This window comes from Camelus dromedarius, chromosome 5, assembly GCF_036321535.1.
Source record: "Camelus dromedarius isolate mCamDro1 chromosome 5, mCamDro1.pat, whole genome shotgun sequence".
Lineage (NCBI taxonomy): Eukaryota > Metazoa > Chordata > Mammalia > Artiodactyla > Camelidae > Camelus > Camelus dromedarius.
Window position 1 is genome coordinate 93288305 of NC_087440.1, and position 136138 is coordinate 93424442.

Sequence of the window (136138 nt, forward strand, 5' to 3'; positions counted from 1 at the left end):
TTTAATCTTAATTTGCAAAATAACTTTCTTTTTATGGCTGATTCTTCTCTAGGATCTGTCACCTCTTTTCTGAGTTTTCCTAACACTGATTTTTTTCTCATGTGTTGCATTTTTTTTTTAAGCTTGCCTTGAAGTATTAGGTTGTGTTTTTGTCTGTGTGGTACCAGCCTCCAAGACAGCTGGTTAACCCTCAGATACTGGTATCCTGCCCATGTGCAGTTCCCCCCACGTTAAAACCGGGCTGACAGGTGTGATCAGTCACACGGGGGGACATTGCAGGGCTGACTCCTGGAGCTATGTCACAGAGGGAACACAGCCTCCACCTTCGTTTCTTGGCACGCTCACCCTGGCAGAGGGCAGCGCCGGCTGTGGAGACGCCCACACAGTGGACCCGACTTCCCTCAGGTCACCCTGGAGGGAGCTCTGGAGCCCCAGGCAAGACTTTCGATGACCAAGAAAACCTCGACCACACCAGGAGCCCAAGCCTGTCCTCGGTGCCAGCCCACAGAGGGCAGGACAAGTGGTGGCAGTAGCTATTGGCGTAACCACAGTCTGTTGGGGTCACTTGTTACGTAGCAAAGGTAACCGATGCAGCCAACAGTGAGGGCATCCCTTCTGTGTCTGCCCCTGTCTGCCGGGGTGTTGTGGTACCTCTGGTCCCATTTTCCCGGAGTATCTCTGTGCAGGGTCAGGTCAGACTACAAGCCATTCCTGTTGCTCACTTTTATATAAAACCGATTCCCTGGGCTTTGGAACAGAGACGTGGTCCAGAGGGCATTGCCGGCTGGTGACCCAGAGCTCCCTCTGGTGCTGCTGTTGGGAAGTGCTCCTCCCCGCCGCCCTCCCAGTCCCTTCCTGCCCCTCCTCTATCTGGATACCCACGGCCCTGCGCTTCCCAGGTTAGATCTACTCCCAGCCCTCTCCCCTCTGAGAGCCCCTGGGCCAGCCTGACTCGGCTGGGCCTCAAACTTGCCCGGGCCTCAAACGCGCCCCACTGCTGGGCCAGCCCCTCCTGGGCTCCTGAGCACTTGAGGATGTTCTTGCCAGGGTTTTGGTGTCCTCAGGCCCACACCGGATGCCCGGCTGCCTCCCTCGGCTTCCTCCTGCTCAGAGGTCACAAGTCTCCAAGCTGTGGCGGGGTCTTCCTGCCACCCACAGAGGGACACGCTGCATCTGGCTTTTTGCAGATGGCATCAGTGCACGTTTGGTTCTGCTGTCCTGGTGGACTGGGGTGTGGGGAGGCCCAGGTTCTATCCACGTCTCCCTCACCCTCCTTCCAGTCCAGGGTGTTCGAACGTTTCAGTGCCTCATTGTGCTCAGGACCTGTGAGCCAGGAACAAAGGCTACAGTGGTAACAGACTGTTGTTTTGGCAAATAATAATAATAATAATAAGGAAATAAAATACTTAAAAATGATGTTGACTTCTTATACTATATATATGTATAAAGTTGGTAGAAGTTAAAACTTAAAAAAAAAAACAGCTGTGTAGAACCCCACTGACTCTTTAATCTATGTAGGTGTATAAATTTGATAAAATCAAAACTTAAATAATTATGTCCATCGACAGATGACTGGATAAAGAAGCTGTGGTATATTTATACAATGGAATACTACTCAGCCATAAAAAAGAATAAAATAATGCCATTTGCAGCAACAGGGATGGACCTGAGATGGTCATTCTGAGTGAAGTAAGCCAGAAAGAGAAAGAAAAATATCATATGATGTCACTTCTATGTAGAATCTTAAAAAAAAAAAGATACAAATGAACTTATTTACAAAACAGAGACAGGCTTACAGACATAGAAAACAAACATATGGTTACCAAGGGAGAATAGGGGTAGGGAGGGAAAAATTGGGAGTTCAGGATTTGCAGATACTAACTACTAGATATAAAATAGATAAACAAGTGTCTACTGTACATCTCAGGGAACTGTATTCAATATCTTACAATGGCCTATAATAAAAAATAATGTGAATCACTATGCTGCGCACCAGAATTTAACCCAACATTGTAAATCAACTATACTCCAATTTTTAAAATTTTTTAAATAAAAATTTTTTAAAATTTATTTTAAAATTTTAAGCATAAGAAGATAAAGGAAATTGAAAACATGAGCCAGGTACATGAGACTAGCAAAAAGCATCAGACTTTTTAAACTGAAGTGTAGTCAGGAACAATGTGCCCATTTCTGATGCGCGCACAACCTCCCAGCCATGCATATGTACATACATATATTCATTCTCATATTCTCAGATGTTTTTCAAGACTTTCATAGATGTTTAAAATCCACATTGCCATTGGAACGTAAAAGTTGGTTGACTGGTTAACAGCAGGTCTGGTGCCGAGGAAGAGGGAATGGTGAGCCCGGAGACGAGCGGGAGGCGGGCCCCGGGACGCAGCAGGGAGACAAGGCGGTGGAGTCCAAGGAGGCTGAGAAGGTAAGAGCACAGAGGTGCAGCCCCCCGGCTGCTGCTCCAAAAGGCACACCTGGAGACAACAGGAGAGGCCACAGACGGGGGCTGGGGCTGGGATCGCAGGAGGGACGGGCACGGGATTGATTCTGGCTCGTCTGGCTGTGCTTCCTCCCAGACCCGAATGGGCGAGCGGATGGCTGTGTTGAGAGCTCAGGAGAGGGACCCAGGGTGGACGGGGCCCCTGGGGCCAGCAGCATGCAGGCAGCATTCACAGACAGGCAGGACGTGACACCAGGGAGGGTGTGCTGAGGGACAGAAAGGAGAAGCGGCCCAGGACCCCGCCCTGGGCACTGGGACGTTCAGAGTCAGGAGAGGAGATGGCGCAGCCAGGCAGTAAGGGCTGTCCTGGGTTGAATCGTGTCCCCCAAGTCCACATGTTGGAGCCCCAGCCCCCACTGGGACTCCACTCAGAGACAGCATCTTTAGGAGGTAGTAGAGGTCAAACGAGGGCCTAGAGGCTGGGCCCTAAGCCAACAGGACAGTGGCCTCACAAGGAGAGGAAGACACAAGGGGCTGCGTGAGGGCACGGCGGGAGGGAGCGAGGCCCCAGCAGAAACCCCTGACCTCAGGCTCCCGCCGGTCTCTGCTGCTCTGTGGCTGCCAAGCAGGCTAACAAGTCAGAGGGAAGTCGAGACCACGTCGGGGCGGCCCACCGAGGACGGAGAGGGACCCGGCCGACAGCAAAGCCCTCAAACGAGGCGGCGCGCAGCACTGAGGAGCGAGGCTGAGGGCGGGGGGAGTGTGTGTGTGAACTCTCTGTGTTTTCTGCTCAATTCTGCTGTGAATCTGAAACTGCTCTAAAAAAATAAAGTCTATTAGTTTAAAAATAAAAAAAGGCACGCACACACCGCTCCAGAAACGGCTGGATTCAGGGAGGTGCAGCCACAAATCCACGTTCAGGGGGAACCATCTCGACGCTCGCAGGCAGGCACTGCTGAGACCCAGCTGCCCCGCGGGGCTCTGTCGGGGAGACGCAGAGCCGGCCTGCATCCCTCAGGGGAAAAGGCGCTTGCCAAGAGCGGCCGCGCAGTGTCTCTCATCCCGCACGTCCTCCCAGCACCTTGTCCGGAGGGAGAGCCCACGCCCCCCCCCCCCCCGGCCCTGGGCCGGCGGGGCGACGGCAGAAGGGGTGCTGGGTGACCTGGAAACCCAGGTTCTAACGATCCCACGCACCTCCCGCGTTCTCCCTGCCCGCCCGCTCGTGGACCCTGCCGCCCAGGCCAGCGCCATGTGGACGGACAGCCTGTGAGCCACGTTGAAGTCTGCGAAGGCGGCCATAGGCTGCTACACGCACAGGCGCCCTTTGCCCACAGCAGAGCCTGGGTTGCTCCGCGGAGGGCGGCCAGAGATGCCCGTCCTCCCTGTGGTCCTTGGCACCGTCACTGGATGCCAAGTTTCTCTCTCAAAAGTGTCCTGGTTTGGAGGGTCAGTTGTGTGGTCACACTGCCTGTGCCAGACCAGGGGGCCCGCCGAGGCAGCTCCCAAAGCAGAGGGAGGGAGGCCTTCCCGGGAGGGGCTGAGGACCCCGCCATCAGCCGGACTGGGCGAGTTCACCTCCTGCCCCTGAAAGGGGAAATGAAGAAACTGAACTTGAAAATGTACCTTTTTATCAGTTTGGTTCCTGGAACCTTATTTTCTGGTTTATGCTTAATCAGAGGCCCTTCAGGGAGGGGTCAGTGTACTCCAGAAGAGGGGGCACCTCATGGAGGGCGGGGTTGGGGCTCCACCCTTCCTGCCTCTGCGGTCAATGTTGGGACTCCCCCGGGAGGGTCTGCAGTGGGGTGGGGTGGCAAGGCAGCCCACACCTCCAGCACCCCGCACAGGTGGGTCCTGGATTCGGGCAGGGCCCCTGGGTTGTCCAGCACCCCCAGTACCCATGTCTCAGCCAGATCACTGGCTGCAGGGTGAGACGCGCTGTCCAGATCACTCTCCCAGGCCTGGGCCTGTCCTGGCAGGCAACTGGCAACGGGTCCTCCCTTATTCCCCAAGCCCAGCCCTGCCCCCCAACAGATCCCGGCTGGGGTCCTCCAAACCATGGGGTCAGACAGAGCATCCAGGTGACCGCACCTGCAGGGTACCCAAGCCATCAGCCCTTCTCCTTGAGGGGCAGGGTTCCTCCCCACTCACCAAATCTGAAACCTGGGAGCTCGTGAGCTGCCCTGAGGTCACAGATCCCCCTTCAAGGCAACCCACCAAGGCTGCGGGCCCATGCCCACCTGCAGCATCCCGGGGACCTCCACAGCCACCAGCTGCTTCCCCCACCAGTCCACCTTTCCCCTGTCTCTCACCTCCTTGCCCCAGCACCGCCACCTCTTCTCTCCCGGCAGCCATGGACCCTCCCTCAACACCCCTCCACCTCCGTCTGCCCAGGCCACAGCCAGCATCACACCGAATCCTCCTCCGACCTGGGAGCAGGAAGGCTGGTCCCTGCACGGTAGAAGTAGGTAAACTGGGGCACACGTCCTGGGGCACCAGGGCACCCAGATTCCCACCTCGGACTCCAGCCTCCCTTGACCAGGGCTTTACCGTCCACCCAGCTTGCCACGCCCCTCCCCCACCCGGCCTCTGTTTCCCAGCAGAGCCCAGTGGGACCCGGGCTCCCACAGCCTGCCTTGCTGCATCTCTTTGGGGTCACCTGGGGCCCACACCTGACCTTGTCAGGGCCCCACGCAGACACTGAGGACATCCCAAGACCACAAGGGAGACCAGCAGGCCCCTCTGCCCTGAGCCAGGGGTCAGTGTGTCCCAAACCTCTGGCTTCCTCTGGGACAACACCGGACTTCTGCTTTTAATGGCTGCAACAGGAAAAGCCAGGTTGGTGGGGGGGCTGGCCAGAGAGCTTCCTGGGCAATGTTTTTTTGCCGTTCTCTTGTCTTCTCTTTTCTGAAACACTTTGCCTAAGAAAGGAAGTAACTGTTCCTTTAAAATGTGGTAGAATCCCCAGTAAGACCAGCTGGGCCTGGGGGCGTCGGGGGAGGGAGGGTCTGACTGCTGTTTCCGGCTCCTCCCGACTCGTCAGTTCTCCGGGTCTCCCTCCCCTGTGCCGCCCCGGTGCTGGGCGTTCGTCCCGGCGCTCTCCCGCCCCGTCTGGCTGTTCGGGCTTACCGTCTGAAATGGCAGCACCGCGCACGGCCCTCAGCTAATGTGGAACCTATTGTGTATATAAGATCCCTTCTGAGGACTGCACAGCTGGCCTTGCGAATCTTGGCACGTGCTGTGCCCATCATTTAATCCTAAGAATGACTGGTTTCCTGCTCAGCCCAGTGGCCCGGAAGCAGCGGTAAGTGCTCCACGTGTGGAGCCCTGACCGGGAGGCGGATGTGCGCGCCCAGCCCCAGCCCCCGGCGAGTCTGTCCAGCGGGACCTCTGTTTTCCCTGTTCTACAGACGGGGATACGGAGGCACTTGCCCCCTGAGGGGAGGGTGCTCAACCTTCTCCTCGGCACCTCTGGGGAAGCCTGTATGTTGCTGAAACTTGACCTCCAAACCCAGCTTACGATATTGAGGCTTGAGGACAGACTTTTGGATGAAGTAGAAAAGGCAGCTTTATTTCTTTGCAGGCAAAGGAGGTCACAGGGGGCTAATGCCTCTAAGACTGTGAGCCTGCCGGGGAGAGAAGGCGAGGGCTTTATAGTCAAAATCAAGAGTTCCAGGGGCAGAGCTAATTTCCATAGAGATCACATACAGGGTAACAAATTGTTGTAAAGCTGTTCCTGGTTTTGCAGATGCAGGCGTCCCTTTCCCTCTGCTGGGCACGAAGTCCTCCTCTGGCTTTGAGACTCAATATTCTTGTACCTAGAACAAACGGCGGGTGGGAAGAGGCTCTGTGGAAAAGTGCTCTAGAGAAAAATTTGTGCAGATTAAAGTCAAGTTGATAAATGCTTTTAGCCTTTTGGGTTGAGGCCTGGGATCTCCTGCTGCAGGCTGGGCTCTGCAGCTCGAACAACAGGATACAAGGAAACCACAAGGAGTCAAGAGAAGGGCACTGGGGGCAAAAGCAGGGTACTCAGCATGATCCCTGGGCCACAGGGGGGCTAGACAGGCCACCCAAGCCCCCTTCTCTCCACCCTAACCCCAGCCAGCAAGAGCATGAGAACAACCCCTTAAACCATTACACAGTTAAGCAGTTACAAACACTATTACATACGTCAGATGGTCACTGATGACAGTGGGGTCCTCATGTGTGGATCCCCATCCCCAAACACAATTTGTAAGTGCATAAAATAAAACACATCAAGCTGCAAAGGAAACCACTTACATTGAAATACAGTTACTAGAATAATTTTTTTTGAAGAATACTTTCTTACACCATAATAGATGAGCCTAGCTCTAGCAGCCGGTGTAACGACCACGAGAACTGAAGCATCAACAAAAGTCCTGCTGAGACCCTGCAGCAGCTGGACGGGATGGGGCAGTTCGCAGGGCTTCCTGCTGCCGGCTCTCGGGTCCTCCTGCCTTCACAGGTGAGCGCTCGGTTGAGGTGAGGGGTCAGTGAAAACAAAGACAGAACCTTTCCCGCCTGAGTTCACGGACGCCCTGAGCTCTGTCCTCGGTGCATTCCAATTCAGGAGCCCGCTGTAGTTTACACCCAGTGTGAACTGTCAGAGAAAATCATCAATGAGCAATGAAGAAACTGGGTGTGGCTGAAGTGGCAGAGCGCACATTAGCACACACAGGGTCCTGGGTTCAATCCCCAGTACCTCCTCTAAAAATAAATAAATAAGCCTAGCTAACTCTCCCAAAAACAAACAAGCAAAAACAATCAAGAAGAATAATAGAAAAGAGTTTTATTTGAACTGAACTGAGGACTATTAGCCCAGAAGCCCAGTTCCCAGATGACGCTGAGAACCTGCTCTAGAGAAATGTGGTTTCCAGCACAGTTTTTTGTCCTGTCAGAGCAAAGGAAGATTAACAAGTCAAGGATACATTCCTTCAAGGTTTCCAAAACAAACAAACAGACCAGCAGGAACACAGGGAGTCAGCACAGGGTGGGCGTTTCCTTCATCAGAATACAGGTCTCCTTTTCCTTTGGTCCTAAATGTTCTCAGATGACTGGGATCTGAGCCAGGGCGCTGGCCCCCCTCCTTCACACTGCCTTGTGGGGCCACATCCTCCCTCCCAGATTCCTTGGTCCTCCGCCCCCGGGTACTCCCCCAGTTTCACCCTGGGGGCCTTGTGGGGCAGATACCCACCCGGGACGCCTCATCCTCGTCCTCGGGGGGCGTTTCCCTTCCCCCTGTACCCCCTGGTTTGACCGAACATGCACTCTGAGGTTCACGCACTTTCCTTTGACTCCATAAATACTTGTAAAGATGAGTATTTCTCCTTCCCACATCCAGTATTACTGTTAAGACACTAGGTACAAACCTGACTTTTGCCCTTTGATGGGGAAATCCTCTTCTTTTTTTGGAAACTTTTAGAATTTTCTTTTTGTCTCCAACATTTGGAAACAAAAACGTGCCTGCCTGCCCTCACCTCTCTCACTGGCATCTGAGCCTGTGAATTCTCCCCACACGGACTCTAAGAACGTCCCTCCCTTACTTTTCCAACGCTTCCCCTCCTCTCCTCTCTGGGACCCCTGTGGCCCAGGGTCACACCTCTGCTTTTGTCCCCTGTGCCCCTCAGCTGCTGGGGACATTTTCCATCTCGTCTCGCCGTGGTTTCCTGCTGCCTCTCGGACGCTCTCTCACCTGTGCCCCTGCCCAGGCGCGCACTGCCCCGTCCCCTGCTCAGCTCGTCTGTCGTGTGGTTTATTTCGACAGTCATGGTCATCAAACCTAACGTTTCCACCTGGTCCTTTCTTTCATCATTTTGTGTTTGCTTCTTGTTAGGACACTCCTCCTTTAGCTACTGAAATAGATATACCCCTTTGACTTCATTTTGCCTCATGCTTGTTTTACCTGCCTGGTCCGTCTGCTCCAACAGCAGTGCCTGACACCCTGGCTAGAGCTGGGCGGCTGTTTCCCTTCCTGGAGTTACCGAGTCCAGACTCGTTCTGCTCCCTGCACAACAGGCCAGTAAATCGGGAGGCGAGGTGTCAAGGCAAGGAATGGCGACTTTATGTGGAAAGCTGGCAGAGCGAGAAGATGGGAGACTCATGTCCCAGAGAACCATCTGCCCTGAGTTAGAAATCAGGCTCCTTTTATACTAAAAGGGGGAGGAAATTTGCTTGTTTATTGCAAACTTCTTGGTGTCTGAATCCTCTGTTCTTGGAACCCTTTGTTCTTGCAGCTGACCACATGGGTCAGGTCACGGTGTCCCTGCAAACTTCCAACAAAACAAATGTTATTTTCTCTTCTGCAACTTGCTGTCTTTATATGGATGGAAAGGGTTATACTCTTAGAAGTCAGAGCCTTGAGAATGGCCTGTCCCGTCTACTTCAGGCTCCAGGCAATATTCTTTCACAAGAGGTGCAGAACCAGTCTGACTGAGCACAGGAAGCAGAGCAGGGGGTTCGAGCCAAAGGAGCAGATCTAACGTGGAGCCAGGCTCATTCTTGCTGCTACACTGGGGCCGCGCCCCTGGGTGAGACCCGTGTTCTGGTTCCGGGCTTGAAGGGGCTCACCTGCTGGCGGTTCTCCTCAGAGCCTCCCTGGGAGACTGAGGCGTGTGAAAGGAAGACGTCTGTGTTCAGCCTTCACCCCATTTCTGGCACAGGGCTCCTACAGAGCCCTGGCGTTTCCCAGGTGGAGAGAGCGGGCACAGGGTCTTCTGTTCTGTGACTGACGCGACTTTTGGGAGCACCTAAGGGTGGGGGCTGGTGGCCAGGAGAACCAGCCCCGTGCTTACGTGGCTGGAACTTCCGCCCCCCACCCCCCAGACCCTGGGGAGGGGAGAGGGGCTGGGGGTTGAGTCAGGCATCAATGGCCAATGATTTAACTAATGGCACCTGCGTAATGAAACTCCCATCAGAGCCGGAAAGGACGAGGTTCAGAGAGCTTCCGGGCTGGTGAGCCCGTGGAGATTTGGGGAGGGAGGTCCATGCACGGGGCGCTTGGAAGCCCCCCCGCGCCTTCCCCACACCTTGTCCCATGTGTCCCTTCCATTCGGCTGTTCCTGAGTCTGTGTCCTGTTATAACACATAGGTAATCTAGCAAGTCAGCTGTCTCTGTGAGCTCCGTGAGCCACTCTAGCAAGTCCATGGGACCCAAAGAGGGGGCCATTGGAACCTCTGCCCTAGCCACTAGGTCAGAGGCACAAGTGGCAACCTGGACTTGCGACTGGGGTTGGGGGAGTGGGAAGGAGGCAGTCCCGTGGGACTGAGCCCTTAACCTGTAGGGTCTGATGCTGCTTCCAGGTAGTGACAGAACTGAGCTGAGCTGTGGGACAACAGCTGGCGTGGGAGAATTGCTTGGTGTGGGAAAGACACCCGTGTGGCTGTACGTGGAGGTGGGGCTGTCAGCTGAAATGGTGCACGGCCTGTAAGCCGAGAGGGACTTTCACTCAGCGGGCGGGCTGAGGGCTGGCGCCGGGAGGCAGCAGCTCAGACCCCCCTCCCCCGAGAGACTGCTCTGCTGGGGGGACGGGAGGGGCCAGGATGTTTAGGGGTTTTTGTAACAAAGACCAGGTAGTCAGAACATCAAAGGATTACCGTTAATTAAAGAAAACCGGGTATTTCAAGTTAGGAAATTTAGCGCTTTTCTGTGTATGAGAAGGTGCAAAGGTCTGGGCTCACTGAAACCGTTCCTCTGATGTGCACCTAGCAGTCCAGGGCCCGTGTCCTGTTCCTCCACATCCTGAGCTCCCTGGGGGAGAGGGGGGCATGGCTGGGGGCTGCAGAGGCCGGGCTGCCTGCTTGTCCGCATCCTGAGCCCCCTCGGCTCACTGCCGGGGGTGGCGGGAGCACCCGATGACTTGATGGCCGCAGCGTCCTCTGTGTACTGATAAGGCCGCAATGTTTTTCACTTACAGGGCCTGTGAGGTTGTAAGGTTCCACAGGGCTGGTGTCCTTATGAGAAGAGAAGCAGAAACCAGGCTCAGATTCTCTCTGCTGTGTACACAGTGAGAAGGCGGCCACCTGCCACCCAAGTAGTCTTCCCACACAGGACCACACCCACACCTGGGTCTCAGGCTTCCAGCCTCAGGCTGTGCTGAGAGTCAAACGGTCTGCAGTGTTTTGGGAGTGACAGCGACGCGCCCCGGGGGTAGGCAGCGGGGGGCCAGCACAGCGATCACCCCCAGACTGAGCTCTTCTCTCTGGCGCTGCAGCCTGAGTAGGCCCCACCCTCATCCGCCACTGCCCTCGAGGCTGGTTAGAGGTGCCACCCGGAGGCCACTGCGGCCCCAGCTGGGTCCCGGGAGCTGGGTGACACTCCACCAGCAGCTCAGAAAGAAAGGCCTTGAGCCCAGTGCTCCCTCACTGGTAGGAATGCAGCCCTTCCTGCCTCCCACTCCTAATGCAGGACAGATGACACTCCTGGTACAATGAATGGCCTTCTGTCCCTCTGGCCAGGTGACCCAGAGCCGACCTGGGAGCTGGAGGAAAGGTAGCCAGGGTGGGCGGGGCCAAGGCGGCCCCCCCTGCTGCAGAGCCCCTCCCCGCCCAGGCCCGCCTGTGGGGCACCTGAGTGGGGAGAGGACTGCGTCTAACCCCCCCCCCGACCCCCGCTGCAGGGCCTCAGAGAGGAGCGTGATGTGGGCACAGCCCCCTGAGAGCCCGGCTGCAAACACCGCCTCTCCCTTCAGCCTCAGAGAGCCTCTCTGATTTCCTCGCGGTCCTCAGTTCGCAGCAGACCAGAGCGCGGCACGGGCACTCTGAGTGGCGGGAACATGCCTTGTCCTGGGTGGAGGTCACATGGCTCTATTTATCTGTCAAAACCCACCAAGCTGCACACTTCAGGCCTATGCATTTTGCAGTTTGTAAATCATACCTCAAAACCACAGTCAAAAAAACAGTCATTGTCTTAAAAATCAGAAATACAGACCACCAGAAGACACTGAATAATTGCCGTTGGACCCGCAGTCAGTGGCTGTGACCACAGGTGCCCTGGTCCCTCCAGACACCCCTCCCCACCGGCGACGTGCACACAAAGGTCTTCAGACCACACAGCTGCCCTGGATCCCGTGATCGTGCTTCCACTGAGTCTGCCACCATTTTTAATGGCTGCACGACTTCATACTGCATGCATACATTTTTCTCAACGAATTACCTATTGTTCCAAGGGTTATCTTTGAACATTGAAAATAGTACTGCCAGAAGCATCCTGGAAGCTTGCCCTCTGAGCACATTCTAAATCCTCGTCTTGAGATGAAGTCCCAGGACTGGCACTGCTGGGCAGAGGTGCTCACATCTGAAAGGCTGGTTTGTCTGCTTACGTACCAGCTGGACAGAGGAGATTTCAGCAGGTCCTTTTTGCCTGGCCCCTCGCTTGCTCTTTCCAACCTGAACCACTCCACTGCAGGACCGAGGCGGAGCGGTCAGGCCCAGACCAGAGGGAGGGGATACAAACGTGTGAGTTGCTACTGGACGTCTGCTTCTGAGGAGGAAAGGGCGGGCCCCACACGGAAGGCCGTCAGCCCCGAAGGCAGCAATTGAAAGAGGCCAAGCACGCTATAAAGCCCTACCGCAGAGGGTCGGAGCTGTGGGCGCCACAGGACTTAATGGGCCAAAGTTCCGGAGACGGGGGAACCGTCAGGAAGGGCCGACGACTCACAGCCATCTTGACCCCTGGAGACACTTGTCTGTCTAGGCCCTCGGCTAGGCCCAGGGGACGAGGACTCAGCAAAGCTTTTTGCAGGCGCGGGAGCAGAGGCGGTAAAACTAGAGACTTCACTCTCTCAGTCCAAAACATTTGTAAAATCCTGGTGCTGTATTGGGCAGGAGGCTAAGACCTACAGGCTCTCGGTTAAATCTCGGAAGACACCGGCCCCCAAACCAGATGGGCCAGAGCCAGACAAACCATGCCCGTCCTGCCCTGGCTCAATCCCGGCCGGGCTGTGGGGTCTGCGCCCCTCCAGCCCCAGCTGCCCACAGGCTTCTCCAGTCATGACCAAGTGGCTCCTACTGGACCAAATCTTGCACAGGTAGCAACTACAGTGGCTGGACACAGACAACCGTCCCACAGCACTGGAGAGCATCCAGAAACAGAGACTGGAGGGGACGGGTGCTGGGAAGAAGGGGACAGCTGGGCGGGCTCCTGCGGTCTGTGCCCTGCCGGGCGCCTAAGCCACGATGAAACACGGTCTTACATGTGTGAAGAACCAGAGGATGGAGTTCGGGGTGACCACGAGGGAAATCCCAGAACAGAGAGAGCCACATAGAGGCAGCCGCAGATACCCCGTGATAAACCTGTCTCAAACCTCTGGCGGGTCTGTGAGCCCTGCTTGCACAGGACGGGGTCTCAGCCGCTGGGCCAGCAGCACAGAGATTGCATCGGCCACCCACCACGGGGGCCGGTGCACAGTTTGCGTCCAGTCGAGTTAACCACTGAATGAAACAAACAGGCAAACATTACTAATTTTAAAGAGAACCTAACAGAATCCTGAGTCCCGACAGCACGTCATTCACAATACGTGAGGAAAACACACAAAACCAGCACACACGCAGAGAAGCAGGAAGGTGTGACTGAGACTCAAGAAAAAACATGGATGGAGGCCAGAAGACAAAAGAACAAACTGTTGAAGTGCTGAAAGGAAAAAGCAGTCCTCTTTGAAGAAATATCTATTCGAGTCTTCTGCCCATTTATTGATTGGGCTGTTTGTCTTTTTCATACTGACTGTGTAGGCTGTTTATAGATTTTGCACCTTAATGCTTCGCCAGCCACATCCTTGGCAAATGTCTTTCCCACTCTGCAGGTCGTCTTTGCGTTGCTGCGCATAAACTTCCAAGTTTCATTAGATTCCGTCTGTTTATCTTTGCTTTCATTTCTCTTACCTTAGGAGACAGACCTAAAAGAGTATTGCTACTATTTACATCAAAAAAAAATTTAAAAAATAAAAAATGACTATGGAAAACACACAGCTCTTTGAAGAACCAGTCTCTCTGGTTGTAATAAAATATTTATCTGAAATTCAGCAGCTCCTCCCATGGAAATCCAAATGAAGCCAAGTTTGATATTTTATTTGAGTAAAGCATCAGCCCACTGTTTTTCTATTGTTTCCAGCCCTCTTCCCTCTGCACGTTTGCAAAGCAAGCTGTTTGGAGCAGGCTGAGCACCTTAACGATGCTTGCCTCCTAGTGATGGGATTTCGAGTGACTTTCACAGACTCTTTCTGTCATTTTTTGCATTCATTGATATTTTCATAACAAGCACTTTTCAGGATGCTAAACTGTTCTTTTGTGCCCCTTGCTTAGTCATCAATAGCTGGGTAAACTTGAGGAGGTTTCTTAACCTCTCTGAGCCTCAGTATTTACAACTTTAAAATGTAGATAAAACTTGCCAAGTTCATGGATTTTATTCTTCTTTTTCTTTTTTTTTTAACTGAAACCTAGTCAGTTTACAATGCTGTGTCGGTTTCTGGTGCACAGCACCGTGTTTCAGTCACACGTGTACATACACAGGTTCGTTTTCATATTCTTTTTCGTTAGAGGTTACAAGACGTTCGGTATAGTTCCCTGTGCTCTCCAGTACGTACTTGCTGCTTGTCTGTTTTACATAGAGCAGTACTATCGGCAAATGTCAAACTCCCATTTTATCCCTTCCCACCCCCTTCCATTTTCTACGAAAAACCTTTTCATAGATTTTTGTAGGGATTATATTAGATCAGCTTTCAAAGCTCCTCTGGAGGAGGAGGCCCTTAGTGCACAGGAGCTGTTGTTGTCGGGCGGGCGTGAACAGGAGATAAAACAGAAAGGCTCACCCTTCCAGCAAGGATGGTGGGGCCCAGCAGAAGGAGATGCGGCGACACCCGAGCCGGCCACAGCCTGCTTGCTGCTCTGGGAGCGGCTGCCAGGGGTGAAAGGCAGGGAGCAGCGCCGGGAGGGGACAGAGAGGTGGCCGGGGCCGGGGCACCGCAGGACCACACACTCGATGGGATCTGGGTCAGTGTCCAGTCCGGGGGGCATGGAGCCCTCATTGCTGGGCCCCAAGACCAGAAAGTCAGGAACTCCTGGTCCCCGAGTCTCCCATCCTGAAAGAGAGGTAGAGGGACCAGGCAGCTCGACCAGGGGGAACCCGTCACAGGCCTGCCTGCAGGAGGGTGAAGGGCTGGAAGGCACTGACGTCCCCAGGGCTCACACTTCGGAAATGGGCGCCTTTGACCTGTGCCTTGCTCCGGGGCCACAGACTCACTCTGTGCTATGGGAAGAGAGTCTTCTGGGAGGAAGATACTGAAGCTGCAGCCGAGGCGCGCCAGGACTGATGGACTGAGGCTTTCGAGAAGACAGAAGGCGTTCGGTACACCGGCGGGGCCCCTCAGCGAGGCCTGTCCCGACTCCCAGAGGCAGGAAGAGCTGCCCGGCCCTGGGTGCCCCCAGAGCCCGCTCACTTGGCATGCCGACGCACCTGCCACCTGCATCATTTTACCAGCTGCAGTGAGCACCTCGGGGTGGGGCTGCCAGATAAAATACAGAATGTCCGGTTAAACCTTAATTTCAGATAAGCGGCAAAGGAGCTTCAGTGTAGCGACGCCCCATGCCGCACTTGGAGCACACTTGCCTGAATTGCTGCGTAGGGCACACTGGCACTGAAACAGTATTCTCTGTTTATCTGAAATCCAAATTTAACAGGATGCCTTGTACTGCTCTTCACCTCGGCGGGCAACCCTACTCAAGGGTCATGCTGCGCCTTTGCTTGCCTGCTATAAGCAGTGCTAACCCTGTGCCCAGCACATGGCAGGCTTTCAGTAAATGTTAGATGGGTGGGTGGTTGGGTGGGTAGATGGATGAAGGGATGGATGGACAGATGACGGATGGGTGGGGGGATGTTGGGTTCTGTAAGGGTTTTAACACTAAGTAGCCTTAAGGGTCTCATGACAGAGCCAGGAAGTGCCTACTGACGGGAAGACCCACATCTCACTGTCTCGGGGACTGCCCTGCTCAGATTCCTTATGTGTAAAAGGGAATACTCTGTTGTGCCCCAAACAAGAGGAAGCCAGTGCGCTGGGGCACAGACTACACGTCCCCATGTAGCATGACTTTCCTGCAGGCTTCACATCCCTGCTGGTGTCCCTGGCTTCCCAGCTTCCACCTTCACACAAGCGGTCATCTCGCAACTCCCAGGACCAGGGAGCTGATCCCAGACAGCTGACCGCCCCGTGGCCATGCCCAAGCTGGCAGTCAGTGTCTCCCGGCAGCCCTGCAGAGGCCTCCTCAGACCTGGTGTCCAGTCGGATACACCTCTCCCACCCGGGGATCGGGGGCCACGAGAACTGCGCTTTTGCAGAGAGACTCACCTCCACCTGCAGGGAAGGGCCTCGTGCCAGGTACATCTTGCTGACCAGCTCCAGCCTCCCCTCTTTTAGAGAGCTGCCCGCACCCGCCGTTGAACCAAGGCACTGAAGAAAAGGTGTTCCGTTCCCAGCACCTCACTCTCCCCTCCCCCCTCCCTCCCACAGGCTGCCCAGTGTGGGCTTGGGACCCAGACCATCCAGAAGACTCTTCCTGGGGGTGGGGCCTCTCATCATCAATGCAGCCCTTCCTCTGAGGGCCCCAGGCAAGGGACAGCGAGCGGGAGGCACCAGACAGGGCACCAGCCTGGGGGAGGGACATCGCTGACAGGGCAAAGCTGAGCTGAGACCAGACAGCCATCCTGACCCGCACCCCTCTCCTTGAGACATCGGTCAGTGAATTCCTCTTTCTCTCCTCTCCTCCGTCAGGTTGGGTGTCTGACCCTGGCAACCACTTTGAGACAGAAGGGAAGGCAACAGGGCACAGCCATTCAAGGAATGACAGCAATTAACACCAAAATGGTGGAAGATTGAACTCCCAGTAGGCCTTGAGGATTGGGATGGTATTGGGTTTGACTTCCAGTAGACCTTGAGCTCCATTATACGCTCATTGTAATATATTAACATGGTGAATAACACACCCACAGGCGCCACAGCAGTCCCAAGGCTGGCCACAAAAGGTCAGAGTGGGAAATGGCCAACCTCCTGGGAATCCCGGCCCCTTCCCCAGGCCACTCAGACTGGCCCTTGCACTTACTAGCATATGGAGCCACAGAGCCCATAAAAACCAGCAACACGGCGCCTCGCGACCGCCCCCTCTCTCCCACACTCTGTCTGTGGAGAGTGCACCTACTTTTAATATGAACACCCAGCCCCCACACCTCATGGCCTTTCTCTTGCCTTTCAACGTATCTCTGAGTAAATCTACCTTCACTCAACTGTGGCTCGCTCCTGAATTCTTTCCTGTGCGGAGCCAAGGACCCACGCCTGGCGGGGCACGTCCCAGGGGCTCAGCTGAGGCCTGGGACCTGGCCCTCCTCACGCCCCACACCCGTTTCCCTGCATCACATCTCTGACACCCAACATGGGGCATTTACGTAAAGAAACGGGGCTCAAAGGGCGTAATCTCGACCCACCTATTGGGCTACGGCTCCCCTCTCTTCGGAGGGTGGCGGGGGGCTTCTCCCACGCTGTGCAGATTCACGTAGCCCTTGGGTGGCGGCTGGCGCTGCCCGCAGGGTCTGGCAGAGAGCAGCTCTCCAGCCGCGAAGGAGCCCCGAGCCCAAGGGCCCAAGGCTGTTCTCCTCGGTCTTTTCTCACTCTCCCCTCTACCGCTCTATCTCTGGACTCGAGAAGATCCACCAAGGAGACCCCTCGGACATCCAAACCAAGACCACGTGGCAAGTAACTGGCGAGATTCCTCTCCATGTTTCCTTGAGCCCAATTCCCTTTCCCTACACAGTCTTGGTCCAGTTGTGGGATGCTGGAACTGCGAAAGGGGCCCAAACTGTGGGAACTCTGGGAGTTCCCCTTTAAAAATTTGCAGCCCAGCCCTGCCCGAGTGCCCTCAGGGCTCACGGCGTCATTGCACCCGTAGGCGGGAGCCATGGGCAGGCACTCCCCTTGCGGATCTATCGGATCTATCGTGGTTTCTCGAACCCCTCGGCGGGTCACAGGTTTCAGTGCCTCTGAGAGGGAGTGGCGGGAGGGCACTCCCTCGGTGGGCCTAAGGATCTCTAGTGTAGGAAGCGCTGTGGCTGCAGCTTTCCCGTTTTGTCCTGGATTTTTACCTTTTGGAGCTATTTTGTTTCCCCTTTCGCAAAAGGTAATCAGCTTAGTTGCCTCAGGACCTAGGTCTCCTTCCCTCTAAAGGGCTTAGACCCTGGGACTCTAGCCACCTTCTCCCGCTGGCCCTTGCTCCTTCCCTTAACCAGGACAGCCTAACCGAGATGGGGACAACTACAAGTGCCCAAAGGGGCCCCATTAGGGTGCGTATTAGTAAACCGGGTAAAGCTTAAATAGGGTAGTTGAAAGAAAAAGGAGTTAATTTTCCTTTGCAGTACTGCATGGCCCCTATGCAAACTAGGGGACCAAGAGGTCTGGCCAAACAATGGGTCATTAAATTACAATGCTGTCTCACAGCTGGACCTGCTTTGTAAGAGGAGGTAAATGGGGAAGTCCCATGTGTCCGAAAGTCCCTGACCCCACCCCAAGACCCAGCTGTAGGGACCCCCTGCCGGGTGTGCCTGGCTCCCGTGCCCTTCAAAGCGTCTCCCCCACAGGAGCTCGATGTTTTAGGCGACTCCTTATGGGGCCACCTCCCCGAGGTCCACAGCCAGGAGCTTTGACCTCCCTCGACTCTGAGGGGGGTAGTCTTCCCAATCATCTACCCCTGAGCCCCTTCTGGGCAGCTGGGGACCGCAGATCCCCATGAATCAGCTCGTGGAGCTGGCGTTTAAAGTATTCAACAATGGAGACAGGGCTGAAAAGGCAAAAAGGATCCAAGGACAACAGCGAAAGACACATTCCTAGCGGCAGCCTTAACCCCTACACCACCTCAGTGTCACCCTCCACAAAGACCCATGGCGAGGACAGGTTCCAGGTTGCCTGGATCAGAGCCACTGCCTTGCCAAAAAGGGACCTGTTTAAGGTGCGGCCAGGAGGGCCGCTGGAAAAATGAATGCCCCATGTATGGGACAGTCCATTGGGACCCTGCCCTATATGCAAACAAAAAGGCCACTGGAAGCGGGACTGCCCCTAGTCCCGAAGGGGCTTGGGGCTCCCAAACCAATGATGGCTGAGATGACTGAAGACTGACGGGGCCCAAGGCCCTCCCTGGCTCCCACAGGACACGGGGTCATTCCTCCGGAGGAGCCTCGGGGAACCTTGACGTGGCAGGCAGAAGAGCTGTCTTCTTACCAGATACGGGAGCCACCTACTCTGTGCTGACTGATTCCCCTGGACCCTTGTCCTCCCCATCCTGCAAAGTAACAGGGGTTGACAGAAAGCCCCAAACCAAGCAATTTTCAGCCCCCCTTGGCGGCCTGCTAGAAGATTTTACCTTTGCACATCAGTTTCTGCTCATATCAAGTGCCCCCTCCCCTTGTTGGGAAGGGATTTACTCACCACATTCCAGGCAGTAATACAACTTGGAGACCCTCATGAAGAAGGCACCCACCAAGAAAAAAGACTCCATTTGGCGCCCAGGGAGGCTGGCAGTCTTATACGGCAGCTGTCAGATCCCATGTCCTGGGGAACCCACCTCAGCACTAAATCAGGGGAGATCTCCCTTCCACCCCGTATTGTTTCGCAAGTAAACCCTGCTGTCTGGGAAACTGAGGTCCCTGGCAAGGCCACTAACGTGCCCCCAGTTCAGATCTCGTTAAAGCCAAATGCTGATTACCCATGGAGGAGACAGTATCCCTTGAGGCCTGAGACCCAGCGAGGTGTCCAGCTTTTGATAACCAAGTTCTTAAAGTACAGGCGGTTACGATCCTGCCAGTCTCCGTGTAGTACTCCTGTGCTGCCCATAAAGGAGCAAAATGGAGAATACTGGTTTGCTCAGGACCTGAGGGCAGTTAACGAGGCAGTGGTCCCAGTTCATCCTACAGTCCCTAATCCATACACTTTATTGACCAGGTCCCAGAAAATGCGGCCTAGCTCCCAGTGCTAGACTTAAAGGATGCTTCCTTTTGCATTCCTCCGCATCCAGACTCCCCCTCACTCACTCCTGTGTGGGGACTCCTGAACAGCTTACTCCAGCCGGCCAGCTCTCAGGGGCGAGCCCCTGTCCGGTCCGGATGCAGGATGGTTTACCGGTGGAAGCAGCTTTATACACAATGGAACAAGGAGGGCTGGTTACGCTACAGTAAAGCTACAAACAGTCATTGAGTCTCTTCAGCCCAGACTTCGGCCCAAAAGCCTGAACTAAGGGCTTTAGTCAGAGCACTCCAGTTAGGAAAAGCTTTAAGGACTAACATCTATACTGATGCTAAATATGGCTTCCTGGTGTGACAAGCCCACGCTGCCGCTGCCGTATGGAAAGAGAGGGGACTGCTGACAGCCAGGGGTCCCCGATCAAACACCAGGCAGAAACTCTAAAACCCCTAGAAGCAAGAGGCTGCGGTCACACACCGCAGGGGACGCCTGAAGGGCGATTCTGCCCTGATAACGGGAAACCCCGGCGCAGACAAGGCGCCGAGGCTGCGGCCAGAGCACAGCCGGGCTCACAGCTGCAGGTCTCCCACCTGAGGGCCAGCCTCTCCCAACTGCGCCGTCCTCTACACCTGAAGTGGGCAGGTGGGCAAAACACAGGGGGCTAGAGAAGAACCTCTCAGGGTGGCTGAGAAAAGGTAGTAAGCTCCTCATTCCTGGGGACAAGCAGTGGAAAATAATCAAGCATCTCCACAAGTCCACCTACCTAGGCGGGACTCCACACTCAGACTAATTTCTCAAGTGTTCCCAGGCCAGGGACTGTCCCAAACGGTTAAGGAAGTCCCTAGGTCCAGTGAAATATGTGCCCGCTGTGACCCAGGGAGCCACCCTCTACCCCCACCCCTACTCCGGCCCACACAACATCGGGGAGCTTATCCAGGGGAAGATTGGCAAGTGGGCTTTACTCAGATGCCCCCTTGTAAGGGATGGAAGTACCTGTTGGGATTCATAGACACCTTTACAGGGTGGGTAGAAGCTTTCCCCACCAGAACAGAAAAAGCAATAGAAGTGTCAAAATTTCTGCTCAAAGAAATAATCCCGAGATTTGGGCTACCAAAAAGCTTACAGGGTGATTGATAATGGACCCTCCTTCACTGCCACGGTGGCTCAACAGGTCTCCTCCGCTCTGGGTATGAACCATCGCCTCCTCTCTTCCTGGAGGCCCCAGTCCTCAGGCAAGGTGGAAAAAGCCAATCACGTTCTAAGGAGAACACTTGCTGAGCTGTGTCAGGAGACTTCAGAAACCTGGGTCCCCCTCCTGCCTGTAGCCCTTCTAAGAATAAGGACGGCCCCTAAGGGAATGTTAAAACTTAGCCCATTTGAAACGATGTGTGGAGGCCCTTTTAACTGCAGATTTCCTGCTTGGTGGGGAAGCTCATAGATTAGCTTCCCACATTGTTAGCTTCAGTCAAGGTCAAAGGCTCTCCAAGAACATGGAAACAAAACGTTGCCCTCTCCCGCAGAGGAAAAGGCTGACGTCCCTGTCCAATCAGCAGCCTCTGTTTTACTAAAAACTTGGAAGGAGGGTCCCCTGAAGACCAGCTGCAGCCAGAACAGAAGGGACCATGTCAGGTAACACTGAGCACCCCAGCTGCTGTTGAGCTACGAGGGACTGCCAGTTGGGTCCATCGGTCCAGAATAAAGCCTGCAACTTACAAGCCCCAGCAGGAGCCAGGAGACACCTGCACTTGCGAGGCAATACACGACCTCAGGTACCTGTTTCAGAATAACAAATAATATCGTGTAGTGGTGATTGCAAGTGTTTAACCATGCCTTTTAAGTCTTTTTTTCATTACAGACTGTCAAACTGCTGTTACAAAGGTGCTTCATCTTTAAGAAAATTCATCAGAAGTCCATGGAAACCGTGGTCACAGCAGCCCCACATCAGACGATGGCTGTGCGAGGATTCCAGCCCACACCCTCAGCCCTCGGACGCTAAAACAAAAGGCTGTCCTGCCCCTGGGGCCCCTAGATTAGACATTCAGAGATTTTTACTCCCTGATAGGCAAGGTCAACACCCCTACTCAGCCTGGAAGCAGTTTCAGAAGACGGACCTTCGCCCCTCTGCAACCCCATAAGATTATGGGAGTAAAATCTGTGAGGGGGGAATGAGACAGGATGGAGGGGGGCAGGGCACAGCCGTTCAAGGAAGGCCATAGCAATTAACATCAAGACGTGAAAGATTCAGCCCCCGGTAGGCCTTGAGGCCCAAGATGGTGGGAGATTTAACTTCTAGAAGACTTTGAGCTTCATTATACGCCCATTGTAATATGTTAACATGGTGAATAACACACCCACAGGCTCCAAGGCAGCCCCAAGGCTGGCCACAAAACGTCAAAGAGTGGGAAATGGCCAACTTCCTGGGAATCCCAGCCCCTTCCCCAGGCCACTTAGACTGGTCCTTCCACTTATTAGCATGTGAAGCCACCAAGCCCGTGAAAACCAGCAACACGGCGCCTCGCGGCCGCCCCTCTCTCTCCCTCTACGGAGACGGCCCGCACTCTGTCCATGGAGGGTGTACCTACTGTTAACCTGAGCACCCACCCTCACACCTCGTGGCCTTTCTCTTGCCTCTCAGTGTATCTCTCTGCATAAATCCACCTTCACTCAACTGTGGCTCACTCTTGAATTCTTCCCTGCGCGAAGCCAAGGACCCACGCTTGGCGGGGCACGTCCCAGGGGCTCAACTGAATCCTGCGACACGGCCCTCCTCACGCCCCACATCCGTTTTTCCTGCATCGGTCCCTTCTGCACATAACATGACACGGGGGATCTGTCATAACTCCAGGGTAGGAAGGCAGTGCAGCCCAGGAGGTGCCCCAGCCAGAAAGGGTGTTGCCTCCACCACCACCCCGCCCCTTGGGGGGAGGGGCCGACAGAGCAGAGGAGGGGCCGGAACGCCACCAGAGCCCATGCAGAGTCACCCTCTCATGCCCAGCCCCCATCTCCTGCAGGGTGTTCGTCTCAGGGATGTGTTGAATGGAAGGCTCAGGGCTGCTCAAAGTGCTCGGAGCCAAGATTCCCACAACCAGGGACAGCAAGTTTCAGGTCCTGGACACACCAGGGGCCGGAGCGGGTCACCTGGTGCCCTGCAGTGTGCGGGCTCTGGGGCCCCTGAACGGGGGTGAGGGGGTCCCTCTGAAGCCCCCTCGCTGGAGCCCCCGGGGTGGCCTGGGTTTGCTATTGTGAGCACCGGACACCCCTCCCTGTGGACTTCTGGGGTCCCACTGGGGGCTGGGTGGAAAGAGCCTCCACCCCCACCCCAGGCAGCCCAGGGACCCTCAGAGAGGACAGGCCTGAGGTGTGGGCCCCCCCGCAGCCCTGCCCCCTGCCTCTCCTCTCCCCGTAACCTTCCCAAGGAGACAAATGGTGGTGGAAGCGCTTCCTTCATTTTCCGGAACGTGACTCAGATGCAGCTGCCCTCTCAGCCCCAGCAGCAGCCTGCAGCCGGCAGGGGGCCAGGGGCTCCCAGAGCCCTCCCCGAGAAGACTCCACCTGGAAAATGCAGGGTGGAGGGGCTGGACACTCCCTGCCAGAACCCCCTACCCAGGCCACTCACGCCTCCCTGCCCGCTGCTGGCACGAGCACCTTACCCCCAAGTGGCAGGGGGAAGCGTGTCCCGGGCCCCTCAGGGGTCTGAGCTGCCAGGGGAAGTGGGGGCTGGGCCCCCAGGGGTCAGGGCTGGGGGGAGGAGTGGGGACTGGGCCGGTGGAGGCACCTGCACCGGTGCCTGGCTGAGCTCCGCTTCTCAGGGACACGGCCGTGGCCCAGGGGAGGGCTGGGGGGTGGGGCAAGGGCTAGCAGGGCATCCTGAGAGAGGAGGACTAGAGAAGTTTCCAGATGCAGGAGGTCCCGCCAGCAGCGGTCAGTGTGGAATGTTGCAGGAAGTAGGCAGACCGGCCTCCTCCCAGGAGAATGTGAGCCAGAGGCTGAGCAGGGCAGAGGTCACCCAGGAATCCGCCCCCCCCCAGGGACACTAACTGCTCTGAGCTCAGGAGGCCACTCCCCCTCCCCCCACAAGGATTCCCCCTGGAAGTCCCCAAGGATACTCTAGGCTGGGACCTGGGGAACCTCCGCTGGGTGGGGCACTGCTGGAATTGCGGCCAGCTTCTCCCTGCCAGCCCACCCCGTCTCTCTGCCTCTCCTGTCTCGAGCTGTTTCCCAGGACTCAGATACACACATGCACACACAGGCACACACCCATCTAACCTGGCAGGACGCTGAAAACAGAATTCTCTTCCCAGAGAGCCACCATGGCCCCCATCCCACCCTCTCATCCCACCACCCTCCCCCACCCCCAGGCCCAGCTGTCAGCTGCAGAAACTGAGGCCCAAGGAGGTTAACACCCTTTCCAGGGCCGGTCTAGGACCCTAGACCCCAGACCCTAGCCTGCAGTTCCCTCCATGGGGACATCCCCTCATCTCGGCCTGGGCAGTTCCCTAGGAGCTAGGATGGGCCTGCATGAGGGACACCAATGCTGACAGGTCCTGGGAGGTCCCTGGGCCCTCCCACACCCCCAGGGGCCCCTGACAGCTTCACCCAGATACCTGCAGAATCCAGCACCATCCTGGGGTTCCTCTCAGGCCTCCTTGACTGGGCTGCTCCCCACGTGAGCCTCAGTTTCTTCATCTGTAGGTTGGGGATGCCAAGATCCCCCACTCAGGTCCCAACCTGCCCTCCAGGAGGAAAGGGGTGGGTGTGGAGGTGAAGGAGCTGGGGGTTTGTCTTCTCTAAGGTGGGAGATGCTGACTTCAAACTGGAGCTAGTTCCAGAGGGAGACATGGGACGTGGGCTCCAAGCACCTGCCTTCCGTGTGGCCGAGAGCAAGCCCATAGCATCATGGACCCCGGGTTTGCCCATCTGCCTACGGGTGACACCTGCAGGGCAGAGCTGTATGAGGGTCGAAGGAGCTGGGTCTCAGCAGGTGCCCTGCGTCCCAGGCTGAGTGCCTGCTGTGTGCGTGCACCGCCCTCGGAGCCCTTCTAGGGCAGGGCTGGGCCTCCTTGTCTCTTTGTCCCCCTGGCTGCCTGCTGCATGTTCTAGGGCCGTGGGCACTGCCCACATCCATCAATGAGGCAAACCGCAAAGCCGGGCCGCACTGAGCCACCCAGGGAGGACCGCAGCAAAACCCAAGCTCCCAGGTCCCGGCCGCTGGGTCTGCCGCTCTGGTGGTTTTAGCGCAGGGCTGTGGGGAAGGGGGTTCTGGGCTTTCTCTGGACAGTCATAAGCTGCATGGGGACTGTGGTCTCAGAGGAAGGCAGCACAGTGGCGGAGACGGGGTCCCCAACCTTTGTAAATTGCCAGCTGTCCCCAGAGACCTAAGCTTACTCATTCTCGGCCCATACTGGGCGTCCTGGCCGCCTTCACCATCCGGCACCCGCGACTCCCACCATCTTCCCAACAGCCGGGCGGTGGCCTCCTCGCCTTGCAGGAACCAAAAGCTGGCTCCCCAACACACTCCCACATGTGCACACTACTGTCTAACTCCCACCAGACCCTGCCAGCCCAGCCCCTATGTCACAGCCTCCCCTGGCCCTGCCGCCCCTTCTCTCCCCGCTCCAGAGGGATCTGTGACATCACAAGTCAGGGTCCCCACCCTCATTCTTGCTTAAACCGCAATTCCTTCCCCCTGCTCTCAGAGTAAAACCTACTTTCCTTAAACAGTATGGAAATTCCTTAACAAACTAAAAATAGAGCTACCATATGATCCAGCAATCCCACTCCTGGGCATATATCCTGAGAGAATTGTAATTCGAAAAGATACATGCACTCCAGTGTTCACAGCAGCACTATTTACAACAGCCAAGATACGGAAGCAACCTAAGTGTCCATCCACAGATGACTGGATAAAGAAGATGTGGTACATTTATACAATGGAATACTAGTCAGCCATAAAAAGAATAAAATAATGCCAATTGCAGCAACATGGATGGACCCAGAGATGATCATATTAAGTGAAGTAAGTTAGAAAGACAAATATCATATGATACCACTTATCTATGGAATCTGAAAAAAATGAGACAAATGGAGTTATTTGCAAAATAGAAACAGACTCACAGACAGAAAACAAAGTTCCAGCTACCAAAGGGGAAAGGGGGGAGGGATAGACTGGGAGTTCGGGACTACCGTACATACACACTATTGCATATAAAATAGACAAACAGCAAGGACCTACTCTATAGCACAGGGACCTGTATTCAACATCTTATAATGACCCATAATGAAAAAGAATCTGGAGAAGAATACGTATATGTAACTGTATCGCTTCGCTGTACACCTGCAACTAACACAACACTGTACATCAATCAAACAAATCAATAAAGTCAGAATCATACTCTCCTTGTCCTGGGTGACCTTCTCCAATGATTCTTGCCCCTCCCTCCCCTTGGTGTGTCCAAAGGAACTTTCCCTGCCCCCAACAAAGTGGCCCAGTCACCACCAAACCTGGACTTCAGCCAGGTCATTGGTAAGCTGCTGGCAGCTGGGCCTCACCTCCTGCTGGGCCTTGGACATGGAGCTCATTTTTGCAGGCGGCAGGGGAGTTGCTCAGAAGACTTCATCCAATCCTCCCCCAGCCCTAGGCAGGAAGGTCACGGGTGTCCTCACTTTGGGGGGGCGGGGACATGGCGGGGAGGTAGTGGGGAGCCCCAGCTCTGAGCAGCCAAAGCCAAGCAGCTTATAAGCAGCAGAGCCAGGATCCGGGTTGGGCCACTGGACCACAGTGCCCACTGTCCACAGGGACGTAAGTGGCCTCCAGCAGGGCCCTCCCTAGGCAGGCCAGGACAAGCCCAGAGCTCTGGAATTCAGTACCATGGGAGGTACTCCCTGTCTGCACAGGGCCCTTCTGGGCGGTGGTCAGGCCACACCCATCTCTCAGGGCCTCTGCACACCCCCAGCACAGCACACACACAGCCCGCCCATTGCCCCACTCTCTGCTCCCCCTCAGCTGCCGGTGGATGGTGACTCACGCTTGAGTCAGCAGCTTCAGGAGAGGACATGGCCACATCTTTGCCAACACAAGTGGCGGGGGATCCAGAAAGGCCCTGTGAGCTGGGATCAGCAGGGACCCCGGGATAGGAATGAACCAGTCACACCCGGCACAGTCCCGCCCCGCAGCCCTGGAGCCCTCTCCTGGGAAAAATTGATTCACACACAAAGCCCACCCTGGCGGTAGGCGGGGGGAGGCGGGGCGAGTTCAAGGACAGCCCAGCCGGTGGAAGAGGAACCGGATACAGTGGGGGGGGGTCTCCCCAGGAGGAGCCTTCTGGGCTCACTCAAACTGCAGCCCCCCACGCGCTCCCCACTGGATACCTGCCCACTCACACCCCCAGCAAACATCGCCCAGCACCCTCCGAGCCAGGGCCGGAGCTGGGCGCAGATGAGAAAATAGAGCGGTGCCTTGGGGGGGTGCAGGCATGGGGGGCAAAGTGATGGGGGATCCTCAGACTAGATGGCGAGAAGAAACGGGGAGGAGAGGCGAAGGGGTCCCAAGCAGCTAAAGCAGGGAAGGGGCATCTCGCTGACCCCCTCCCCACCGTGCAGCTGTGGGTCTGATCTTAAGAAGGTATTCAGTGTTCAATAGACAAATGATCCAATTTAAAATGCGGAAAAGACAAAACGAACGTCCGTGAGAGCCATCTAGAGAAGGCTCCGCGCCGTGCCCGACCCTGGCCTTCGAGGCGCTGGATGTGGCGCTGGCTGTGGCGCTGGCTGCGCCCCGCTGCGCTCGCGCAGCCTGGGGACGCGTCCGGGTAGCACTTGGCGCCCGACGCGCCCGCCCACGGCGCCTCCCGCCGCAGGGCGCTCGGAACCACCCGCCGTCCCCACTCGCGGTGGGGCCGCCACCCCCTCGTGGCGGTGTCCCGTCACCGCTCCGCTCGGCAAATTCGAGCTTGATTTCTATTAACTTCAAAAATATGGCCAAGGTAATAAGGAATTGATGGATGAAAGGAAATGGTGACGTCACCCGGGACGGCCACCGAGGGCCTCCCGGGGGAGGGGACTTGCGCTGACCTGAAGGAGGACGCGCAGGGCCTGGAGAGGCTCGCGGGGCGGGGCCGAGGGGTGTGGGGTGGCACAAGGAGTGGGGACAGTCGGGGTTCTTTCGGAGGCACTCATACCTGCCACCCCCGACTCGCACCCACACGCCCCGCCCTCATCCCGGACCCTCAGACGCACCCCACGGGGAGCTCACAGTCCAGTCAGGGAGAGCGAGGACGCTCACGCTGGCCTGCGTAAGGAGCGGGAGGTCAGAGTTTCTGGGGGAAAGAGAACAGTGATCCTGCCGGGGACCGGAAGGGCGCAGACGCATGGAGAGCCTCCGTGGAGGGGGCGCCTTGAAGGGGTGGGGGGAGTTCTCTGGGAGGTGGGGGAGACGAGGGCAGTGGGGGGTGCCCCCAGCAGAGCCTGTGCAGAGGGCTGGCCAAGACAGGGAGGCCTTAGGCTAGGACTGACGTGGCCATTGTACACAGCAGAACCGTGCCTGGTTTCGGGTTTGGGGGTTATTTTTAACCCTTACACCTCCCCCACTGCTCTAGAGGAGAAAGGAGAGTTGTGATGTGGGTCAGAAGATGCCAACAGCAAGGGGGGATGGGCAGGAGGAGCTGTGAAGGGGACCTGTTCTGGGGGCTTCAGGAGTGCCGAGGGGCACTTCCCCGACCCAGCACATGAAATCTGTAAACTCTTCATTCGCTGGAAAGCTAAGGTTCCAGGGGATTCTTTTCCCTGCAAGGAGAAGAGGCTTACAGACTAATTCCAGGATGGCTGGCTGGGTGGAGGGTCAGGGGGAAAGGACCCAATTATGCTGGGCGGGTTAGGGTGGGGTGGCTGAGGCTAGAGCCGGGAGGAGTGGGACAGAGAGGCAGCCACCTGAATAAAAGCACCAAGACCGCGGAGCCAGGCCCAGCACCAAGCCGCTAGGAAACAGAGTCCAGTGGCCACAACCACGGGCTTGGCTTCCATCTCTCTGCGAATGCAGGGGAGCATCCAGTTCTCCAGCCTAGTTGTCCTTGCCCTCCTCCTCCCCCCAACTCAGCCCCCCCCCCTTCTCCCCTGCCCCAAGCCCTGCCTCTCTCGAGGGGAGAGGGGAGACAGTCTGCAGCTGCAAGGCCAAGGGCAGGGTGAGTAGAAAACTGCTACCCTCGGTGGACACTAGCTGTGGACAGCGCGGGTCTCGAGTAACTCCCCACCCTACAGTGCCCTAAGGGCCGCCCCTGGGGGGGCCATTTGGCGAACCCCCAACACCCCCACACACACCTCTGCGCACTCCCAGAACCAGCACTGCAGGCCCCGTGGTTTCTTGCCTCTTTCCTTATAGAAACTTTAACTTGAGCGAAAGATGACCCGCCCCTCCCCCGACCTGGCCTCACCCACGTGTAAAACAGTCAGAGCTGAGCTGCTGTGGGCCCAGGGCTGCCGCCGAGTTATCTGTGCAGCGTGAAGGAGAAAGCCGCTCCTCTGGTCCAGACCTGACTGCGTAGCTGAGACAACCCGCAGAGGGGGGGGAGGTGAGGGACAGTCCAGGTCTCTGCGGGTCAGCGGAGGCCCCTGGCCACTGGGCCCCAGCCCTGCCCCTCTTTGTTCCACAGGCTGCATCTTTGGGCGTGGCCCCAGCACTCCCTGGGGCTGGGCACTCACCGCCTAGGGGCCTGCGGGCCCACTGGCCCAACCGCTCAGGAAGACACCAAAGGAAGGCAGGCCGCGGACAAGGGGCAGGGGCCAAGGCCCGGAGGCTCGCCATCCCAGAGAATGAAGTGTCGAGAACTGAGCCCTCACCCCTGGGGGGCCCGGTGTCAGGGTCCTGCCAGCCTCAGGCCCCATTTTGATTTATTCATTTTTTAATTGTAGTGCATCTGATTTACAGTGTGGGGCTAGGTTCTGGTATACTGCATTCAGTTATACATATATATCCTTTTTCATATTCTTTTTCGTTATAAGTCATTTTTCACCCACTGATCAGTACAGAACCTTGTTGTACATGCAGTTCTGTTCAAAGACCCTGTACCTGGTACCTGGCATTGGTTCCTGAGCGTTTAACTCGGCGGCAGGAAGCCCCTCTGACCCATGTGTTTTCGTGCGCTCAGGGACCCTGGATGGTACCTCAGGGTTATCCAGGGCCACTTTAAACAGCGAAATTGCCAATAAAAATCACAAAAATGTGGGAAACTCAGCAGCAGACAGGCCATGTTTGCAGCGAAAGATTAAGCAAGAAGGCAGAGGGTGTGGCCTCATTTGTCCAACTCTACAGATGTCGGCAAGTGACTGTGAAATGAGCATTGATTTTAGGGTTCCAAATGTATCTTACTAGGTATGCAAGTTCCCAAATACAGGATCTGCAAGAATCTCCTGAGTGTGTGAGCGAAGTTCAAGTGAAGCTAGAGGTCACTGACCTGCCCAAGTCTGACGGACAGCCTGCCCACCATCCCTTCTGAGAGTAGCTGTCTGGTCCCGGGTCCCACCTGCCCCCCAGTCCAGGGATGGGCCCTGACTGACATCCACCTTCTGCGCTAGGCACAGATAGGCTGGCACTCAGCTGTCACCTGGAGTTTGGACTGAGAACCACAGGAGAAATGTGGGGAACGCTGAGCCCGCCACGAGCAGGTATTGAGGTTCCAGTGGCCAAAGCTGCCAGGCTGCAGAGGAAAGGTGTGAGGGAGAGGCAGGGATGCTGGGGGGACAGGGCCCAGGGCCAGAGGCTGCAACTGCCGCCCCCAATACAGCCCACCTTTCTGGAGGTGACCAGAGTGGTCAGGTCCCTGTCAACAAGCACAGAGGCAGAACGGCTGCCTGCGGTCCCATAGCTGCTCTGTAGCAGAGCTGGGTACCCTCGTTCTTACTCACCAGGTACAGCTAGCCCTGGAGTGAACAGACGGATAGGTGAATGGGTGGTGATCAGGTGGGTGGATGAGTGAGTGGGGGAGTGAATGGATGGATGGATGGAAAGGTGGGTAGGTAGTTGAGTCGGTGGGTGCTAGATGGATGGGTGGATGGATGGTGGCTGGATGGTTAGGAAGGTGGCTGGGTGGGTGAGTGGATGGTGGGTGGTTAGGTAGGTGGGTGGGTGGGTGGGTGGATGGTGGATGGTTAGGTGGGTGCGTGAATGGATGGGTGGGGAGTGATTAGGTAGGTGGGTGGGTGGATGCTGGGTGGTTAGGTAGGTGGGTGGGTGGGTGGGTGGATGGTGGATGGTTAGGTGGGTGCGTGGATGGATGGGTGGGGGGCACACTTTCACTGACTTCACTCTGTAGCAGCATCAGAGGTCGTATAAGGGCACCCCAGGGGGATAAAAAAGGAAAAACACTTCAAAAGACAAAAAGTGAAAAGCATTCTGGGCGCTGAACTGACAAAGGAGATGAAACTCAAGACCAAGCCTGGGGTCCCTGGGTGGGCCTCAGGCCCGCCTCTTGGCCCAGGAGTGCCCACCCCCGCACTCGGGGCTGCCCTGTCTCTCACTGCCGCATCGAAGTCGCTGGAAGACTCTCTGGGAGATGCTCGTGCCTGCCTGGCTGCTCCCAGGTCTCACGTGGACAGTGCCAAAGCCTGCTCTCTCCCCTCACCCCAGCCTGTTTTCCTGCATCCCAGCAGGAAGCAATGACCAGGTCTCCACGGGCTGGCTCGCTAGGGCGCAAGCACATCGCTGTGGGTGCATGCAGGTCAGTTTCGGCTTGCACAGGTGCCTCTGTGGGTGTGTATGGGAGGCGGTTGGGTGCAGTGAACTGACCCACCCATCAGGGAAAGCCTCCTCTGTGGTGCTCTCCAGGACACCAGCCAGACTACAGGAGCCTGGCCTGGGGCCACCTGTCCCAGGCTGGAGCACAAGGGAGAAAGCCCTGGGCAGGAGCCAGCCCTGGGGGCCCTGGCCTCCTCCCTCTCCATCACAGGAGGGGTCCTCACACATGAGGGTGTCACAGAAGGGCTGATCCGGTGGCTGAGCTACATGTAGACCCCTCGCCAACGCCAGGCCTCCAGCTCCAGGCTCTGGGAGAGGCTCAGGATTCCATCTGCTCCCCATCCCAGGTGCATAAGAGCTGGGAGTCCGGGGCCTGGCGGCCGCCGCTCTACACAGCTCTCCCAGCTGGGTCATCCTCCCCCAGCCCAGGCTGGAGGCCGGAAGGTCACTCCCCACCTTCCTCCCCTGCTGCTCCTCCATCACTGGATCAACAAACACACCCACTGACCACAGCCGGCTGCAGCCAGGCACCAGGTTGGGAAAGCGGTGAGTCAGCGGCTGGTGCCCCCCACCCCCACCCCAAAGAGGTGCCAAGGCCTGCTGGACATCCACTGCTGGGATCCAAGAGAGCGTGGAGAGGCCTGAAACTCAGCTCTGGGGAGGACAGGAGGGGTGCTCCAAGGGGTGGGGAGAGGGTCAGGGAGCTGGCTGGGGGCTGGCCTGCCTTCCAGGCAGAGACACGCCTGTGGAGCATTCCAAGAATGGCAGTGTCCCTGTCCAGGAGTGGCCACCACATTCACACGTCCCCCAGCTGGACAGTGTCCAGGAGTCAGCTCACCCTCCTTGGCAGCTCACATGGGCATGCCCAGCACTCAGGGGCCCTAATTCAGCGTTGGCCTGTTGCCAGAAGCTGCTCCCGCCCCGGGGCCAAGCCAAGGAGTCTTCCGAGGGCTGGGGCCACTGGGCTGGGCAGGGGCTGCGCAGTAGGCATTACTGGCCAGGAGCTCCTGGCCTTATCTGCACCCACTGGGGACACACTGAGCACCGAGGGGGTATGTGCTTGGTCCTAGGGCAGAAGCCGGAGTAAGGCTGTGAAGCCACCCAGGCCCTGGTCTGAAGCATCTTTGTCCAGTGCCCTTCCCTCCACCCTGAGCCCCCCATGGTGAGCCCTCCCCACCCACCCTGCCCCTACAGTCTGCACCTGGCAGGTCTCGGGAGAGAATTGTCAAGACAAAACCAACATCAGAGACACTTCACCCACATGTGCTGGTTTGGTAACCTTTTGGGGTGACATTCTCCTTTACAGATAGGGAAACTGAGGCTTGGCAGTTCACGCCATGACCAAGCCTGAGACCAGGCATGGACGGTGCTGGAGCAGGACCCTTAGGGCAGGATGGCATCTCCTCCACCAGACTGGGGCTGGGGGGAGGCCTGCCCACCTCAAACCAGCCCCGACCCCCGGCCCCCTGGCTTGGTGCAGTCTGCTCAGTCTGAGCTCCGACTGAGGGTTAAAGTCCAGAGCAAGGGGTGGGGCTGCGGGGGCTGGCTCTCTGCAGCCAGCCAGCCAGGTTTCCTGAGCCTCCTATGGGCAGGTCTCACGCTGGGCAACGTGGGGGGTCAAGGGCGGGGGGGGGGGGGCAGAGTCTGGCAGGACTGGTGAGGCAGGACGGGAAAAGGGGGTGGCACTGGCGGCGGCTGCTGCTGTCAGGGGCAGCTTCCTCAGGCCTGCTGTCTGCACCGCCCAGCGGAGTCAGGCTGCCCAGAGACCGCCCAGACCCCTTCAGGGAGTGCTGCTGGAAGGAGGCCCCACGAACTGGCCGGGTTGATGGGGACGCTGTCCATCCCAGAAGCCCAGGAAGAGCAATCTCCCAGGAGGGAACCTCAGTTCTGGGCACGTGGCATCAGCTAGCCCAAGGGGGGTTCCCACGCAGGGCGCAGACGGCCGACGAAGGAGGCCTGGGAAGCCGGACTTTTGACAGGCAGCCTCTATGAGTGAGCCGGTTAGATGGCGCGCTGCCAGTGGGGGGTGGACCTGGAGGAGGTTTCGAGGGGGAAGGCGGAGCAGTGGAGACCAGGGAGGGGGCGTACAGCGAGGTCTGAGGTGGGGAGACCACTTCCAGATGTTTCCCCGGTTCCCTCCCCTCAACTCCGTGCGTCCCACCCCCAGTGCCACCCCCGCCCACCAGGAGCGAAACCTGCAAGGCCGGGAAAGGATCGACCCCCAGGAGAGGAGGCCCGGGTATTTATAGGCCCGCGGTGATTTCCCTTAGTCCCTCCGCGGGCTTGCCAGGAGGGGGCGGGGCCTCCCAGAGGGACCCCTCCCCTCCCCCGCCGACTCCGCCCCCGGCCCGCGCCCGCTCCCCACGTGGCCGCCGGCGGGCGGGGCCGGGCGGCGCCAGGCGGCGCCTCCTCTTTCTCCCGCGCGCCGGGGAGAGCCAGAGCCCGAGCCGGAGCCCGAGCCCGAGCCCTGCGGAGCCCTGCGGTGGGCCTGCTGTCGGCAGCCCTTACCCAACCCGGATAGAGAGCTGGCTGCACCCCCGCCCTCAGGCGCCTTCTCCTCCCGGTAAGTCCGCGCCCTCTGGGCCTAGCAGGAGCCGCAGGGAAACTGAGTCCGGGTGATGGCGATGCGTGGGGCTGGGGAGTGGGGTTGGGGCAGCGGCGTGTGCGCCCCGGGTGGCGGCGAGCAGCCTCGCGACGCAGGGCTGCGGGATCCCGGCTCCTGGGCGGGGACCCCCATGGCGCCCCGGCCCCGCCAGCTCGCGCCCCACCCCGGACTGCCGCCCCGGCGCGGAGACTGCCCGAGCGCGCACTGCCCGCAGGCGGTGGGCCGAAGGTCGGCCGGGCCTCCGCCCTGCCCGGTGCCGGCAGAATTTCCCCGCCTCGTGGCTGCCACAGCCTGACCATGAATCAGCCACAGTTGGGAAAATAAACTTCAACTTTGGGTCCGCCGCCCTGGTGGCACCCAAGGCACTGCGACGGGGCTGCTGGGTCTGTAGCTGCGTGAATGCAGGTGGGCGCACGCAGGGTCCTGGCACACCCACAGGCAGGCCTTGGGGGAGCGAGCCCCCATCACTGCTCTCGCTTTCCCCGGGTGGGGCTGGTAGGCTGGCCCTGTGGTCTCACCCCTGGGCTCCTTTCCTGGGGAGGAATTCGGGGAGTAACCATAACCCCAGGAGGGAAGTCGCCCCAGCTGGGTAGACCCTCTGCCTGGCCTCCTGAGGCTGTGGGACCCAGGGCCCCAGGCTGCATGGTGGCCAGTCTGAGTTGCGACCACAGCAATAGTGCCCTATCCCAGCCAAATTCACCAGGAGTGAGTGTCTAAGATGGCCATGACCCTGCCCCAGCCAGGAACCAGGAACAAGGCCAGAGGTCAGGCACACCCACGCAGGAGCTGGAGTTGGGAAGTCCTCTCCCCACCAGCCCCGCCCTCTTCTCCCTCTGGGCAGTGGGATCTGGCCAGGACACTTGCCTTCTCTGGACCTCAGTTTCCCCATCTGCTCTCTGCAGGGTGGGGACAGTGGCTCCATCAGGGACCCAGAGGGAAGGCCCCCAACCCCGTCACGGTGCCATTCAGGGCAGCAGGCCTTCGGGCTGTGCACGGAGCAGCCCTAGTGTAGCACCTGTCGACATCTGGGCTCAGGTCTGGTGTCTGAGGCCTCACGCTGCTCCCGCCTCTCACAGGTCAGCACCAGCTTTCTGCTGAAAGGGCCAGGCTGGCTCAGCGGTGGGCCGCCCCCCTGCCAGCCCTTCCCCAGGGGCCCCCAGCTCCAGGAGTGACGGGTCAGCAGGGTGAGCAGGCAGGCAGCGGGGGTGCTGCAGGGGGGGCGGAGCGAGGTGACCAGGTGGGGCTGCCTGTCTGTCGAGGGTTCGCTCCTTCCCAGCAAAGAGTTAACCATCAAGTGTGGGTCCCCCGCTTTGTGGAGGTGTCGACAGGATGTCGGAGCTGCGCGCACACACCTCGCCTGCGGGACCTGGGAGTCCTACCTTAAATAGACTCCGTTCGCCTTTCATTAAAGTGCAGTTGTTTTCCAGGTTGGGAAAGTTAGCTGCTTTGTGAAGGCGTGGCGCGGATGGATGATAACTGGGCAAAGACAGGGGCACCGCCCTGGGCACAGCTGGCCTGGTTCTGGCCCTGGCCCTGGCCCTGTGAGGTGAGCTCAAGCCCCTGGCTTTTGGGGGTGCTCAGAGGCAAAGCTCCCCTGCAGTCTGAAAGCCTGTGGGCTGAATAAATGGAGAGGAGTGAATGGACTAGCCTGCCATCGTCTCTGAGCCTCCTGCCCCCTGCCCCCTGTGAGGGTGGTGCCCCATAATCTCTGTTCCGTGGAAGAGGAAATAGACACGGGGTGATTGGCTGACAGAATTGGTGCCTGCGTTTATAAAGCTCCTACTGTGTGGGCTGGCTTTCGTGCCCCCCACTGCTGCGGTGGGCCGGTGTGGTGTACACCGCGCTGGGCAGACAGCGCTTCCCCAGGGTCGGGGGAGAACTGGCCGGCTCCAGGTGAGCACCCCCCTCTCCCAGTCACCACGTAGTTCCCACAGGAGCAGACGCCCGTGGGCACCGTCACTCTGGGCGTTCAGAGAACCAGGTCCCGCCCAGCAGCACCCCCGCACAGCCAGCAGCGGTGGGGACGGTGCCGGCCCACCTCGGGCGCCCACCGGTGTGAGCCCAGAGCAGAGCAGGCTGTGCAGACAGGCAGCTGCGCCCCGGAGCTGCTGGTCCATTGAGGCAGTGGGTCTTCCTGGCAGAGGGGGCCGTTGCGGGTGGGTAACTGATGGAAAGGCCCCTCTCCCAGAGCTGTCGAGGACAGAATGGCCCAGGGCAAGGGCCAAGGCTGCCCTCCTGCTCTGCCTGCCCCTCCCGCCCCTACAAATTTCCCAGCTGCACCTGAGTGCCTCCAGCACCTGCCTCCTGTAAGCTGGGCCCCAGTGGAAAAGGAGGGACAGGGAGGGTGGGAGGGCAGACCGCAGGACCATCCACTCCCGCGAGGCTGTGCCCGGGCCAGCCCCACAGGGAAGGTGTGCACTGCCCGCGCAGCTGGGAGGCCGGGCTGACCCGGGCCATGGAGCGAAGCCCTCTGTGGGTGGGAGTCCGGCCAGAAACAGGCTTGGGGAGGTGGAGGCCCGCTCTGCTTTTCCCACTTTGCAGATGGTGCCACTGAGGCCTGACCTCAGAGGCTAACCCTGTGGTTAATCCAGGCACGTGGGTCAGGGAGGAGGAGAGGGCCAGACATCCCACTCCGCCTGCACACAGCGTGGGGTGGTGGTTTCCCCTCCTGGCCTTCGAGCACCCGCTCTACCACTGTGGGCAGAGCCAGCCCCAGCCCCTCTCCATGCCCCAGCAGTGCTGGTCCCTTCCCCTCCGCACACACAGAGTCCAGCTGGCCCAGCTGGTGGGGCAGGGGTTTCTGCATGCCTCAGCTCGACCTGGGATCCTTGCCAGCTGCTGGTAGATGCCAGCCTGGATCCTGCCCTGCCATGTGAGAGGGCCTCGATCTCTCTGTCCTGCCTGGTCCTGGGTGCTCTGGGGCCCTGGGATGTGGCCTCAGCGTGCAGCCTGCCTCGCCCACCACCCATGTCCCCATGCCCGTGTCCCCGTTTCTGCTCCAAGTACAGCTTGGCACTGCCGCCTGCGCACAGCAGCCAGGAAGCAGACATCTCTTCACCCGGCCCCAGGGTGGGGAGGGGGTGCTCTCCATTCCCCCACCCCCGCCGCCTGGCTCGGCCGCCCCACCTGCACAGACGTGACCGGCAGAACAGCAGCCCCGAGTGCCCAGGTTGGATGCTGCCCTCCTTGGGGACACCCATGGCCCCCGCCTGGTCCTTCCAGGCTGTCCCCCTAGGGTTGAGCCAGGCCCTCAAGTGGGAGGCAGTGCAGGGAGGGGCTGCCTGTGGGAGGTGGCCGGTGATGGGAGGAGCAGCCAAGACAAAGACCCAGAGGCGGTACCTGGGGGGTCACCTTTGACGGCAGGAGGGGGCGGCCTGGGAGGGGCCTTGCTGGCCAGGCTGGCCGGGCACCTGTGCAGGTGGTACTGGCTCAGCCAACCCGAGGTTCTGGGAGAACTTCTGGCCGTCGTGCAGATGAGAAAGCCCAGCCCAGCGTGGACCTGGCCCCTCCGTACCTGGCCAGAATGGCACCCAGCATCTTGTGCCCGATGCTCTAGGCCTCACTCACCTGGTAGGGCTGGGCTCCTGGCGCCAGCAGGTGGCCCAGGGATGCTGAGCAGGGACTGGGGAGGATCATGCTCCCTCCCAGCTTGGTGTCGGGCCCAGCAGCCCGGCCGCATGGCCAAGGAGATGTCGGGGGGAGCGGACTGCTGGATGGTTGGACGCTGCACTTTCCAACAATCAGGGGCCTGCTTTACAGGCAGCATCTGTCAGTCTGTTGGCAGACCAAGGGGCGGGCTGGGGGTGGTGCTGACTGCTCATCCCAGCGTGAGGACAGGAACCAGGGCCCAGGACATCCCGTGGGTTGTCCAAGGGACATGGCCGGTCAGCGGCAGAGCCTGGTCCCCACTGGAACCCTGCCCTGGGACCTGGCCGCAGCCCCTGGCAGTGCCGGGTTGTGTGGCTGGGGCCCCTCCCCCAGCTTCAATCTGCAGCTTTGTCCTCCCTACTCTGGGCAGGCAGCCTGGAGCTGGGACAAGGGGGAGGGGGGCCGGTAGTGGGCAGCCTTCACGTCCCACCCCAATACCCGGAACAAGCCAGGGCGATCAGGGCCTGAAGCCCGGCCTATGCCTTCCCTTCCCTGGACACCAGGGGTCCTCTCCTCTGGGAGAGGCCTTTTCCTGAGGGCAGCACGGGGGCAGGGGAGGGACTTGGGGCCTCTGAGAGGAGGCATCTCAGAGCTTCATCTGGTCTCCGTGGAGAGAACCCAGGCAGAGGGGACTCTGGTGGCGGGCTGGGGGCCTGCACGCAGCCCAGTGGAGTCCTCCGGGTAGAAACGGTGGCCTAACACCACCTTGTCACCTGCGGGGCCACAGGTTCCTTACCGTGCCTCCCCCCCCCCCCCAGGTCTGTACACATCACTCCCCTCCAGTGTTCGTTGTCAGAACCGACTCAGCCACGGAAGGTGGCGGTGGCCACTGTTGTCTTCAGCCCATGTGCCGCTCCCTCTGCTGGGAGAGGCAGGCGGTCCCCCCCGGCCTCGGCCCCCCAGGATCCGGACCAGAACCCTGACGGTGTCAGAGGTGGCCAGTCCCTCCGGGAGCTCACCATTAGCCTTGGTCTTCATGCAGCCGGGAGGCCGAGCCCCAGGGATAGGGTGACAGTGGGAGGCGAAGACGGATCGGTCCCTGAGAGCGCAGGTGGGAGTGGAAGTCCAGCTTCCTTCTGGGGGTGCCTCTGCCCTTCCTGCCCTCTCCCCGCACTGGAGTCAGCCAGTCCCAGGTCTCCCCCAGCCCATTCCCAAAACCCAGACACACACAGTGCCCGGCTCAGGGCTGCACTGCGCAGATCCTCTTCCCAGTGAGCCCGGGGCAGGGGCAGCACCGCCAGCCTTCTCCGAATCAGTCCTCCCACCCCCCCGACCCCTGCACCAGGGCCGACCTCTCTGTGGCTTCCACCGGCTTCTACTCCTAACCCGGGAGGGTTGGGTCCAGGGAGGGTGCCAGCGGGCCAGGTAATGCCATGTCTGTCATCACTCTGACCTGTCCCCAGATTCTGGGGCAGAGTGGACTGAGCCCTGGCCTGGCTCCCCTGACCACTGGTGTCCCCCAGCTCTCAGTGCTGACCAGCCCGGGACCCCGGCCTGGAGGAGACCCACCCAAGACCGGAGCTGAGGGCGGGCCTGCTCTGAGGCCAGCTCCCTCTGTGAGATGCTTCTGGTCCCCTTCTGCCATTTCGCTCGCTCTAACTGTGAGAAGGACCACGTTTGCGCTGGATGCAGCTTCTTTTAAGGTCCAGTGAGTGTCCCGCGTGACATGTCACACTTCATGTGGTTGAAATCCCACACGGCGCGCCTAGCATCCCAGCGGGCCCTTTCTGTCCTCCTGCTGGACGCCGCGGCAGCCAGCCCACCTCCTCACATGCAGGGCTTGGGAGTCAGGGACCTTGCACCCCATCCTGGAGACTGCAGGTGGAGCTCCTTGGATACGAGACGGGCCAGGGAGCAGTGAGGACACTGCCCACCCAAGGTCCTGTGCATTCTGCTTCTGGCGTCAGGGGGACAGGCAGGCAATGGGTGGACACTCAGTTGTTCCTTCCCTGAGGCCCACTGTGCGCAGGACCCCTGCCTGGGATGAGCCCACAGCAGGTGACCCACACAGGTCAGTCGAGGTCCCCTGAGGGCTCGTGGCCTCATAGGGAAGATGACACACACGCTGGAGGCTCAAAAGGAGATTCGGGTAAAGCAATAGGGGGCTCCCAGCAGGACAGCCTCAGCTCCCCCTCCCACGTGGCAGGGCCTGGGCTGCCCCTGAGCTCCAGGGAGCTGCCAGGAATGTAATCCAAGGGTTGCCAAGCAGTGGAAAAATTTGGGTTCTTGTAGGAGCTAAAAATACAGTGTGGCAGCCCCTGCCTCCGAGTTCCGGAACCCCGCTCCTGCCATTCTGCCGCCCACCCCGGGGGAAGACAAGCTCACTCTGTGCACCCCGCCCCCGCCCTCGCTGGCTCTGGGCCCAGAAGCACCCCAGCCCGTGTACCGATGCTGGCAGAGCCGCCCTGAAGCTGCCTCCCCAGCCTCGGACAGCCGGCCCCCCATCTCAAGTGCCTTCCTTAGGCCTGGCCCCCGCCCCATCCCCAGAGCCCCTCCGCCTGCCCTTGCAGGGATCCAGGAACGGAAGCCATTACCCACCTCCACAAGGCGCTAAGCTCTGGTCCCGAATCTGGGCTTCCCCACCCTGCCATGCAGCTCGAAGCCCGATGGATGGACCCGTGCAGGGCCTCCCAGCAGCCTGTGCCCAGGACACAGCTTGGTGTTCGGTGCCTGCCTGGACAGGCTTCCCCCTTTTGGCTCAGTTTCTCCATATGCACAGCTGGTCTCTGAGGTTTGGGGGACCCCTTTGACCCTGTCCCTGACACACACACACAGTTTGTCTACTGCCAGGCAGGGGCGGTGGCTTCCCATGAGTCACACAGCTGCCCAGGCATGTGGGCGCCCAGGTGGAGATGCGGGCATCACCGTGCCAGGCTGGCCCCAGGAGCAGGAGGAAAGCCAGACAGATGTCCAAGGAGGCGGCCTCTGTGTGAGCTGGGTGAGTGCCCACAAGCAGGATACCCAGGTCAGTGGCCTGACCCAAGGAAGGCTCTGAGGGAGACCCTACCTCCCAGAACCAAGGGTAAGGCATGACCCCGGCCCCATGGAAACTGCATGTTAATGGCCGAAAACAGGTGAACCCAGAGATCAGTGGGCAACGTCCCACCAATGTCAGGGTCCCGGGTCTCCCTCTGCAGGAGGCTCCTGCCTCTATGGTTCTTCTGGTGCAGGGGAAAGAGGGGGGCGGGGGCGGTCTGTTTGGAGGGCGCTGAAGCATCTGACCCTTCAGTAGCCCGATGGACAGGTGTGGCCTGAGCAGCAGGTTCTTGGGCCCTGGGGGCCCCAGAAGGGTCTCCTTTTGTGAAGTCCGCTGCTGGCTGCACGCAAGCTCAGCAATTCCAAATCCCTGCATAGGCCCCGCCCCATGAGGGCCCCGCCCAGGGCAGGCTGGCCACGCCCTTCATCTGGGGGAGCTCTGGGAACACGGAACGCATTCCTGAGCTTGTGGCCCCGCCTGCAGGAGGCTACGCCCCACGGGAGGCCCCGCCCAGGGCAGGATGGACACGGGGAGACCTGGTGAGACCTAGCCCAGGGAAGGTTCCCTGTGGCCTCGCCCCATCTAGCTCTCAAGGCCGGGCTGCGGGCCTTGGGCCGGGCCAGGTTGAGCAGGGCCGGAGGGCAGAGAGCCAGGCTTCCTTGGATGAGTATTACAATAGCCACGCGAGTCTTACGTGCTCGTGCAGTGCCCTCGGGGTCCAGTTCCTGCACAGGGAACCCTGCTGCACCCCTCTTGAGACACATGCTGTCACTAGCAGATGGAGAACAGAGGGGGCAGAGTAACTTGCCTGGTCACACAGCCCAGGAGGCTCAGGAAGGAGGCTGCCGCCTTCCAGCACGCTGCCTCCCATGCAGGGTTCCAGGTGCTGTCTCCACACGGGCGCCTGAGAGCAGTAAACGAGTCCGTCCTGTGCTCCTTGCAGAAGTGCTCAACTGCCACCCAGGCGGGAACAGGCAAAGGCTGCTGGTTTGTTCTGAGCTGCTGCAGCCAGGGGGTTGGCACCACCACCTGGCCCGGCAGGGACTCCAGGCTGGCAGGCTGGCACCAAGTGGGATTGCCCTGTGCTTCTATTGCGTGCATGCACGTTGTTACTGAGGCCTTAGAACGTTACACACACATCCACGTCTGCGTGCGTGGTATGTGATACATAGTTGGTGTGTCAAGTATTTTCTGTGTATGGAAAGCTTCATAGAAAGGGGAACTTAGGGGTGCCTGATGCGGGCGGTGGGCTGGGGAAGCCAGACCCCCACGAGACTCAGGTGCCGCAGTGATGGCTGGGGGCGTGTCTGGCTTTCTCAGCTTGGTCCTAAGTCGGACGCAGGGACAAAATGATGGACGCTGTCGGTTATTGGTCACACCCCTGCTGGCCACGGGGGGGCCGTTACAGGTTGTTTGGCTTCCTGGGCTGTCGCTGGAGATAGAGGTCTCACTTCCTGCAGGTCTGCCGTGTGGGGAGCAGGCGGCTTCCTGGGCTGGTTCCTGTGGATGATGGGTTGGGCTCCCGGGCTGGCAGCTGCGGCTGAGGGTCAGGGTTCTGTGTTTATATATGGTCTGGCCATTATCCGTTTACATATCCAGGCTTCATCCTGAAGAGCGTTGGAACGTTTCTAGGAAGACATCCTCAGCCGAAGGCCTGGCCATTTGGGCTCTGGATGAGGGTGGGCAGCCTGGGGGGCATCACAGAGGGAGAAGACCTGCCCCCACCTCAGCTGCCAGGCCCCTAGCCAGGCCCCCTCTCCTCACCGGAGGCCCTGCGCACACAGTGACTGTGAGGCAGGGCCAGCTCGTGCGGCTGAGCTGTAGGACACAGGGATGGCGCACAGGAGGCACACTGGACAGGTGGCCGGTCACCTGCTGTGCTCCCACCCCACAGACCAGGGGGCCCCCATATGTGGGGTCTTTCAGGGGAGTGAGCCCATGGCCCCAGGAACGGGAGATGTACAGGGGGACTGGGAAGTTCCAGGAGGGGTGGCTCTGGCGACACTGGCTGTCTCTGAGTTGTTTTTCTGCAACCAGGGATCCCTGGGGCTCTTGGCTGGAGAGGACACTTGGGAGGCCAGAGGCCTGGCCTGGGAGGCTTTGTGCTCTGTCCACTCAGCCTATGCCAAGGAGGCAGGGACTCAGGCCAGTGGAGGCGGGGAAGGGAGGGTCCGTTCTGGGTCCTCCTTCAGCAGCAGCACCTCAGGCGGGTGGCAGTGTGTGTGGAGGTCCGTCTGCTGTGCTGTTCATGGTGCTGGTGGGAGTGACCCCGTCCCCCGCCACCGAGAGGCTGCCTGGGAGGGACCAGGGCCACGGCTGGCAGCTGGGCAGTTCAGTCGTCAGCAGTGATGAGCAGCCAGGAGAGCGTGAGGGGCAGCCCGAGGCAGGGCCCAGAATGGGTGGGCAGAGGCGGCAGAAAAGTCCTGCGCATCTGGGTGAGTGCATGGGGGTCCAAGGCGGTGGGCCTGGGAGGGTGGGTTAAGCCTCAGAGTCATGGGGAGGGCTCCAAGTTTCCCACCCAACCAGGCCCAGCCCAGGACCCAGGCCTCAGGGACCCATAGGGGATGGCTGATGCCCCACCCCGACATCCCGTCACCTGCCTCACAGGGTGCTTCCAGCAGCCTGAGGCTGGTGCAGGTGAGGAAACAGGGTCGGACAGAACAAGCATCTCGGCCAGGTCTGTGGGCGAGGGCCAGTGTGCCCAGCTCAGCCGTCTCCCGCCGCAGCCAGGCTGCGTCCCGGGAGGACCCCATGGGTCCCTCGGGGCAGCTGGACAGTTGGGAGGGTGAGGGCCTGCCGGGGAAGGGCGGTGATGCTGAACTCCTGGCTGAGACCCACTGCTCACAAGAGGGGCTGCTCTCTGCCCCTGGCAGGCTTGGGGTGGGCTCCAGAACCTCGAGGGCAGACACTCAAGACTGTCCCCCGGGCAGACAGGGAGTGGGACCTCCAGAGGCGACAACAGCGAGTGCTGGGGATCCTTTGGCTCCACTCAGCCTGTCTCCCGTGTGACCTCAGGTAGCCCCTGGGGTCTCCCTTCTAACTCAGCAGCCCTTAGAGTAACGCTGTGCTGGACATCCAGCCTCTCACGGGCTCCTGGCCACCTTCCGAAGTCCAGCCTCTGCTCTGCCGTTTCCATCTGTGGGGCCTTGGGCGTGTGACCTGGCCTTCCTGGGTGCCTCCTCCCTTTCCCCTCCTGTTAAGTCGGGTGTACGTGCCTGCCTGCGTGGGGGTGGGAGGCCACGGGCCAGGGTAGGCAGTGCCGGCACCAGCCCCTGGGCATGAGGCGCAGTGGTATTGCTGTGCCTTGCCCCCCGGCCTCCTGCTGCCGTTCTCACACGCTAAATATAAGACCCGAGCCATACATGGTCGTAGAAGAGCCTGGGCTGCCCCTGACCCTTGGGGCCAGTCCCAGGGGCTGTGGTTAAGGACAGCGTCATGGCTCGGGGCCCCAGGGAGGGGGCTTGGTGGGTGTGGTGATGACACGGAGGCCTGTCGTGCTATTCTGTTGTCGGAGAGACGCGTGTGGGGGGACGTCCGGGCCAGGCCACCCCCTACCCTCTACGGGGTGTCCTCTGGGCTGCGATCACACTGGTTGCAGCTGAATCCAGGTAAATCTCCAAGAGCCAGTGGGCCTAGGGGGGACGTTGGCTCTCCATTGCATACAGATGGACAAACTGAAGCCATAAAACCTGGGCCCTGACAGGCCCGCTCTCCACAGCGCCCTGATCTTGCCCAGAATCCAGTGGGTGTTGAACATGACCGTAGAGTCAGCCGCCCTCCCCAGGCACATTCCTTATGCTGTGGGCGGCCTGGAAGTGCCCAGGGTCTGGCATTGTCCCCGCCCACCCTACTGACCCAATCTAATCCTGTCCACTGGGCAAGGGAAGCACCCTGGGGCCAGGTAAGGGAGCCCCAGAGGCACTGTTTTTGCTGCGTGTCACCGCTGGGTTAGTGGTGTTCCTGCTGGTGCAGCCTCCTCGGGGTCCTAGTGCCCCCAGCGAGGATGGTGCTGCTGCCTCCTCGGTTGCTATGACGATTGAGACAGGGATGGGTGTCAGAAGCACCTGGCACAGGAGGTGCTTGTGGGTAGTGGCTGCCCTGGTGGGGCGAGGGGTAAGCAGCACAGTGTGTCCCCTGCAGGTTGGGTCTCAGCAGGAAGCACGGGGAGTCCCTGATTGGCAGGTGGAGTTTTGGCACAGAGGACGCTTCCTCCACTCACCTGCCCAGGCTGAGCCCATGGAACCTGTCCAGGCCCGGGGCCGGGCTCCAGGCTGATACCCTGTCTCCCTCTGGCCCTGCAGTTCGGCAAGATGTCGGTGAAGGAGGGCGCCCAGCGCAAGTGGGCGGCACTGAAGGAGAGGCTGGGGCCGCAGGACTCGGACCCCACGGAGGCCAACCTGGAGAACGCCGACCCCGAGCTGTGCATCCGGCTCCTGCAGATGCCCTCTGTGGTCAACTACTCGGGCCTGCGCAAGCGCCTAGAGAGCAGTGACGGCGGCTGGATGGTGCAGTTCCTGGAGCAGAGCGGCCTGGACCTTCTGCTTGAGGCCCTGGCGCGCCTGTCGGGCCGCGGTGTGGCCCGCATCGCCGACGCCCTGCTGCAGCTCACCTGCATCAGCTGCGTGCGTGCCGTCATGAACTCGCAGGAGGGCATCCGGTACATCCTCAGCAACCAGGCCTACGTGCGCCAGCTCTCCCAGGGTGAGCCGTGGCCCGTGGAGGCCGGCTGCACGGATGGGCCTGAGCCACCCAGTGTGAGGCTCCAGGCCATGCAAGGCAGTGTGAGGGCTGAGGCACAGGAGAGAGCTTGACCCCAGCAAGCAGGGAGGGCTTCCTGCAGGAGGCACCGGTTTCCCGTCTCCCCAAGTTGGAGACTCCATGATATTCCTGCTAGCTGCCTCTAGTTGACTCCTCTGTTCTGTGATTTTGCCCTGCTTTTCCATCCAGCCCTGTGCTAGTTCAGGCCCTGCCCCCTCCCCAGTCTCTGGCCTCCAGGCCCCCGTCCACACTGTGGCAACTGGAGGCACTAGGTCAAAAATCCAGGTGGCCTCGCTTTTACTCACCTGGCTCCAAGCTCCTCGGGGTTAGCTGGGCCTCAGCCTTTCTAGTCTGGCCGGCCCCTGCTGATGGGGTCATGATCCACCTCCACCCCCCCCCCGTCCCTGCTCTGGCCACCTGGGGACTTCATCCCGAGCTGCAGCCCTCTGGCCTCCCCTCCTGCTCAGACTGCTGTGCCTTCATGTACCTGCAAAGGCTTGCTCAGCCTTGAAGTTCCAGTTGGCTGACACCTCTTCTAAGAAGTCTCCCCACCTTGCACCCAGACTCAGTCCTCAGCCCTTGGGAGAGGCCCTAGGTTGCCCTTGGGGGACAGCGGTCACAGTGTGCCCCTTGCCCACCAGGCTGTGCTGCTCCCACTGATGCCTGGGGCTCCGGGGTTGGGGGGAGGTGACGGGGGGGGCAGCACCTGTGGGTGAGCCTCCCACCTCATTCCTGTTCCACCCCGCCCAGGCCCAGCTGTTTCTGTCTGTGGAGTCCTTTGTGACTTAGTCTCAGCGGGGCCAGCCAAGAGACACCCCCAAAACTTTCTCAGCTCCAGGAATGAGGTGGGGGGCAGGGGTACATGGGGACGCAGAGGCACCAGTCAGTGCTAAGTTTGGAGAGAACACAGGCTCGGCCCTGGGAGGTGTGCCAGCGTGGGCCTGGGGCCCAGAGCCAGCAGGGACCCCTCTCAGAACTGAGGGCCAGCCAGAGTAGATCCCGGGTAACTGGGGCTGCAGGTGCCTCCAACCCCTCCCTGTGGTCCCAGAGGCAGGTCAGCACATCAGGAGAGGTCGGCACCTGATGTGGATGGGAGGCCTCCAGCCTCTGCCAGCTGGGCGCTTCCCAACTCAAATGTAGGCGTCCAGGCCGGGAGGCGGGCACAGGCCAGGGACGGGCAGGCCTGGGAGGAGGGGGAGCCCCAGCCTGGGGCCGGTGGGCGCCGCTGAGACTCCTCCGGTCCTTGATAGCTCTGGACACGTCCAACGTAATGGTCAAGAAGCAGGTGTTTGAGCTGCTGGCCGCCCTGTGCATCTACTCGCCTGAGGGCCACGCCTTGACCCTGGACGCCCTGGACCATTACAAGGTGAGCAGTGGGGGCTGGGGCCTGGGGGGGCCTGGGGGCACACTGACCCCTGCCTGCCCTGCAGACGGTGTGCAGCCAGCAATACCGCTTCAGCGTCATCATGAGCGAGCTCTCAGACAGTGACAACGTACCCTACGTGGTCACCCTGCTCAGCGTCATCAACGCCGTCATCCTGGGTCCCGAGGACATCCGTGCCCGCACCCAGCTGCGCAGCGAGTTCATTGGTAACCCTGCCCGGACCTCTGCCCCTTCCCGGGGAGATGCCCCGCGTCCCCCACTCCAGGGCCCCGGAGGAAGGCTCTGTCCTGGGCTTGGCAAGCCTCCTGCCCCCACCTGCTCCCTTCAGTGGACCCGGGGCCTTGGGACCCCTGGACGTCAGCCCTCGAGGGCTCTGGGTACAAGTCTGCCCAGCAGCGGAGGGAGGCAGGTTGTCTGATACCCAGTTCCAGCCCTGCTGGTTGTGGCAGTGGCCACTGAAGGGACACTGCTGTGTATCCAGTGCAGTCTTCGCCCAGAGCCTTGTGTCCCCCCCATGTCCTGTGGGAATAGGTTCCCCTCCCGCCTCACGGGCTGGGTGCTTTGGGTGGTGGGAGTGAGCCCAGGGCAAGGGCGGAGGCAAAGGCATCGCAAGATGCCAGCGACCCCGGGGGGTGGGCAGCCTCCCAGGCCCACCAGTGCTGCCTGTTCCTTTGCAGGGCTGCAGCTGCTGGACGTCCTGACACGGCTGCGGTGAGTACCCGCTCGCCGCTCCCCAAAGCCAGGCCCACCTTTCCCGGGCCCAAGCACCGCCTCCAGATGGGCAGGGTGGAGCTTCGGCGAGTAGCCCCAGCAGGCCTACCCCTCCTGGGGCTTGGTCCCGATGAGGACCCAGCCTGCCATCCCCGGCACTGCTGGACGGGCCATTCTGCAGTTTCCCTGTCCCAGGGCTTGGCGGCCGCCCTTAGAAGCTAGGGTCACCAGATACAGGACAGGACCCTCGGTTGCGCTGGACCATTGACAGGCAGCAGGTCACTTTGTTAGCGGAAGTGTATTCTAGATGTTGGCTGAGGCATACCTATGCTAAGTATGTTTCCTTGTTTGCCTGAAATCCAAATGTACACGGGTACCCAGGAACCCATCAGGACCACTCTCCAGGGTGAGGCCCCCACCCCGAGGAGGTCGTCTTGGGGCAGGTCCGGGAGGGGGCCCCAGTAGGACAACCCAAGCTGGTGTGACTAGTGCTGAGCTGGCCTCAGGCAAAGGTCTGCTGTGTGCTGAGGGGCCCGCCCTGCCACTGACGGCACAGCGCCCTGGCCAGGCTGAGACGATGGGCAGGTCCTGGGCTCAGTGAATGCTCAGGCTCCCACGGTCGGGCCAGAAGCCTGGCCCTCCACACAGGGGCCCGGTGGACCCCCTCAGGTGTGGTCTCAGTGCTGCCCTCCCAGCACTGAGGGCCTGCCATCCATGCAGTGCCACCTGCAGCATGTCCTCTTCGTCCCTCCCTGAGGGGCGTGGAGCTGCCAGCTGACCTGTGGGCAGACGGGCAGGACCCCCGGCTTGAATATGGAAGGTCGCCACCCCTGGCCAGAGAGGCCAGCCTGAACAGACCACTGCCTCCTGGCTGTGGCAGCCCTGGGCTCTCAGGGTGGTCTGTGTGTGCGTCCAGGGAGGGGAGGCTGGTGGGAACAGTCAGCTCAACCCGCCGGGCCCCTTCTGCTCAGAGACCTGGAGGACGGGGACCTGCTGATCCAGCTCGAGACCTTCAGGGAGGCCAAGGCCGAGGACGAAGAGGAGCTGCTGCGAGTCTTCGGAGGCACAGACATCAACAGCCACCAGGAGGTCTTTGCCGCCCTCTTCCACAAGGTGGGCCAGGCTGGGGCCCCTCCAGGGGTCTCAGGCCCAGCAACGGCCGCCCGCCCTGCCCTGGGGCCTGGGGCCTGGGTCATGTCCAGAGCTACATCCTGGGGCAGAGAGCAAGCAATGGGGGCTGGAAAGAGGTACAGTCTGGGCCTACCCAGGGGCAGAGCTGGGGCCACAGGCCCCAGGAGGACAGGGCTCCAGAGGCCAGGCCTGCCCAGAGGTGGCTGCACTGTCCTGGGCCCCAGGGAACTTCAGGACTGGTGAGAAGCCAGGAGGATGAGTTCTGGTCCAGCTCAGGCCTGTCCATCACTGAACCCAGCAGCTCCCAGCTGGGGACCAGTGTCCCCAGGGACATCTGGAAACATCTGGAGACCTTTGGGGTCGTCATAGTTTGGTAGGGGTGCTCCTGGCTTCAATGCACAGGCAGCCCCCACACAGTGACCTGGCCCCAGGTGTCGCCAGTGCAGCCACTGGGGACCCCTGACCAAGGCTCATCACCAGGGCCCCCACGGGGCATCGAGTGGTGACGGGGGACGCTCCCAGGGAGGCCGGGGGTTACAGGCCCATCTGGGGAGAGGACGGCCGTGACATGCCCTCCTCGCCTGCCCCGCCCAGGTGAGCTGCTCCCCAGCATCCGCACACCTGCTGTCCGTGCTGCAGGGCCTCCTGCACCTAGAGCCCACCCTCCGCTCCAGCCAGCTGCTCTGGGAGGCCCTGGAGAACCTGGTGAACCGGGCAGTGCTTCTGGCCAGTGACAGTGAGTGGACAAGGGAGAGGTGCCCTGCCCACAGCCCCGGCCCACATCCCCCTCCCTGACCCCAGCCCGGTGGGCAGACACTGGGTTCTCTGTTGGGGAAGGCTGCCATCCTTGGCCCCTAACCGCCTCCTGCGGGAGGGAGGGGACCACACCTCTCTTGCTGTCCCCTACCCTGACCTCAGATGTCCCCACCCCAGCCCAGGAGTGCACCCTGGAGGAGATGGTCGAGCGGCTCCTGTCCCTCAAGGCGCGGCCCCGCCCACGTTCCCTGGACAAGGCCCACAAGAGCATCCAGGTTGACCTGGGCCAGAGTCACAGGGACAGCTCCCCCCAAAACACTGGTGCACCGAAGGCAGGTGTGGAGGGCCCGCAGCCGGTGGCGGCCCCCGTCAGCCTGCCCGCTGCCGACGTCCAGAGCGAAAGCAACGTGATGGCCCCGCAGCCGACAGCCCCAGAGCAGCAGGAGCCCACCCCACTCCCACCTGTGCCCCACCTCCCTGGTTCCACTTCCGGCTCCCTTCATCCTCCCCCTCCACCCCCACCTCCCCCACCGCCACCTCCCCCACCCCTGCCGGGCCTGGGGGCTGCATTCACCCGACCCCCACCCCCCCCATTGCTTGTCTCTAGTGAGGCCATACCCCCCCCACCTCCACTCCCAGGCATGGGGTGCCCACCCCCGCCCCCACCCCTGCCCAGCACCTCTGGGGCCCCTGGCATGGAGGAGATTATTGTGGCCCAGGTGGACCACAGCCTGGGCTCTGCCAGGGTCCCCAGCCACAGGCGGGTGAACCCGCCCACTGTGCGCATGAAGAAGCTGAACTGGCAGAAGCTGCCTTCCAGTGTGGCCCGAGGTGAGGCCCCGGGGCCCCAGGTGGCTTCCCTCTGCGGCAGGGGGCTGGGCCCTGCTCAGGAGAGTGGCAGTGGTGCCTGCAGCGCATGTGTGCTCCTGCCTGGGCTCCTGCTCTAGGCTCGGCTGCTGGGTGGTCTGGGGGCAGGAGGGCAGGAATGAGTCAGAGTCATCTCTAAGGACCCTCTCCTCCCACCCACTCCCCTGCAGCCCTGTGTGAGTCTCTGATGCCGCAGACCCTGCACTGCCTAGGCCCCTGGGTGCTGGGTGCCCTGGTGGGGGGTGCCGACACTCAGAGAAGGCCGAGGCCGACCTGGACGCGGGCACCTGTGCCCTATACGTGCACGGCATGACAGCAGCTAGAGGGCTTTTTTTTTTGTCAGGCACTTATTAAGTGCCGGCTATATGCTTGTCCTGGGCTGGGCCCCAGGCAGGGCATCCCTGCCAGGCCTCCGAGGCTGGGGCCCTGTGACTCCCAGACCCCTGGGGCAGGCGTGAGCTGACTGGCGGCCCTCCCCCGCAGAGTGCAGCTCCATGTGGGCGTCGCTGAGCAGCTCGGACGCCGAGGTGGTAGAGCCCGACTTCTCCAGCATCGAGCGGCTCTTCTCCTTCCCCACGGCCAAGCCCAAGGAGCAGGCAGCGGCCCCGGCCAGGAAGGAGCCCCGGGAGGTAGGGATGGGGCCCCGGGCTCAGACCAGGCACTTCATGCCCACCCTCCAGGTACTCAGGTGCCCGTGGTGTTTTCCAGATCACTTTTCTGGACTCCAAGAAAAGCCTGAACCTCAACATCTTCCTGAAGCAGTTTAAATGGTGAGCAGCCGGTGTCCCTGGGCCAGCCCCTCCCACCAAGCCCCATCGGACTCCCAGTCTCTGCCCCAGGCTTTGTCTTGGGCTCGGCAGTGCCATCTTCAGGACGCCCCTAGGAAGTGCATATACGATCCCCGGGGCTAGAGACAGTGGGGTAACAGTCACAGACAACCCCCACTAGGGGCCCTGGAGACCACCAGCCCAGACTTCCTAGGGAAAATGAGACCCAGAGAGTGGCTGGGATTCCCCAAAGCCACAGACAGGTGATGGCCAAGCCAGGGCGAGGATGAGGACCTGGCCCTGCCGCCCAGCCCCAAGTCCTTCCCTGCTGTGGATGCAGGGCCTTGGGCCCTGCCTGGGAGCTCACTGCATGCTACTCAGCCATTCCTCCTGTGTCCCAAGCAGCCAGCACCCTGGAAAGGGGAGGCCGAGGTGCTCTGAGAGACGAGGAGTGCATTATTCAGCCCCTAGCCTTATTACTGTGTGACCCCAGGCAGGTAGCATGCCTTCTCTGTGCCCCAGCAGCCCTGGCTCCTGCAGCCTCAGGTGTGGGAGGAAACCCTGGTGCGGCCAGTAGAGGTGTCATGGGCCAAGGGCCATCCCAGGCTGGCAGGATCCTGCCTCCACCACCCCCCATCCTTTCACTCCTCCAGCTCCAATGAGGAGGTCACCGCTATGATCCGGGCTGGAGACACCACCAAGTTTGACGTGGAGGTCCTCAGGCAGCTTCTCAAACTCCTTCCCGAGAAGAATGAGGTGAGTGGGGACGAGAGACAGCCCAGCCCTGCTAGGGGGCATGGGAGGGCCCCGGAAGTGAGCAGGCACTGGGTGGGGGCCAGAAGCTGGAACCCCACGTGTGGGCCTCCTCCCCGCAGATTGAAAACCTGCGCTCCTTCACGGAGGATCAGGCCCAGTTAGCCAGTGCCGACCAGTTCTACCTCCTCCTGCTGGGCATCCCCTGGTGAGCTCGCCGCCCCCCAGGGGGAAGGGCAGGGAGAAGCAAGGGTGGAAGCTGGGCCCAGGCCCCTCCTCAGGGGTCCATGAGGGACGGTCCAGATGTCACTGGTGCGAGCCCCCCAGCGGCGGGCTTTTCCAGAGGAAGGGGCTCATGGCCTCCTGCAGGCCTGCGTGGACCTTCCTGTGTGACCCCAGAAGGCTCCGCCTGTCCTAGGAGGGAGGGGCGCCTGTCCTCGTCCTTGACCCCTGAGCGCTCGCTGGAAACGTCCTTCCTGGGCCCCGGCACCATCCTGCCGGGCCCTGTCCAGCGCCGGGCCCGGGAACGTGCATGCTGCACAGGGCCGGGCTGCGGGCCCCCCAGCTCTGCGCGGAGCGGACCCTGCCGGCCCAGGGCTCTGCGGGGAGGCTGGCTCCTGAGCTCCTGCCTTGCCGCCCCAGCTACCAGCTTCGGGTCGAGTGCATGCTGCTGTGTGAGGGCACGGCCGTCGTGCTGGACTTGGTGCGGCCCAAGGCCCAGCTGCTGCTGGCCGCCTGCAAGAGTGAGTGGGGCCCAAAGCTGGGGAGCTAGAGGGCTCCCGACAGCCACTGGGAGCGCCTCTGTGTGCCCGCTTCCCCCGCCTCACTGTGCAGCATCACCCAGTTCTGAGGCCCACACCGAGCATGTGCACTCATGCCTGAGCGCGCAGACGTGCGCAGACGTGCACACACCGCTTTCTCTGCCCGAGGGAGGGAGTTGCCACACACACGGGGCAGGGACACGGATCAGCCTGACCACCGGGATGCAGCTCATTCCTGCTGAGGACACACGCAGGGGTGTCCCCTGTCATCCTCGCCACAGAGCCAAGAGCCAGGGCGGCCTTAGGTTCCAGAAGGTTCCCGTCAGCCTTCTCACCCATAGAACGGGGTCGGGGTCATCTGTCCCCGGGTTGTGAGGTTCAGAGGGCACTGATGTCGGCGCAGCCTGCTTCTAGAGCCCCCAAGCGTGCTTGTGTCCAGGGCTCTGCTGCCCTGCCCCCTGCCTCCTGCCCCGCGGCCCTGTCCCGCCCTGGGACGAGCCCGGGGTGGAGGTAGGGAGGCCTGCGGGAGGCAGTGACAGGACCCCCTCCCACAGGCCTGCTCACCAGCCACCGGCTGCCCGTCTTCTGCCAGCTGATCCTGAAAATCGGGAACTTCCTCAACTACGTAAGTGGGCCGCACCTGCCCACCCGTGCTCTCCGGCCACCCAGCCCGCCAGAGACTCACTCCCCACCCCCACAGGGCAGCCACACCGGTGACGCAGATGGCTTCAAGATCAGCACGCTGCTGAAGCTCACAGAGACCAAGTCCCAGCAGAGCCGTGTGACGCTGCTGCACCACGTGCTGGAGGTACCCCGCGGGCCAGGGACCCCAGGGCCTGCGGGAGGGTGCCCACGCCCCCGCTGCCCTGCCCACAGTCCCTCCTGGGAGCCCTATTCCAGCTCCCCTGCGAACCACTGCCCTCCCTACAGCCTCCTCCTGCTCTGAGTGGTCTCTGTTCCTCTGACCCCAAGAAAGGCGAAACTGTCACAGAACCACAGCCAGGCCCAAGGGAAGAGAGTGGAGGTCCAGATGGATTTCCAGGGGGTGTGGACCTCGGCTGCTGAGGGTTGGGGGTTGCAGGGTGGGCGTGGGCATTCCCCGGAGCAGCATGTGGCCTTAGTGGGTCTCAGGGACACACTGTGTTGCAGGAAGTGGAGGAAAGCCACCCCGACCTCCTGCAGCTGCCCCAGGACCTGGAGCTGCCCGCCCAGGCAGCAGGGTAGGCGCCTCCTGCCCCACCCACCCACCTGCCCGGCCCACGGCTTGCCCTGAGCCCTGGTCCCAGCCAGTGCGGTGGCTGGGCTAGGCTGGGTCCTATGGCTGCAGCCCAACCGTGGGCCCCCAGGAACTGCTGCCTGATAGACAGTCACTTTCGCTTTGGGACAGGACCTCGTGTCCACCGTGCCCTGTCCCCATGAGGGACAGAGGGAAACTGCGGCCTCAAGGGACAGGGTGAGACCCAGCCACAGTCCCACCAGGAGCTGGTCTCACATAGCCTCTTTACAAGATTAACCTTCATGAGCAGAGCCATGCCACCCCCATTGTGCAGGCAGGAAGACTGAGGCCCAGGGAAGCCAGGGCCACGTCCATGGGATCACATAGCCCAGCGGGCGGCTCTGGGCGGGCAGCCCCAGCCATCTGACTCCAGGGTCCACACTCGCAGCACAGCCCTGCCTGGCTCCATGCCGCCATAGAAGGTCCTGGGGCTACTGAACCTTGCAGGGCTCGGGCGAGGAGGACAGACTGAGCCATTGGGGTCACTGTCCTAACACGACAGCCCCTGCACCTTCTATGGTGGGCACGCCCCCCTCATGCCGCTCAGCCCGTCCCAAAGCTCTAATGTCCTTCTGTGAGCCTTTGGGTGTGCGGTCCGGGGCCCCACTGTCCCAGCAAGGCTGAATGTCTGCTGTCACCTGACCCCACCGGCCCTCTGGGGCCTTTCAGGATCAACCTTGAGATCATCCGCTCAGAGTCCAGCACTAACCTGAAGAAGCTTCTGGAGATGGAACGGAAGGTGTCCTCGTCTGTCCCGGAAGTGCAGGAGCAGTACACGCAGCGGCTGCAGGCAAGCGCTGGAGGGCAGGGCCCCCTCCAGTGTTGGGAGCAGAGTGAGCTGGGCTGGGGCAGGTGGGCTGGGGGACGAGACAGCCATGGCAAGGGGCCCCCACAGGAGGGCGGCCCCCTCTTATTGGTCCCACAGCAGTTCCCACAGGTGCAGGGTCTCCCTGGATCCCAGGGCCGAAGTGCTCGGACCAGGGTCCTGCTCAGAGCCCACGCCTGCAGGGCCTGTGTCGGGGGCTGTCCTCCCGCGGCTCTGAGCACCCCGGCCCCTCCCTGGGGCTCCAGCCCGACGTCTCTGATGGCTGTGGGCGGTGCTCTCCGTGGGCCTTCATCGCCGTGTGCCTGCCCCATGCCCCCAGGCCAGCGTCACGGCCTCCCGGGAGTTGGAGGAGGTGTTCCAGGCCATCGAGCAGAAGCGGCTGGAGCTGGCCAGCTACCTGTGTGAGGACGCCCAGCAGCTGTCCCTGGAGGACACGTGCAGCACTATGAAGACCTTCCGCGACCTCTTCATCCGGGCTCTGAAGGTGGGCTGGAGAGACACGTGCTGGTCCCGCAGCCCCACTGGCCTGGGCAGGGTGGGCGGCCTTGCCCCCTCCTGCCAGGCTCCTGCGAGATGGGGGGCCGGGGTCATGGCCCTGTCTGCCTGGCAGGAGAACAAGGACCGGAAGGAGCAGGCAGCCAAGGCTGAGAGGAGGAAGCAGCAGTTGGCGGCTGAGGAGGAGGCCCGGAGGCTGCGGGGCGAGGACGGGAAGCCTGGTGAGGCCAGGGCTGGGGCTGGGGGCAGGGACAGGCCACGGTGGGGCCGCCGAGTCTGGGTTTTGGCCCCTCCTCCCTCTGAAAGTCTCGCAACTCCACCCACCCCTTCCTCCAAGGCGGCGCCCTCCCAAGGGCCCCCGGGTGGGCTCTGGGGATCCCGTGAGCATGTCTCTGAGGGTCTCTCGGCTCCTCAGTCAGGAAGGGAGGCGTGAAGCAGGAGGAGGTGTGTGTCATCGACGCCCTGCTGGCTGACATCCGGAAGGGCTTCCAGCTGCGGAAGACGGCCCGCGGCCGAGGGGACGCCGAGGGGCCCAGCAAGTCGGCTGCCGCAGGCCCCCCGAGGAGCAAGGCACCTGGTGAGGCCCTCACCCGCCTCCCCATCACGTTCCCTTACCGCCATCCCCGCCCTGTGCTGGCCCTGCAGCCCGGCACCTCCCTTCCTCCAGGAAGCCCTCCCTGACCTCATGGGAGATCTGGCTCATCTCCCCTGCTGCCCTGAGGTTTGGGGCAGCTCACCCACACGGTACTTCCCTTGTCTGTGCTACAATCAAGGTCTCCCCGGCAGTTGTGACAGCCTTCCATCCAGCCCCCCGGCAGGCAGGAGAGCTGGGCCAGTTGGCTGGTTGACACACAGCCCTGGGGCTCAGAGGGGCTCTGAAGAGGTGGAAGAGGCCGGCATGAGGCTCTGGGGGGGGCATCCACTCCCGAGGAGGCTGCTCCTGGGAACTCTGGGGGCTGGGGTCATGTGTCATCACCTTGGGGCCCAGTGTCCCCTGCTGCCCCACTCTGAGCAGACTGTGGACACCAAGGCTCTCCACTGACATGCGTTCCATTCACAGCAGCCACCAGTGATCCCGTGAGGGGCCCCGGTCTCCCCACCTCTGAGCCTGGTCTTGACGCGGTAGCAGCTAGGGAGCCCCAGGGCTGGGACCTCGCAGATGCAGCCCCCAGCAGCCCCCAGCCCACCGGAGACCCGTCAGAGAAGGGTGGTCCTGGGCCCCTGGAGAGGCGTTCTTCCTGGTACATGGATGCCAGCGACTTCCTGGCCACGGAGGACCCTCCGGGCCCCCCACCCACTGCAGGGGCCTGGCCAGTGGTGCTGGAAGACGCCCAGGCCCTGAAGCCCCTCAGCTTCTCCAGCAACAGGCCTGCCGGAGCTATGGGTTCCAGCCAAGACAGCGAGGAGCCCACAGCCCCTCAGGGTGCCCGCCAGGCAGAGGCCGACAGCGCAGGCCAGGGCCTGGAGGACGCAGCCCCCCGCAGTCACAGTGCTGGCCTCGCTGCCGCAGGCGCCGGCGGGGACAGGGATGGGGACGAGGATGAGAACGCAGCCCCCGACTCTGCGCTGGACACGTCCCTGGACAGGTCCTTCTCTGAGGACGCAGTGACTGACTCGTCAGGGTCTGGCACCCTCCCCCGGGCCCAGGGCCGGACCTCGAAGGGGACAGGCAGGCGAAGGAGGAAGCGGCCCTGCAGGAGCCAGGAAGGTAACTGGGGCCTCCTGTCCCCTCCTCCTCCCAGGCGGGCTCCTGGGCGGGCGAGTCAGCAGGGCTGGGAGCAGCAGCGCCTCCATCCCGCAGCCTGGGCTTTTCTCCACAGTGGCTGCCCCGCCCCCGCTCCTCCCCGCCGCCCCGCCCCGAGAGTGGGTGGTTCCCAGGGCATCTCCGTCCTGCAGGAGGGAGGCAGTGGCGCTTGGCCCACAGGAGGGGCAGCTTGAGGGGGGCACCGCCGAGGTGGCTGCACCTCTAACCCACTAACTCCTGCCCCCTCCCCCGCGGCCCCCAGCAGGAGGCCAAGACAGCCCCTGGGGCGGGGCTGCGTTTTGGCTCCGGGTCCCTGTGGCCCCAGCTCCAGCTCCGAGTTCAGGGTTGTTCGCTGAGTGACAAGCTGTTGAGTGCGTCTCTTTTATTTGAAAGCAGAGGTTGCCCCTGACTCTGATGATAGTAAAACAAAAAGGCTGTGTGTGATCCAGTAAGGTAGGTCCGCAGCCCGGCGCTCCGCACTAACCGTGACATCGAGGCCGGGCCCCGTGCCCGGCCCCTCCTGGGCGCTAACCTGGCTTCCCTCCCACTCCTGAGCTGCTGGTGGTGGGACGCTCCTGGCCCTTGTCTTCCTTCCTCTCCCGGGAAGCGCGGGGGCCACGCCTCGCTTAGCAGCTGTCTCTTCTGCTGTGGCAACGGGCAGCCTCAGAGCTTCCGCCAGGCAGACGGCCTCGAGCGGCTGGGGTGGACAGGGCTGACCCGGAAGCCCTCGGGGAGCAGGGTTCCAGGGCCTCTGAGGGCGGAAGCCACGTGCCCAAGCTGTCTGGCTCACCCCAGCCCCCAAGGCGCCCCCCTTCCCTTGCATCTGTCCACAGGGCACCCCAGCCCTCCTCTGGCGCTGGTGCCAGCCACACATGTCCCCAGGGAGGCAGTGAGGGACAAGGAAGATCCCAGGGGCCGCTGCCAGGGACAAGTCGGCTGCCAGCCCCTGCAGGGGGTGCGCAGGCCTCCTCTCCCTGGAGGCCAGGTCCTGGAGACAGCGAGTGGGTCTATAGGCGCTTCCGCTGGATGCGCAGCGCTTCTAGTCCCTTGAGAGCAGGCAGGATGGTCAGGGTCTATGATGAGGCTCAGAGATGCAGTCAGATCGACGGCCTAGATCCTTGCCGCATCCCAGCCTGTGCTGGTGGAGGCAGACTAGTGCAGGGACCTGGAACCCCTGCCCGGTCACCAGACCCATGAGTGGGGGCCCTCTGCCTTCCACGCACCTCCAGCCCATGGGCCCGGGGCCTAGGGCACAGGGCGCCAAGGTGAGGTCTGGCTGGTGCCGGAAGAGGCCACGGCAGGAGAGGGTCCGGGGCATGTCTCGCCGTGGTGTACCCTCACACTGGGTGCAGCCTTCACCCCCTGGTCTGGGCTGTTTCCTGAGCGTGGCTCTGGTGTGAAACACCAACATTCGCCTTTAGAACCTCACCAGCACACCCCTCAGGGGCCAGGATTTGTCCTTGCAGCCCCAGCTGCTCGCCCTGCGTGTGGGGAGCATTTGGGACATGTGGTCCATCGGTTTGGGGACAGCAACCACGTGTGGCCACTGTCTGGTGAAAGGTCAGAGTGCCCAGTGCCAGATCTGTGCCCTGACACTCACCCCCAGCCGGGCCCATCCCCCCAGTGGTGAGGGCAGGAGGAGGGATCCCACCCTTCCTGTCTCCCCAGCTTCTTACTTGAAAAAACTGTAATTCAATAGGAAATTTGCAAGGTCATAATGAACAGCACCTGCTGTTCACCCCAGAATGGCAAAAACTTGCAAAAACTAGGAAAATTGCTAACACCTGCTGTATTGCCCTCGCCCACCTTCGTGGCCTGATTTGAGTTACAGCGGTCCGGACACTTCTTCCCTGGGTTTGTCCCCGGGGTCTCCCAAGGTCAGGGCTGTTCTGCCCCACCCGGGACACCATACTGTCTTCACCCGCAGCCCCGGCCGGGCAAGGGTGGCCACGTGTCCCATAGCGGTTGCTTCAGTGTTCTGGAAACGAGATCGTGCCCAGGGCCGCACATCCAGCCCCTTTTGTCTTGCGTGACACTGACATCGTGGAAGGCACAACGTCCAGGCTGTCTTGGGGCAGGAATCCTACACCCTCGACTGGAGTCCTCCCCAGAGCGTTGTGAGAGGGACGTGGGGGCCTGCTTGTCCTGTGGTCAGCGGCACTGACACTGACTGAGTGGTTCCAGTGGTGGTTTTGCCGGACCCCCGCCCCCCGCTGCACAGGAACCGTTTTTCCCTCTGTGCTGAGTAGGCAGCCTGGGGGTGATGCCCCGGGGTGACTGCTGCCAGTTTGCACAGCGGCTGCAAAATGGTGATTTCCTTCCACAAACTTCCCTCCTGCCCTCTTTTTCAATCACGGATGTCTCCAGTGCAGGTGATCTGCCCCCGTCCTCCGCTGTGACGTCCTGTGGCCATGGGACGAGTGGCATCAAGCTGCCCCCTCCATCCCCTCGGGTCCTTCCTTGAGCTCAACCCTGTTCCCCCTCCATCCTGCCCCGGCACCCTTGGCCCTGCCTGAGCACTCCTCCCGGCTCCGCAGTGGGACTGGGGCGGGAGCCCTGCTGCGACTGACTGACTGTCCACATCTGCCTGACTCCTGACTCGTTTTCGTGACCTGTCTCTTTCGAGCGGTCGTCCTCTCAAACCGGACATCCCTGACTCTGGGGTGGCTGTGGGGACAGGGCATTTGGGGGGACAGCCAGCAAGGGCCCCGGGACCAGAGAGCACAGAGGGTGCAGGGGGCAGGCGGGCGGCAGGATCCTTGGGTGTGGGGCCCTGGCGCCCTGAGGACAGAGCTGGAGAAAGGCAAGGCAGGAGGCTCCACGTGAGGGGAGGTGACCGAGGGCACTGGCGGGGGGGGGGGGGCGTGCGACAGCGTAGTGAGCCGCGGGAGAGGGAGTGATGGGCCCCGCCCGCCCATCAGAGGTGATGAAACAGCCCTTGTCTGGACTGCTGGACCAGAGCCAGCTTGCTGGGGGTCTTCCAGCACCTTCCTCCTGGGTGAGCCTTGCTGCTCCAAAGAAGGGGCCTGAGGTCAGAGTGGACCTCGGACAATGGTGATGAGGGGACAGCAGGAGCCTGGCCAGGCCACACCTAACCACACCCTTTCCTCTCCCTCCCTGCAGGCCTCAGGCCCAGGCCCAAAGCCAAGTGAGTGGACCCACACAGCAGGGGCCACTGGACATGCTGCTGCTGAGCGAGGCCCCTCCAGGGCCAGGCTAGGACCAGGCCCTGGGAAACCAAAAACTCCGTGCCTTACCCAGCCAGTGCTACCGCCTCCTGAGGCCTTTGAGGTGTTGTGGCTGGGACCCCCACGGGCACCGGGGCCTCATCCACCCGGCGCCCTGCTACACTCCCTGCACGCCCCTGGCCCCTCAAGGCCTGCTTTCCAAACGCCGGTGTCAGACCCCGACCCCACACCGCATGCACCACGGTGCCCACCCACCCTCTTGCAGGGGAACAGGGACAGGTGGCTGCGTCCCTGGGCAGCCCTGAGCTTGGACCCCGCTCTCCAGTGACCTGGTTCCCAGATTCTTCTGGGGGCAGGCCCTCGTGGACCTCTCCCCGTGCAGCCCCGGGAGCCAGGCAGGCGGGGGCCCTTGCTCCACAGCTCTGCCCCCCACCCACTCAGCTGGGCTGCAGCAGAGTCGTTTTTACTGAAATGTGATTGTTTCTACTGTTCTGTGGTGGCCAAGCTGGGGTTAAACAGGTGGGTGAGGGGACCCCAGGGCCTCTGAATTGAGGCAGGCTGTCTGGCCGTGAATGGGAAGGCAAGGGTCTCTCTACTCAGCTGGGCAGGGGACTCCACAGAGTTGGCACCTGTCCCTGGAAGCCCTGAGGGTGGGAAGGTGTCTGCCCTGGCAGCCACAACCAAGCCTGCCCCCGCCACAGCCAGGACCTGGCCACCTTTCAACAGCACAGCCCGCACAGCAGCTGCCCCTCCTGCCTCCAGAGGGGGCCCTGCTGGGCTGAGGGGGGCGAGGATCCAGGCCTGGGGACAGGAAGGACCCAGCCAGCGAGGCTGCCACCTCTCCCCAGTGACCCTGTGGGCAGCCTGTCCGTGCCTCCTGCACACACACCCCTCCAGGTGTGAGCTGCTGAGCCTGGAGGCTGGAGGGACTTCGGCCAATAAAGAGCAGAGCTGGCCCAGCACGTGACCACGTTGTGTTCAGAAGCTGTGGGTGACTGTGGTGTGAATGCAACAGCTGTGACGATGTGGGTGGGCGGACTGATGGATGATGGACAGATGGATGGGTGGGTGGCTGCGTGAGCAGGTAGGTGGCTGCAGGGGTGGGGGGAGGGGTGGGTGTCACAGAACACCTGGAATATGGGCAGACCCCGGGGCAGCGGTGAGGTCAGCACGGCTCTCTGGGGGCACAATTCACACCCATAAAACCAACCCACTGGAAGGGTATGCACAGTCCAGCGACCGCTTCCAGCAGACTTACAAGGTTGTGCGCTTGTCATTGTGACCCAGTGTTAGGATGTTTCCATCCTCTCCTGAAGTCCCTCAGTCGCCCCCCCCCCCCCGCCACTCCCCCAACCCCCGGTAGGCACTAATCTGCCTTCTGTCCCTGGACTTGCTTTTCGTGGACATTTCATATAAACAGAATCAGACAACACGTGGCCTTTGGGGACTGGCTTGTTGCATTTAGCCTGTTTTCGAGGTTCACCCCCCCCACCGTAGTGTGTGGCAGGACTCCACTCTTGTTTACTGCTGAGTAATATGCCGTTCTGTGGACAGAGCACACTTTATCCAGTTGCCTGTCCTAAGTTTATTTTCAACTTTTTAAGAAATTGCCAAACTGTTTTCCAAAGCAGCTGCACCCCTTTTCATTCGTGCAGGGCACCATTTCAGCTTCAAGGGCACGAGCATCGGCAGTGTCATGTCCTGGGTGCCATGTATGACATGGTCCCCGTGGGGAGGTGTGGCCCCCAAAGAGGGGTAACCCCAGGTGGCCAGGCCTGCGTGCTCTCTGTGGGCCACCCCAGGTCACACAGTGAGCCCCCTGAAACTTATACTGCCCCCACCTTGGTGACAGGCCCACTGTGAACAGGGCCAGGCAGGGGGCTGTTCTAATTCCGGCTGGGCCGTGTGAGCGGCGGGGGGGGGGGGGGGCCCAGCTGCTGGGCTGCGACTGGTCTGTTTATAGAAAAGCCCCACCCCACCCCAGGCCTGCTGGCTATTTATAGACCCGGGCTTCGGGAGCTGGTGCCCCGGCCAGCATGTGGCCCTGCGGAGACTGAACCCCCGTGGTGTCTCCCTGGCCCCCCCGAGCCTCCACTTCACACCTGCTGGCCCAGAGCCCTGGACCTCCCCCAGGAAAGGCTCAGAGCCGGCAGCCCCCAGTGGTGGAAGCACCCCGCCCCCAATCGCATGTGACGCCAGCAAATCTCTCTATGTGGCTCCTGATGACATTCAAAGATTTGACTCTTGCATCTGGAAACAAGCAAACCAAGAAACCTCCGTATCTCTCAGTCCCTCCTGCTACAGTCCCGCCTCTTCCTCGGCTACACGGCCAGCCTCCCTTGCCCCAAATTCCCTCCCACCCTCTGACTCCTGGAAACCCTCCACCCTGCGGTCTGACAGACCACCCTGGTTGCAGGCCCACGGTTCGCCCCCCGTTCCCCACCTCCCCCTGCCGTCCTCAGCCTCCTCAGCCTCTGGAAGCTTCAGAGCCTCACACCCAGCCCTCCTGCCCCCGCTGCGGCCGATTCCAGGCTGGTGGCCAGGGGAGTGGGAAGTGCGGGGGGCGCCGCCCACTGTACCCTGAGTCCATCACGTCATTGAGGAAAGGTCCCCCTGCTTGTAACCCACGGTGTCCTCATGTGACAGAAGAGGGACTGGGGCACAGAAGGGCCAAGCCACCCACCTGGAGCCAGGGTCGGAGCCAGGGCTCCGGCCAGGAGGCCAGGGGGATGGAGAACAGGGGAGGGAGAAGAGAGTGGGAGGAGGGGCAGCTGCGCAGAGCACTCCTGTGCTGGGGCTTGATTCAGTCACACACACGAGTATGTGACAAGACCACTGTCCACCCCCTCCCTCCCAGGGAGGGTCTGGTCTCCCTGTGTCTGGCCTGGGAGCCCAAGCAGCTCAGCAGCTCTCTGAGCCTGGGGTGGAAGTCAGCGGGCAGGCCCCGGGACCTTCTGCACTGAGAGACCCCCTAGGGAGGGAACAAGGGGCACCGACTCTCAGCCCTGGGGCGGGACCTAATGGGGCACGCCTACCCGGAGGGCTCATCCCTGGTCCCTTCTCCGACCTGTAGGGCTAGCCAAGTCCACACCCAAGTGTACTTAGGTTGTGTCTGGCAGGGTGGGCCAGGCAGTGCACTCAGCTGGGAACTGCAGAGTCCAGCAGACCACGATACCCCCTCTCTGGGCACCCAGTCCCTCCACAGGCTGGGGCTGGAAAGAGGTCTGGTATGGGGCCTCTTGGAGACCCCGGCCCTTTGTGGCTGGTGAGCATCCTTGGCTGCTCCCCTGCCCGGCCAGGTGACAGCACTGGTTCCTTCTCCCTGGACTCAGCCCTGAGAACCCGGATGGAACCCTTCTGCTGGGAACCGGCGTGCCCCAGTGCCAGACACTGTCCCTGTGTGTGCGTGAGGGGAGGGAGCAGTGCGAGGTGGGGAGCTGTCCTCTCTGCGGCCACCAGAGGGCGTGCGCGCCAGTCCCGGGGTTCCGCGCGGGGCAGGTGCGCACCCCGAGCCACTGTGCAGACCCTCGCGGCTGGGCGCACAGACGCAGCTCCCCTTTGCCCAACAGCACTCCCGCCAAGGAGGAGACCCCCTCAGCTTCTGGGACCCCGAGGTCCTGGGCCTGGCGGGGCCCGGCGGGGCGGGTTCGCGGCGCCCAGGCCGCGCCTCGGGAAGCGCGAGCGCGGAAGCCCCCATGAGGCTTCCCCGAGCGCCCCGGGTCTGGCCCCGCGGAGGGACCCCGGAGCGCGCCAGCGTCCCGTGCGCCCCGCGGCAGGGCTCGCAGCCCCACTCGGCTCCCGGGTGGCGGCAGGAGGCGGGACCCAGCGGCCCGGAGGTCACCGCGGCGCGTCACGGCGCCCGAGAGCCCGCCCCCGGCCCCGCCCCCCGCCCCGGGCCGGCTCCTTTTAATGGCGCGGCGCGCGGGTGCGGCGGGCTCTCGGGCGGCCCAGCGCAGCGGACGAGCCGAGCCAGCATGTCGGGGACCCGAGCCTCCAACGACCGGCCCCCCGGCGCGGGCGGTGTCAAGCGGGGGCGGCTGCAGCACGAGGCGGCGACGACCGGCTCCCGGGTGACTGTGGTGCTCGGCGCGCAGTGGGGGGACGAGGGCAAAGGCAAGGTGGTGGACCTGCTGGCCACGGACGCCGACATCATCAGCCGCTGCCAGGTGCGGGCCGGGCGCCGGGTCCCTCCCCAACCCGCCCAGCGAGCCCCCGTCCCCTCCCTTCGTACCCAGACGGACCCTGTCCTCCCTGTCCTCCGGCCCTCCCTGTCCTCCGGCCCTCCCCGTCCTCCGGCCCTCCCCGGACACGCCTCCTGGACTCCTTCCCACCCCGACACCCTTCCCAGCCGCCTCCCCCACCCCCTCACCCGCACACGCCACCCACTCACACAAGCCCCTGCCACTCAGGGGCGCACACGCTTCCCTCCCCCACTGCCCCCCAGGGACCCGCCTTTCCCAGCAGCCCCACCCCCGGGGCAGTGGGCCAGGGGCAGAGCTATGAATACAAGTCGCTGAGTTGGAGACACCCGATCCTCAGGGGGTGGGGTGTGCCATGCCTGTGACTTTGGGCCCTCCACAGTTCGGGGGGCAGGGACCCGGGCTCCTGGGTGGTTTGAGGGCCCCCAGTTCCTCATTCTGTCTGGTCTGGGATAGAGCTGGCTGATTGCATGGGGTCCGTGCATGCTGAGGAGGCTGAGTGCCCGAGAGCCTAGGGGACGGTGGCCCTGGTGGGGGGGGGGGTCAGCCAAGAGGAGGCAGAGGCCGGGGCAGAACAGCAGGTCAGGACCTGAAGGCAGCCAGGCCAGGGACAAGGAGGAGAGGGAGGGGCCTCGGACTTCTGGCCAGGGTGACCCAGTGCCTGGCAGTGCCACCTAGGAAGCCAGACACAGGCTTTGTCCCCTGAGGGCCTGGGGCGGGGCCTCTGCCAGCTGTGGCTGCTCTCAGCACCCTGTCTGTTTTGACCGCCACTGGGTACTCCCTCCGGGGCACTGCCCCCACACGGGCCCCAGGCCACGCTTGCTCCTGTGGGCTGACTTACAGCTCGGAGCACAGAGTGGCCAGCTGTGGGGCGCATGCATTGGGGTCTGCAGCCACACACAGGAATGTTGCCAAAAATGTGGAAGGGATGCCCTCTGAGCTCCTCCTCCCTGGCTCTGTGGCCTCATTCCTGAGCTCCCGCCAGGCGAGCTGGGGCTCCAGCACTCCCAGAGGAGCCCAACGCACTGGGCTCGAGGAAGGTCCACCTGGCCCACTCCTGCCCGACACAGACGGTGGATTCCTAGAAGATGCTTTCTGGGCTGGTGGGAGGTCTCCCATCCTCTCTCTGCCCTAAGCCACAACAAGCCAGCCCGCTCTTCTCCCTGGACCCTGCAGCTGGGCGCATGCTCCGTGCCCACTCCTCTCCCTCCCCGGTAGAGGGCGTCCCCTCCTCAGGCCTGTCTGCTCCGGGGACACCCACGGCCCTCCCTCTGTGCAGCCAGCCAGTTCTGGCCAGCCTCGCATGCCCGTCTGTGGCCATCTCGATAACCTTCATCTTGAAGATGCCAGTCTCCCCTGGCTATGGAGATGGTTCTAGAACTAGGCCCTCCCTGCTCTGCCACCTGGACCTGCAGGCCAGGCCCTGGCCACTCCCATAGCTTGTAAGAACCTTTGATGGGAGGAACCAAGGACAGAGCTGGTTGGAACCCCCTCACCAACCACGGGGCCTCCCAGGCACCCTCTCCCCCATACGACTTCTCTAACTGCAATCAGATACAGCTCCACCTTCAGGCCGCAGCTCTCCAGGGTGGTGGGAGGAACTCCAGGCTGCCTTGGGGGCCCACAGTGCCTTCCCTCCTCCAGCCTTTGAACAAACAGGTGAGGCAGGGAAGCAGGCCCAGAGAAGGTGAGGAATTGGGATAAGCAACATGCATGGGCCCTGACATGGGCTGCACCACCTCGTGTCAGCACTGGACATCGAGGGCTGGGCCAGGGAGGGTCCGGCCCTGTGGCCCAGGGAAGGCTGCTTTTAGAATGCCTGTGCTTGAAGCCCACAGTCAGGGCCTTCACACCACGGCCCCAGGAGCTGGGCAGGGCTCGGGACCCAGGCGCTGAGGGAAGCCAGCAGCCAAGTCACGTGCAGTGGACCCAGTGGTGGGGGAGCTGGAGTCCCATCTGGGTGGCTGCCTAGAAAGCTGAAGCCAGCCAGCCCCAGTGACCAGAAGGGTCACCTGGGCCTGGGGCCATCCCGAGTGGCAGCTGTGACCCCCCTCTGGCTGTCCTGGTCCCTACCTGTGGTTTTGCCCCACTGACCCTCCACCACCAACAGGCCTGTCTCTTCCGGTCCCAGCGTCCATACACCGATGAAGCCCCCTCGTGGCCTTCGGCCACCTTGCTGACTGGGACTCACTGCCCACCTGCCCAGGAGTGGTCTGCAGACCCGCCTGCCCATCCAGCAGCGTCCTCGTGGCTTTCCCATCTCAGTGGTTTGGGGCTCGTGGCCAGCGTGCACCCCAGCAGCCGCCCGAGACCTTTCTCACCATCCAGAGATGTCTCAGACCTTGAGTCTCTCCTGCTGTTTTCTGTGCCTCGAGGGCCCATCCCCCGGGCAGCGCCCCCTACAGCCGCTCCCTGAGCGGGTACTGCGCCCGCGCCCTCTCCGCCAGCCCTCCCTCCGCCCCAGGCCTGTCCTCTCTCCCAGGCCACGGCCCTGCTGCGGCTTCACGGCAGGACCCCCGAGACCGTCCTCTCTGCTGCCTTGTGTGGACCCGCGGCCCTCAGGCCGGGGGCTCTGCCCGCCCTTCTGGGAGTCCCTGCACCTCGGCCGGGCTCCCTTCTATGTCTGCTGAGCATCCTTCCTGCTCCCCGTGGCCCAGATAGGAGCCTAAGAGCCCACTCACCTGGCCAGGCCATCGTGGCCTCGGGCTCCCCTGCCGCACCCTGTCCCCAGGCCCACAGTGCCAGCCCTCCCTCTGTGTCCAGGGTTCCTTCGTCAGGCTTTGGGCCCCTGCCCAGGATCCCGAGGCCTCAGCACACACTGGTTAGGATTTAAGGTTCCCCTCCTTCCATCGGCAGTGAGGCGGCTCAGCACAAGGGCGCCGGGCCGGGTTCCCCTCCATATGCAGCATCTGCTCCTGTGTCTCGTCTCCCGCGGCGGCCTCCCTGCAAGAAGGGCTGTGCCCTGTGGCTTGTTGGTGCTCTGGGACCTCTTCTTGGGGCGAAGAGGACCAGGAAATGCCTCACCTTGAACCCCAGGCTGGCCCAGGGGCCTCTGGGGTGGGGAGACCGGAAGTGCTGGGAGTTGCTTCCAGAAGCAGTCTCCCCTCCACGTCTGCACCCTCTGACGGTCACCCAGCAGTGGCTCCAGGGGCAGGGCCCCCTGAGGTTGGCGGCCCCTTGTGGCTGTGGGCGCATCTGCCGGGGGCAGGAGAGACCTGTGTGCCAGCCTGGGGTGCACGCCCTGCTTCCTCCAGGCCTCACGCCAGTGCCTCAGCAGGCAGAGCAGCTCTGCTTGGGGTGGATGACTGAATGAATGAATGACAGGAACCTGCCGGCTGACATGTAGGAGGTGAGGGCTGCATAGGTGGACTTCGAGGTTTCGCCCGGACCCTGGGCGAGGGTGGGGGTGTGGTCAGAAGCATTTCCGCCCTGAGAGCCAGGCCCCTGGCCGTGTGTTGTGTGAGATCCTGATAAAACCCACTGCTGCCGCTGCCACTGCCGCCCAGAGGCCTCCTACCCCAGCCAGGACCACACCGGGGGCCGGAGTGGCTTCACAGCCTCTGAGACGCTGTGGCCCCGCACTCAGCCTCTCTGCTTGCTACATCCACTCTTCTCTGGTCCCCAGCAGGCTGGGCTGGCCAGACACCTGCAGGAAGGTCCAGGGCTGGTCAGATTCCCAAGTGGGCAAGCCTTGGCCTTGGCCCCGTTCCCATGTCTGTCCACTTTCTTAGATCTCGGCTGTCAGGGAGGCAGCTGACAAGAGCATCCAAGGGGACTTTGAGTGACCGGCCAGGCCGCGGCAGGTGGCTTCAGTGTCCCTGGGGGCTCGGAACTGTGCCCGGCTCCAGGTTCCATCACGGTGGGGAGAAACTGCAGGCAGGCAGAGCCTCAAGAGGCTGACACCCAGGACACCTCTGGGCCCAGTTCCTGCCACCTTGGCCAGTCCCCCACTGGCACAGAAGTGGGATGAGGCCGGCGACAGCTCATTCTGACAGGGTCTGGGATACGGAGCCTCCAGAACCTTCCCACCTGGGGATAGGGAAGCTGAGCGCGGCCCTGGAGCAAAGGCCCTGCAGAGGCAGCCAGGCTGGGCCCGGGGCCCTGGACAAACTTCCCCTCCAAGTAGTTCTCCAAACCAGGTCAAGCCCTGCATGGACTGCTGGCAGAGCTGCTCACCCACCTGACAGCCGCTCACGCAGCTCTCCCTGGGCCCTCAGACAGCAGGCGGCAGCAGGTCTGAGGCTTAGGAGGCCAGGGGAGTGTTCTGCCCCGACTTCAGCGCCTGCCCGCATGTGGCCTGTGGGAGGGCAGTCAAGGGTCTCTCTGGGTCACCTGGACCTCAGCAGAGCTGCTGGGAGGCGTGCCCTGCAGGTCAGCAGGCCCTGGGCTCAGTGTCCAGGGCTGGCTCACGCCCCTGGGAGTGGACTGTGGCCTGCTGCCTGGGCCCTGCCACTGGCAGGGGTCATCTGCCACCCACTGGCCCACAACGGCCTGCCTGTGCCTGTTCCTGGGTGCCTGTGTTTACCCCAAACAGAGGCGGGGGTGCGCTCGGGCCAGCTGACTTGGCACTGGGCACTTGGAGGGCAGGGGGGAGGGAGGCGGGGTGTCTGGGCTGTTTGGTCTCTGGCCAGGGCAAGCAGGACACAGCTGTGGGGTGATGCCTGGCATATGGGGAGAGCGTCTGCAGGGAGGCTGTCGGCCTGCCACCCAGTCTAGCCTGGGCTCTGCTGCAGATTCCCTTCTCAGGACCTGTGTTCCGGGCTGTCAGAGGAGGCCGTGCCCCCGGGGCCGCCCCTCCTGCAGTAGCTGTGATTCGGTGTGAGCATAACAGAGGATGGGGTGGGGGGACACACTGCACCTGTACAGAGTCAAGGTCTGAACAAAGACGGGGGTCTCCCAGGGAGCATCGTGACCCCCAAACCCAAGGCCTGTCCGTCATGGCGATTCCTGAGCCCACAGCCTCTCCTCCCCACCACTTCGTCAGCTCCCTTCGCCCCCTTCCCTCCCGCAGCCCCTGTGTCTCCCTCAGCGGCAGCCCACCTGGCCCCCCCAGCACCGCCTCCATCCTGAGCCGCCCCTGACCCAGCTCGTGGGGCACTCCCTCCTTGGCTCCCAGTCCCCTCCACCATCCCCTTTGTCCTGCTCCCCTGTCATTTACTCAGAGCTTGTGGGTCGGTCAGTTCCAACAGCCAGCCACCTGGCTCAGGGCACCTGGGGAGGCAGCAGGTCCGCTGTTGGAGATGGTTGAGCTGTGGGAACAGCACGGTCATGCAGCCGGGCTGCCCAGCAGGATCGTGGTGACCCCAGGAGTCTATTAGAGGCAAAGCTGCCTCAGCCCTGCAGGCCCCCACATCAGGCCAGACAGACCTGCAGATGTGCATTTTATTAGCGGCTCGCTTGGGTGGCTCATGCAATGGGTTTCCAGCAGGGCCATCCGGGGCCTGGGTACAGATCGCAGGGGCTGAGCCCTGGTGAAGGGGAAGTCCAACTCCAGCCCCACTTCTTAGTTTACCCCTGTGTGAAGTGAGGTCCAGGAGGGAGAGCGCCTGGGCCCCCAGCCCCGACCCACCGCCTAGCTTATTTCCATGGAGGAACTGGGAGACGTAAATCTTGTCCAGACCCAGCGTAAGGGGCAGTGCTCCCTGCCGGGAGGAGGCCGCCCTCATTCAGCCTGCCTGGGTGGGGCAAGGAGAGGCCACGTGTGTAGGGAGACTCACCCTGCCAGGCCCTGTGCAGAGGGGTGAGGCCTTCTGAGCCAGCAGCCCATCACCCCCTCTGCAAGGCAGGAGGACCGTGGGGTGTGGAGGGCAGAAGCCCAGCCATGGAGATGCCTCACGGATAAGCTTGGGTTTCTGTAGGAGGTTCAAGCCAGAAGCGGGGCTGGCTGGGCTCCAGGACTCTGGGGACGGGGCAGGCCCAGGCACTGGGGTGCAGCCAGCCCACCTCCCAGCCCCACCTCCACCCGGCCCTGGGGCCCACAGTGCCCTCTAGTGGCCAGAACTGGGACTGGAAGGTGGGACCTTTCCCGGGCTCCCCTGACTCACCCCAACCGGCCTCCACCCACGGCAAGTAGTTCAGAAAAAAGGGAAGCTTGTCATCTGGGCATCCCCCAGAACAGTACCGACCTCAGAATGGCTTTTTTTTTTTTTATTCTTAGATGGTGTGGGGCTGCACAGGACCAGCCCAAGAGGAAGGTGCTGATGGCCCGTGCCGGCACCCTGGCTCCTTACCTGGCCCCAAAACAGTGGTGCTGCCTGGCCCACCCTCTGCCTCCATGGAGCTCAGGCTGTGTGGCAGCTGGGGCCGTGGGGTCCTGAGTTTGTTTCCCAGAGGATTGGGCCCCCTCATTCTTGCATCAGAGGAGGGACACCCCAAGAGGGACTCATGGGCGGGGCAGGGCTCTGAGCGAGTCTGCAGCTTCGGGCCACACTGAACCAGCCTCCCTGGAGAATCAGCACATGCCCCCGAGACAGTCCTGGGCACTGGGACCAGCTTGGGCCAGCCCCAATCTCAGATTCAGTCCCCTGCACCCCACCCAAGAAGCAGGGCCCTGGCCCAGCACCCCAGGCATGCGTCAGAGTCAACCACTGGCCCAGACTCCCCAAGTCCAAGGGTGGATGGCATCTCGTGCTCCCTGGGCACAGAACTGCCGCTCCAGGCAGCCTAGAGGCAGCTCCTGAGCGCCTGCCATTAGAGCTGCCTGCAGTGAGGCTGGGCACCTGGCAGGCCCTCCCAGGCAGGGTCCAAGTCCTGGAGCTCCTGGCACTCAGCCAGTCTCTGTTCCCAGGGGGGCAACAACGCTGGCCACACGGTGGTGGTGGACGGCAAGGAGTATGACTTCCACCTGCTGCCCAGTGGCATCATCAACACCAAGGCCGTGTCCTTCATCGGTGAGTGTGCCCCGCCCGGCCCCAGGTCCCAGCGTGTGGGTGGGAAAGGCCTAGGGCGATGTCCATCCTGGGCCCACGTGCGGGCTGGGCCCTGGGCCCTGCCCTGCCCAAGTGCTTGTGTGGGAGTAACCTGCTCACCTGGGGCCTCGGCCCTGGGCCGGGAGGCTCGAGGTACCAGCCCTGAGTAAGGGCCCTGGCAGAGGTGTCTGATCCCCAAGCCCGTCCTCAGAGCCGTGCAGGGCTGGGCCCCAGACGGAGGGAAGGTGCAGGAGGCTCTGCTGAGCTCTCGCACTCCCCGAGCGTGTGGGTGTGCAAGTGTGCACGCGTGCATGTGTCGCATGAGTGCATCTGGTGAGTGGGTGAGTGTGCGTGTGTATGAGTCCGTACGATGCGTGTAGGTGTCTGCATGCGTGCCTGCCCTGAGTGTGTGTGTGTGGGACGGGCCTGGCTTCCAGCCTCGTGGATGGAGGCGGAGTCTGTGTGGGGAAGCTCTGCTTTTCCTGGCCCCCCCAGATCCCTCTGCAGTCTCCTGCCCCCTGCCCCTTCCCACTGCCCTTCCGCTGCCCTGCCCCCTCTCCAATGTCTCCGTGCCCAGAGAGGTGAGGCCTCCAGAACTGTGGGGATCTCTCCCTCCGTCTCCTCTTTTCTGTCTCCTCTGTCTCTGTCTCTGTCTCCTCCTCTCCCCCCGCTGCCCCCCTCCCTCACTCTCTCCCTGTCTCTGTCAGTCTCTGTCTCTCTCTGTGGCGGGCCCGACGCCCATCCTGCCCCCAGCTCTCGCTCCCAGGCTCCCAGGAGCTCTTCCTGGGCCCCAGGCCTGGCCAGGCCCCGTGGACACGCTCATGGGGCTTCTAGTGCTGTTCTCTCCCATTCTTTCCACGGCCGAGCGGGGCCACACTCATGGCTTTCTGCCCGCGCCCCCTCCCCGGCCGGGAGTAGGGGTGGCCCGGCAGGTGTGTGCCCAGCGGAGGCCCAGTGTGGCCAGCCGTGCGTGAGCAGAGGAAGGAGCGTGTTGGCAGAGAGGCCGTGGGGCTGTGCAGTCAGGCTGAGCGGGAGGAGAGGGTGGCCCAGAGCCTTCTCCGTGGGGGCAGACGTGGCCCGGCAGTGGCTGAGGACAGAGCAGTTCCCCGGGAACCTGTGGCCCAGCTGCTGCGGGAAGCTTCTGAGCACAAGGCTTTTCTGCTGGGTCTGGGGCCCCACTCGGTGGGAAGTGAGGCCAAGGAGGCACTGTTTGACCTGTGCCCTGCCTTGTCTCCAAAGAGGTGGGGTGGGTTGGGGGTGGCGGCCAGAGCCCAGGCTGGCAGTCACCAGCTTGGCCAGATGGTGCCCAGGCAGCCCACTTCACAAGGGGCAGGACGCGCCGGCGCTCACGTAGCTGCCCCTCAGCCTGCGTCACCCCCCAGGCCTGCCTCGCGGTCATTTCAGGACTCGTGGCATTTAGGTGACCTTTTGTGCTCCGTGTGGCTTGCGTAGTCTCTGAGTCACTCCCATCTGGACCAATGTCCGATCTCCTTTGGCCAACCCTAGCTGGGCAGCACAGGGGTCAGGCTCCCCAGGAAGGTGGTGGTGGCCCCCAGCCGGCTGCTTTTGGTAGAAGAGGAAGGGGCTAGCGTCGGCTTTAGCCTGGGCCACAGACGCGTGCCTGAGACCTTGAGGAGGTGCCTCCCTTCTCTGGCCTGCGTCTCTGCCTGTGCAGGACATCTCTGCAAACCTCCTTCCGTTTCACGTGGTGCTTGGGTCCTGGGAGCTGGTGGAGGCTGCATTTCCCTGCACCTCCTGCTTTCCCATTTCCACGCCACTTAAATAAAACATAACAGCTTCTTTGAGGTGTAATTTACAAACCATGAAAGTCACTCACGGTGAAGGCACGACTGTACCTCCATCACCACAATTCAGTTCTAGAATATTCCATCCTGAGACGTTCCCCCGGGTCACTTGTTGGTAATCCTCCTTCCCTCCCCAACCCAGCAACTGCTGATCTATCTTCTGTAAATGCTTCATGGTGGTTTTTGTTTTGTTTTCAACATTTTTTCTTGTGATCAAATCTCCATTACATAAATTTAGCCATTTTTAACTGTACAGTTCCGCAGCCATAAGCACATCCCAGCCATCACCGCCATCCATCTCCAGAACCTTCTCATCTCCCTAAACAGAAACCCCGTCTGCATTGAGTACTCACTGCCCCTTTCCCTCCCTCAGCCCCTGGCCCCAGCATCCTGCTTTCTGTGTCCGGGAATCCGCCACCTCTAGGGCCTCATGTGAGTGGGAGGAACAGACCCTGTCCTTCAGCGTCTGGCTTATTTCACTTTATATGATGTCCTCAAGCTTCCTGCAGGCTGCAGCCTGTGTCAGCATGTCCTTCCTCGCTAAGGCCGAGTAGCATCCTGCCACGCGGCTGGACTGCGTCTGCTTTGTCCCTTCACGTTGACGGGTGCCTGGGCTGCTTCCCGTCTTAGCCACTGAGCGCTGTGCCATTCCACGCTGTTCTAAACCTAAGTCCCTAAAGTCCATGATCCAGTCCAGTCTCCTGTCTGTGTTGCAGGCAACGGGGTGGTTGTCCACTTACCAGGCTTGTTTGAAGAAGCAGAAAAAAACGAGAAGAAAGGTGTGTCCCCTGGAGACCCACCCGGTCCAGGACGAGCGAGTGTCCCCAGCAGCCGTGCTGGCCAGCGCCTTGCTGTGTGGTCCCTCCCGAGGGCAGCATCAGATGGGCAGACGAGGCGGTTTCCCGCTGGCTCTACCTGTGCAGGAAGCCGGGTCCTTGCTCAGAAGCAGAGAGCGGGCTCCGAACTCTGGCTTCGGGCCACAGCCTCAGTGTTACGGGGGAGTTCTCATGACCCTGGGGACAGCTGGCACTGGGAGATGTAGACTCAGGCAATCCAGGAAGAACCCCTGGACCCTGGAATTTGACAAGGCTCCCAGGGGACCCCAAGGTCCAGCTGACATGGGGGACCAGTGGACCGACCAAGCCTTCAGGGAAGGATGTGGCTCCTGGGGGTTCCTCGGGGGGTGGCGGTGGCAGGCAAGGCAGTGACCGAGGCTACTGGCCAGGTGCCAGGGTCGATGTCCCCCAGGGGAGAGGGCCCAGGACCCTGGCAAAGGGAGAGGCCACAAGGTGAGGGGTGGCGCTGTGCACCTGAAGTGACTGTGTGGCCTGTGGTGACCACGGGCTGTGTGTCCACAGGCCTGAAAGACTGGGAGAAGAGACTCATTATCTCTGACCGCGCCCACCTCGGTGAGTTTCAGGCTGGCCTGCCTGCTGGTGGATGAGTGGCCCTCGCTGTGGCCTGTGGCTCCACCAGGCCCGCTCCAAGGGCTCCCGGGGGCGCTGGGCCGGGCTCACTGCCTCCACTGGCAGATGGGGAACCTGAGTCCCGGGGGGGAGGCCAGCTTGTCCCCAGAGGCCCCAGTGTGTGGTGGGCGAGTCCCTGTGACTGGCCTGTCTCTCCCACTCGCGGCACCCTCCCCTGCTGGGCAGTGTTCGATTTTCACCAGGCAGTGGACGGGCTCCAGGAGGTGCAGCGGCAGGCCCAGGAGGGGAAGAAGTGAGTATCTTCTCCGCTGGCTCGCAGTCTGCCCACCAGGGCACTGGGCGTGTCGGGTGGGGCAGGTGCGTCCTCTCAGAGCCCCTGAGAACGGCGTCTGTTGGTCCACCCCGGGCCTCCCCAGGCCTGAAGCCCAAGTGAGCCGCCTGTCCCGGGACTGCACCGTCGTCCCCAGCTGCCGCCCCAGGAGTACCCGGCTGTCACTTGCCACGTCCACCGCCACTGCTGGAATCGCAGGCCAGCCTTGACCACATGCGCGGCCACAGCGCGGCCACAGTGCCACATCCTGCCCACCAGCACTCAGTGGCCTTTCCCTGGTTCTCCAGAGATACTTATTAGGATGTGCCAGGAACAGGTTCTCACGGAGGGACAGGAGTGAAGCGGACAAGCATCCTCTCACACATGTGTGCACACACGTGTACGCACACGCCCGTGTGCCTGCACCGCACGATTCACACCCCTGCATGTTCATACACGGGTACACACATGCTCACGCGCGTGCGTACACGCACTGCTCGGCCACAGGCAGGTGGCCATGCTGAGCTTCCCCATTCGCTGAGCCTGGGCTGGGCTGCAGGGGGCAGTGGCTACAGGTTGGGCACTGTGGGTGCCAGTCCCAGGGGAGGCAGCGGGCAGCCAGAGCAGTGGCCTCAGTGCCAGGTAAGGGGGAGCCTGGCACATGGGACAAGGAGGGCACCACCGGGCACTGGGCCTTAGAGTGGGGCCAGGGGGTGGGGGAGGGGTGGGGCTGGGACTAAGAGCATGTGCCACCACGCGGCCCCCGGCCCTGAGCGCTGGCTGTTAGAGGAGTCCGGCGGCTCTCAGGGCCGTCCCAGACTCCTGGGCACTGGTGCTGGGAGGGCGCCTCAGATGTCACCCAGCTCAGCCTCTGATCATAGGGGTGAAAACTGAGGCGCGAGGCGGCTCAGGGTGCCCAGGGCTGGCCAGGGCGTCCCGCGCTGACGGCCCCGCGGCTGTCTTTCAGCATCGGCACCACCAGGAAAGGGATCGGCCCAGCTTACTCATCCAAAGCGGCCCGCACAGGCCTCCGCATCTGCGACCTCCTATCGGACTTTGACGAATTTTCCAGCCGGTACCTGAAACGCCCGCGGCCCAAGGGGGAGACTGGCTCGTGAGGAGGGCACAGGGATCCAGGCGGGGACGAGGGGTCACAGTCATTGTCACTTCCACAGATTCAAGAACTTGGCCCATCAGCACCAGTGCATGTTCCCCACTTTGGAGATAGACGTGGAAGGTCAACTCAAAAGGCTGAAGGTAGAGTGGGGGCGCCGCGAGGGGGCGGGGCGCCGCAGTGGGCAGGGAGGTCAGGGAGCTGGGGCCCAGTGCCATAGGGCTGTGGGGGAGGGCCGGGGGTGCGGAGCATCTCATCTGATGTCCGTGAACGCTCATGGACCACACTCGTTTCGGGCATTATTATGGGGTGTTCAAGCTTGGGGGTCACGGGCCTCCTGTGTGAGCCCCTGACCAGCCGTGGTCAGGGTGGTCTTCTAGGAGGCCCAGGCTCACCTGCTCGGTCTGACCCTTCCCGTCCTTTCTGGGGAAACAGCCCAGGACTTGCAGGGTGGGACAGAGGCCTACCCCATCTGTCTGGGGCAGGAGGTAAAGCTGGCCCAGCTCACTCTTACGGGGACAGGACAGGCAGGAGACGGGAGGGTGTCACTGCAGAGCCCTTCTGGAAGTTTCCAAAGGTGGGACCCAGCTCCTCCAGCCCTTGTCTGGGGCTGTGAATGTGGACAGGGATGGACGGCTAGCGATAGTTACAGACCAGGCGCCTTGATGGGCAGGAATTTGCTGGAAGGAGGGGCAGTGGGGAGGAGGCCAGAAGTGGGTGGACGCCCGGGTTCCCGCATCCTCACCCCTTCTCCCAGGGCTTTGCCGAGCGGATCCGACCCATGGTCCGAGACGGTGTTTACTTTATGTACGAGGCGCTCCACGGCCCCCCCAAGAAAATTCTCGTGGAAGGTGCCAATGCAGCCCTCCTAGACATTGACTTTGGTATGTCCAGGGCCCAGTCCCCATGGACCCCCTCTTTCATGTGTGCTGGGGAGACAGGTGTGGTAGGGCCACCTCCCACAGCCACACTGTCATCCGCACCCAGGAAATGGTCGTACTGCCCTCATTTTCCTAACTTCCAGGAGGGGAAGAGAGAGGCTGAGCTCAAGATGAGGGATGGAGGTTTAGAGGGAACAGCCCGGGGCTGAGGAGCCCCAACTGCCCCATGTGGGCTTTTGTCCGTCTGGTCCCCGACCTGGGGACACACCAGCATTGGGGTCACATGGTGGCCACAGGCCAGAAAGGTTCCCCCCAACCTTGTCCAAGCCCAAGTGACCTTCTTCCTCCCCTAATCCCCCAGCCTGTACACATAGCACCTTGTGCCAGCTACACCCCCAGGGTGGTCCCTCAGACTGCTGGCCCTGGAGACCCATGGAGGGGACATGGTGGGCTGAACCGCCCTCTGCCGAGAGGCTCCCCTGGGCTGGGGTGATCTGCAGGGATGGTGGCCTGACCAATTCTGTCTCGCAGGGACCTACCCCTTTGTGACGTCATCCAACTGCACAGTGGGAGGCGTGTGCACCGGTCTGGGCATCCCCCCCCAGAACATAGGCGAAGTCTACGGTGTGGTGAAGGCCTACACCACTCGCGTGGGCATCGGGGCCTTCCCCACCGAGCAGATCAACGTGAGTCCCCAGCCCTGGTGGGATCCTGTGGGGCCCACGGCGGGGAGCGGGCAGGCGGGCATCCAGTGGTGGAGCCAGGGGAGATGCCAGAGGCTGCAGGCTCCAGTGGCACCGCATGAGTGTCCATGTCGGGCTCCTCGGCTCAGGGAGGACACGGAGAGCCTCCTCTCGGCCTCATCCTTGGGGGCACAGGCCACCTCTGCCCTTGGGGGGCTTTGGCTGGTCTGGGTTTCAGTCCCAGCCGATACAGCAGGGCTAGAAACAGCCTCATCCAGCAAGCATGCTCTCCAGCCTCACGGGTGTTTCTGGAAGCTCAGGACACCACTGGCCTTCCTCCTTACCTGGCCTTGTGCCCTTGTGTCTGGCGAGGTGTGTGAGGGCTGGAGAGGGAAAGGAAGTGCCTGGAGGCTTTAATGGGGCAGGGTGTACAAGGATAGGGACCCTGAGAAATGAACACACACCCTGCCCAAGGCTGCAGTGCAAGGCCGGGCCCCTCTGCCCTCACCTGCCTGCACGTGTGTGAGCCAGGCTGTGCCTCGTCCTCCAGGCCCAGGAGGAGGCGCTGGTCAGCAAGGCCCTGCCCGGGGGAGAGGCTGCTGGGGCAGCTGCTCCAGGGACGAGGGAGCAGAGAAGCAGGCACGGGGCTCCGCAGGGATGTGGGGGCGGGGGGGCCGCAGAGAAGCGCTGAGAGTTGGTTGGGCCGGGCACAGGCTCCCTTCCGTGCAGCATCGGGCCTGCCCTGTCTCCACGCAGGAGATCGGGGACCTGCTGCAGAGCCGCGGCCACGAGTGGGGCGTGACCACTGGCCGGAAGAGGCGCTGCGGCTGGTTGGACCTGATGATCCTGAGATACGCCCACATGGTCAACGGATTCACCGCGTAAGCCGCCACTCTGGCACACGTGCTACTGCGCACCCATCTGGGGTCCGTCCACCCCGGGGTCCCGCCCTGACTCCCCAGACCCTGCAGAAGCAAGCAGGGCTGGGCATCGGGCTCAGTGCCACCATCTCCCCACGCAGGGGGCTGTCACCAGAGGTAGACCCTTCCACACTGCGGGGCCACAGTGGGGGTGACGTGGGGGCCCAACCAGGGCACATCAAAGCCAGCCCTGTGGCCTGGCACCATGTCTGGTCCTGAGCACAGGCAGGGAAGGTGACTTCATGAAAGCCAGAGGGTGTCTTGGCACCTGTAGGACGTTAAAATAGTTCATCTGGACCCAGGATTCAGTGCCCAAAGCAGAGGGCCTACACTTGTCCTCACGGGCCCAACGCCCTCTGCTGAGTGGGTCTCTGGTCTGTTAGGGTGCAGGTCTGGGCCCACAGGGAGGGGAGGGGAGATGCTGTCCCAACACAGCGGGTGACCAAGTGCTAAAGGAGGCCACTCTGAGCTCTGAGACCCCGACAGGCCCACTGGCCGGGGGCACCATCTCCCCGCTGTGCCAGCGCCAAATGCCATCATTCCATTTCCCCTGAACCACCAGGTGACACTGGGCTCGGAAGACAGGTACAACACACACCCCCAGCAGGAAAGGCCGCCCCTGAAGCCCTGAGACCCCTCAGGGTGGCCGCAGTGGGGGCGCGGCTCGGGCTGGACCCAGAGAACAGCCAGCCTGGTTTACAGCCCCACAGCGGGAGCTCCACAGGCCGCCCCCCTCTGCAGCCCTGGTCTGCATGGCTGCGGACAGGATGACCCTGAGGGCCCCGGGAGTGGGAGCGCCCCTCCTCATGTCAGCGGGAATCCCGAAAGTGGTGTCCCAGCTGGGGAGGCGGGGGGCCCGCACGCTGCTTCTGGGACTGACTGGGTAGCCGGGCTTCCTCCTGGTGATGGTCACGGGTCGGGCAACTCAGACCTTCTCATGGGGAGCTTGCTGCTTCCCCCTCATAAAGACGGGCCATGGCTCCAGGTGCACATTTGTTACCAAAATTGTGTGGCACGCAGATAAGCCACAGCCATGCTCAGTGCGTGCAGAGCTGTCCCTCCACAGGAGGCAGAGGGACGAAGTGGCTGAGGACACAGTGTCTGAGGTCCTTGACCCTCAGTCCTTGTGTGCAAAACAGAGAATGCAGCCTCAGGAGGCCACAAGGCCATGGGCGAGCTCCGGACCGGGCAAGGGCACCATGTACACCGGCCCCCATGGGCCGGGAAGCACAGGGACCCCTCCAGAGGTGGCTTTCAGGCCTTGCCGAGCGGCGGGGAGGGGAGGGAAGAAAAGGAACGTACATGACCCCAGCTTCTCCCGGGTGCTGGGTGGATGGCGCGCGGAAGATCCTGCCGTGGGCACCTGTGGTCTGTGCACAGTCACGGGGTCTCCATGGGGCGGAGGGGCATGAATGGGCACTGAGACCCTACACGTGGCCGTGAGGAGGGCAGAAAGGCCAAGGTCATGGGATCAGAGTCCCCATGGGGCGTGAGGTGAGGAGGGCAGGGATGCCTGGCTGTCGGCGGCCTTTTTAACCTTCCTTTTCTGTTCTTGGCAAATAGAGGAGAAGCGAGGGGTGGAGACCAGGCAGAGGAAGCAGCTGCATAGCTGACCACATCTCGGCTTCTCTTTGATTTTGGACAGGCTGGCCTTAACGAAGCTGGACATCCTGGATGCCCTGGACGAGATCAAAGTCGGCATCTCATACAAGCTGAGCGGGAAGCGCATCCCCTACTTCCCAGGTCCGTGCCTGGGCGGCTCTGCCGCCCCTGGGTCGCCTCGCCGCTGGGCTTGGGAGCACACATGGCCCGTGGTTTCTGGTGGCAAGGGGAAGGGTCTGCACGTTGATTCCGAGGGCAGGAGCAGGTCTGGAAGACGTTTGTCACAGGCTCTCGCCCGACGGGAGGCCTGGCCCAGGGCAGCTGCAGGGCTTCCCACAGTTTGGAAAGGGCTCAGAGGGACTTGGAGGGCCACGCCTGACCCCGGAGACTCTGCGAGGCCTTCCGGCACCTGGGGGTCAAGGCCCCCCTCCCGGGAGCCCTGGGGGCTCACCTGAGACAGCAGATGTGGGCTATGGACAATCAGAGCTCTGGGCAAGTGGGAAGATGACTTCTGATTTAAGAAAACATGCGTTTTTTTGGTGAGACTGTTTACAATCTAACTAGAGTTCTACCACCTACACTGTAACTAGATTTCTGTTTCAGGGGGTGGGTAATTAGGTTTATCTATTTATTTTTAGAGGCAGTACTGGGGATTGAACCCAGGACTTTGTGCATGCTAAGCATGCACTCTGCCACTTGAGCTATACCCTCCCCAAAAAGCAAACTTCTTTTAAAAAGCATAAAGGCAGTGCTGTTTTCCTGGATTTCATAGTGACTTGTGCATCTGGACAGGGGTCATATTTTGACCCCACCTCCGTGGGCGGCCATGGGCGAGCTGCCCTTCACCTGCCGCCCCCGCACGTGTGTGGACACCCACCAGCACCACATGGCTGTGGGAGCCCGGTGTGTCCTTTTGGCCGGTGTCCTGCAGCCCAACTGACCCTGACCTTTGAGGGGGCGCAGCAGGAGTGTGGTGTGACCCCAGGGGCGCGTTCAGACTTGGAACACGTCCAGGATTCTTGCAGTGGACAGCTCATTGTGGCATCTTCTGACAACGATGGGTTGTTGGTCTCTGCTGTGAGCCCTGGGGTCCCGGCCAAGTGGCGTCCTGCCCTGGGGAGGAGGGCATAGACCCTTCAGGGTCCTAGATCCCTTAGAACTTCCAAGCAGAGTCCTCAGAGCTCCTTAGCTCAGTCACCCATGGACACCCTAGCAAAGCACGTAGTGAGTCCATGTCCAGGGTGGCTGTGTCCCCTGGTCTTGAAGGGCTGCAGCCAGTGACTGAGAACCACCCCTTGGCCAGCGAGAACCAAGCAGGGCAGCTTGCCTTGCTCGCCACTGACCCCCGGAGCAAGCCGACCCCAGGCAGGGGTCCCGAGGCCGTGACCGAGCGGACGCGTGCAGGACACTGTTCACCCCCGCCCCGTGTGCTCCCCCAGCTAACCAGGAGATACTGCAGAAGGTGGAGGTGGAATATGAAACACTGCCTGGGTGGAAGGCAGACACCACGGGCGCCAGGAAGTGGGAAGACCTCCCCCCGCAGGCCCAGAGCTACATCCGGTTCGTGGAGAACCACGTCGGAGTGGCAGGTGGGTGCACCCCGGCCGCCCTCCCTCTCCCCGCCGTGCCCTGGTCTGAACCTCTGCTTTCCCTTTCAGTGAAATGGGTTGGTGTCGGCAAGTCAAGAGATTCGATGATCCAGCTGTTTTAGACGAAGACAGAGCTGAATCCAGCAGGACACAGCAGGTCCCCATCCCCACATAGATGGCCACACTGGTGCCCCTTCCTCGGCCGGCAGAACCAACGCCATAAACAAGGAAACATGAAAATGACTTTCTGTACTTTTCTAATTCTCTTTAAGCCTTCAGCTCCACCGCTGCTTTCTACTCTAAGCATCTGAGAGCCAGCATTGTCTACATTTTTAAAAACCCTCCTATTTAAAGTGAGACAGAGGGCTCTGAACAGAGAGCTTTTACGGCACCCGAGTTGTCATGTGGTTGTGTGTCCGACTGGAGGCGTCTGGCAATAAACAAACCCAACAACCGCTGACAGTAGCGGTCAGTGCCTGTTTTGTTCTGACTGTGTCCTTGTTGTTTCGGCTTTTAAACACTGAAGGGCGCCCCTGACACCTTGCTGCCTCAGCAGCCTGGGCGACACACGGTCTTGGTGCTCCGAAGCCGGGCCGTTGTGTGCTCAGACAACTAAGTGGCACCAGCCCCGGGGAAGAGGGATCACGGGCGTCAAACACGTTTCCCCAAACTGAACACTTCAGCAGATTAGCTCTAGGGGCCTGAGCCCAGACAGCCGCCCTGTCCGTGTTACCAGGACACAGTCTGCCCTCAGCCCTCCAAGTCCCCTGGACTGAGAAGCCACTTCTTCGCTGGCCGAAGCCGCTGAGAACCAGCTGGGGTCTGCTCTCTCCCAGCAACTGTGTAGCTGCCTTCAGCAGCTCTGCCTTCAACAGCAGAGTTTGGAGTAAGTTCAGCAAAGTAACTGGTTTTTTGATGCCAGTTCAGAGAGAGAAGGAATTAGACACACAGAGAGACCCAGCATCCACCAGGCTTAAATCCTCGCTTTTTGGAGCTGAGAACGTCAGCTGGGCTCACTGCAATCACACAAGGTCCGACTTGGCTTGCTTCCCATTAACTCTGCTGGCCCCAGAAGGTTCCATAGGGTCTGATCTCACCGGCTCACACCGTGGAGTCCTGAACCCATGTGACAGTGTATTGGGTCAGCAGGCCACATACTGGGTGCGTCACTTCACACACACTAGCAAAATTTTCCAAACAGTGCCCAGAACAGCCTTCAGCCCTTTGAAAGAAGTCAGGAGAACACAACGTGGACCAGCTGTGTTGGGTGAGAAACACGAGCAGAAACTGATCTTTGGGTTTCCCGAGAATTCCTTCCTCCCATGATAGAGCAGGAGAGACTGAAGGAGAGAGCCCCAAGGCAGGTGAGTTCCTAGGCAAAGAGCAGCCACCCTCGCAGTGCCACTGGGCCCCAGCTGTCCTCCCTGCCTCCCGGCGGCCTGTGCTTCACCTGGGACCACCAGCTGGACCAGTCTCGCTGCCACAGGAAGATGCAGGCTTTGGGCAGCAAATTAGAGTGTGCATTTTTCAAAAGAGAAACCATTTCATTCTGCATAAAAAGCTACACGCCTGGCTTTGCAAGGTAGACCCACAATTTAAACTAGAAAGCTGCAAAAGAAAAAAAGCCACTGTGTTTTGTGGAACCTGCTGCATCTCCCACTCAGATACCCGTTGCCTTTACCTTCCGTCTCTGGATGAAAGCTCGGGGAGGCGACCCCAGGCAATGTCTCTGAGTATCTGCTGGTGTTCTATAGGGTGAAAAGACACCAGCGTAGAGGAGAAATAGTTCTCCCCTGCCGCCAGCTTCCTCACTCTCCTGTGGCTCAGGGACAGGAGGCTCTGTCCTCTGTGGGGCGGGTTAGGGCAGACAGCCCCCTTGGCCGGAGCGCCAGAGTTGTGAGAGTCTGCGTAATGATAATCAGGGGCTCTCTCTGCTTGGGCCCAGTGACACGGCCCCAGTGCAGATGGAGCATGTTTTCTTCCAAGCACTTTGGAGAGCTGCCAGTTTCCTTAGAAGTTCGCTGTCCACCTACCCTCCCACCAAGCCATTTTACTCCGAGGCACCGACCCACAACAAATGAGCACAGAAGTCCAGGAAAAGCCTTATGCAAGGCTGCTCAGAGCAGGTGCCTTCACCACAGCAGTGTCCAGTGGCAGGTAAAGAAACTGTGGTCCATCCTCACATGGAATACGTTCAGTAACAGAATGAACGGACCGCTGAGGGGTGCCAGGCGATGGACGGTCTCAGAGTTGGCGTGTGGAGAGGCACAGATGCCGAGGTGCACGTGCAGGATGAGCTGAGCACATGAGGCTCCAGGACAGCAAGGAGGGACACAGGGATGTAAAGCAGGGCAAGTGATGGTCCGTCTGCGGGGGGGGGGGGGTGCGGCGAAGGGGGGCCCCCCCCGCGCAGCTGGGACACAGCGGCAGCGGGTAGGACTTACACTCCGACGACCGTCTGGGCATTCCTCTGGGCTAAATACTCACACCTTCACTCTAAGTAAATTCTACCCCAAGCTAAAAGTTACAAGAAGCAATACAACCACATTCCACAACGGTGGAACAGCTGAGACCAGGATTAACCAAAGGTTCACAGCCCTGAGGCAGCTGTGATGGAACACCTTGATGAAGACGTTTCCTGCCAGCGTCTCCTTAAGCATTTGCCGGAAGGGAAGTTTGCTGAGCTTCTCGCTGGAAAACAAAGTGTGTTCCTTCCTCACCCAATGTATATTCACTTCTAGAATGTCCATCTTTCTAAGGTCAAATGATGTTATAACGCAGAAGCTTTCCATGAGTTTGGTGCCTGCCAGCCAGTTTTCCTGGGGATCCCCCCCAGCCCCAGGCAGGGCAGGTCTCCTTACTTTGCTTCCATAGCCCCCTAAACGTCCCCTTTTGTGACATTTGTCTCACCAGAGGGCGAGGACCCTGTTGGCTCTGCTCAACACCATCCCTACGGGCCTAGTGCAGAGCTTTGCACCTACTAAGGCTCAACTGTGTCCCCTTAAAATCGGTATGTTGAAGTCTCAACTCCCAGTACCTCCGAACGTGACTGTATTTGGAGGTAGGGTCTTTAAGGAGGTAATTAACTTTTCCCCAAGGTTTAGTGAGATATAACTGACATAAACATATTGAGAGAGAGTTTACATACAACATAATTGACATAAGATGTACACTTTCATTGTAACTTGTTGGCCTGAAACAGTAAAACAGACCAGCAAAATGGATTTATTTGGGAATAGCAAAGAATTGTAATTTGAGACATGCCATCTAGGGTGAACCACAGCAAGCCTGGAGAACAAAGAGGAAACTCCTTTATAGAGAGAAGGGGGGTGGTTGGGAGGGGCTGTTATAAGCAGAGTCTGTTGGTGGAAACTGGGAGTTAGATGTGGTCTTTCATTGGCGGAGTTGTGGCCGTCTCTCATTGGCTGGGCTGTTGCCAGGCGGAGAGAAATCCCTCCTCCCGCTGGGCAGTGAAGCAACAACCTTCTCTCCGAGATGCAAGGTGCTCTCTTCCTGCTGGGTCTGCAGTTAACTTAGAGGGGTGGGGCCTGATTGCTCCCTCTCCTGGTCTCTTGGCTCCATTTTAAAGGAGGTTTCTGTTTCTTAATGTTTGCAACACTCTGGTGTACAATGTGATGATTTCAAACACACATACATTGCAAAAATGTTTAGCGCAGTCAGGTTAGATAATCTTTGTCTCATATAATCACTATTTTGTTATGGTGAGAGCATTTAAGATCCACTCTTAGCAACTTTCAAGTACACAATACAGGGTTAACTATGGTCACCTATAATGCTGTGCTATAATTAGCTCCCCAGAAGGTATCCACCTTCGCACTGGAAGTTTGTACCCTTTGACCAACATCTCCTCATTTCCCCCACCCCCAACCTCTGACAATCACCATCTCTTCTGCTTCTGTGAGTCTGATGACTTTTTTTTTGTAAGTACTAATCTTTTTCTTTGCAAAGTCAATTTTTATGTTTATTTTTTATTAGTTTTTTTGTTTGACTTCTTTGGTGATAATTAGGTTTATTTATTTATTTATTTTAATATAGGCACTGGGGATTGAACCCAGGACCCTGGACATGCTAGGCATGCACTCTACCACGGGGCTATACCCCCCCCCCCTTATTTTTAAACACCTTTATTGTGGTTTGATTCCTGTACAGTAAACCACGTATTTCAGACGTACAATTTGATGAATTTTGACAGATGTATACATGAGTCTGATGATTTTAGATTGCACATGTAAGTGAGATCATACAGTACTGTATTTGTCTTTCTTTGACTTATTTCACTTAGCATGTCTTCCAGGGTGTCACTGCAATTGGCGGGATGTCCTTTTTTATGGCTGATTGATATCCTATTATGTATTCCATGATATATGTATTCCAAATACATTTTCTTTATCCATTCATCCAGAGATGAACACTTAGGTTATTGTAAACAACGCTGCAGTGAACATTGGGGTGCAGATAGCTCTCCAAGACAATGATTTCCTCTGCACACCCAGAAGCGGGATTGCTAGATCAGATGGTAGTTTTATTTTCAACTGTTTGATGAACAGGGAGGTAGTTAAGTTTTAAAGAGGTCAAATGGGTTTGCCTTAATCCAGTCTGATTGGTGTCCTTACCAGAGGAGGATGTGAGGACAGACTCGCAGAGGAACGACCGCGGGAGGACCTGGGGAGGAGGGTGTCTGCAAGCCTAGAGGGGTCCTCTGGAGAAACCAGCCCTGCGGACGCCTCGATCTTGGACTCCCGGCCTCCAGAGCTGCAGCAGAGTAAGAGTCTGGTGTCTGGGCCCCCAGCCTAAGCGCAGTTATGGCAACTCTACAAAACTAACCAACACTTAATGGGCCCTCAACAGACATTTCTTAAATTAAAATTAGATTGAAACAGAAGAGCGGACAAGGGTCTCTTTTAATCATGATGTTTAATTCACTATTTACTGTGTCTTAAAAAGCCCATGGCAGTTTCAAATCTGAACGCAAAGAAATCTTTTAAAACCTCCAACCTGTAAGACGAAAACCAGCAGCCCCGAGAGCTTCATCTATTCCCAGGATAAGCACAAGTGGCCGCAGAGCCCTAACAGAAGGCCTCGTGCTGGACCGCGCGGGCCTGGCCTCCGGGCCCGGACCCCACGCAGGCGGCGGCGGCGGCGGCGGCGGGCAGGGGCCGAGGAGCGGCCAAGGAGGTGCCGGCGCGCCGTGGCGCCCGGGCCCGGCCTTGGGTCAGGCCCGCCCCGATGACGCACGGGGCCCGGGACGTGTGCCCACGCTCACACGTCACTCCCCGCTTCCTGCGGGCGGGCAACTCCTCCAAGTTAAGAATCACACAAGAGCGAGCCATCCTCCAACCGGGAACGTAACCACCCTCAGGAGCTGTTTGGGGCGCTGAGTCGCCGGTCCCTTCCTTGCCGCCACGCCAAGCCCCGCCCCCAACTCGCCCCCGCCTATCAGACGCCGCGCCTCATACGAGTCCCGCCCCCGACGTCGCCCCCGGCCTATACCGCGGCGCCTGCGCCCCGCCCCGCCCACCCTCTTCCTCCGCCCCGCCCTCTTCCTCCGCCCCCGGCGCTCCCGCTCCGACCCTTGACCTCTCCTGGACTTTCCCGCGCCGCCGAGTCCCGCCTCCCGGCTCGCGAGCCCCGCCCCGCCCTCGGCCTATCCCGTGTCTCCCCGGGCACGAGCCCCGCCCTTCCCTCGCCCTCTGCCTATCCCGCGCCGCGCCGCGCACGAGCCCCGCCTCCGCCCCGCGCGGGGCTAGACGCGCGGCCCTGACGTCACGCGCGACCGAGGCGCGGCGAGGGAGCTGCGCCGCTCTGGGCCAGCGGCCATGCCCAAGCGGGGCTGCCCGTTCGCGGACGCGGCCCCGCTGCAGCTCAAGGTGCGTGTGGGTCCGCGGGAGCTGAGTCGCGGTGTGTGCGCCGAGCGCCTCTCGCGGGAGATCTTCGGTGAGTGCGAGGTTGGGCTTCCTCGCTGCGAAGCGGGGCCTGGGTGGGCGGTCTCCGCAAGCCGCGCCCCCGGCGCCGTCCGGCCGGTTTGGGAGCGATGAGTAGGGCGTCGGGAGTGCCCCCACCTCCCCTGCGGGGATGTTTGACGAGCGCTTAGAGCCTCCGGGCCCAGTGAGAGGCCAGGGGGTGGGATGTCCCGGGCGGGATAAGCCGCGGAAGTGCCCGTTGTCACCCGAGAGGCGTTTGTGGAGCGCGCCTTCCCTGCGTGGCCCTGCGGCTGCGCGGGAGACCCTGCCTCCGGTCCAGTGGGGGACCCGCAGGAGGAGGGGTCTCCAGAGGTCACCAGAGCAGGCACCGGTCGCCGCAGGACCACTTGCCGGTGCCAGGTCGCGGGGAGGAGCAGTCTAAGCCGAATCCTACAGCGTTAGGCAGGCAGAGAGGGAGCGGAAGGGAACTCCTGGTGGAGGCAGTAGCCTGTGTGAAAACCAGAAAGCCGGAGAGTGCAGTAGGACTCAGGGTGGCTGGATGCCAGGGCCTTCTCATCTGGCTTTGTCATGCAGATTCTAGGTGCACTGATATTACAGGTCGTCATTTTGAGGTGGTTAATACCCTTGAGCGGGGCTTACCTCACCTAGTGGTTGGGGCACAAGGTTTGTGCCCGTGCAGTGGTTAGACAGTGACTTGGGTGTTTGTAATGGAGTGTGCCGCCGTGCACTGGAGACCTGGGGGAGAGCCCAGCCTGGGGAGACCCTGCTTCTCTTCGTCCTGCTGTTCCTGCACTCCCCACCCCCCGCCCCCAGCTCCCCCCATCAGCACTGCTCAGCCCTTTCTTTTCTCGGACACTCCGGTTGCAAATGCAGATGCTTTCCGAGACTATGCAGGTGATAAAAATGAGTGAAGCCACTTCGTTGGTACATTTCATTGATACTATGGCAAAAGTGCACATGCTCTCCCCCACCAGGAGATTCAAAAAATGTAAACACTGTGCAGACAGAGAGAAGAATTAGTAACAAATGAAGAGGGAGTCAGTCCAGCCCTTGGCCTTCTTCCTTGACCATGATGTCCTAGAGCACTTGCCAAGGCTCATCACTTGCAGGACCCCCTCAGGGGGTGGCTGCTGGGCATCTGGAAGGAGGGCCGATGGAATGAGGCCAGTGTGAACTCCTGTAACAAATTCTAAGCCAGAACCCTGGCTTCTTTATCTTGAAAGAACTGCAAGCCCTTGAAGACAAGCGTTAACCTCACCACATGACCCCCCATTCCTGTCCTACCACGGGGGGTGGGGGAGGGGCTGGGGGAGGTGGGGCTGTCATCAGTTCCCTGGTACCTGTTGCTTCTGTCAATTGCACATAGCGCCAACAGCTCCTAACGTCACCACCCTGGCTCTGTCGGGACAAGGCAGAAAACCGCAATTTCTGGGGCTGGTGCCCAGCATTGACCTTGTGGAAGCCCCAGTTCCCTGATGAAAGGCACTGTTCTGGGTGCTGAGAAACCACCTCAGCTCTGGGGTTGGGGTGTTCAGGGCCCACAGAGGTCTGGAAAGTTCTAGGGTACTTTGTCGGGTGCCAGTTGCTGCCATGTCTTTTGCCGGCCGCTCTGCGGTAGGTGAAGGGGTGCATGCTGGCCTGAGGCTTAGCTCCGAGTCTCTGGCTGTGAACTGGTGCACCACAGCGCGGGGGCTTTGCCTGCTGAACAAAGCCAGATTGTGGGTGCTGGGGCGGAGAGCGGCAGCAAGGAGGTGAGGCCACACGGATGGAAAATGAGCCGAGTGACAGGAGAGGGAGCTCAGGTGGGGCTGCAGGGTCCAGAACCTTCTTGGAGTGGGTAGCCACCGAGTCCCGGCAAGGAAGAGCAGGAGGGCAGAGGGAGTGGGACCCAGCTCGCTAGGGAGCAGCCGGTTGGGGTGACGGGATGACGGCTGAGAGGGGACTGAGCACAGCTGGCAGGATGAAGTGCAGGAGCTTCCACGTGGCGGATCTGTAAACGGAGGAACCATCTGTCTTCCCCAGAGAAAACCACACAGCTCCTCTTCCGCGGGGCCCAGACCTACATGGACCACACATGGGAGGAGGTCTGTGCCATCGTCGACACGCCGGAGTCCCCAAAGCCTGGCCCCATGGAAGCCCCTCGCGCTGCACGTGGGCAGATGCTGATCGGACCCGACGGCCGGCTGACCAGGAGCCGAGCCCCGGCCTCTGAAGCCGGTGAGTGAGGCCGACAGCGTACCCTTCCCGGCTGTGTGCGGAGGAGGGGGGCGGCACGCAGGCTTCCCTTTATTCTATGGATCTCTTCCTCCTTGACCAGGCAGGAGCTCTGCCCAGTCTGCCGAACCGGGCAGACGCCAGAAGAGCCAATGTTAGGAGGCTCTGCCCCTACTGACACCCATGCCGGGAGGTGGTGACCGGCTTCTGACTGTTGGGTCAGAAAGAGCAGACCCCTCGGGGTGACCCCCTGTGTGTCCTGCCGGCTTTCCCCCTGCAGCTCCTCAAAAGGGCCCTGTCTGTGGGGAGTGCCTGTTTGGGTCCCTGTGCAGTGTGGCGTGCTTCTCGAACTGTCGCCCATGTCCTGGTTAAAAGCTCTCCCACTCTGGGTCTGGGCGGGGCCCAGGGTGTGGGGATCAGACTTTGAGGTGCAGATGTGAGGCACAGGGGACGAGGGCCTGGAGGGCTCTGGTGCGGACAGTCAGGGGAGCCTGGTCCTTCCAGGACCCGCATCTAGGTGGCGGGAGAAATGGGAGGAGCAGTCAGCGTGGAGTCGCGGAAACCACCTGGGGTCTCCTGTTGAAGCGGGCCTGGGTGCTGTGTGACTCACCCAGTGTCCGGAGGACCCAGTGAGGTGTGGGGAGGCAGTGGCCCCCAGCACTCAGGTCCCCTTTGGGCTGACAGGTGTTTCCTCCTCGCAGACCTGGCCGGGGCAGCCTGCTCGTCGTGCGTGCGAGCTGCAGACGGGAGGGCGGCATGTGGCCAGTGTGAGCGCGCCCTGTGCGGGCGCTGTGTGCGCTCCTGTTGTGGCTGTGGCGCCGTGGCCTGCGCCCTGTGCGCCCTCGTGGAGTAAGTGTGGGCCCCACAGGGGGGCGGGAGAGCAGGCCTGTCCAGCGTTGCCCGTGGCCACAGTGATGGCAGTAAATACTTGGCCCTGCTTGAGTTTCTTCTGAAGTCCTCGGGTTGTTTCTGGAGGAAACCCAGGCCTTGCAGATCGCCAGCTCTGTACTGGGCTGTGGTCTGTCCTGGGTGATTCCTGCTCTGGTCCGTTAAGCCCTCGGGTCAGGGAGTCTCATGTGGTGCTTCTGTGTGCTGTGCTCCTTAGCAGAGGATATCTGACGGGGGAGGGCGGGAGACTCGAGCGGGTGCAGCCGCGGGCAGGGGGTCCCGTGTCCCTGCCCAGGAGCCCTTGGCCTGTCCCAGGGGCCACTCTTGGCTGTCGGTGGGACTGGGCCGTGCCCTGTAGGAAAGGGTCTGCAGACCTCAAACTGGCCTAGTCCCAACAGTCCTTAAGACCCGCTGTGGAAAGTTAACATCTGCCAGGAGTGCCTCACTGGCAGCGGGGGGCGTGGGACTCTGGTCTGGGGATTACTTTTCGGGCTACTTACAGACGTGGAATCCTTTCTTTTGTCTTTGCCAGCTTAATTCTTCTTCTCCTGTTTATATGTAAACTGAAAAACGCAGGGCCCTTCCAGCGGCCAGTGCCTTTTCCCTGGAGGGCCACTGACCACACAGAAGGGCAGGCCATGGGGCGAGGTGGGCGCCCGGCAGGTCCTGGGTAGCGGGGAGCTGCCCAGATCCCTCAGCCCGACCCACTGCCGTCCGCGGGGAGTCCCTAGCTGGTCTCTTCCCGCCTCTGCTTTCTATGTCCTCGTCCCCAGGCGCCCTCAGAGCTCACGCGGAGGTGCCTAGGCAGCCTGCTCTCACCGCGCACGCATTTCTCTGGGCCACGGCCAGGGCAGGGGCTCTGCCCCTTTGATAAACAGATGGCTTGCCTTGGTCACAAGGCTGCAGTGGCACCCCCCTCCCCCCGAAGCCAGGCCTCGGCCTGCTGCACCCACAGCCCCTGCCCGCCCCCTGCCGCCTCAGCCCACACCCAGTCATCCTTCTGGCTCTCAGTATGGCCACGGGCAGGTGGTGCTGGTGGGAGCCGGCCCGGGCTTCTGGTCCACACACCGGGGGGCACGCGGCTCCAACTCCATGCTGATGTGTGTCAGACAGGCAGCATGTTGCCAGATTCCTGTCCCTTCAGGGTCTCTCCTGGTGAATCAGTTTCCCCGTGATTCACTGAATTGCCTCGTCCTCACCCTGTTTGATGTGCTTCCCGTGGGAACCATCAGGGGCCAGTAAACCCTCACCGACCACTTGGAAGGTTTCTGTGGGGGCTTCGGGCCCACTTGAGACCTGGGCTGAGCCACAGGTGGGCTCCTCTGCTGTGTCCGTTGGTGGGGGCGGCCTGAATACAGACACACATCCCACACGGAGCCTGGCTGTCAAGGAGCGGGGCTGACACCCCCAGGGGCTGAAGGAGGTGGTGCTCTGGGCCCAGGGCGCTAGCACACTTGGCCTTCTCTCGAGGTCCTCGGGCCGCCTTCCCTGCACGTGTGTGTCTTTATCTAAGGACACCATCCATGTGGGATTGGGATCCCCACTGCCCGGGACCTCATCCTGATTGCATCTGCAGTGAACGGCCTGTCTCCTGATACAGCCAAGGGCCTGGGGGCAGCACCTCACCCTGTAGCTCCAGGAGCACGACCCTGCCTAACGCCAGCTCCTCTCTCTCCCTGCCCCCGCCGTGTCGCAGCGGCAGTGACGTTCATGAGGAAGTGCTCTGTGCCAGCTGTGCCATGTTCGAGGCCTGAGGGCGGGAGTGGACGCCAGCCCTGCCCGGACGACCTGGTGGTGTCCACGCTGAGGAACTGTGGGGTGGGCGGGGGGGGGTTCTATTTTGTATTTTGTATTTTGTGCTCCTGACAACAGAAGTGAATAAACCCTTTATATTTGGACGAGGGGACTCACTTGTCAGCAGCCTCTAGGGCGTGTGGCCTGCCCGGCCCTGGAGGGAGCCCAAGGTGGCGGGGGGGCAGGCCTGCGCGCCCGCTGTCACCTGGCAGCTCAGTCAGCGCCCTGAGCTCTGGGTAAGGAGCTGCCCCATCACCCTGTTTACAGGTGGGGAAACAAGCCCAGCGTGTGCGGGCCCAGGTTGTCTGACTCCAGTGCACCGTGGGGTGGGGCCGTGTCCCAGGCTGTCCCTGAAATGCCACCGTACACCGTTGTCTGGGTGGCTGAGGTGCTGGGTGACCTACCCCCAGGAGTGCTGGCCGGCAGGGGTGATGGCCTGGCTCCCTTTGGGGCGGTCTGTGTGGCCTAAAGGGAGGGGAGTGGATGGGAGAGGTGGTGGGGTGGCCTGGAGGACAGCCGAGGGTGAAGGCAGAGTTGCAGGCTACAGGGCCTCCTCACCCGGTGCTGGGGCCCCAGTTCCCACACACCAGGGTCTCTGCAGGGCCCCAGCCTCCCTGAGGAACCGTGGATGAGTGGAGAGGTTCTTTGGGGCGGGGAGCAGGCGGGGCCAGCACGGCATCCTGGGGGCAGTGGGGTCTCTGGACTGTGTGGGAGGGCAGGTGACCTGGGTTCCTAGAGGAAGCTGGGTGGTGGGTGGAGCCGGGCTGGGGTGGGGTTTGCTGCTGCGGGCTGAGTGTGAAGCCACTGAGGCGGGGGCGGGGCTGAGGAGGCCACAGGGGAGCTGGGTCTTGGGAGGGTTGCAAGGGAGAACTTGAGGTCTTCCTGAACTGAGAACTTCCAGAGGCCACCCCGGCCCAGCTGGCGTGAGGGCCTGGCTGTCGGGCCATCTGTGCTCTGGACACGGGCAACAGCGTTCCGTTAGCTGTCCTCATCGTGGGGTCTCCTCCTGTCACCTGGCTTCCCGCGGGGGCCTGGGCCTCCTTCCAGCGTTCCCTGCAGACTGCAGCCCCAGTGAGCGCGTGACAAGGTCGATGCTCAGCGTCACCAGGGGACGCAGGTCAGCGTCACAGGGAGGGGCCGCCTCACACCCATCGGGGTGGCTACTTGCTAAAAACAACAGAAAACAAGTGGTGGCAAGGGTGTGGAGCCACTGGAACCGTGTGCGCTGCTGGTGGGGACGGGAAATGGTGCAGCCGCTGTGGAAAACGGCATGGCAGTTCCTCAGAAAGGTAAGCAGAGCTACCCCGTGACCCAGCAGCCCCACTCCTGGGAGAATACCCAGCAGGGATTCAGACACCTGTGTACTGTGTTCGCAGCAATATTATTCACAGTAGTAAAAATGCTCAAACAGACCAAGTGTCCACTGAGGGATGGATGGATAAGCAAAACGTCGTCCATCCACACAATGGAGTATTACCCGGCCTTAAAAAAGGAAGGAAATCCTGCCACCTTCTCCAGCATGGCTGGGCCTTGTGTGCGTCATGCTGAGTGAGACAAGACAGTCGCAGGAGGACAAGTTCTGTGTCGTCCCGTTCATGTGAGGTCCCTGGAGCAGCCGGGTTCATAGAGGCCAGGGAGGGGGTGCCAGGGCTGGGGGAGGCAGGAGGAATTCGTGTTTAATGGGAACAGGTCCACTTTGTGAAGATGCAAAGGTCTGGGGACCGATGGTGGTGACGGTGGCACAACCACACAAATGTACTTAGTGCCGCTGAACTGGTCACTTAAAAGTGGTTGAAGGGGTAAATTTGACAGATTTTACCAGTTAAAATATTTTACAGGTTAAAAAGACAATTGACTGTTCAAAGCAAAAATAATAATGTTCTTTGGGGGTTTTGAACTTGTGGAAACAAAAGTTACGACAGTGGCATCGAGACCAGAGATGGAGGTGTCGCTTGCTGCCCTAGGGGTTCACGTGGGAAGCGCTGTCGTTTCAGCTGCCGGTAGACTGACTAAAAGACCGGCACTGAAGCCCTAAAGCAGCCAGGCCGGAGCACAGTCATCCATTCAGCAGAGATTTATTCTAAGTTCTGCACGGAGGGCAGGGTGCAGCTCCCTGGTAGGGCACGTGCTTAGCATGCATGAGGTCCTGGGCTCAATCCGCGGTACGTCAGTTTAAGAAAATACATAAATAAAACAAAAAAACTTCTTAGAGTTTTTAAATAAATAAATCCCACACAGAACCCTGGATTGGATCCTGGAACAGAAAAGGAACATCAGTGGAAAAACCGATGAAATCGAAATAAGTCAATAAAAGGGAGAAAATGGGATGTTAAAAAATACTCATTCAGTCCAAAATGAGGCTGACAGAGAAGAAAGAAGGCACAAAGAGCCAGCGGGACACGCAGAACAGCAGGAGGCTGTTGCATCTCCACCCAGTCTACCTGCGGCCCCACTGGCGGCACCAGGACGGAGGTCCGTCGGAGAGCCCAGGCAGCAGCGCAGAGCACGCCCCCCGTGTCTGCTGTCCGCAGAAGTTCACCTTCCGACTAAAGGCACATCAGAAGTGAAAGGATGGACTACGTAGCTACCGAGAGATGAACCCGCCTGTGAGCAGGCAGCCACTGGGTGGCGGCGTCCTGACCCCAGCGCGAAGCACCCAGCTGCACCCCCCTTGCTGGCTCCTCACCCAGAGCTGCTGACCGGCCCACAGCCCCCAGGGCCTCGTCTGCAGCATGGGGTGCGGTCAGCGCCTTGTTTACGCACACCTGCCGAAATGCGGGCACTCCATGTGCTGAAGGCTCCTCTGTTCCTGACTTCCTGTCCCTCTGGAGGCCGGCCCAGGGCCCAGAAGAGCAGGGTGGGACACGGAAAGGCACCACAGCCTCCCTGCAGCCCAACTGGTCCTCACTGCCCAGGCCCCTCCCTGTCTGCTCTGGTCTTTTCTCCCCCAGGTGCCCGTCTCCTTGCACCCCCACTGCTCTGCCTGGAAGGTCAGGGTGTTCTCAGGGAGTCCCCCTTCCCTCTTTTCCTCGTGGCCACACCCACCTGGCTGGGACACACAAGATTGTGATTGTGTCCAGGTCATGACCTTGAAGCCTGTCCTAGGCCACAGGAACGGTCCCTAAGGCCATCACCCAGTCACTCCCACAGCCCAGTCATCCCCCCATCAGCTAAGGGGTCCCGAGGGAAGGAGCAGCTCATGCCCCTCCACCTGGCCAGCTGGGCCCCCCGACGGCCCAGCTTCAGCTCCGTTTTCCACAGCACGCCTGCCACTTCAGGGTACCACTTGCTCCAAGTTTGAGGATACACTGCTGTGTTTTCTGGTTTCTACAATACACTTTACTGTGTTAAAACACACGTGACATAAAAGCCCCTGAACCTCTTTCAAGAGCACATTTCTGTAGCGTTGAGTGCATTCACATGGTTGTGCATCCGTCACCACCATCTGTCCCCAGAACTTTCTCATCTTCCCAGACAGAAGCTCTGTCCCTGCTGAACACCACTCCCCTCCCCCAGCCCCGGCCCCCCCACCCTACTTTCTGTCTAAGAATCGGACGGCTCTGGGACCTCAAGTAGGTGGAGTCGCACAGTTTCTGCTCCTTTGTGGCTTCCTCTTCACTCAGCGTGATGTCCGCAGGGCCCATCCGTGTTGGGCAGGTGTCGGAATTTCCTTCTTTCCCCAAGGCCGGATGACATTGCGTCGTGTGGCTGGACCACGTCTTGGTAGCCCCTTCGTGGTCCACGGGCAGTTGGGCTGCATCCACGTTTTGAGGCTACGGTGAAGGGTGCTACTAGAGGTGCAGGGTTACCTCCTCCAGACCTGCCTGCTCGCGACTCTTCGTAGTGCGTATCCAGAGTGGAATTGTGGGGTCACTGCAAACTCGTTTCTCAAGGACCCTCCCTGCTGTTCTCCATTCCCTCCAGCAGTGCCCAGGGCTCCAACTTGACGCGTATGTTTATGTATCTGAAACCTGAATCCAAAGCATCACTTAATAGGTAACATTTGGTGTGTTTGTGGTTTCCAAAAAAACTGTGTACTGGAGTGAAACCACCAGTTCTGTAAAGGACTGCCCAGAGGAGAACTGGGCTGCTCTGGACACCGCCCCCAGCCGGACTGACCCCCACGACCCCATGCTCCTTGCCAGCACCCCCTCCAGCAGAAGAGGGGTGGCCACCCACCACAAGGAGTGCCTTTTTGTCAGGGCCAACAGTCCAGGAGCCTGGAGAGGCAGGCAGCTCCTGCCCCCTCCCCTAGGCCTGGCTGCCAGGTCCTGTGAACGTCTGGTAGTTGCATCCCTGGCCGCACCCCAGGACAGATGCGGCAGCTGGGGCTCCGCCCACCCCTCCGCGGGCACTTGGGCTGGAGCTGGGCAGCTGACTCCTCTCCACGCCCACAAGGTGGCGCCCGTCTCATGTCCCGCTGGGCTGCTCGGGCTCAGGGCGGGTCCCCCTGTCCATGTGGTCACTGTCCCAGGCTTGCTGTGCCACCCCCAGCAGGTGGCTCTTTGGGGCCTCCTTGGGGCCCAGGGCCTGGCTGTGGTGAGTCTCCACCTTGACCAGCTCTGGGTCCTGCAGGGTCCCACTCCTTCCTGTGGTCAGAGTCTGCCGGGTGGACAGAGCTGGTGGGTAGATGGCCGTGCAGTCTGGGTGGCCTCCTCAGGGGCATGAGGGTGGGGTGAAGCCAGGTGGGGACAGGGATGGCCAGGGTATCTCCCCTCCAGCGAGCCTGGACGGAGCTGGGTCGCAGGACATCTTCCCTCAAAGGCCATCCCTGAGGCCGCGGGGCGGGCCGACCCCAGCACAGGCCAGGCAGGAAGGACAGGGCGCTCCCCCACAAGCAGGCCAGCCACACGCTCCTTCACCCTTCACCTAGCAAATCAAGCCACAAAGCTGAAAAGCAATTTTTTTATTGAAGAATTTAGGGGGAAGGCTCATAATAGTAAAAATACTAAAGTTGAATATAAAAAAACGCCATGGTGCAGTGCAGCGTCTGGCCGGGAGGCACGGGGGATGCAGCGATGGCCCCTCCAGAGGGCGCTGGGGTGGGGCTGGGGTGACAGCGGGAGAGTGAAGCTTCTACAGGACAAGTGCTACCGGGGAAGCCATCGGGGAGGGCGGTCCCGACAGGACGGGGTGGACAGAGGGCTTTCTTCTAAGATGAACAACCCCCAATATGCACGTGAACAGCATGAGACACAGCAACAGATTCCACCTGGCTCCTCTCATGGGCAAGCCCCAGCCTGACCCCGTCTCAGGGCCGCCTTCCTCCAGGCTCAGCACCAGGGGCTGCCGCGCGGCCCACCCTGAGGGAGAAGGGGCCAGGCCAGCACAGCACGCCCAGGTTGCTTCTGGGGCCCCCAGGTCGGGCCCAGACAGATGCAGCCGGGGACAGCTGGCGAGGGGGACGGAGGGACTGTGGGCAGGGGGCCCACCCTGACCCCGACTGCCCGTGGCTGCAGAAGTCCTCAACAGTTCCCCACATGAATGTAATCTCTCTGAAGGTCGAGGCCACGTCTGGAGAACCGGATGAAATAAATTAAGAAAAACTGCCGACCATTCTCCCCTGGCCCTGGCTGGCCAGGGGGGACGCCACCCAAGGCAGGCAGCCCTACCCACAGCACGCAACCGGAGCGGCATGGTTCCGCCCAGACGCATCCAGAAATAAAGGGCATTAAATACAGATCACCCCCAGCGAGGCTTCCTCCCGATCCTCGGAAGCCGTCTTCCGGAGCACATGGCTGCCCATGGCAGTGTCCTGAGCGCACCCGGCTGGCCCCCTCAGGCCGTGCCGCTGGCTGAGTAGGAGAACTGGGGGAAGTGAGGCCTCCGCTCACTGTCCATGCCCTCCATGCTGTCATCTGTGGGAGGGCAGGCAGAAAGGGGGGCTCGGAACCTGGGCACCAGGGAATCCGAGGCCGACCCCAGAAGCCTAGCCTCCCCGACGCCACACAGGCTTCAGTGACCCCACGCTTGCAATGCCGGGGCAGGGGGACTGCGGCCTTCCCACCCTGATCACCACCCTCCAAAGGGAACCTTTCCACTAAAACCCTGAACACGGCAGGCTTCCCTGTGGGGAGCAGCCTCTGAGTCCTGTGGCCGGGAGAGGAGGGCCCACCCTCACCTTGGTCAGGCGGCGTGATGGTGATCATCTGGGCTGTGAACTCCTCATCAAAATACCTAGTGTCCGTCTCTGATGTGACCTGCGGCTTGAAGGGCGGACTGAGCTGCAGGAAGGGGGCCTGGGTTAGGCACCTGAGCACCTGGCCCTGGACCGGGCCCCCAGGGAGCCGAGCCCCGGGCTTGGGCCATGCGTCCCGTCTCCAGTGGAGTGTCCCCAGCCAGTACTGACGCCCCGAGAAAAGGGCAAGCAGTCACCTGCCCACAGACAGCGTTCTGGGAAGAGACTTGTGGAGGAAAGGGCAGCGGTCGGGGACCCATGCCCACGTGCCCCTGGTGAAGGGCAGGGCTGGCCGTGCTCACAGCCCCTGCAGGTGACAGGAGTTAGTGCAGCCCGGCTGCGAAGGCCCCCCACCCCAACCCCACACCCTCAGGCAGAAGGGGACAAGCCCACTTTTCTTTCTTTCTACCTTTCTTGTTTTTCTTTCTGCGTTTTTTATAAACTTCCCACAGGCCCAGGGAGCAGAAGCTAATGCCAGCCAAATAGAGGAGGGAACGCGGGGAGCAGCTGGCCAGTGCCTGCCCCAGCCAGATGGCCGGTTCTATGAGGGGGACGCTATGCCCAAGCACCGCCGTGATGGGCCCCCCAAGCCCACACGGGGCTCCTGGACCTCCTCACCCAGCTCCCCACCCGGAAGATGGGAATGCAACTGGGCCCTCTTCGGCCCACGGCCCCTCTGGGGCCTCACCCTTCAGGGATCCCATCTTCAGGGTCCCCACTGTGGCCCTGTGGCCTCCGGCAGTATTAGGCTGCGAGGCAGGACGTGAGGGCAACAGTAGAGGGATGGAGGGAGCACACAGCCTCGGGAGGAAGCAAGCCTGCCCACACCCCAGACCCCGGCCTGGGGCAGGGCTGCCCCCATGAGCCAGGAGAGCCAGCAGAGTGGGTCTTGGGTCAGCGCTAGGCAGCAGAGCCTCGAGGGCAGGGCCAGGAGGGGACAGGCCTCGGGGCAGGACCCCGGACAAGCTGAGCAGGTGGGGGTGCCCTGTCTCAGGGAGGATGGAGGCCGTGTGGCCATGTGGGGCCTGCAGGGGAGGAGAGGGCTGCAAGTGTGCTCCATGCCTTCCCAAGCCTGCAAGCCACCCCACCAGCCTGGGCTAGGCCTAGGGCTCCCAGGCCCCTCAGATGGTCAAGGATAGGGGCACAGGGGCAGGAAGCAGCTGCCTCGCTCCTGGGAGGCCTCCTCACGTGCTAGAACAGCAGGCGCTATCCCTGCTCCCGCAAGCCCAGAGGGCAGACCTGGGCCCTTCCTGCAGCAGGAAGGATCAAGGTCAGACAACTGGAGGAACTAGGAGAGCAGGGAGGCGGTGCGCTCACCCCACCAGCAGCCTTCAGCACGCAGCATTGCAGAAGGGAACCCTGGTGCCCAAGCCTCACGGGGCACGAGGTGCAGGGAGTCCACATGGAGGAACAAGGAGGGCCCTGGACAGCAGTCAGGGGACACAGGCAGGGGAGTGTGCAGGGGTGGGTGTGAGTGGCTGGATGTGTGTGTGCACAGGTGTGCACGGCCCCTCCCACCTTCTTCTCGTACACGTCCTGCCACACGATGCTGGCAAAGAAGCGGTGCTGCATGATCTCCTTGGCGTCCTCGGAGCCCCCGCCGAGCCTGTGGGGGGAGGGAGGCCACGTGACAGTGCCGCCCCCACCCCATCCCACCTGCCCCCTCACCCCGCCAGGCCTCAGGCCCCTCCTCCCACTGGCTGAGGTTGGGTGCAGCACCGGACAGCACGGCCCCCGTCCCTGGCAGGACACCGGTGGGCAGGGGCTGCTGGCAGGGCCGGGTCTCCCTGAGCAGATGAGGGGCTCCTCGGCCTGTGTCAGCCGGGACCAAGGACATCACCCCGGCCATGAGTGGGGACTGCTGGCCAGAGTCTGGGGGTGTCGGGGACGGGCCACTGGCCGCATGCCAGCCCGGGGCGGGGCTCACCGCTGCCTGGGGTCCTTCTTGAGCAGCCCCGAGAGCAGGGACTTGGCCTCGGGGCCGAGTGTGCGCGGGAATCGGATTTCCTCCATGAGGATGAGCTCGAACAGCTTCTCGTGGTCCTGGTTGTAGAAGGGCAGGCGGCCGCACATCATCTCGTACATGACCACGCCCAGCCCCCACCAGTCCACCGCCCGGCCGTAGTCGTTGTCCTCCAGCACCTGGGGGCAAGGGGCACGCTCACGGGGCGCCGCCACATGGGCGCCTGGGAGGACAGCGGGGGCGGGCGGGGGCTCGGGGCGCGGGAGTCAGGGGGACGGGCAGGCGCACACCTCGGGGGCCAGGTACTCGGGCGTCCCGCAGAAGGTCTTCATGGTGGCGCCGTCCTTGATGCCCTCCTTGCACAGCCCGAAGTCGGTGATCTTGATGTGCCCGTCCTTGTCCAGCATGAGGTTCTCCAGCTGCGGGAGGCGGCCTCCGTGTCAGCCCGCCCTCCCCGTGCCCCGGCCCCGCCACCCCAGGCCGCGCCGCACCTTGAGGTCCCGGTACACCACGTTCTTCTCCGAGTGCAGGTAGTCCAGTGCCGACACGATCTCGGCGCCATAGAAGCGCGCCCGGTCCTCGGGGAACACCCGCTCCCGGGACAGGTGGAAGAAGAGCTGCAGGACGGGAGCCTGAGCAGGGGCCCTGGGGGCCGGGCCACGGGCAGAGACCCCAGCCCAGCGCGGGGCGGGGGGGACCCTGGGGGCCAGAGCCACGGGCAGGGTCCCCAGCCCAGCACGGGGTTGGGGGGACCCTGGGGGCCGGGCCACGGGCAGAGACCCCAGCCCAGCGCGGGGTGGGGGGGACCCTGGGGGCCAGGCCACGGGCAGAGACCGCAGCCCAGTGTGGGGGCAGGGACCCTGGGGGCCAGGCTCACGGGAGGAGACCCCAGCCCAGGATGCGGCCCTACCTCACCGCCATTGGCATACTCCATGACGAAGCACAGGCGGTCATGGGTCTGGAAGGAGTACTTCAGGGCCTACGAGGGGAGCAGAGCTGGAACCGCCACCCCGCCACAGGCCAAGGCCAAGGTCTGGGGGTGAGTCAAGGTCTTGGAAGCTGGCAGGTCCCGGTGACCCTGTGAGGCTCCCCTGCAGGGCTGGCCTGGTCACTGGCCCATTCACAGAGACACGCACGAGAGACCATCTGCAGACCTCGGGCCGCGGACCCTCCCCAGCGCTCAGATCCCCTGCCACCCCTGTCCCCACAGAGACCCACACGAGGCTGGACACGGTCGGGCCAGCTGGACGTGCAGAGCTCAACGTGGCGTCTGGGACAGGACCCACTGAAGGGTGGAGGGCCTGCCAGAGCATGTCTTTTCCTCCCAGTCCAGCCGGACAGACGGAACGAAGGGCACAACGAGGCAAATGAGCGAGTCTGGGCAGCAAAGGCGCCTGCTCTCAAATACGGCAGACGTCTCTCTTGAGAAACTGTCCTAGGGGCAAGATCGCCCCAAGTGTGACCGCTTCTCTGCTCTGCCCCTGCTTTGGGCCAAGCCGTCCCTTGGAGCGAGGACACTGACCTAAGCAGAGGGGATAGCCCGTTGGGCAGCCCTGGGGACAAGACCCCGGAGGCCAGCCCCAGGTACTCGGGATCCAAGTCCTGACCCTCATCGACCCAACTGCTGACAAGCTGCTCCTACCGCCCAGGAGCAGAGCTGGCCGAGCCCAGCAGAGAGGCAGACTGATTCTTGCTAATTCCTTGCTGTTCCACACACCCTGCCTGGGCCAAGGGCCCCCAGGACAGGGACCCTGCTGGCGTGAGCCTCCAAGGGAAAGGGGTGGAAGGCTGTGCAAAGGGCTGGCATGGGGAGCTCCTGGCCCTCTGTGCACCAGCGGCAGCACACACAGCGCCCCCCCCACCGCCGGCCGGAGTTCTGAGCACGCAGGATGGCCGAGCCGCAGAGGCTGGCCCATGTGAGCCCGCCCAGGAGGGACTCACCGTCAGGAAGGGGTGCCGGGAGTTCTGGAGGACACGGTTCTCTGTGAGTGTGTGGGCCACCTCGTCCTGGAGGACAGGGCCCGGTGAGCGGCCCGCTTCCACCCGGGGCCCCCGGCCCCGCCCAGGCCCCGCCCCTACCTTGGCCACAATGACCTCCTTCTTCAAGATCTTCATGGCGTAGTAGCGGCCGGTGGCCTTCTCCTTCACCAGGATCACCTTCCCGAAGGTGCCCTTGCCTAGCAGCTTCAGGTACTCAAACTCATTCATGGTCTGAGGGCAGCAGACAGGCACCAGGTCAGGGGGCAGCGGGGCTGACAGAGGCCCGGGGCCACCACGGCTGGCCTCGGGGCTGAGCACAGGTGGGGCCCGTGGGGGTCTGGGCTCGTAGGAGATCGCAGGGCCACGTGCCCCAACTCGGAGCCCTGGGGTTTGAGGGGATGGTGGGAGTGACAGCACCTGGGCCTCCGGATCTGGTGACCCTCCCTCGCTTCGGCCTGTGCTAGAGTCAGGCAGGGTGGGGACCCAGAAGGCCGAGGTCCTCCTGCGCCAGCCCATGGGGACCCTTGACCGTGGTGAGGGGGACGGGCCTCACCACGCGGTGCTTGGGCTTGGCCAGAGAAACCTCCATGTCCTCAGCCCCCGAGTTCTCGCTGGGCGAGCCCGACCGGAAGTCCATCAGCTCCTCCTCCTGCCTCTTGAGCCCGTCGGCCACTGTCTGGATGGCGGCCGTCCACTCCTCCCTGCAAGGCGGTCAGGTAGGCCCCAGCCTCGCCCAGGTCTGGGGCCTCCCCCTCCACAGCCCCACCTCAGCGGCCCCCGCGAGGGCCTCGGGGAGACCGCTGCCCTGGAGCCTGGGCCCGCCACAGGCGCTCAGGCCCTGCAGAGGGGCCTGAGGAGGCGGGGCCCTCGGGGCTGCGAGGAGGGCGCCAGCTCCTACCGCTCCTCGGGCGTCTCCACGTGGAAGGTGCGCTCGATGACCGTGGTCCACTGGAGGCAGCGGATGATGAAGGTGTTGGGCCGTGGCCGCTCTGTCTTCATCAGCTGGCATTCTGCAGGCAGGGGGCATCCATCTGCACCAGGCCCAGCCCCTCCCGAGCCCGTCTCCAGCCCTCCCCGCCCCATCTGGGCCTCGGCTCTGAGCTGTGAGGCACTCCGTAGGGGCGTCTGGAGCTGGGTCAGGTTAACCCTCCCTGGCCCTTCCTTCGGTCTCTGGGCCCCCTGTGTACCAGGCCATGGCCCTCAACTGACTGGAGGTTAAGAGGTCCTGGGGAGGGGCCAGCAGAGAGGAGGCCTCGTGGGAAAGCAGCTCCCCCAACCTGAGTAGGAGCAGCCCACCATTTTCCCAACTACACGATGACCAGCGCCCCAACCTCCCCTGCTTGGAGCAGGGCCAGTCCCAGAATGGAGGCTGGTAGTGACTTGCCCTCCGGAGAGGCTGCCTGTCCGCCCTGGGGTCACTGGGCTGTACCCACCCCACGCTGCAGCCCAGGCCCTTGGATGCACATGGGAATATAAACAAGCTAGCACGCCTGGGAGCACATGCACACCTGGGCCGTGCACACCCAGAGAACACGCACCAGCACACACGCACCTGGGGCACACGCACACCTGGGCCGTGCACACCCAGAGAACACGCACCAGCACACATGCACCTGGGGCACACGCACACCTGGGCCGTGCACACCCAGAGAACACGCACCAGCACACACGCACCTGGGGCACACGCACACCTGGGCCGTGCACACCCAGAGAACACGCACCAGCACACACGCACCTGGGGCACACGCACACCTGGGCCGTGCACACCCAGAGAACACGCACCAGCACACACGCACCTGGGGCACACGCACACCTGGGCCGTGCACACCCAGAGAACACGCACCAGCACACACGCACCTGGGGCACACGCACACCTGGGCCGTGCACACCCAGAGAACACGCACCAGCACACACGCACCTGGGGCACACGCACACCTGGACTGTGCACACCCGTAGAACACACACCAGCATCATGCACACCTGGAGCACACGCACACCTGCTGCTGGGGAACTGTAGGGGTGCCCCAGGCCTGGAGAGAGCCTGGATTCTGGCCCAGCCTGTGTGAGGCAGGAGGGGGACGTGGGGCCAGCACAGGGGCCGCCGACATTCCAACGTCTAAGCGCTGGCAACCGCAAGGGGCCCTGGCCGGGCTCAGCCAAGTGCAAGGGAGTGAGGATCAGTCTGCCAGGCCTGGGGGCCAAGAGGGGGCTTGGGGCCCAGCCCTGTGGGGATGATGCCCTATCCACGGGGCAGGGGAGGGAGGGAAATCTTTGTGGCCAGCCTTCTGGGTCCCCAGCACCCCCTCTTTCTCAGCCCACTGGAGACACCCATCCTAGGGCCTGACTTCTCGGCCCCTCATCCCTGGATCCATCCCAAGAAGAGGCCCTGGTGCAGGAGCCCCCACCCGGCCACCTCCCTTCCCACAGGGCTCTGTTCCTCGGCCCAGAGCTCCTGCTGGCCTAAAGCCTGGTTCAAGGCCCCAGCCCCACCCACTGCTCAGGAAGGCCCTCTGGCTGGTGCCCACCCCTCCATGTGCCTCCTGAGAGCACTCCAGCCCCCCGCAATCAGCGTGGGAAACACTCCCAAGGGGCCTCACCCCCCAGCAAGGCAGCACCCGCCCTGGCCGAGCCTCCTACCCAAGCCCTGAAGCCCCAGCCCCACCAGGGAGGCCCTAGGGAAAGCCTGGCGCCTGCAGCGGGGGCTCCCACACGGCCATGAGGCAGCCAGGAACAGGGTGTCTGCCTCCTGGGCCTCCCTTCACCCCAGGGCTCCTGTTTTATCTGCTGCTTTGCTGAGACTTGAGGAGCCTGGGCTGGGGGCTCAGGGCTCATAGAAACCAGACCCTGCTAAAGCACCCCTCTGAGGGAGCCCCCCCAGTTTGGGGCCTTGTGAGGAAGGGCCCCTGCTGATCACATTAGAAGCCCTCGGGTGGGGGATGCTGGCCGTGCCCCTCCCCCTGCAGCACAGGGCCAGGCACATGGCGGCGGGGGTAGAGGGCGGCGGTGTGTGGACAGGATGGCCCCCACCCCCCACCTCTGGAAATCTGTAGCCACAGAGGCTAGAAGTTCTTCCCCGACAGCCCGAGGACAGGCCACCTCCGCTATGCCCCTTCCCAAGACCCTGGACCCAGAACCCGAGGTCTGGCGGGCTAGGGGGCTGGAGGACCTAGGCTCCCAGGGCGTTTGGCAGGGAGGGTGAGGGGCACAGGAAGGAGGAGCCTGGGGCGGAGCTGGGACTGCTCTGCCTCCCAGGCAGCAGCCTGAGGAGGGCCCGGGGGTCTGCCAGTCAGTGAGCCCATCACTCACCCGCCCACTGGGCCCGTGTCCCACAGCAGCCCCGGCTGAGCGCTGGGAACGTGGCCCAGGCTGGAAGGCCCGCCTGGTCCAGCATCCCACCAGCTGGCCTGCCTCCATGCCTGGGTCTTCCCAGCCCATGGAGAGGGTCACACCTGTTGCTCCCCCTACCCCACTACCACCTGCAGGTATGGAACGAGGCCACTTGTAACACTTTGTCTAGAAAAAGCACCAGTGTGTTGAGCATTTCAAGATACCCCAGGCCGGCAGTGCTACACTCACCCTTCCACGGGCGGGGCAGCCCCGACCCGCACCCAGTGGAGGGCGGATGCAAAGGCCCAGTGTGGGGTCTGGGGCCTCTGAGACCCAGTGCTGGGGCAACAGAGGCTCCCAGAAGCTGGGTGGCCCTTCCACACTCTCTTCCTGCCTCCTGCCCAGGGGCTTTGTGGAAAGAGGCCTAGTGGCCCCGATGGAAATGGGGCCCCCACCAGCCAGCTGCCCCAGGCCAGGCCCTCTGGCTTCCAGAGCAAGAGTGCTCAGAACAAAACGGACCTCAGCACAGAGACCCTGGCAGCAGAGCCGGCCGCTGCCCAGTCCCCAGGGAGACTCGGAGCCAGCGTGCCCAGCCTGGTCCCCGGCCGGCTGCCGGCCCCAGACAGAGGCCGGGAACCCAGCGTGGGGGCGCCCTCCACCCTGCCCACCAGCCCAGCACCCTGGTCCTGACCCGGCAGCCGTGGGCGCACTCACGTGCCACGGAGAAGTTGTTGAGGGGCGACTCGCGCTGCTCCACGTCCTGTGGCCGCTCCTTGTAGCCGGTGAAGGTGCCGTCACTCTTGAGGAGGAAGTACCGGGGCCGCCAGGTTTTGATGTACTCCCCTGAGGGCAAGCGGGCGTCAGGGGCGCGGCTGCCGGGCCCCACGCCCACCCCCATGCCCAGGGCAAACCGCAGCTGTCATGCCGGCACGGCTGCACCCAGGACGCCCTGACTCTGGGGTGCTGACCCTGATTCGCAGGGGGCGGGCCAGAAAGCAGGGCTCACTGCGTGAAAGCGTGCGCCTCTGATGGCGAGCCCACCCCACAACCTGTGCTGGCAAGGGGGTGGGCGGGCACCTGGACATGGGGGCAGGGGTGCAACTGGCGGGAGGCCGGCCCAAGCCTGAGGGTCCCCAGCAACAGTGCAGGCACCAGCTACAGCCGGGGGGCTTCAGGGCAGAGAGCACTCCCCGCCCGCCCACCATCCTGCCAAGTGGGGGCTACAGCAGTCACTGTGACAATGGCGAGTGGGCTGCCCGCCGCAGCTGGCCCCCGCCCAGAGGATGGAGCCTGGACCCAGCGGTGCGAGGGCTGGCACCACACCCAGACTGGGATGCACAGACTTGCCTGTGACACAAGCCCACCTGGAGCACGTCCCCAGGGTGGGCACGCCGGACAGAGCCCCCTGCCACCCGTGGGACGACACTCACTGCCCAGGGGCCCAGAGCACTGCCGTGGGCTCCGCAGGGAAGCCAGCTCTGGGGGGCAGCTGTGCGGTCCTGGCCCTGCATCCCACCACAGCCACCTCAGAGCCCAGGGAAGTGTCCCCCAAGTTCTGCAGCCTCAGCCGTATACAGGCGCTTGCACTTCGGCACCACGGCAGATGTCCTCTGCGATACGGCAGCGGCTGCCATTTTTCATACTGACACCCAGAAAAAATGTTTCATTTACATTTTGCCGAGCAAGGAGTTTGAACAACAACAACAACGAAGAATTTACTAATTAGGCACCCGCTCCAACAGAGGGCCACCGGGCAGCGGGCGGGGAGCAGGAAGGGGTCCCTGAGCTCCAGGCCAGGCTTTCCTGACAAGCTGGGCCCCAGACACAGGCACCTGGCAAAGGCCCCATCCCAGATGCGCCCCCTCTGTCTGCCCCACCCCCCCATGCAGGACCCAGGGCCTCTGGGGGGATGGATGACCAGGGCTCCAGCCACTACCAGCACCCCTCCCCAGGGAGCCCAGGCAGGGGTCACCACCAACACAAGGAAGACACAAGAGTCAGCCAGTCACTGGCCCCCAACCCCAACAGCATTTGGCAGGCCTCCCCCCAGTCCCGCAGAGCCCTCCAAAGCCCTGGGGACACCAGCTGGGAAGCCTGTGTGCGGCCACCTTCAGACACTGGCTCCGCACCCCAGCCCTGGACCCCTCCAGCACTCACGGGTCCCATGCAGCCTCTCGGGCACCCCTTCCTGGCCAGCACAGCCGCGGCGGGGGTGGGGGCACAAGCGGAGCGGGCTCGCTCCCACCCGCCTGCGCGCCAGTCTGGAGCTGTCGGCGCCTGATGGAGTGCCTCCCATCCTGCCAGCTGCTGCTCCCCAGGACGCTAACTGCGCGGGGAGAGTGATGAGCGCCTCGCGCCGCCCCGAAAATCCATCTTGATTCACCAACTGCTGCTGCCCCCACCGCGCCCAGCACGGCCCCCAGCACCGCACCCGCACAGGCAGTCGGCAAGCTCCGCAGGACCCGCACACCAGGCTGGGCTTAGACCCCGCTGTGGGTAAGGCTGGCAGTTCATCGGGTCCGGGACCCCCCTGGAACGGGGCCCCGCCCCCCGCCACATGACCCCGCACCGACACCCCAGGAGCCTGCCTGGGAAGGTTCTGGAGCCCAGAACCAGGGGAGGGGGCAAACACCCAACACTGTTGAGCCTGTGGGGAGGGGCCACAAGCCTGCTGGGCCCTCCGCCAGCCCCCAGACCCAGGGCCAGCCCCTCACTGTCCCCTGATGCCACCCCACATGAAGGGCACAGGAGCTGAAAGCACACTGTGGGGAGCGATGGCCGGCGGGGAAGGCAGCCTCCCTGGGGCCTCAGCCTCCCTTGGGCCTCCTCCTCAGCAGATTGGCACACGGGCCCCCAGAGGAGGAGCGGGAACCCTAGGGGGCACTGGGGAGGCCAGGGCCAAGACCCTGAGACACACAGCCCCCTTTCTTCAGCCCCTTGGACGCTCCCGCCTGCAGAGGTCCAGCCAGCTGGTCACTTGGGGGCTTCCAGCTGTGACCTGGGCCGTGGCCTGCATCTGAATGAGTTCAGGCCAGACAGGACACTGGGTGGGCAGTCAGCCCAGACAGATGGGGCCTCAGACCCTCCTCACCCCTGGAACTGGGGGTGACACAGGATGGGGGGAGGGGAGCAGGCAGCCACCCTGTGTCCCGCCACAGCTGTGCTCTGTCCTCTGGGCCATACACACCCATGGGCCAGCAAGGGGATGAAGGCAAGACAGATGCACAGTCCATGCTCAGAGTGGGAGCCGCCAAACCTCCGTCTGGGAACAGACAGAGAAGCCCAAGGCTGCCTCTCAGAAAGCTGTTCCCTAAATAGGGCTCCCCACCATTCTCCCAGGCCAGATGCTCACGCACAACTGGGGTGATCTCCCGACAGAGGCCACGTCAAAGGTCAGCAGGTACCCAGCCCCTGCCACTCCACCCAAGCTCAACCCAGTACTTCAGAAGGGCCCCCACCCACCCTGTCCCACCGGGGTGGACACTTCAGACCAGGGCCTGGAGCCCCACATCATGGCTGGTTCAGCAGGCCCCTGTGCCTGCTGCCGGAGCCTGGAGCTGGGGGCAGGCACCGGGAGGAACCTGGGTGCCCACCCCCACCTGGAGGGTCTGTCCTGGGCGGGCAGGCAGGAGGCAGCTGCTCAGCCCCTTTGGGATTCTCTCAGAAGCCCAGCCCTGGGCCAGGGTTGAGGAGGGACCCACAATGCCCCCAGTTCCTACGGCACCACACTTACCCCAGTCCTGACCAGCCACCAGCGAAGGGGACCCATGTCACCCTGAACCCTTGACCCCAAGGCCCACCCGCCTGCAGCAAGGGCTCCAGGCAAGGAAGCAGTTACCCTGGGCAGGCTCTCTGTGTCCCAGGCCTGACACATGTGAGTACCCCCTGCCAGGCGTCTCGGGGTGGGGGTGGGGGGCCTGTAAGCCCCCAGCACACAGCCCACCGGCCGCCACGCCCTGAGCTCCGTGAATACTGAGTCTCCAGCTCTCGGGGAAACTGCTGGATAAACACTTTGCCGCAGCGGTGGTGGCGGTGGCAGGCGGTGGCTGGCAGGGCGCCAGGCGGCGCCGAGCTGTTTCTCCACAGCAAAGCGAGCCCCAGCAGGCCCGGGGAGCAGGCGCCAGCTGACAGCGACGACCGCGCGGTCCCCTGCCGTCGAGACACCCATCGCTTGCCGACAGCGGCAGGGCGCCCACCTCCCTCCTCCAGCGCAGTGAGCAAGCGGCCTGCTGACGGCGGTCCATCCGCACAGGGCTGGTGCGGGCTCAGGTCATCTCAAAGCCCAGCCTGCTGGGCCTCGGCCTGTGCCCAGACCCCCGTATCCCCACGTCCCTGTCCCACCAGCAAAATGCAAGGTCACGAACAGTCGGCCAAAGCCCTGGGGCCCAGGAACCAGTGTCCAGCGTGGGGCAGGGGGCACACCAGACTCACGGCGAGCCCTGGCCTGTTGGGTGACACATGTAGCCTGCTCCTTGCTTCTCAGGACACGGCCTTTCAGAGGGCAGCACTCCCGGGGTCCTCCCCGGAAGGGCATGAACCACCAGTTTGGAAGAGAGGAGAGCAAGGGGGTGACGTGGAGGAAGACAGGGGTTCCCCCAGCACAGCCCCGAGCCTGGCTGGGCCGGCCCCATGCTGCGGACAGGCAGAGGAGGCGGGATCACCCCACCAACTGGCTCCCCAGGGCACTGAGGCCAGCGTGAAGGGCTCTCAGGTCCCAGGGAGGCATGTGGCGACCAGAGTCCCAGGTCCTGCTGCACGGGCTGGCCTTACTCCTTGACACAAACAGGACTCCTCGCAGGCCTTTGGTCCCTGCCATCAAGCTGGCAGGGCCCCAAGGCCACAGCCCAGTGCACCGGATTCTGGAGGCCGGGGATGGGCTGGGAGGGAGGGAGGGACGCCGTCGGGGGCAGCACAGCCGAAGGCCCTACGGGCTTCTCTGCTCCCTCCTGCAGCTCCAGGACAGCGCTGGCGCCAGCTTCGGGGCCTCTCACCACCTACTGCCCCCACCCACCCCCCTCAGCTGCAGCCAGCTGCAGACCACCTCGGCCTGGACATCCCTCCTGCCCAGCCATCTCTGAAAACCCTGCCCCCTCCTCGGGCACCACACAGGCCAGAAAAGAGGCCACCCAACCCTAGCCCACCACACACCTGGCCACTGCCAAGCACACTGGAGCGGTGCCCCAGGTTCCTCCTGGATCTGCTCACTTGGCTTGGTCCCCAGGGCCTTTCCTTGGTCTGCTGGGCCCCTGGCCTGCGCCCACCACCTCTAGTCTCCCTGCCCCTGGAGGCCTAGTGACCCTCACCCACATCACTGCCTATTCAGAGACACCCCAGACACGACCACTGCCCCACTGCCCAGGGGCTCCTCCCGTCCCCACCTGCTCCCCCTGCGCTGGACCCAGCGGGCTTTATCCAGCCTCCTGAGCCCCGCGTGGGTGCCTCCCTCAGCCCGTTCCTCGACTCCCTCAGCTGAGCTGGCTGCTAGGGCACCGCCTCGCCTGCCCTCTCCACCTGATGTGCACCTGGCCTCACCACTGCAGGGCTCGGGGGAGCTGGGTTTGAATGACCTGGGCTGGGTCCAGGGTCCAGGGGCAGCCACAGCGACACCTCTGCCTGCAGAGGCATCTGGGGCCTGCACTTTTAGGGGTAGGGGGGACCCAGGAGGTAAAGCGGGCAGCCTCCAGGCCTCTCAGTCCACCAGCATCCCCCCATCCGCTGGCCCCTGGGTCACGGGCTCCAGAAGAAGGGACTCCTGACACCCCCAGTCCTGGCCCAGGCCCGCGGGCAGCCCCTGCCCAAGTCCACATGGCATGCAAGTTCTGGTTTCTAGAACGTTTCCCTAGGGACACACCTCTCACAGCTGTGCCAAGAACCTAGGAGGGACCCAGCCAAACCAAGAGAAGTACCAGGGCTCCCCTGGCAGGGCAGAGGAGGGGAGCGGGCTGGAGTGAACACAGGCAGCACTGGCTCCTGGCGGGCAGGTGGGACGGCAGCCGAGCCATCCCCGTGGACACAGCCTTGGCGGAGACTCATTCCAGGGTGCAGCCTGAGGGGCCAGGACAGCCCACGGTTGCCAGCCTTACCCACACCTCCCTCCCTGCAGAAGCAAGACCCTGGCGTCTAAGTGACCCCCAGCCTCACTGAGCCAGGGCCTCCAGGGATGGGGTGGGGCTCCAAGCACTAAATCTCCCAGGAAAAAGTACACCTGCACAGGGGAGGGGACCACGGAAAGAGGGCCAGGCCAAGAGGGACCCTCCAAAGGGCCTTCCACCTCCCAGCTGCCTGCCTCATTTATTGTTCACTAACTTAGAGCCACATCCGCGGCAGGACAGCCTGGAGGTCAGCGAGGCCTGGCTCTGACAGCGCGCCCTCTCTCAGCCCCCACCGTGACACGGTGGCAGACCATCCTCCCAGTCCCCAACCCTGTCACCTCATGTCCCTGGCCACTCACCCGGACCTCACCCCCAACACCCCAGCTGAGCTCATCACAGATCCCCCAAACCCGGGCTGGCTGCATGCCCGACGCAGGGCTGGCTGTCCCCCTCCCCCAGCCCGGAGTGGAGCACCAGTCCCTCGCCCGCTGGAGGGCTCCTCCGTGAGGCTGGCCCGCTGTCGGGCTCCTACCCCTGATGGGGAAAACCAGCTGAGGCCTCTGAGCAGGCGGAACCATCAGGAGATGACGGGGCCAGAGGGCTGCGCTCCAGGGCCCGTCCAGGGATCTGTGAGCCCCAATCCAGTGCCCAGGGAATCTGAGCCCAAAGCCTGCACAGTTGGCAGCAAAGAGCCTACACCATCAACTCCAACATCACTGAAACACAAGTCTATCGTGTCCTAAGGTTAAAGAAATACGCGGAGAGCGGGAAGAGAGCAGCACGGGCGTGGCAGAGCGGAGGGCGTGGCAGAGGCAGCGAGGGCGTGGCAGAGTGGAGGGCACGCAGCTCCATGCCCGCCTGGGGCCCCAGGGCCCTCTGCCAACCCGCCCGAGGCCAGGTCCGGGCTGGGGGGCCCTTCTCGCAGGCCGCAGGGCCGGGGCGGTGTGTGATGAGGGGGCGGGAGCAGCAGCCTCCTCCACCCACAGAGACAGCCGCTGGCTCTGGTTACTGGAGGGCCCGTGGGGAGGGCGCTGGCCATGAGCCTGGCCGGGTGTGCCTGGGCAGAGGGGACGCCAGCCGCGGCGAGCCAGTCCCTCCTGCCCCCGCCTTCCCAGGGCACTTCTAGGAACTGGCCTAATGCAACCCAGCCCAGGCCTCTCCTGAGCGCTGGCAGCGGACAGGGGTCTGGGGCTGGGGCTCCAGACTCTGCCCTGGCCTTCCAGCCCCTCCGGTTCCAGGCCTCAGCTTCCCTCCTATCCAGCACACACTATGCTGCTCCCTGGGGCGGCCGGGGTGTCAGCAGAGGCCGTCCCAGGGCCACGGTGGCTGGGTGGGTCCTGTGGCCCGGGTCCCCTTCCCTCCACCTCAGGACCAGGAAGGTGGCGGGAGCACCGCCCACCAAGGCCCAGCAGGCTCAGGCCCAGGAACCCAGGGCGGGGGTGGGCAGTGACCCCTCACCCCTCAGCGCAAGGACGCCCCAACTTCCTCTTTTGTTGTTTGCTTTGAAAGGAAAACTCAACACACTCACAAAACAGGAAACCTGGCCCCACGCCAGCCGGCCAGCCTTGGCCACAGCCACACGCCACAGCCTCGTGCCACCACCAGCGGCCTCAGGAGCACCCCTCCAGAAGCAGGCTCCCTCCGTCCTGGGCACTGTTGTTCAGAGCAGGAGCCCTCAGGCCTGGCCGCCTGCACTGACCTGCCCCCGGGTAGCGCTGGACCCCTGTGGAGGCCAGTGTTGCATGAGCTGCCTCAGTAGACCGAGGGGACCCTCAGACCAAAGCCACATCCACCGCAGCACGTCCTGGACGAGACCTAAGCACCTCTCACCCGACAGCCAGGGAAACTGAGGGGCTGGAGGCCCAGGACAGCCCATCCTCCAGCCCGGGCGCAGGGAGATGGAAGCAGCCCCCCCACCAAATGGTCCTAGGGGCCCCTCACGCCAGCAGAGCAACTAGCAGCATGCACGTGCACACCCTCAACCCCGCAGGGCCTCCAGGCAGTGCGTGCTCAGAAGGGGATCAACAGACCCCCCGCAGGCCTCAGCCCCTGCTGCCGGCCCCTCTAAAGGGGAGCCAGGCTGTTCCCTCCAGGGCTCCCTGCTGTGGCACCCCAGGACTGGGGATGAGTGGAAGCCTGTGTCAGCAAGTGGAACCACCATCTCTCTATCTCAGAGCCACCTGAAGGGGCAGGTAATGCCTATGGCCGCCCCAGGAAGCAGGATCTAGCCTGGTCTGGGGGTGGGGGAGGAGCCAGGGCCCAGGAACCCACTCCCCACCAGACACCTGGGACCAGCTCAGCAGGGGTGACAAGGGCCTGCCCACTCTGGCCTGGAGCCGGGGGAGGGTGCGAGCCAGAAATGGGCTCAGGGTGGGGGGCACAGCAAGGCCTGAGATGCACCAGGCACTGGCCCCCAGAGCTCCATGGATACAGGGCCCCGCCAGGCCCGCCACTCCCAGAGGTGAAGTTAAGCTGGGACATACACACATATGTGCACACGCCGGGCAAACCTCGCAGGATCCCAGGGGCGAGAAGATCCTCACACCCACAGGCTGGCTCTCCTCCACCTGCCCCTCAACCCTGGGTTGCCAGATTGTGGCCTGGTGGCTCCTCTGCTGGTCCCTCTTGAGCCCAGGGGTGCCCCAGGGCGGCACCCTCCCCCCTACCCAGGCCCTGCTCAGCTGTGCAAGCCTGCAGTCCCTTCCTCCACCCCGGGCCCAGCATCTGGCTAGCCTCCTGCCTTCTCCCAGCCCATCTGGTCCAGCTGGCCCGTCCATGGGTTAGGGACACCCAGGAGGACAGTCACAGGCCTGGCTGGGTGGCCACTACCACACCACAGGCTCCGAGCATGGGACCCTGCACGCAGGGCTTTCCTGGTGAAGGAGCAGCTCTTTACGGGGCTGGGTGGCAGCCCAGGTGATGCACAGCCCAGCAGGCACCAGGGCAAGTGGGCAGGGACCACAGGGCCTTGGGGGCACAGATTCAGGCCTGGGTCCTTGCACACAGAACACAGTCTGCAAACCAGAGGCCTTGGGCCAAGTCCAGCCAGACTTTGACCCTGAAGGAGGGTGGATTTTATAAACTATCAACCTTTAAAAATCAGTGGAGCGCACGTAACAGACCGAATCTTTAACAATGATCTGAGCAGCACCACGTCCGCCGGCCCCAGCACCAGGGCTGGAGCAGGGCTGCCCACCACTTGGGGTGTCTGCCCACCACGCGGAACACCTGCCTGTCACGCGGGATGTCCCGCTCTCACTCAAGAAGTCCGCCCGCCTCTGGAGACACCTACTCACAGCTTGGGATGTCCACCTGCCACCCGGGACAACTGCCCCCAGTCCCTGTTGGCCTCACCCGGCCCCACCCTCCTCTTTACTACTTTCTGGGCCTTTAGCAGCCTGACCTCACTCTCCTGGGGACCAGCCCCCTGCTGGACACTCAGGGGCACTAGGGCCCGGAGGACTTGCCTGGGTCCTGCAGGTCAGCACAAGGCTGGGACCAGAGATGCCACACGGGCTGCCCAGCCGGGCTGTCCTCTGCCTCCTTGGCTGCTCTACCCCAGGGAAGTAGCCTGAGCTACTCCCAAGAGATGGGAGCCCATGTCCCCAGGGCTGGGAGGAGGAGCAGGGCCCAGGGGTCTGTCCCCCACCCCGCAACTCTCAACTTAACCCCCAGGCAGCCCCTGAAGGTACCATCACCCCTCATGTGCAGGCCCAAGGCAGGATACCAGGCAGGCGGCAGACTGGGCAGGGGCAGGCCTTTATCCCACAGCAGCCGCCCAGTATTCGGGTAAGAAGGAGCAGGAACAGCAGGGCGTGGGGGTGTGGAGTGGGGGCGCACGGGTCTGTGAGGAGCTGGGTCCTAAAGGACCGTCCTAGCTACCCCCACTCCCACTCAGAATCGGACCTCTGGCCAAAGAAGGGGCTGGGCCAACATGACCCTGCTGGCCACAGATGGGGAGGGGGGCCGAGGAGGGCTGGAGCCCTCTGCCCACTCCCCAGAGCCGCCCCCACAGAGGCTCATCTCCCTCCTCCAGCCATTCCTCCAACTCCTCCTGAGAGGAAGGGGTGGGGACACAGGCAGGGAGGCCTCTTGAGGGGAGCACGTGTGCGGAAGCATCTTCAGACCATCCACCCTCCTGCCCATTAAGTTTATCAACCCACATGTCCACCTGCCTGCGGACCAAGGCCGCCTGATCCTGCCACTGCCCCAGCCAAGAAAATGCACGCTTTCCCCGGGAAACAGCGCCACCATGTACTTCCGGCCTCACGTTGGGGTCGCCCTTGAGTTCCCCAACACCTACCCCAAACCCAGCCTTCTCCCACCCCTCTGCTCCTTCTGCCCAGTCACCCCAACGTCAGGCACGCAGGAGAGGCCCAACCACTTGTGCGGAAGAACAGACTCATATAAGGACGGAAGGAGGGACGGATGGGAGACCAGAGAGAATAAGACAGTAGTGGGGGCGGCGGGACACGTCTGCGATGCACAGGGGTCCCCAGGAACCAGGGGCCGGCGGAGGAGGGGGCATCCTTGAGGGCAGGCCTTCCACGGCAAGCAGGGCAAGCAGGGCAAGCAGTGCAGGTGGGACCCGGGGCCTAAGCCTGGAGCCAGGCACCCATCGGGGCAGGAACGTCCCCTCTTGGGCCACAAGAGGGCCAGCGCTGCCCCTGACCGGCCACCCTGCTGCACCACCCTGCCCGGGCTAGCACGAAGGCTGGAGGAAGAGCCCAGGCAGTGGGGGGCTAGGACCCTCTCTCCTGGCCTGAGACTGGGGGCTGGGCAGCAGGGCTGCACCCCGTCCCTGGGGCCTCCCACAAACCATGCCCTCTGCTCCCTCCAGCCTTCCCCCACCTCCACAGAGGAATCAATAGACTTGCCCTTGGAGAAGGACACAGTGACAGGGTGGCCGAATCAGGTTAAAATCCAGCTCCCTGGAAGCCCCACAGGGCCTAATGCCCTGTGCCCCCAGCACCTTCCAAACGTACACCCTGAGTGGCACTCTGAGATGCACCCGGGCGTCAGAGGGCACTCCCTCCTGCCCCTGGCTGCCCAGTGAGTGCCCCAGTAACTGGGACAGGGGCCCTGGCAGCCCTAAGGACCAGGCATCTCCTAGGTTGGTCCTTAATCTAACAGGCAGTCAACAAACATTTGCCAAGGATCAAGAGGTAAGGGTCCCCGGTGTGTTCTTGTGCTGCCACCAGGCAGAGAGGGGAGGATGGGGACTCAGGGAGGGGCTCCCTTATACCAAGAGGGCTATGAGATCCAGACAGAGCAAGACCTGATGGAGGGAGCTCCCAGCACAAGAAGAGGTCCTCCTGGCATCAGGAAGACGTAACCATGGGGGGAGGCTGGCAGGTGCAGGAAGTCTTGGGGGACGCCAGGCAGAGGGGCTCACCACCGACCACAGGCGCCCGCAGCCTCCTCGCTTAGGTCTCAAGGCCCAGCACACTGTCCTCCTTGCAGCTGCCAAAATGAGCACTAAACACACACAGCTGACCACATCCTCGATGCCCTGCTCCGAGCCCTCTGCAGCCCCCCTGACGTCTCATCTCCGTCACTGCTTTGCTTCCCATCGCAGCTCCTGCAGTTTCCCAGCCTGCTCTGCTGGGGAGCTCCTATGCATCCCACAAAACCCAGTCTCATGACACTCACTTTTGCCATGCCTGTCTGCTCCATCTGTGTCTCAGGTCCCCCCCACCCAACAGCCTGTGGGATCCTGAGGTGGGGAGGGGGATACCCTCCCTAGAGGGCATGCGTGAGGAGTGACTTGGCTGGTGGCTAGCCAGAGTGGGATCGCCTTGAGGGAACAGGTCTGGAGGAAGAGGAAGTTGGGGAGGGCGGGTGGTGACTGGCCAATCCCCAACCTGGAGCAGGAGGGAGTGACTTGCCCAGGGCCCCTGGCCATATGGCCCGTCCATCCCCCCAATGCTGACCCCTAAGCATCTGAGGGGAGCAGGGCAGGGGGCCATAGGCAGGGCTAGGAAGTGTGAGGCCAAGGCCCAGGTTCTCGTCCAACCAGCTCCTGGCCCAGCCCTCCCTGGGAACAGGGCCCCGTGAGTGAGGAGAGGGGAGGCCGGGTGGGCACCAGGCTCAGCCACTCTAGCACAAACACACCCTAAGCCAGGGCCCTGGCTGGTGCAGAGCCACCTACCCTCCATGGCCAGGCCTGAGGCTGGCACTGGGCCAGGCCAAGTGGCCCAGCCTTGCCCTCAGGAGCCCTCGGGCAGTGCCCCGGGCCGCCAGTGTGCCAGGCCTTGGACGGGCCCCAGTGTCCTCACCGCCTTCCAGGAAAGCGGGTGGCTCTCCCCGCCCGCAGCCCCGCCAGGCAGCCACTCTACAGGCCACATGCCACCCCAGGGCTCACATCCCTGCCCGGGAGGTCCCATGAGGCTGCGCCCTTCAGGCTGCAGGGACATTGGGCCCCGGACGCTCACCCAGACCAGTCCAGGAGCCCAGGCTGCCCACATCTCGCCACCTGAGGAGCCCAGGCAAGCTGGGGACCCCCAGCCCAGGCCACCTCACACACACTAACCTCGTTTGTGCAGCCAGCCCTCCTTCACGATGGCCACGTCATTCATGGTGCCGAGGCTCCTGTGGGCCGACACAGCCCAGACCACGCTCACACTCCTTTCAGCAGGGTCCTCCCCGAGCCCAACCACCACCTACGGCCTCTGGAAGAAGCAAAGGGAAGTGTAAGGCTGTGCTGGGCTTGGGGACACTCCTCATACCCCCAGGGGAGCCTTCAGAGACACTGCCACCCCCAGCACTGCCTTCCTGCCACAGAACCTGATAGAGTTCATGTCACTCACATGGCTCCTTAGGCCAAGGCCTCCCCTCCACCTGGGTTTCAAGTCCCCTGCAACCACCTCTCCTGGACCCCCAAGCCCTCAGAGCTCACTGTCCCCCCTTATTGCCCTCATTCCCACCTCCTGGCCTTTGTACAAATCACTCCCTCCCCAAAAAGGCCCTCCTGGTATATCCTGGCTTCCTTAACCTGCTGACCCAGCAGAAGCCAACTCTTCCAGGTAGACCCCCCTGACTGCTTCAGCCCACACCACTCAGCCTCCCCAATCCTCTGGTGAGGGTGCCCAGTTCTCCCTGTCCATGGTGTTCCTGCCCTCAGGCTGGGGTTCCCAGGTAAGACACAGGGCTCCTCCTCCCTGCCCCAGACTGGGAGAGGAGAGAAATTCAAACATGAAGAAGTCAGGGCCAGGAGTGCAGGCGGCTAGTGCAAACGAGAGCCCGGGGCCCTCCAGGGTGACATGAACCCCCCCCCATCCACCCCAAAGAAACCCCAAGCCCCTCCTAAACCACAGCGCCCCTGCCAGTCTGAATCTGGTTCATTCATTCGGCCCACATGTACCCAGTATCTTTGGTTTTGCCAGGCTCAGCACTGGGCGCTGCGGACAAAGAGAGGTTCAGATGAGCCCTGTCTGTAACGAGCACCCAGTCCAGGGTGGTTACAGACCCATAATCACAGCATTCAGGAAGCAACAAATGGGGGGGGGGGGTGCCTGCACAAATGCAGAGGCACTGGCACCGCCCTGCAGTGGCCCACCAGCAGCCTTGGACACTCTGGTCATTGATCTTGCACAGCCCTCCCCATGGCTCCGCCACTAGATGAACTCCTAGGCATCCCTCAAAACCCAGTTCCCACGTCACTGGTTCCAGGCATCCTGCGAGAGGACACTCTTCCCGTGAACAGTCCTCTGCTACCCCTCCTGATGGGCAATCCTGAGGGCAGGCCAGGAAAGACTCCTCCCTGGGACCCCCCCAGGCCAGGCAGAGACCCTGAGTACTCTGGAACAGATCCCTCTCAATGTGGGTCTTCCTACAGCTGCCTAGACACTCTCCTGCAGCCCAGCTTATTGGCCTCCTGAGGCATGGGCTGGGCATCCAGAGAAGGTCGCTGTGCACTGATGATCTTAGGCTAAATTTGGAAGGACAGGAAGACCCCACTCACTGCCCCGTGTCTGACACAAGGAGAGGAAAGATGCTCTTTGCCTGAAGAAAGTGCAGGCCCACAGGCAGGAATGGCGACACTGGAGGAAGACCCCACCAAGGACAGGGCTCTGAGCTCCACAGGGCATATAGGTACAGGGGACTCTGGTGACACTTGGGTGGGCGTGGCCTGGAGGCAGAGGGCTGGACTCAAAGACCTCTGGACTTCCCCCCACCCCGAATTGGGAGTGAGCAAGGCCTGCCGCTGACAGAGTCAGACAGCTGCCGAGAGCCCCGTATGTAAAAGTGTATCTGCGCACACACACAGGGCAGTGTGCATCTGCACAGAAATGCGCACACCAAGCCAGCGCCAGGGCTGCCTCTGGGCACAGGGCGGGAGGCACGGAGGGGCCCTCTGTTTCCCGCTGCTTCTGTACTGGGGGTGCCTGCACCATACAGGTGTACTACTGCTATTGTTACTTAAGTCACAACTTTAAAAATATAATCATCATCTATGCTCTGAAGGGGCCCTCTGCCTCTGCCTCCAAAACACTGTTTTATTATCTGTTATGTCTGGCTAGGTGGCAGGGAACCAAGCCTCCACCAGTGTACCCCGATCCTTACTTAGACCAGGGGCTCAGAACGGTCAGGGCTGGTCTGGAGCTAGGTGGGAGGGGGCCAGGAGTGAATGCCGCGGCCCGTGGCCCCAGCTCTGTCCACCACGGCCATACTTAGGAACCAGTCCCACCCACTGACAAGTTCACCAGCTGCCCCGGGATACCCCAGGTCGGGCCACAGGGCCCAGCCGCCCTCCAGGCCCCAAGCCTCTGGGGTGGGTGGAGAGCACTCCAGAACCCACCCAGGTCAGGAACCAGTTTCTGGGCCCAGGAGGGTTGTAGTCCTTTGTGGGCTGGCCTGGGCACCTAGCCACCATGTACAACTTTCTGTCTACGGGAAAACGAGGTCTCCTTCCAGGGCCCACCCACAAACTTGAACGAGGGCCGGGGCGAGCCTTTTCCTCAGCCCCCCGAGCACCTCCTGTGCGCCGCGCCCCGCTGGCCTGGCGCCCGGAGAGCCCCCGGCCGCAAGGGCGTCCCAGCCTCCGGCCCTCGGCGCCCGGCCGCACCCCTCCGCCGCGGCCCGGGCCTCGCCCGGCGGAGCCGCTTCCCCAAGGTCATGAGGGAGGCAGGGGCCGGCGGCCCGCACCCCCGGCGGCGGCCCGGCCCGCGCCCTCCCCGCCCAGGCCGCGCTCGGCCACTTCCTGCTCCCGCTCCTCCATTCCGGCTGCGCGCGGCCCGCGCCCGGGCCCCGCCGGCCGCGAACAAAGCGGCCGGGCCGCGGGGAGGAAATCCGGGCCCGGGCGGCGGGCGGCGGCGGGCAGGCGGGCAGGCGGGCGGGCGGGGACTCACCGGGCGCCGCGTCCGGCGCGAGCGCGGGCCTAGCCGGGCCGCGGCCTCCGGCGCCCGCCGCTCCGCATCCCCGCGGGCCGGCCGGCCGGGGCCGGGCTGGAGGCCGCGGCGGGCGTTGCTCGGGCGGGCCTCGCGCGCCGCCGAACCCGGAGCTCGTGCGCGGCCGCCGGCTCGCTCCTCCGGGCTGCGCTGGCTGCGCTGGCTGCGCTGGGCCGGCCGCCCGCCCGCCGCGCTCGGTCCCGCCGGCCCGCCCTCTCCCCGCCCCGCGCCCGCCCCGCCCGGCCGCCCGCCCACATCCGCCTCCGCCGCCCGCCCGGGGCGCCCCCACCGCGGGCCAGGAGCTCGCGAAGGGGGCCAGGGCCGAGCGGCTAGCTGAGCCCGGCCGGCCGCCGCCCCGCTGCTGGGGCCTGTCCCCAGGCCACGTCCTCTCTGGCCTCAGTTTCCCAGTTTGTCCAGTGAGCCCGCACTTCTCGGCCCAGTTCTATTCACGGCCTTGTTAAAAGGGCTGGTCTGGGACGACTTCTGGGCTTCTGCCTCCAATGAGTGGGGGTCGGGAGGGGGTCAGGTTAGTCCGACTTTCAGAATGCACCCTGAGTGGGTAGCTCCAACATGGTGAGCTGGGGGCTCCAGGGGCCAAGACTGTCCTAAAATACCCATCCAAGGCCCCTGCGGAGCAAGGGCAGATCCCCCTTAGGGCGTGCAGGAGGCTGGCTGGAAGGTGGACACCGGAAGTTCTGGGGCCAATGGGTCATCTATGTGCTGAACACCTACTGTGGATCTGGCCCTGGTTTGGGCCCTGGAGTAACAAGGAGTCTGAGCCTTCCATCCCTGGAGAGGTCTTCCCCCACCCCCACCCCCAAGGAAGGTACTGACAGCTGGCAGCTACAAATGTAGGTGGGGACTCCATGCGGTGATGGAGGGAGAAGAGGGCCACAGAGACCGGTGGAAGGGCATCCACCTGTCACTGGCTTCATTCAGCACATCTGGCCTGGAGTGGCCACCCTGAGCTGGGTGCAGACACCCATAGGGGATGCCGGGAGCCAGGGCAGAGGCAGACCCAAGAGGAGCTGTGACAGCTGAGGCTGCCCAGTATCGGCCCTCGTGTCCACTGGGGGACAGCTAAGGGGCCAGCGAGGGGGAGGGACTCCAGCCTTCTCCTCCTACAGATTCACAGGACACTGCAGACAGCTTTGGCCCCGACCCCTCCCGGGGCCCCTGCAGAAAGTCTCTCCGACAGCTGCCCCTCCCCCCAACCCGGAGGGAGGCCTCCAAGTTGACGGTAATCCTTCTGTAAAAGGAAGCCTCGTGAGCTACCTTTCCAGGGTTGATATGTATTTGGTGGGAAGGAGGGCATTTTTGTTCTTCATCCAGGGTCAGAGTTCAGCCTGGGGAGTACAGACACTTCATCTGGGTCAGAGGTAGGAGCAGCTAGGCACTCAGGACAGCGTCCACAGTTGAAACTGGGGCTCCGTGCCTGCCTCCTGGGGCTGTCCTAGAGAAGGACACTCCCCAGGGAAGGACTGTCTCCCCTGTTCAGGGTGACACGCTCCTCGGGACAAGGACTCCCAGTTCCTGGTCTCTCTCCTTGGCACGCCAACCTTGTGACCCCAAACAGCTGTTCCAGCTCTGAACGTGCACCCCCAGGCCCTGCGTCCAGGGGGCTGAGGGAGAGGCCTGACCAGTCCATGCTGCTGGGGCCAGACACCTGACCTGAGAGTCACCCCCAGGTGTCAGACAGCTGACCATCGCTCATCTCCCAAACCCTCCCTGTGGGCCCTCAGGGGACAGGCCCTCTGGGACTTTCCCATCCACTCACTGCTCTCCCAGGAGGGGTTTCCGCACCCTCTCCCATCCTGGGCTGGTGAGGATAAGAACAGATGGGGCCACTGGTGAGGGGCGGGGCATAGCAGTGGGAGGGCGCCCTCTCGTGGACAATATAGTGACTCCTAGGGCCTGCTGGCCATTTAAAGAACATTTTGGCCAGGAGGCGGCGTCTCAGTGGTCCAAAGCCTCCCGGCTTCCTCTCCGCTGGCCATCTCCAGGAGGCCTCCCTGCCCGGTCTGCCTGCCGAGCGCCTGTGACCTGCTGTGAGCCCCACTCCCCATCCTGCGCGGCGCCCTTCGGTGCTGGTGTGAGCCTGCCGTGCGGCTGGGGCATCTCTGCGGGTGGGGCTAGTGCCCTCCTCTGACCTGTGGAGGGAAAACAGAGCCCCTCTCCTCAAGAACACCTCCCACCCACCTGCCCCCCAGGAATGGAATGTCAGGGGGAGGACCCAGCCCCACACGCCCACCTTGACCGGGGACGGGGGCCCTTGGCCAGGTGTTTGCAACAGAAATGGCTGCATGGGGCCCCGGGGAGGATGATCTGTCACCTTCTGCAGCTGCTGGCTGTCGGGCAGGACTTAGGGACCAGCGAGCTGGGCTGCCTGGTCTCTACAGCAGCTGCAGGACAGGGCCTCGGGGCAGCTCCCAGGCCAGATGGCCGCCTGGCCGCCTGGCCACTGCATTCGGGGCACCTCTGCTCCCACCACTGCGACGGCCTCCTGTCATCCTTGGGCCTGCGACTGTGCCAGGCCAAAGAGGGATCTGAGGGCTGAGGGGCGGACAGCACACCCGAGACTTCACTCCAGGAGGACTCAGTGCAGACCTTCTGACCTGAACAGCCCCGAGGCACCTCTCCCACTGTCCCCTCCCCAGTCACGTTCCTCCTTCTCCTCCAGACACCCCTACTGGCCTCCCCAACCCCAGCCTCTTGCTGTGAGTGTCCTGACCTGCTCTGACCCGTCTCCATGCCCCACAGCTTCTATCAGGGCCCCAAGGAGCCAGGCAGGGAAGGCTGGGACACTCTGCCTGCCTAGGGTCTCACTCTGGAGCCCCCGGGGGCCTGTCTCCCCTCCCTGCCTCTGGGCTCAGGGCTGGCCTGTGGAGGCAGGGCTGCAGAGTTGGCAGAGCAGAGCAGTCAGGGTCAGGATGGCGGTATCCCACAAACACCATCACTGTGCTTTCGCTGAAGATTACTCAATTACTCCCTTGCTTTGTGTCCCCCCAACTTCTTGGCACCAGGGACACCGTGGAGAGTGTGGACTAGCGAGGTCACGTGACCTGGGGAGTTGAGGGGGAGCTTAGCCGGTGTGCTCAGGAAAGGCCACTCCTGGGGGTGCTGCCGGAGCAGACGGGAACAGGGAGGAGCCAGGGAAGGGCTCGCCGGGGAAACACATGTGGAACCTGAGTGGCTGGCCATGAAAGGCCCTGGGGTCCGGCCAGGCCCTGCAGTTAATCTTCCCATTTTGCAGATGAGACTACTAAGATCCTCAGAGGTAAAGTGTCATACTGTCATACCCAAGTCTGGGACAGGGCAGGGGCAGTGCTCGGACCCAGGCAAGACCCAAGGTGGCAGTCCCATCTGGCTTCACCCTCATCAGACTGGAACTCAGCTCCTCCCACTGGGGGCTGGGGCAGAGCCGGTGGTGGGGGTGGTTTAGCCCTCCTCAGGAAGAGTCCCCAGAGAGCAAGGGCCAGGGGAGCCAGGGTGGTTTCAGTGGCTCTGAGTGCAGGGCAAATCCAGGGTTCCAAACTGTGACTGCCGAATTTAGGAAATTAAAAAATGCAAGCTGTCCAGGCAAATTTGAATTTCAGATAAACAAGGAATAATTTTTTCAGTGTAAGAATGTGGCTTTCCTTCCCACAGACTTTTGATCCTAACTGCAGTGGGTCCCCAGGCCTCTGGCCACTCCTCTGCCCTCCAAAACACCGTGGTTTGAATAGAATCCCTGGGCGGCCACCCCCGACCCCCATCTCACAGCAGGTACTCCCTCCTCCCAGGGGTCCTGCATCCCATGGGCACGGCTGGAAGGTTCCCCACACCTCACCTCTTTCAGCTTCCTCTGCCCTTGTAGACCTGGCCAGCTGGGGGTCCCATCCTCTGTCATCCAGCCCCTCCCCCAACACCACCCCCACTTCTAGTCAAGGCCTCCTTTCTGCCCCTCCGCTGAACCCTACTCCACCCATCCTCCATCCCCCACCCCCACCCCAGGCTGCTGGGCTGTGCAGGTGGAAATTCAGAAGGACACTGCAAGATTTGAATCCTTGTTCAACAATCTACTGCCTGCTGTGTGGCCATGGGCTCCTTACCTAACCCCCACCAAACGGGTGTGATAATCAGAGCACCCAGCTAACGGGACTGTGGTGGAGAGCTGAACTGTGCTACACGGTGCCTCAATCCTGCTCCGGCAAGAGCGGCTGGGAAAAGACACCGAGCCAACAGTAAGTCCACCTCACCCCGGCGCCCCAACCTCTCCAAAGTCACTGCTATTGTTCTCGGCCTTTTTCCTTCCCTGGGGCCCTCTCGCAGCTTCACAGTGCTCTTCCACCTGAAAAACTGTGACCCTGGGGTGCCAACCCAGCCCCTTAGAGGTGTGTCTGCTCCCTGAATCCTTTCCCACTGGCTCTGGGCTCTGGGTGCGTCTCCCCTCTCTTCATCACCGCCATGGTCCCCTCACCCTATCGTGTCTTCTGGAACGTGCCCTGTCCCCCAGGCTTTCCCCACACACAGCTCAGTGCGCCTGGCTCCCAGCAGAGGCTGTCCTAGGGCCCTCTGAGAGGATGAGAGTTCTCCGTTCTGGACTCCAATGTCCAGATCCCGCCTGAGTGTTTGGATGAGGATCCCAGCTAACATGACTTAGGCTCTCAACGAAAAAGGGGGTGTCATCTTCTCAAAATGTACTAACTCCCCCTTCTCCATCCCCCAGCAGGCGCCCTGTGAGGTGGCAGGGGGCCAGGGTCCCGGCTCTGCCTTCGGGTGACTGCCAAAGCGCCGGCCAGGCGAGGAGCTGGTCCTCGGAAGGGGTCCCTTAACAGACGGGCACAGTTGGGACCCCATGTGGGGGGACACCAAGGACGAGGCAGCAAGTATCGCGAGAGAGCCCCCTCTCTCGCCGCGCCCCGCGTTCCCTCCCACCCCAGCGCCCCAGATGGCGGCGCGCGGGGCCCGACCGGGCGGGGCGGACAGGGAAGGGGCGGCGAGGGTGACCTCAGCGGTTCCGCCGCTCCGGGAAGTCGTCTCGGCCCGCCCCCTCCAGCCCCCGCCCCGAGTTTCGCTCTCTCCGGGGCGGGGCGAGCGGCGGGTGGTGCTGGGCCAGCCAAGTTGGAGCGCGCCCCGCCCGGCACACTCCCCGTCCCCGCGCCCTCCCCGCCGGGGCGCGCTGCCCGCAGCTCCGCACGCGCCGGAGTGGCACCGGGGAGGGCGCGCGGCGCGGGCAGCGGCCGGCGAGGAGCTCGGGGCGGCGGAGGTGAGCGCGGGGGGCGGGCGCCTGGCTCTGCCCGCCCCGCCCGCCGGCCCGCTCCCCGCGGCCGCACTGCCATAAATGGGGCCCGCGGCGGCGGCGGCGGCGGCATCTGGCGGGCCGGGCGGCAGCTGGAGGCGGCGTGGAGGCGCGGCGGGCCGGGGCGGCGGCGGCGGCGCGGCAACTCCGGCGTCGGGGGGCGCGGCGGGCGGCCGCCGAGGAGTGAAGTTCAGGGCGCCCTGACGGGGGAGGGCGCACCGAGCGGGGACTCGGGCAGGTTCGCGCGGCTCTGGCCCCCTCCGCCCGCGCCCCGGGACCCGCCCCCGCGACGGAGCGGCTTCTGTTTACTTTCGATCGAGTTTTTCCTGCTCGGGGCAGGTGCCCAGGGCGGCTCCCGGCGGGCAGTTACGCGCGGCGCCCCTCTTCCCGCGTTGCTTGCACCCGGGAAGGGCTCGTCGGACGGCCAGGGGCCAGCGGCGTCCCCAGGCGCGCTCACGGCGTCCCGTTTGTGCCCAGGTGATGACCGCGGCGACATGGAGTTCCCGGAGCACGGCGGGCGGTTGCTGGGCCGCCTGAGGCAGCAGCGCGAGCTGGGCTTCCTGTGCGACTGCACCGTGCTGGTGGGCGACGCGCGCTTCCCGGCCCACCGCGCCGTGCTGGCCGCGTGCAGCGTCTACTTCCATCTCTTCTACAGGGACCGGCCCGCCGGGAGCCGCGACACCGTGCGGCTCAACGGCGACATCGTCACGGCACCCGCCTTCGGTCGTCTGCTGGACTTCATGTACGAGGGCCGCCTGGACCTGCGCAGCCTGCCCGTCGAGGACGTCCTGGCGGCGGCCAGCTACCTGCACATGAACGACATCGTCAAGGTCTGCAAGGGCAGCCTCAGGGAGAAGGGCCGCGTGCCGCCCCCGGAGACCCCGGCCCCCGGCGCGGAGCCGCCTGGCCGGTCCCCGCGCCCCCTGCCTGCCTGGGCCCCCGAGCTCTGTCCAGCCGCCCGGAAGGCCAGGCTTCCTCTGGCCAGGGTCAAGTTCACCCGCCCTCCACCAGCACTGGGGCCTCCTCCCTGGCAGGTCCCAGCAGAATCGGGCGGGGCGCTGGACCTGTCGCTGAAGCGTGGCCCGGGGCAGGAGCCAGTCCGCCCACCCTGTGTCCTCCAGGTAGCCCCCTGCAGCCGGAGGAAGCAAGGGCCCCAGGCTCTAGTGAAGGATGAGCCGGACTCACTGTCGGAACAGGAGGACTGCGGCGCCCCTCGAAGCCCCCCCAGTCCCCTGCAGCCGCCCCGTATTCCTGCCGCCACGCGCCTGGCAGGGGGCTTGGAGCCGCTGCAGCTCAGCGAGGTGGGCAGTGGGGAACTGGAGCTGGATACGGCGCGCGGGGCAATGGAGGATGAGCTGGGGCCCGGCGGGCACCTCTGCATCTGCCCACTGTGCAGCAAGCTGTTCCCCAGCGCCCACGTGCTGCAGCTGCACCTCAGCGCCCACTTCCGTGAACGGGATGGCAGCCGTGCCCGGCTCTCGCCCGACGGTACCGTGCCCACCTGCCCGCTCTGCCGAAAGACTTTCTCCTGCACGTACACGCTGAAGAGGCACGAGCGCACGCACTCGGGCGAGAAGCCCTACACGTGTGAGCAGTGCGGCAAGAGCTTCCAGTACTCCCACAACCTGAGCCGCCACGCCGTGGTACACACGCGGGAGAAGCCGCACGCCTGCCGCTGGTGTGAGCGCCGCTTCACGCAGTCGGGGGACCTCTACCGCCACGTCCGCAAGTTTCACTGTGGACTGGTCAAGTCCCTGCTGGTGTGACGCGTCCCTGCAGGGGTGAGGGTGGAAGGAAGGGGCAGGACCTCCCAGATGGGACACTGGGATGGAGGCTGAGGGGCCAGAACTCAGCAGATGGAAGCCCTGGAGGCCGGCCTGCCCAGCAGAGAGCCCTGCTGTCCCTGGAACGTAGCGTCGGACTTGCCTTGCCTCTCTGCCCCAACTCACTCCTGCTCCCAGAGACACAGTCCTCCTCTCCATCTCCTCCAGCCAGTCCTAAGGGGCGTCTGAAGGGCTCCTCTGCCTGGGCCCAGGCTCCCCACGGGAGGAGGCATGTTTACCCTCCATCCACGCTCCCCTGACCACCATGCTGGCATGCTTGGGGTGCCCTCAGCAAGCCTGGCACCACGCTTGGTGAAGGATGCAAGTGCCACAGATGCTGTCAGTGTGAGTCCCTGACAGGGAGCTCAGATGAAACAGGCCATTCCTGGTGGGTGGCAGCGGGAGCCCCCGCAGGAGAGACCTTGGGCACCATGAGAGCCAGCAGGGGCCATCCAGGCACAGCTGATGTTGCAGGGGTGCAGGCCCCAACAGAGACCCCAGGGCGGCAGGAGCAGAGCCCGCCAAAAGCTTAGTGGCCCTGGAGTTAAAGGCGCGGGCGGGGAGGTGGGTGATCAGAGCCTTCGGTCCTGACCACGCTGTAAGTCAGGGTAGCGGAAGCTGGGATTTGGAAGTGATTCTCTGTAGATGCAGAAAGAGCCTCTGGGGCTGCCAGCTGTCTGCCTGTGGGCGACGGGGCATGCCGCGCCCCCGCCTGATCACAGGGTCCCAGGCACCTCTCAGCATCCCTGGGGTGGAGTCGAGGAGGGCTGGGAGCACAGCCACCCACCTTGAGTGTCGCAGGTCGTGGCAGGGCTGGCCCTGAAGTTCTCTTGTCTGCCTGTTTGGGGTCTCCCTGGAGCTGCTGGTCATTTCCAGAGCACTGGGCAGGGGGCCCAAAGGCTGCTTATGAGGAGCAGTGTTTGCTGGGTTTCCCTTCCCTGCAGGGGGGTTGTGGGTGAAAGCGGCTCGGGAGGGCAGGTGCGAGGGGATGTCAGCCGGCCACTGGGCTGGGGCCCCAGCCCCCTCCCCACGCACAGCCTGGAGAGGCTGATGTTCCTGGGACTTCAAAGGCCACCGCAGTCCTGTCCGGTAGGGGGCACCCCATCTGCTCACCAGGCAGATCTTGCTCCCAGAACCTAAGAGGTCCTGCGGGCGACAGAGCCACCTGGACTCTGGTTTCCCCGACCATATGGGCTCCTTCTGCCGTGACTGAAAGTGGTGCTGAGGTTAGAGTTCAAGTTTAAATTATTTTTTTGGCTCCTGACAACACTTGATGTCATATCTATTCGTCTGCCTGGCCTGGAGTGAGAGGACCATTGGCCTTTGCAGCAGGTGGCCAGGCAGGGTTGGTTCCCCTCGGCAGGCCCTGGGCTCTCGTGGTGCATGGGCTGTGTGGGCGGCTGGCCTGCAGACCAGAGAGGGAGCTGGGGGAAGGAGAACCGGGCTTCTGATTGCCCTGGCCTCCCGCCTTCCACCTCCAGAAGGGCTGGTGGGACCTCACATGCGGCACGATGTGCTCCATGGTCGGTTTCCTTGTGCGTGTGCGTGCATGCATGTGTGTGTCCGTCTGTCTTGTGTGGGCATGTAGGTCCAGCAAGGCGGGGCCCGAGCCCACCAGCAGTGGTAGGCAGCCACCCCGCGACCCCAGCAGGCAGCTGGGAGACAGGCAGCGGTCCTGGTTTTCCCCAAGGGGTTTCCACCGGGGAAGAAATTGACTTTCCTGGGGCAGGAAGCCGGCCCCGAGTTATCAACACTGGATTCATTGTCTTCCACAGTTACTGTGAAGTTCATGTACGGAGAAGTGGTCAGTTTTAAATTTAGTAACTGACACAGTTCAGATGAAATACACACACACACACACACACACACACACACACACACATTTAAGACACTAATTGTGTGGGATTGTGTAGCAGAGGTGTGTGTAGAGGCGTTTGGGTGGAGCCTGCTGTGTGGGGCCCCCCCGGGTGGCCCAGCCTCCTGCCCACTGCTCTGCCCCTGAGGAGTGGCTCCAGGCCCGGAGGCCAGTCGCTGGGTGGGAGGGTGTCTGCTCACGCCCCCTGCCGTGACAGTCTGGAAATGAGTGCTGCCTTCCTGTGTGCGCATCATCGTCTCAATGACAGTGGTAATAAAGCCCACCCCCGGTGGAGACTGCTGTGATTCTTCCTGGGGACAGGATTGCGTGCAGGAGGTGTGGGCCCTGCTGGTCTTGGGGTGGGGGGCACTCTGGGAGCCCTGTCCTGGGTGCCACTGGCTGTGTCCCATTGGGGGCAGTGAGCTGGGGCACGGCTGTGGACAGGTGACAGACCCTCCTTTCCCAGATTTGTATCCCTCCCATTTAGTCCCAGGGGAGCAGGATGCAGCCTGAGACCTGGCCAAGAGGCCTTGTGGCTTCTGCCTTGGTGGTGGGGGGCCTTCTGAGCAGCCACAGGCTTGGAGCTCAGATCTGAGGCTCCTGACCCTGGAGTCCTGGGTCCTCCTGACCCCCTGCCCTCCAGAGGCAACCCCAACTCATTGCCCTCTTCTCATCTACCTTCCCCTCCCCCCACACCTCATTTGTACCCATCTCCTCAGGGCAGGGTGGGCTGTCCTGGGTCTGGGCAAATAGTAGGCAAGGCTTGGGAGGGGATTGTGTCCCTCCTGCCCCCGCCCCCACCCTGTGGAGCCCTGCCTGATCTCTAGAGGGCCCGAATGAAGTCGGGACCCCTGAGCCAGGCCAGGCTGGTGGGGGCTGATGGGTGGGTGTGTTCCCTCCCCTCTTTGCACGGGGGCGGGAAGCTGATGGATCCCTGAGCCTCCTATGAGCTGTGCCTTCCTCCCCTGGCCCCGGGAAGATGGGCAGGTGTATCCCAAGGCTAGTCCTAGCCAAAGCAGGCTTCCTCTAGGAAGAGCCAGAACAGACCCCAGGGCAGGGCAGGGGGACCTCGCTCATCAAAGGGTCCTCAGAGACTGCGCCAAGCTGAACTGGTGCCAGAAGGGCTGCTGGGTTTGGGGCCAAGCTTTGAGGTGTTCCCAGTCCTTACCCCAAGTGCAAGTCCTTGCTTCTAGGGGGTGGGCCTGGTACATCCTCCTGCTACCCAGCCTGCCTCCCACGGAGACTTCCTCCTGGACCAGAGCCACTGTCCCGCAGGGAGGTCCTGTCGTGTTCCAAGTTCGCCCAAGGTTCAGCCCAGGCCTCCCCAGAACCCGGGAGGAGGTTGTTGCCATGCCAACCAGGCAGGGTTGGAGGGCTGTTAGAAGGTACCTGGGGGGATGGAGCTAGCTGGGGAGGGGCTTCCCGGACCCCTTCCCCCAGCCCCGCTCTGCCAGGCTGTGCTCACACTCAGCGCACTGCCAAGGCCTTCACGGAGCTGTTGGCCCCATTTCCCCTGAGTGGAGGCCACACAGCTCATCCCCTGGGCTGGATGGTAAACAGAGGCACATGGAAAGGCCCAACTGGCTGGTGGGTGGCAAACCCAGGAGTTCCCTCCCCAGACTTGAGGAGCTGCCCCAGCAGTGCTGGGCACAGGCCCCCAAAGCTGTCTGGCCTGGGTCCCCTGTTGGCTTGGTGACACTCAGGGCAGTAAACAGAAGCCCACAGAGGGTACAGAGGGCGGGACTTCCTTGCAGGGTGGGTGCTCAGGCACCAGCAGGTGGACAGCATGGAGGTAGGCGCTCAGGCAGAGGGCCGGCTGCTGCAATGGTGGCAGAGGGAGAGGTCACATGTGAGCAGGTTTGGGTGTGTGACGGCTGGCGGGGGCCCTAGGGAAGCCAGGAGAGGTCAGAGCAGTCCTGGCCCGGCTCAGGCCTCCCTCCCCAACTTGCTCTGCCCCTTGCCCTGGGGTCAGCCAGTTGCCCACCCGACCCACACCTGGTCTCGCCCCTTTCCTGGACTCATAAATGGCACCGCAACCTCCACTGGTGAGGGAGGGCCGTCCCCAGACACCCCAAGGAGACTTAGGACAGACACGCAGGATGCAGGTGTGACCCCGTCTCTGCCTCCTGGCTTGGAGGGGACACCAGCCGCCCCGCCTCTGCCTGGCCCCCTGCCATGCTTTGCTCCTGCGTAGATAGTCCAGACCCCACAGGCCATTGTCCTCTACCTCCCTCCCCCTCCATATCCACGATCACCTCCACCGCCACTACCTTTATGGTAGAACCCCGCAGAGACTGACCCCGAAATCTAGGCGTTTGCCGGTTGAGAACTTGGTGCTCGGTTATCTGCCAGCTGAGACACGGCAGGAGCCACACAGGGGTGGACGTCCGCCCGGCGGTGCTGCAGCGCCTGCTGCTGCCCCTCCCGAGCCCTCCAGTCACTGGGCCACTCCTGTACCAAAGAAGGGGAGGTAGTCGGTGCCTTCCCCGCCCAACGCGAGCACAGAGGGAAGTCCTCCTTGGTCGGCTACTCAGCCCCTGTCCCCCAGTCACCTGTCCTTGTCCTTTATGCCCGGCTCACTTCCTGTCCTCACTTGAATGGGCACCGTGGCAGACAGCTGCAGAGAGGTGCCTGGGGCCCTGTCCAGTGGGCACCCAGGCAGTGCCACCGCTGCTGATGCCGGGTGTACCATGGCCCACATCAGAGGGGCTGACCCAGGGGCAGAGGGCAGACTGCAGTGCCCCTCACCCCGGGAGCGCCAGCTGTACTGGGCTGTGCGCGATGTGACAGCAGTTTCTGGAGCATCGCTGTCGGGCCCTAGGCCTCCTTCGGCCACTTGCCCCCCGCTCGTCCTCCCTCCCGCCCACTCCTGCGGCTGGCCCTCCCAGCCCCCAGCAGTCCAAAGGGTGAACGGCAGTGGGTGCACTCCAGGAGCTGCAGAGGAGTCTGCAGACAGCTGGCTGGAGGGCTGGGGCTGGGGCCAGGCAGGGTCAGTTCAGAGAGGACGCCCGCTGGGCTGACATAGTGTCTGGGCCCCCCTCCCAGCCCAGCTCCAGCCTGGCTAGCAGCAGCTCCAGAGAGAAGCCAGTGGGTCTGAGGGATCCTGGGAAATCTGGGGGCCAGGGGTGCTCACTTCCTGAGTTGGACCCAAATGGGTTTGTTTTCACCAGTTTGAACAGAAATCTGTGTCAAGAGAAACCCATTCTCTTGCCTTCTTCAGCAGATGGCTGGGGCTTTGAAAATTAGGTTTTGGACCCGATTCCACTGTATGTGTCTGTTTGTGTCTGTGTGTGGGGGTGGTTGGGAGGGTTTGCCATCCCTCCCAACAAACAATTCTTTAGCACCAGCTGGGTGTCCTACAATTCAATTCATTTCTGACACTATCCATCCAGCTATAGCTCAGACCCCACGGTTAAGGTCTCAGTCCTATGAGCCTGCTCTCCCAATTTCGATGGCAGTCACAAGCCCAGGTTGTCCCCTGTGTTTCTGACCCGTGGGTTACAGGTCGGAGGTCCCCCCCATGACCCCTTTGTTGGGTTAGACTGATTTGCTGCAGCGGCTCCCAGAACTCAGGAACACAGTTTATCAGATCACTGGTTTATTAAAATAAAAGATGTAACAGGAACAGCCAGATGGGAGGGACACACAGGACAAGGTGTGGGGAAGGGTCAGGGGGGCTTCCAAGTTCCCTCTGAACGGACCACTCTCTCTGAATCTCCACAGGCTCACCAGCCGGGAGGCTCTCTGAACCTTGCCCTTTTGGGTTCTTACGGAGGCTTCATTGCGTGGATGTGACTGATTCAATCACTGACCAACGATGACTGACTCAACCCCCAGCCCCTCTCCCCTCCTCAAGGCCTGGGCAGGGGGGACGGAAGTTCCAGCCATGTAATCACGTGGCTGGTTCTCCTGGCCACCAGCCCCCGCCCTTAGGTGCTCCCAAAAGTCACATCATTCACGGAACAGAAGACACCTTGACTGCTCTCTTCATTTAGGAAATGCCAAGGGTGTTAGGAGCCCTGTGCCAGCAGAGGGCTGAAGACTAAAAGTCTCCATCTTCCTGTTACACCTGTTGCTTGCTGCTTTGTTGGCTGCAGGGCTCCACTGCCCGGCACCACAGGCTGGGGGCTTAGACAGCAGGCACTACCGTCTCCCTACCTGGAGCCAGCTGTCCCAGGTCCAGGAGTCGCAGGGCTGGCCTCCCCTGAGGCCTCTCTCCTGGGCCGGCAGACGGCTGTCTTCCCCCCGTGTCCTTTGTGTGTGTGTGTCCTCGTCACCTCCTTTTACAAGGACATCAGGCAGACTGGACTGGGACCCTAGGGACCTCATTCTAACTTAATTACCTTTGTAAAGACTCTATTTTCAAGTGCAGTCCCATTCTGGGGTCCTGGGGGTTAGGGCTTCAACCTGTGGATTTGAGGGGACGCAGTCCAACCCACACCTTTCAGAAGGGCAAGGAGGCTGGAGGACCCCAGGAGCCGGGAGGTCCAGGTCCCAGCCTGGCTCTGCCCAGGTCCGGGCCAGCCCACGCAGTTCGCTTGTCGGTAAAGCCTGTTGACATTTCCACGTTTGTCCTCCACCCGAGGACAGTGGGCCAGCTGCTATTCGGAGCCACAGCTCTGGGGTCATTGCCCTCCTCAGGAGCCCCCAGGCATGATCCTGTTCCATCCACACCCACCACAGGGCCCACCATCACCCAGGCCCCGTCCCTCACTCTGTCCAAGAGCAGACTCCTGGGGATGTGGTGCACACACTCCCCGTGGGCTCACCATTCCCAGAGTGGCCCCTCAGCTCGTCCCACCTGGCTGCCCCTCACAGACCCTGCTTCCCCTGGAAAGGGTCACAGACAAGCCCTTTCAACCATCAGCCCCCACCAACTGGGGCTAGGAAGGGAGGCACATCTCTGTCCCCACTGCCTCTCGCTTCTGCTGGCCCCTCTCACAAAACCCCCGCTCTCTTGAGGCTCATGCTGTCCAGGTAACCCACCATCCCTTCCTTGCTCCCCTGGGCTCCCCGTCCCCCGCCCCATCTCCCAGGATGTAACTGGGGTGGACAGACACGTCCTGAGGAGAGTTATACACATAAACGTTTGAGCAGCACATGAAAGAGTGTGAAATAAAACCATGGTGAGCCGTCGCCACACACCTGGCCTGCAATTCAGAGACCGACACCACCAGGTGTCGGTGGGACGTGGAGCCACGGGAACTTTCACATGCCGAGTGGGAAAGGGAGCACCGGCTTTTCCCGAAGGTAAACGTACACCTGTCATTTGACCCACAGCCCCACTCCTAGGCATTAACCAGGGGAAATCACACACGTGTCCCAAGGGGGACCTTACTTGAATGTTCACAGTAGCTTTTCCATGTGGTCCAGAAACTAGAAACAGCCCAAATGTCTGTCAACTGGAGAACCAGCAAACTGACCGCAGAACATGCCATGGGGCCGAACCCACACAGAGGGACCAAGCCGGCGAGGCACAACGTGGGCAGAAGTCACCGTCCTGAGGGGAGGCGGGCGGATGGACAGCCACACGGTAGGAGGAGCAGATGCCCATAGTCAGAAAGTAGTCGTCTCCGGGGAAGAATGAGGACAGCTGAGGGAACTTTGGGGTGATGGATATTTCTAGAGTTTTACAGGGCACCGCGCTACGTAGCTGTGGGCTAAATGCAGGGAAGCTTGGCGCATGTCCGTGCACGCGGCGTAAAGACCGAGACGCAGGAGAGCCAGAGTCGACGAAGGTCTAGGGTGAGGAGAGGGCAGCTGTCGAAACTGGTGATAGCTGTGAGGGGCTTACTGTACTTAAAAACACTTGTGTGCTTGAAACTTTCCGTAATAAATGTTTAGGGTAAAAAAAAAAAAAAACCCAGATACATTGTGCATCAGAGTGGCAGACAGCAGCCTGGCATCATCCTTTACTGAGGAGGCCGTGAGCAACAGCACACTCATCGGGGCAGGGTGCAGGCCGGCACGGAGCTGACTCCGAGGGCAGTGTGATGACTCTGTCCCCGACACAAGGGCACAGACGCTTTGACCCAGGAGTTCTAGGACTCTCCCCTACAGATGAGCTGGCACATGTGCAAAATGACTTACATGTAAGGCACTCATCAGACTATTACTGGAAAAGGCTTAAATGCCCAGGGGCGG

General features: G+C 62.1%; 5 protein-coding genes and 1 long non-coding RNA gene across 12 annotated transcripts; 5 read left to right on the plus strand and 1 right to left on the minus strand.

Moving 5' to 3' along the window:
- Window positions 1-33612: 33612 nt before the first annotated feature.
- Window positions 33613-60797, plus strand: INF2 (inverted formin 2). Of its 5 annotated transcripts, none has more exons than XM_064486323.1 (24): window positions 33613-33746; window positions 34691-34864; window positions 44715-45114; window positions 46422-46537; window positions 46602-46761; window positions 47233-47266; window positions 48238-48379; window positions 48992-49133; window positions 49331-49984; window positions 50504-50649; window positions 50729-50790; window positions 51441-51543; window positions 51663-51748; window positions 52183-52283; window positions 52856-52926; window positions 53002-53109; window positions 53451-53521; window positions 54247-54367; window positions 54723-54887; window positions 55014-55119; window positions 55314-55475; window positions 55959-56606; window positions 57039-57095; window positions 59766-60797. In XM_064486323.1, the coding sequence occupies exons 3-23, from the start codon at window positions 44724-44726 to the stop codon at window positions 57092-57094; spliced, it is 3645 nt and encodes a 1214-aa protein (XP_064342393.1). In that variant the 5' UTR covers window positions 33613-33746; window positions 34691-34864; window positions 44715-44723; the 3' UTR covers window position 57095; window positions 59766-60797. The 5 variants fall into 5 exon arrangements, with proteins under 5 accessions (XP_064342393.1, XP_064342392.1, XP_064342390.1 ...); XM_064486320.1 differs by lacking the exons at window positions 33613-33746; window positions 34691-34864 and adding exons at window positions 38790-39084; window positions 40227-40374; XM_064486322.1 differs by lacking the exon at window positions 34691-34864.
- A 2939-nt stretch (window positions 60798-63736) lies between these two features.
- On the plus strand, window positions 63737-81728 carry ADSS1 (adenylosuccinate synthase 1). The gene is made up of 13 exons (XM_031454449.2): window positions 63737-63996; window positions 70817-70919; window positions 73459-73521; window positions 74101-74151; window positions 74395-74461; window positions 75447-75554; window positions 75655-75736; window positions 76351-76477; window positions 77006-77160; window positions 77914-78038; window positions 79723-79820; window positions 81119-81268; window positions 81338-81728. The coding sequence occupies exons 1-13, from the start codon at window positions 63805-63807 to the stop codon at window positions 81388-81390; spliced, it is 1374 nt and encodes a 457-aa protein (XP_031310309.2). The 5' UTR covers window positions 63737-63804; the 3' UTR covers window positions 81391-81728.
- A 5319-nt stretch (window positions 81729-87047) lies between these two features.
- SIVA1 (SIVA1 apoptosis inducing factor) lies at window positions 87048-92193 on the plus strand. 2 transcript variants are annotated; one of them, XM_010998603.3, is made up of 4 exons: window positions 87048-87223; window positions 89233-89427; window positions 90126-90273; window positions 92009-92140. In XM_010998603.3, exons 1-4 carry the CDS (start codon window positions 87106-87108, stop codon window positions 92064-92066), a joined length of 519 nt encoding a protein of 172 aa, XP_010996905.1. In that variant the 5' UTR covers window positions 87048-87105; the 3' UTR covers window positions 92067-92140. The 2 variants fall into 2 exon arrangements, with proteins under 2 accessions (XP_010996905.1, XP_064342394.1); XM_064486324.1 differs by lacking the exon at window positions 90126-90273 and having other exon boundaries at window positions 92009-92193.
- A 789-nt stretch (window positions 92194-92982) lies between these two features.
- Window positions 92983-96108, plus strand: LOC135321353 (uncharacterized). The gene is made up of 2 exons (XR_010381099.1): window positions 92983-93395; window positions 94345-96108. It is a non-coding gene; the product is annotated as an uncharacterized LOC135321353 (long non-coding RNA).
- Window positions 96109-96997: 889 nt separating this feature from the next.
- AKT1 (AKT serine/threonine kinase 1) lies at window positions 96998-121084 on the minus strand. 2 transcript variants are annotated; one of them, XM_064486325.1, is made up of 14 exons: window positions 120997-121083; window positions 118179-118317; window positions 106269-106397; window positions 103126-103237; window positions 102781-102928; window positions 102327-102458; window positions 102189-102254; window positions 101158-101226; window positions 100739-100864; window positions 100538-100666; window positions 100212-100426; window positions 99803-99890; window positions 98228-98330; window positions 96998-97964 (listed from the first exon to the last, which is right to left on the minus strand). In XM_064486325.1, the coding sequence occupies exons 2-14, from the start codon at window positions 118222-118224 to the stop codon at window positions 97885-97887; spliced, it is 1443 nt and encodes a 480-aa protein (XP_064342395.1). In that variant the 5' UTR covers window positions 118225-118317; window positions 120997-121083; the 3' UTR covers window positions 96998-97884. The 2 variants fall into 2 exon arrangements, with proteins under 2 accessions (XP_064342395.1, XP_064342396.1); XM_064486326.1 differs by lacking the exon at window positions 102189-102254 and having other exon boundaries at window positions 120997-121084.
- Window positions 121085-126110: 5026 nt separating this feature from the next.
- Window positions 126111-130288, plus strand: ZBTB42 (zinc finger and BTB domain containing 42). The gene is made up of 2 exons (XM_064486327.1): window positions 126111-126283; window positions 126794-130288. Exon 2 carries the CDS (start codon window positions 126811-126813, stop codon window positions 128080-128082), a length of 1272 nt encoding a protein of 423 aa, XP_064342397.1. The 5' UTR covers window positions 126111-126283; window positions 126794-126810; the 3' UTR covers window positions 128083-130288.
- Window positions 130289-136138: the final 5850 nt, after the last annotated feature.

Excerpts from the sequence above, each read along its gene's own strand:
- INF2 (XM_064486320.1), top strand. The coding sequence starts at position 38,810 with ATGTCTGTCATCACTCTGACCTGTCCCCAGATTCTGGGGCAGAGTGGA. Across the intron at positions 46,538-46,601 it reads ACGCCCTGGACCATTACAAG|ACGGTGTGCAGCCAGCAATA; the intron begins GTGAGCAGTGGG and ends CCTGCCCTGCAG. Across the intron at positions 50,650-50,728 it reads CCAGGAAGGAGCCCCGGGAG|ATCACTTTTCTGGACTCCAA; the intron begins GTAGGGATGGGG and ends GGTGTTTTCCAG.
- ADSS1 (XM_031454449.2), top strand. The coding sequence starts at position 63,805 with ATGTCGGGGACCCGAGCCTCCAACGACCGGCCCCCCGGCGCGGGCGGT. Across the intron at positions 70,920-73,458 it reads CAAGGCCGTGTCCTTCATCG|GCAACGGGGTGGTTGTCCAC; the intron begins GTGAGTGTGCCC and ends TCTGTGTTGCAG. Across the intron at positions 81,269-81,337 it reads GAACCACGTCGGAGTGGCAG|TGAAATGGGTTGGTGTCGGC; the intron begins GTGGGTGCACCC and ends TTTCCCTTTCAG.
- SIVA1 (XM_010998603.3), top strand. The coding sequence starts at position 87,106 with ATGCCCAAGCGGGGCTGCCCGTTCGCGGACGCGGCCCCGCTGCAGCTC. Across the intron at positions 87,224-89,232 it reads CCTCTCGCGGGAGATCTTCG|AGAAAACCACACAGCTCCTC; the intron begins GTGAGTGCGAGG and ends TGTCTTCCCCAG. Across the intron at positions 89,428-90,125 it reads AGCCCCGGCCTCTGAAGCCG|ACCTGGCCGGGGCAGCCTGC; the intron begins GTGAGTGAGGCC and ends TCCTCCTCGCAG.
- AKT1 (XM_064486325.1), bottom strand. The coding sequence starts at position 118,224 with ATGAATGACGTGGCCATCGTGAAGGAGGGCTGGCTGCACAAACGAG. Across the intron at positions 102,459-102,780 it reads CCAAGCCCAAGCACCGCGTG|ACCATGAATGAGTTTGAGTA; the intron begins GTGAGGCCCGTC and ends TGCTGCCCTCAG. Across the intron at positions 100,667-100,738 it reads TGGTGTACCGGGACCTCAAG|CTGGAGAACCTCATGCTGGA; the intron begins GTGCGGCGCGGC and ends CGCCTCCCGCAG.
- ZBTB42 (XM_064486327.1), top strand. The coding sequence starts at position 126,811 with ATGGAGTTCCCGGAGCACGGCGGGCGGTTGCTGGGCCGCCTGAGGCAG.